The sequence below is a fragment of the Centroberyx affinis genome, unplaced genomic scaffold, assembly GCF_046629955.1.
Source record: "Centroberyx affinis isolate AG114_WGS23_722 - 3 ecotype Tasmania unplaced genomic scaffold, CSIRO-AGI_Caff_v1 ptg003223l_1, whole genome shotgun sequence".
NCBI lineage: Eukaryota > Metazoa > Chordata > Actinopteri > Beryciformes > Berycidae > Centroberyx > Centroberyx affinis.
Genome location: NW_027281258.1, coordinates 185,918 through 309,225, shown reverse-complemented (window position 1 = coordinate 309,225; position 123,308 = coordinate 185,918). Strand labels below are relative to the sequence as shown.

General features: G+C 42.8%; 8 protein-coding genes across 13 annotated transcripts; 4 read left to right on the top strand and 4 right to left on the bottom strand.

Annotated features, from left to right (window-relative positions):
* Positions 1–2,431: 2,431 nt before the first annotated feature.
* Positions 2,432–8,518, bottom strand: LOC139660136 (sodium- and chloride-dependent betaine transporter-like; the record flags this gene model as incomplete). Its single annotated transcript, XM_071538193.1, has 8 exons — positions 8,388–8,518; positions 7,672–7,878; positions 6,525–6,659; positions 5,628–5,768; positions 5,216–5,333; positions 4,387–4,440; positions 3,301–3,430; positions 2,432–2,566 (listed from the first exon to the last, which is right to left on the bottom strand). Coding segments are annotated over exons 2-8 (903 nt in total), but the record flags the coding sequence as incomplete, so codon positions are not given.
* Positions 8,519–9,114: 596 nt separating this feature from the next.
* Positions 9,115–15,854, top strand: LOC139660141 (protein mono-ADP-ribosyltransferase PARP11-like). The gene is made up of 8 exons (XM_071538202.1): positions 9,115–9,250; positions 9,508–9,632; positions 10,151–10,271; positions 10,490–10,565; positions 10,951–11,023; positions 13,043–13,170; positions 13,695–13,846; positions 13,943–15,854. The coding sequence occupies exons 2-8, from the start codon at positions 9,516–9,518 to the stop codon at positions 14,257–14,259; spliced, it is 984 nt and encodes a 327-aa protein (XP_071394303.1). The 5' UTR covers positions 9,115–9,250; positions 9,508–9,515; the 3' UTR covers positions 14,260–15,854.
* A 384-nt stretch (positions 15,855–16,238) lies between these two features.
* LOC139660144 (protein mono-ADP-ribosyltransferase PARP11-like) lies at positions 16,239–19,821 on the top strand. 3 transcript variants are annotated; one of them, XM_071538209.1, is made up of 8 exons: positions 16,239–16,314; positions 16,699–16,815; positions 16,936–17,027; positions 17,119–17,188; positions 17,365–17,428; positions 17,704–17,837; positions 17,937–18,088; positions 18,199–19,821. In XM_071538209.1, exons 2-8 carry the CDS (start codon positions 16,733–16,735, stop codon positions 18,495–18,497), a joined length of 894 nt encoding a protein of 297 aa, XP_071394310.1. In that variant the 5' UTR covers positions 16,239–16,314; positions 16,699–16,732; the 3' UTR covers positions 18,498–19,821. The 3 variants fall into 3 exon arrangements, with proteins under 3 accessions (XP_071394310.1, XP_071394308.1, XP_071394309.1); XM_071538207.1 differs by having other exon boundaries at positions 16,913–17,027; XM_071538208.1 differs by lacking the exon at positions 16,239–16,314 and having other exon boundaries at positions 16,541–16,815.
* Positions 19,822–23,065: 3,244 nt separating this feature from the next.
* On the bottom strand, positions 23,066–77,303 carry tmtc2a (transmembrane O-mannosyltransferase targeting cadherins 2a). Of its 2 annotated transcripts, XM_071538201.1 has the most exons (13): positions 76,948–77,303; positions 51,836–52,427; positions 42,679–42,699; positions 41,417–42,257; positions 40,676–40,790; positions 39,716–39,801; positions 38,864–39,048; positions 38,420–38,498; positions 36,621–36,742; positions 33,587–33,668; positions 30,268–30,382; positions 27,802–27,865; positions 23,066–24,668 (listed from the first exon to the last, which is right to left on the bottom strand). In XM_071538201.1, the coding sequence occupies exons 1-13, from the start codon at positions 77,028–77,030 to the stop codon at positions 24,465–24,467; spliced, it is 2,589 nt and encodes an 862-aa protein (XP_071394302.1). In that variant the 5' UTR covers positions 77,031–77,303; the 3' UTR covers positions 23,066–24,464. The 2 variants fall into 2 exon arrangements, with proteins under 2 accessions (XP_071394302.1, XP_071394301.1); XM_071538200.1 differs by lacking the exon at positions 42,679–42,699 and having other exon boundaries at positions 51,812–52,427.
* Positions 77,304–84,666: 7,363 nt separating this feature from the next.
* On the bottom strand, positions 84,667–96,085 carry mettl25 (methyltransferase like 25). The gene is made up of 12 exons (XM_071538206.1): positions 95,823–96,085; positions 95,078–95,254; positions 94,754–94,860; positions 93,559–94,149; positions 93,123–93,270; positions 90,551–90,645; positions 90,213–90,242; positions 89,541–89,619; positions 88,304–88,398; positions 87,613–87,687; positions 86,944–87,015; positions 84,667–84,966 (listed from the first exon to the last, which is right to left on the bottom strand). The coding sequence occupies exons 1-12, from the start codon at positions 96,037–96,039 to the stop codon at positions 84,853–84,855; spliced, it is 1,800 nt and encodes a 599-aa protein (XP_071394307.1). The 5' UTR covers positions 96,040–96,085; the 3' UTR covers positions 84,667–84,852.
* Positions 96,086–96,663: 578 nt separating this feature from the next.
* Positions 96,664–98,996, top strand: ccdc59 (coiled-coil domain containing 59). Its single transcript, XM_071538210.1, has 4 exons — positions 96,664–96,919; positions 97,570–97,927; positions 98,119–98,227; positions 98,382–98,996. The coding sequence occupies exons 1-4, from the start codon at positions 96,769–96,771 to the stop codon at positions 98,544–98,546; spliced, it is 783 nt and encodes a 260-aa protein (XP_071394311.1). The 5' UTR covers positions 96,664–96,768; the 3' UTR covers positions 98,547–98,996.
* Positions 98,997–99,413: 417 nt separating this feature from the next.
* Positions 99,414–111,529, top strand: cracr2ab (calcium release activated channel regulator 2Ab). The gene is made up of 18 exons (XM_071538205.1): positions 99,414–99,503; positions 100,540–100,923; positions 102,107–102,218; positions 102,844–103,033; positions 103,194–103,340; positions 104,503–104,593; positions 104,761–104,856; positions 105,423–105,610; positions 106,131–106,202; positions 106,443–106,491; positions 106,593–106,675; positions 107,082–107,757; positions 108,285–108,423; positions 108,965–109,046; positions 109,414–109,528; positions 109,966–110,067; positions 110,379–110,455; positions 110,674–111,529. The coding sequence occupies exons 2-18, from the start codon at positions 100,771–100,773 to the stop codon at positions 110,759–110,761; spliced, it is 2,460 nt and encodes an 819-aa protein (XP_071394306.1). The 5' UTR covers positions 99,414–99,503; positions 100,540–100,770; the 3' UTR covers positions 110,762–111,529.
* Positions 111,530–112,477: 948 nt separating this feature from the next.
* On the bottom strand, positions 112,478–122,408 carry prmt8b (protein arginine methyltransferase 8b). Of its 3 annotated transcripts, none has more exons than XM_071538196.1 (10): positions 122,331–122,408; positions 121,392–121,610; positions 120,008–120,163; positions 118,731–118,794; positions 117,436–117,578; positions 117,037–117,124; positions 115,753–115,868; positions 113,796–113,946; positions 112,674–112,795; positions 112,478–112,572 (listed from the first exon to the last, which is right to left on the bottom strand). In XM_071538196.1, exons 1-10 carry the CDS (start codon positions 122,397–122,399, stop codon positions 112,489–112,491), a joined length of 1,212 nt encoding a protein of 403 aa, XP_071394297.1. In that variant the 5' UTR covers positions 122,400–122,408; the 3' UTR covers positions 112,478–112,488. The 3 variants fall into 3 exon arrangements, with proteins under 3 accessions (XP_071394297.1, XP_071394295.1, XP_071394296.1); XM_071538194.1 differs by having other exon boundaries at positions 121,392–121,616; positions 122,331–122,399; XM_071538195.1 differs by having other exon boundaries at positions 122,346–122,399.
* Positions 122,409–123,308: the final 900 nt, after the last annotated feature.

The following is a 123,308-nucleotide window of genomic DNA, read 5'->3' as shown; positions in this document are numbered from 1 at the left end:
TTTATTTTTTGTATCTGTGTGTCATTGTGTTCACAACTGCATGCATGTTTATGAATGTGTGTGTGTGTGTGTGTGTGTGTGTGTGTGTGTGTGTGTGTGTGTGTGCGTGCATGTAGGTGGGTGGGTTTGTTTGTGTGAATGTGCCTGTGAATGTGTCTGCAGGCCCTGACAGCATCTGGTTAACATTAGAAGCACCACAGAGTTGTGAGTATCACTCACTATAAGATAAAGTCTGCTAGGCTCCAAGCCAATATACTGGCCCCTAATCCAGCCACATGTTGGGCCCCAGTTATTTCCAGCCTCGGGGCCTCAGTCTATGGCAAAGGAACCCTCACATCTAACACAGGACAAAGAGGAAACTGTTATATCCTTACAAGCATGCATTGGCATTTTATTTTGATGAAAGTGGTCCCAAGCCATCTCTGCTGTACTGCATACAAGCTCACACACGCACACATGGACAAAAGCGCACACACTCCCACATAAAACAGACTCCAGATCCAGACCAGAACCCCATTAAGATTTCCTTTGCAGCTGAAGCACGCATTTCAACCAGATCTCTTTTCAACAGCGTCTGGCCTTGCATAACCCTGCACTCTGACCCGTAACTGCTTTCACCTGCTTCCAAAGTTGCTCTGCAAATGAGATTCCCATAGCTTCCCTGTGTTTCTGGCTAAAAATTTCAGCTGTGATATTTTCACACCCATGAGTATGTAACTGGATTCTCAAGATGGTTTAGAGCTGTATGACTAGTTCTTTGTCCGAAGATACAATACATCTCTATACAGTTCAGTTTGGGGCAGCCAGAAATCCGCCTTCCAACTGTAACAGCCAGATGTGAGACAATGAAATACCGCAATTGAGATGATTGAAAAAGCACAAGCATGTCCCCTGCTCTTCAAAAGATTGGCTTTGGGTAAGTATTCTATTTAGGCTAGTAAGGAGGTGAAAACCCCAGCGCATCCTCTGTGAAGGAGCTGGTTGAAATGAGATAGTCACAAGGGAATCCAGTCAAATAGATGAAGACTGAGAGACAGAGAGACAGAGAGAGAGACAGAGAGAGAGAGAGAGAGAGAGAGAGAGCGGGAAAAAAATAACTCTTAACATGAATGTCAAGGGGGCTTCTCTGAGTGTGCAACTTCGACACAGATAAGTCTCAATTTTTCTTGGGTAGAAACACTACGCCATTGTGCTTTGTCGGTGTGGAGAATGAAAATGTGTGGATCTACACATACACGGAGATGCATATATACCATATTACGGCACCCATGCAAATGCATATGGGCACAACCATGCACACACACACACACACACACACTCACACACACACACTCGGATTCTAAGTCTTGTAAAGAGGAAGAGGAAGTGACCCCACAATAGGAATTATGAGGCTTAACCTTTCAGTGATGACATTTGACCCTTGAAGCTGTGAAGTCACACTACTGAACTGTCAAGAGGGTGTGAGAGAGAGAGAGAGGGAGAGAGAGAGAGAGAGAGAGAGGGGAAGAGCCTATCCATTTAGCTGCTGGAGAAAGTCTCTTTTGTTAAGCAGTTGTTGCTAGCTGCAACAGATGCTGTCATTGTGCCATTGCCTGGCAACACATCCAGAATTCGCCCTCTGCTTTTTCAGCAGCCTATTCAGTCTGGAAATTACATCATTATGCTAAGTGAATAAGTCGACAATAACAGGTCTGCTGTATGAATTTTAATATACTGTGCTTATGGTGTTTCGACTGCTTCAGTTAATTTTAAATATCGCCTTATGGAGGCCGCTGTTGCTGCTTTGCTTTTTATCTGCTTAAAATTCGATAACTTCTCATTGGATTATCATCTAATTTGCAATGGTAGTAGAGTGCTGAATTCAGTTTCAGCTGCAAAGCAAAAGTTACAGACCTGGAATTTTTGTAAGGGCAATATACCCTTCACAATGTGTTAAAAATCCCCCACGGAGAGAACTGTTTTTTATTACTGTGTGTTGATGTTAGCGTATACTCAAGGGGGGAAGCTTTCTTTGATAAACGTCTTTCTGAAAAGGTTCTTGGTTTGTTTTTCTTGTTAAGACCTCACTTCCGTCTTGGGACTGGAGATGTGGAGTGAAGGCAGAGAAAAGGAGGGGGAGGTGGAGGAGAAGAACAGGACTGTATTCATCCTGTCAGAACAGAGAGAAATCTACTAAAGACACCAAGTTCCGTGAGAGAAGGCGAGATATGGCGTTCTAGTTGAGGCCAAAATTGTGAACTGCATTTCAAATGACAGAACATAAACTCTTTCTGCATGTGTTTACTTTGGAAATGCATATTGAGTTGCACAACTTCATCCAGGAGTTTGAAACAGCAAAACGGGTGTGCTGTGCATTGTGATTGTAATGTCCTATTTCTGACTAAACTAAACTTTGTTGTGAAATCAGCAGTTTGCGACAGCGAGGTCTTACACCGGGATCAGCGATCTTGTCGAGGTCGGGCATGAGGTAATACTTCAGGCCCTCCGCCGCCCCCGGGAGGGTCACCCCACGGATAAACAGGATGAACAGCATCAGGTAGGGGAATGTAGCTGTGAAGTACACCACCTACAAACACAGATATAGACACACACACACACACACACACACATACTTAGAACATGGTTGCTTACATGTCTAGGAAAATAGCGTACAATATGTGCTCCTGCCCTCCATGTGCCTGTAGTGATACACACTGAATGTGCAACATATTAGGGACACTTACTCATGAAGTGCACTGATGAGGTGAATCCATGTAAAAACAATTATCTTGTTGATTTGCTTTATTAAAGACCCCATGGAATGGCATCTTTACTTCCTGGTTTTGATGCATTTACTTACATAACGCAGTAAGGTATCATTCAAAAGTCTATTTTCTATATCTCTGTATATCTGTCTATATTCCATTGGTTTAAACTCTAAACCAATGGAATATGAGTCAGGGAGAGAAAGGCAGTTTTATTTGATGGGAGGGGTGCAGATGGGTGGGATTGTTCAAAAAATCAGATGGTTTTATTGGTTAGAAAATTATATTTATGCCTAGTGCAGCATGAGGTCACCATGAAAGATACTGTGTTTTCCAGGACAGTAAAAGTAATGGGAGTTCATTTCATGGGGACTTTAAATCTATACCAATCACAAAGGAGGAGATGCAGATAAAGAGAAGCAGACGAGTTTGAGAAGCTTTGACACAATAAAGGTGTAGATTGTGCAAAAAGGGGCTGCAACTCAGTATCAGGAAGATGTCCGTACTAATTTGTACATTCAGTGTAATACTGTCTGTAAGCTAGGTCGGTACTCACCTTGCCTGTAGACTTGATTCCCTTCCAGATGCAGAAGTAGCAGATCACCCAGGCTGCCAGCAGACACAGAGCCAGGTCCCAGTGTACCTTACCCAGCGACATGTCATCTGACATCCTCAACACACGGTTACTGAGGGGAAGAGATCACACACATTAAAATAAACATACTGAATGATGGATGTACACACATGCAATGCACACAACCGCACTCTGTATTCTACTGTCAAAGGCTTTCTCCCACTGCAAATAAATCCAACTTGGTACAAATGTGAGCTGACAAAACAACACAAGAAGAACACATTCAAAGCCATCTTTCCCTTTATTGTGTCCATATGGAGACAGAGTTAAATACTCCGAGAGGCAGCAGACATCTGCGCCATAAATACAGATGTTCAAATCCCCCTTAGTTTACTTTGGGCGGCTTCGACTTTAAAACTGCAGAAAAAACAACACATATTTTTCTCATCGAGGAGAGGCAGTGCAGAGTAGATGTCAGATGATTTCCCAATATCAGTTCCTCATACCAAATCCGGAATTTATCACGTGGAGAACAGCAACCGTGTTTTGAAATGTCTGACATGAGAGATAAATGAGAATGAGAGAAAGGGGAATTTGAATCGGCTGCAGTAATTGGTCAGTCTATGGCTCCCCGAGGAGTGTAATTGGCTCATTTTCCTGTTGTGTGCTGTGTTTGGGTGGCCCTGCTTCACCTTTCTTTGTGTCCATTAGCATCAGCCTCACTCAGCAGCCTGAGAATAAAGATGGCCTCTTGGTATCTGGGAAGCATTAAGTGCTATCACTGAGGAATGCTGCCCCAAAGACACACACACTGGGGTGGATGATAATACTGTCAAAGCTGCCTCATGTTGTAGCAAGATGTGTGTGTGTGTGTGCGTGCGTGAGAGAAAGAGAGAGAGAGAGAGAGAGAGAGAGAGAGAGAGAGAGAGAGAGAGAGAGAGAGAGAGAGAGAAAGACAATGAGAGAGATTGTTTGTTGTTTGTGTTGTCTGTTGCGCGTGTGGTTAGGTTTAGGGTTAGGGTTGTGTGGGTGTGTGTGTGTGTGTCTGTGTGTGTGTGCATTTCTCACATCCAGAATTCCATTTCAGGTGACTTGATTCCCATAAAGCTGGAAGTTTCATTGCTGGAGATATACAATATATAAAGACAGAAGGACATAAATCACAGTCAGCTGAAGGAAGCAAAGCAATATTGAGGATCAGACCTCAGTCAAATAGTAATTGTAAACATTGGAGTACCAGTGTGGTTTACCACATCAAGACATTTCAGATAGTGTCACTAACCCTAACCCTAACCATGCAAAAAATGTGCATCTTAAATCATTTAGTTTCATATTCTGTCTTTTTTTACAACAAGTGAACAAGTAACAAGTGAAGAAAATGCTGTGAGATTTCAATTTATTTCTAATGCAGTTTCAACTGATTCAGGGATTTCTAAAAACATCATCTTCAATATCTAAAGCAGATCGTTCCAGTCGTATCAAAAAAATGACAAGTTGATCTGAATTGGAAACCAGTGAAATTGCCCCACCCATTGGCGGATTTGTATCCAATATAAAAAGTACCTTCAACCACTGTAAGAGCTAGACCTGATGTGTGTCATTTAGATTTAGTGTGTGTACTTTTCACCCTGCAGCTGTCCCCAGGCAGTAATCAAAAAGAGATGTTAGCCTCTCCCTCCTTGATCAACACATTATGTATGGGTGTGTTCCAAACCTGCTGCATTTATTACTTATAATTCTTTCAATGTATCACATATAAATACACACAATCACACAACTGTAGCAGTCAATTAATTAGACCTGAGCGGATCAATGTGTGTAACAAAATCATAAATCCTATCTTTAATAACATTTCAGCAGCTACAGCAGGATAAAAAGAAATCGTAGTGCAACTTACATGTCAGTGTAGTCGTCAGAGTAGTCGGATATAGTGCTGTTGTTTAGGAATGACCAGTTGGTCCCAAGGTGAAACATATGGGGGTTGGCGAAATAGCTAAGGCGGTTGTGGCACATGTCTGAGAGATTGAGGAAAGAGAGATACAGGGGCAAGGGGTGATTTGTCCACATTTAACAAAGGGAACAACAGGCAACAAATTCCTTAAGTCTATACAATCTCTATCTTTTTAGATTCAGTAGTAAAGGAAGTGGCAGCCGCTTTTATGTGTATCCAAATGCAGAGGAAGCAAAACAAGCAGAGCAAGATTTGGTGTTAAGCGCTGGTGATTAATAATACACAGGCGTGTGTATACATGTCTAACATAACGCAGTCTGATCTGTGTTAGTTCTTCCCACACCGTCCCCCTCCTCACCAGTGTTCCACGAGTTGTCACATGTGGACCAGGGCAGCGGGTATTTGAAGGAGTTGATCAGGTAGTAGATGGCCCAGGCCAACACCACTATGTAGTAGATGTTCAGGTAGATCACGATCACTTGGGACGCAATCCCCACACCTGTGGGACACAGTTTTCACAAAGTGGTTTTATATTAGTGGACATTTCCAGTCCTGGTTTGGTTCCCTGTCTCCAACACTGAGATCTGCATGTTTTCTTTACAGTTAAATGTTTATTTTTTGCACTCTGGTAAAACATCTGTAGTGTTTGACGTTTATATGAACAGTCAGCCACCAACATTGGCCACTTTGGAGGCCCTACCACTCCCTTTTGTTTTAAACTAATCTAAAATTCATGTTTGTAACACATTTACAAACACAGGATGGTTGGCACAGAGGCTATTATTTAATTATGTGTCCTGAGGCAATTTTGCCTGTTTTCAATAAAATTGAGACTCTGGGAAAAAAGCCTGGGGATTCCCAAGGCAGATAATGTTGCAGGTTGACTGCTCCTGAACTTCTACAGAGTTGGTAAAACTGTTTTGCCAATAGTAAAATGTTTTGCCAAAGTGAAATTGCAGCAAATTTAAAAAAAACTAGCTCTTATAACCCCTTCAGAAAGGTTACATATCTGCACTAATTTAAAACAACTGACAAGGCCACTGTGATCATTTAATGTTTGAGGATCTGAATGGAAACCATGACAATATAAGACTTAACAGCTAACTATGTTGGATGCCTTTAGAGCATACCAGAGTGCAAACAAATACCATATGATGTTTTTTGGATCATGTGCCTGTTTTTTTGTTTTTTTCTTATGTATACATTTCAAATTCTTGTGTCATGCTACAAGAATCTGCCCAAGCCTTGTTTTTACCCTCAAACATGGGACATATCTTCCTCCAGGCGGTGACCCCTCCCTCACTGGTGTACTGGCCCAGTGCCGTCTCCAGGAAGAACACAGGGATACCACAGAAGAAAAGGAACACGAAATAAGGGATGAAGAAGACACCTGCAAATACAGACACCCACAAAGAAGTCTCACGCCAGGGCTTCTCAAACGTTTTTACTGTCACGAACCCCCCAAATAAACACACATTATAAACACAATCCCCATTTGATAACATTTAGTCCCACAGACTCACATATGGGAAGAGTTTTGAGAAGACTAAACTGTCTACACTGTTCATGGGGAGACGATAGTAGAAGTGAAACCTATGATTAGAACAGTCATAACATTCTTTAATTGCAATAATTTCTACTGAATTAAATTATAGTGAAATTAAACTATTCCCTTTTCCCTTAAGGACCCCACTTGAAGATCCACTGATGCAAACGGTTAAATAAAAGCTGAGTAATGGTTTTAAAGAATGGATTATTTTTGGGACAAGAACTTATACGGAGATAAGATTTATTGCATTAAGCTTATGCAATATCAATAGGGAATTTATGGGATATTATGAAATGTTTCCTAACTACAGCTACAAGAATGGACGACTTTGAATGGAACTCTTTCATCGACTGGATACAGAGAGCCATTGAGATGATTATAAAGTAATCTGCAGCCAATAGCAAGCCTGGTAGCCTTTGTTTTTGATGGATGCATGTATGATTTTTGTTGTTCCCTAATCTCTGACATAAACCCTGAAATAAGTCCACCCACAGTGTTGTAAGAGTGAGTGAAGTCCCTGAGGCAATACACTCCCCTCTCTTTCACTCCTCCCTCTCTCTCTCCCTCTCTCTCTCCCTCTCTCTCTCTCTCTCTCTCTCTCTCACACCCCTTTCTTCATTCTCATGATCAACCTCCCATGATCTCTCTCGGTCTGTTTTCTGTCTCTCTCGCTTTGTTAAATGTAAACACACACAGGGAACATGCATGTAGACACACACACACACACACACACACGTGATGGATCAGTGATAATGTCTTCCAGACTAGACTGGAAAAGCAAACACCCTCCACCTGCTCATGACTAGTCATCGCACCACATACGTCTCTAACCTCTCTCTAAACACTCTCTCACCTCCTCCATTCTTGTAGCACAGATAGGGGAAGCGCCAAACATTTCCAAGGCCGATGATTTCTCCAGCCATGGACAGCAGGAACTCCATCTTGTTGGCCCACTTGCCCCTCGCCTGAACCCCATCCTCAGGAACCCCTTTCTGGGGCCCCGAGTCTCCAAGAGGGGCTCCTTGGGCTGTTTCCTCGGTCATTGCCTCTCTCTCTCTCTCTGTTGTATGCACACATGAACACGTGTCAAATGCAGTAACTGGTGTGATTTCTGTCTTGTTCTCTCCACCTCTCTTCCATACCCTTATCTTGATATGGATAAATAGGAACCCTGTTATTACACTTTAATTGACCAGGGGCCCTAATAATGTAAAGTTTTCATGTCTTGTCCCGCCCCTTCTCCACACCTAACCAAAATTTTCCTCAACACATCCACTTCACTGAACTGCTCTAATAAACATCCTAGTTATTGCACTACATTAAAGTCTCCTGGGCTGGTTAACAATGACGCCAAAAGAAAAAAGTTCTGACAAAACAATCTTCTAAATGCAATTGACTACAAAGCTATAACTCTAAATATAACTATAACGAAAAAGGCTTATGCTATTTAAGAGGGTTGCAAAAACTATGAAAAGAACTGCAAAACATAACGAGACAATTAAGAGTTTCTTATGCCTACTCAGTATTATTAATAGCCTCATAATAACAAATGAGAATGCATATACTCACTCACGAGTTTTCAGAGCTGACTTTGCAGCGGCGACCGGCGATGTAAAATTCCTTGACTGACTTGCAGAGAGCAAAGTTAGAACAAAAGCCTTATTCTAAGGAGGAGCTCCACCAGCAGAGGGACAGCTCCCCTTTTGTCTCCATGTCTATAGAAATAAAGTACTATTCAGTGATGGAGCGGTAAACTAAAAGGTGGGGATACGCTGACATCTAGTCGGTGATCATCATAAGGCAACGACCATTATGAATAAGAATTAGCCTAATTATCTTTTCAGAAAAGCGTTTTTATGCACTTCAAAAAAAATAAAAAAAAATACAAATCTACTGTATATCGGCATGATGTAGCCTATTTATGATGACTTTTTGTAGCCTAAAAAAGACAAGGGGTGCTCTATCCGCAAATAAAAAAAGTGGATAAACTGAGTTTAAGTGGGTTTACCCTCCATACATTCCTGTCGCTATTCTTTGAAGCCGTAACGCGTACAGTATCGACAACACATTATTTCAGTACGTATATTTATTCATGCCTAACCTGATTGTTTTGCTTGTGTTGTAACCTGAAACACAATGTCAGTCATCATGTTTGAGATTGTTGTATGAGATGTATGAGATTGTTACCCTTTATCTCTGCGGGGGCGCGCGGAGAGGAATGTGGCGAGTCATATGACACAAATGCCGTGACGTACTGTACGTGACGAACCAGGAAATAAAAGTAAACAATCCATACCAAGACGAACTGTTATGTAGTCACTCATTCTCACGCTGAGCCTGCGATTTCTGGTGCTTTATTCATAATGCATGACTGAGTTTTTTCCCCCACAACGACCACAAGTGACCCAGTCAGAGCTAGACTGGAAAAACTGGTAAGACATCCGTACAGTTCAAAAGCACCGGGTGCGGTAGCTGGTAACGATAGCTGGCAATTTGACTCGAGCCATTTCCTGTATGAATTTGAATTTACTTTACAGGGCGAAATGTCCTCACGACCATGTCATGCAAGCATCTCCTTAACGTTAGGTTGTCTTAACGGTAAAATAAAACAGCAGCTTGGCCCATACCTTGACTTTTTTGTAGTTACAGTTTGCCTAAGTGTGTGCTTGTCTTCACTTATTAATTTCAGATTTAGCTATGTTAGCCATCAGATCACCAGAGGAGGAGTCCGCGGAGATTGAGGAGATGGACACCTCAGAGCCAAACTGGTGCTGGTTCTACTTGGCTGAGTGTGGAGTGTGGCATATGTTTGAGGTAACATGTCAGCATAACTTTAGCTAGTTGGATACTTCCATCAAGTCAGGTTTATTTATATAGATCTTCATCACCAAGCATGTCTCAAAGGACTTCACAGAGAATAAGCCTACCTAGATCTAACTGATAAACAATGAATCATCCCAACCTTTGTCCCTCCCTCTGCGATACTCTAAATCAGTGTTCTCCAAGTTCATCATGTGCCATGGAGGGTTGAGAGTATGCAGGTTTACAGTCCAACCAAACACTACACCAGGTGGTTTTCACTGATTATCACACCTTCAACCAGAGAGGACGACCTTATCATCGAAATTACCTGGCATAGTGTTTGGTTGGAATGAAAACCTGCATGCTCTCTGCCCTCCACGGCACGACTGGAGACCAAATTATCCATCTATCCATCCCTCCACCCACCTCTCACTCCTGTGCCCATTGCTTCATTCATTTCCATTCACCCCATCACATTTGTTCCTAAGTTTAGCAGTTGACTAGCTCATCTCCCCCAACCTCTCTGTCAGATTGATCCCAGTGCGGCGTGTTCTGTGACCAGCGCTCAGATCGAACAGTGTTACAACAGGAACCAACACGGTGTCATGGAATTCTACACTGCCAAATATACGTACAGGCTGGACTTCTCAGGTACCATGACAGAGCCTTTCTGCTTGGCAGTGCATAATCAAAGTATTATTGGAGCCACTTCACCAGACAAAATATTCAGCCTACAGAATCTTGAATGGAAAGTAGTGTAAAACTTCTGGTAAAGATAATTTATTTTAAATCAGAGCTAATCCTGTTTCAGAAATGGTGCATGAATATTTAAGTTCCTGAAGCCCTAATCTTGATTAATTCTTTGCCAGTCATGCGACAGATAAATGTAACGACGGGGAAGCAGCGACCAATCAAACGCTCCCTCCACTCTGCAACTGGCTTCAGGTAAGCTTGAGCGACTGTGTATAATATCTGCCAGTAACAAAAGTGGATGGAGTAAACATGCAGAGAACTTTTGTCTTCACTTCATCCATTCCTATAAAGGAGAAAAGATATTAGCTGCCAGATCCAAGGGTGTTGCCCTGCAGCTGACCCTGCTGTTTGATCTCCCTGGGGAGAGGGGCAAGGGAGGAGTATTTCTCCTCCAGGCACAAATACTTAGGATATCTTATGACAAGGTTATTTATTTTATGCACACATTTGCCAAATAGCACATGCTGTATTTACATAATGCACCTAAACGCAGTGGGATTCATTATAGCCTTACATTGCTGAAGCAATTTAATCAGTGACCTCTCTTCTTCTCACTCTCTTTCACTCATTCTCTCAGGTTTATATGTGATAATTTGGCCTTGCCTGTTCCCTGTCACTGGGAGAGAATAAATACAGATGAGCCTTATCAAGTGAGTACAATAATTACATGTATGTGTGTATACAGGCATCACTGTGACATACACTCAGTATCCAATTACTTAGGCACACCTAGCTGGTACAGGGTTAGGACCCCCCTTTTGCCTCCAGAGCAACCTGAAATTTGAGGCATGTATTCAACAAGGTGCTGGAAATGTTCCACAGCGATCTCGGTCCATGCTGACTCGATGGTGATTTTTCAGCAGCACTCTCTTGTTGTGAACATCCCACTGCACCTCATCCCACTGCACTTCATCCCAAAGGTGCTCATGGGTTGAGATCTGGGGACTGTGCAGGCTATTGGAGTAAAGTAAAGTCACTGTGGCAAGGGTGGTATACAGTATACTAAATATAATAATATACTAAATAATGAGACCAGACAGATTCTTTGCAGTTACAATGATTTGTATTGAAAGTGCAAAATTCTAACAAAAACCCTAATATATAACCACCCCAGTAAAGACCCAGGAAATACTTACAACAACGTGCACTTTAAATATCATCGATACAAAACTCACCAGTGAATCAATGAATAACCTTTCAAATACCTAAGTGATTTGAGAGTTGAACTGATGTCATATTCTGACGTCAATAGATTCAATATCACCTTTGAAAGCACAAAACATATAGACTTCAATGCTTACATTGTTTCATGTTACCAACTAATATTAAGAGTTCATGCTGCACCATTAAGGGTGTAATGTTTTTGTCTTACCACACAGAAGTGTACTGTAGCAACTAGCAACCCGACTCTAAAGTCCAGTTCAAGGAAATCAGAAGATGAAATCCAGTTCTGAAAAGATCCAGTAAATCAGGTAGCTCGCCATCCTAAATCCATCAAAATGGAAAACCTAACCAAAAGTAAATCAACATGTGAAGGCATCTAAATCAGTCATTCAGTGTTACCACTGTAATACACAATCCTGTTTTGCAATTTATCATATGATTAATGTTTACAATGAAATTAAACATACATAATTGAAGAAAAGAAAGAATCATAATGAAAAACTTTGTACCGGCAAGATGGCAGGACAACTACAACCAAAAGCCAAGAATGTGGCATGAAACAGTGTATGAGCCATTCCCACAAATAAAGCTCTACAGCATTTAACAACGTATAAACACAAGTGTGTTTTAGTACAAAATATACTGAAATGAACAGTTTGGTTTTGGCAACTACTTTTAAGGTAAAATTTTACAAACACTTGAAGCTACAATTGGTGTCTGAGCTTACCTTACAAATGTAATGTTAGCATATTAGCATTTTAGCCAATGACCTAGCATAATTGTACTGACTTTAAATTTTGAGTTCAGGAGTTTTAAAGTCACCAAATTCAAAGAAATCTCTGAAGCTGCACGGCAGCAACAGGTGAGAGAAAAGCCTTTGTTGCTTTATCCAAAGAATATAGTTTCAGCTAATAGATAAGGTTGTTTGATATTCGACAAGTAACAACTTGACCTCCTGCGTTCTTCTCGGCTCAGTACAGTCAGCTTGAAAGTTAGGGGAGAATCTGCTCTTGGACTATTTGATACATGATTGACTGAGACAACAGGTGTCAATCTCTCCGTTCCCAGGCAGGGATAGGCTGAAATATTCAATGGGCTTTGTATATCGTATGTGAATTGTGATATTATAGTAATTCAGAGATTGCATGTAAACTCATTATGCTGAAACCATCTGGAGACGATGGTGCATTATCCTGCTGGATGTTTCCATTTGTAAAACTCACTCTTCAATTGTCCAGTTTTGGTGATCAGTGTCCACTGTAGCTTCATCTTTATGTTCCTCTATCTACAACAGGGATGTGTACCTAATGAAGTGGATACTGAGTGTATACTGTATAGTAGGTTTTTTTAAGGTTTTACTGGTCACAGTCTGCTGTGTTTGTGCTTGAGCCAAAGCATGTTTCTCTGCTGGTAACAAGGCTTTTGCTTTTTATTTACTTTTTTATTACTTGCTTGCCATTACTTCGTTACTTCTACCATTCCCATGTGTGATTACGTTCTTTCAGCTCATCCAGCTTGGCAGAGACACCTACGAGTTTAAAGAAGTAGCCAGACTGTACGAAAGGACGATGGGACATCCAATCAAATCCATCCAGAGGATTCAGAACCTGGACTTATGGGAGTTCTTCTGCAGGTAGAGTGTTGTTAACATTGTCTATATGTTTGTGAGTGGATTGTACAAAGTCCGTAGAGAAGTAAAAAATAAACTGTCATGTTTTGTGTGGGCAGAGGATTCTGCTGAGTTGAACTTGGTGATTATGATTTTATGATTTCTATTTTATCTAGTGCAAAAATGTGTTCACAGTGGAAAGCTGGAAAACTGCAAGCAATGGCACTATTTTTACTAGCTTCCGCTGCAGACAAAGCTTTTCCTCTGTTAAAGTAAATAAATAGACTGAAATCAAGGTGAGAAAATTCACTCACTCACCTTTCCCAAAACCATTAATTGATTTTGCTCTAACATCTGAAATCACAGATCAAAACTGACTTTCAGAGACAAAGACATGGTGTGCCTTTGTCTCTGAAAGTCAGTTTTGAGTACATCTCCTTTGTACATAGCCCTTTGTGGTGGCTTGAGCATGAACTCATACAGTAGGAAGGGACTGATCAATACTCATTCCTGTGTTGTCATTCCTTGGTCCCCCCCCCCCCCCAAAGGAAAAAAACACAGTTGCGAAAAGTCAAGCGCACACTGGAGATTGAGGAGCGCATGTTGTTTCACGGCACAGGCCACAGCAACGTACAAGCTATATGCACATATAACTTTGACTGGCGGCTGACCGGAAGCCACGGCGATGTCTACGGCAAAGGTAGATCCCTGCGTCTTGTGATGTAACATCATGTAGCGATTAACCCACGTTTTTTTGTTTAGATTTCAACATTTCCCTCGCACTTCTCTCCTCCAGGGAGCTATTTTGCCAGGGATGCCAAATACTCCAGTAAATTCTGTCTTACCACGGGGAAGCACAACACCGCCTTGCAGAGACACGGGCTCGCCCCGCCAATATTTGCCAGCGAGCCTCCCTATAAGACCATGTTCCTGGCCAGAGTGCTGGTTGGGGAATACACCGTCGGTCATCCTATGTACTGCAGACCGCCCTCCAAGGACGCCAGCTTCACCAACTTTTATGACAGTTGCGTGGACGATATGGCCAATCCAAAGATTTATGTCATCTTTGACAGCAACCAGATTTACCCGGAGTATCTGATTGAGTTCTACTGATGCCTAAGAAGAGTTTATGAACTTTTTTTTTTCTTCAAAACATATGAACTACAGAGGCTGGATCTCAAACACGGATATAGGAGACGGAAATCAGATGACTGGATAACATGGCAAGAGAAGCAGTTAAAAGGACCTTGGTTATTTCTTTCAGTTAGATCCACTGCCTGACTGGGGCATGGGTCATCTAAAGTGCCTTTAGGGAATACTGGAAAAGCAAGAAGACAATATAGTGTTTGTGTATAGTTTTATATACTGTATATTCTACGATGTTGGTCGTGCACAGAAGGGGCCTATTACTCACACACTGCTTGGGATGTTTCTGTGATATAAAAAAGATGCAAATACTGAACCACTCTGATAATCTGAGGATACATTTTCTCTTTTATCAGTCTTTGTGGCAATTTTGTATTTCATGCAGTACCCATTCTTGCTTGTTGAGTATATGTGCACAGTTGTTTAAAATAGGAGTGGCACATTTGCAGCCTGTAGCTTACAGGCGATGTCCTGGCATCGGCACAACCTTAACACCACGGCACTTCCTTCACATCCACAGTATCAGGCACAAGCTCGGTTGTAGGTTTCCTTAAGTATACTCCTTAAGAACATCTACAGTAATGTATGCAGTAGGTCTAGCTGTAGCAGTCTGCTTAAATGGGCTGGGTAGCAAACCTTAATCCCATGAGTGTCCAAGTCATGTAGACATTGTCCCAAATGACAAAAACCTGCTTTTTCCTGCTTACCCATGTGGCACCGTGATCTGTCACTGTTAGCGACTCAAACATCTGTGTGTACGTAGTAAAACATATTATGTATGCATGGGAAGCACGTTTTTAATTCAAGCAAAACAGCCTCTACCTCTGCTCTTTTTTTTAACCATGCATCAATGCACAATTTTTCTTTCCTTTCCATGAAAGGGTCTGTAATTGTGTCACAATGACATGAAGTCGTAATGTCATGTTCACTTTGTTGTATGTCCATGTCCTTGGGCAATACTGCTCTGTATGTGCAAAGAACATTGATTGAAATCAGAAAAATAATTGACATGGACTGTGGTTGAATTTTATGTGCGTTTACACCAGGAACAAAGTTTATATCAGATTTCCAGTTGGGCATAAAACCAAAGTAAGATCAAATTTAACATCACATTAGAATTTAATGATCTGAGTCTAATGTTGCCACCTGTTCACATCTGTGTTTACTCTTAACTTTGATCTGCTGATGAAGAAAAAGCCGGTTTAACTTTGCCCCTGGTGTAAATTTATCCAAAAATTAGTGTGGCCAGCACATGTATAGTACTGTAAATTAACCATGCTGTAATGATGCTTTGTTAGTTGTTGTTGAACTCATTCTTTGCTTTCTACACCCTTGCTCTTGCATAATGTCTTACCTTTTCATGTTTTACATTTGTGGAAAAAAAAAAATACTACAATGCAGAGTATTACATTTGCCACAAGAGGGTGCTACAGTACAAGAGTGGAGCTCCAGCAAATCATGTACATCATATGAGTGAAACAGCAGCAACCATGTGTCTTGGATCATACACCACAGACGTGTGTGTGGGGGTGAGTGAGTATGTGTGCAGGTGTGTGCGGGTATGTGTGTGTCTGTATTTTGCACATTGTATTACTAATAAAGCTTTTCATTAAAGCACATTCAAGTATTTGTTTTATTGTAAAACGACTGTCAAGGGAGAAGACTGATGACATTGCACAAGGATTTAGATGACAACATTATCTTGTGCTGTAACAGTGTCACATACTGTCCCAGTCTTGCCTCTGAGTGAGGAAATCCTTCCTGTCTGAGGGAGGGGGGTGTGGCTATGAATAAAGTTTAATTCATGATAGTCAGGCGCACCACACTCAGCCCTAATAGCTCCAAGCTACCTGCTAAGTAAGTCCGGGTATGCGGTAGGTCAGCTAAAGGTCCCATATCGTGTAAAACCGGATTTCCCTTGCCTCTGATTAACATCGTGGAAGTATCAAAACGCACGGTAGCCAACTAAATCCACACAATCCATATTAGAAAACCGAGCCTCTACTTTGTGGCGTCACATTGGTAAGCTCATCATCATTTTTTTTTACAAAGCATTTTTTTTCAAAGCGGTTGTCATGGCGTATTTACCGACCAGTTTTCCTTATCTGTCCGCCGGGCTGTGGTGTAGCCTAAGTTTCACTCTTGAAACGGTTAGCCAATCAGAACAGAGGGGTCGTTAATATTAATGAGCCGTAAAGACACAGCAACAGGTAACACTTTGTAAGGCTCGGAGAGATGCTGGAAAGTGAACATGTAAAAACGGATTGAGAGCGTTTTAACATGACACCGCACAAAAAGCGTTTAATGGACCTGAAGACATAAAATAAAACATTGGAAAGTGGAGAATTATTAGCTTAAAAGACTTTCTGTTGTAATATGATCAATTTTATATGTGTATCTGTCTAGACGATGTGGAATAATCGGGCAGAGGGCAGTCAGCATGTGGAATACATGGACACATCACAGGCACCATGCTGGTGCTGGTACTATCTGGCAGACTGTGGAAGGTGGCACAGGTTTGAGGTACCCCAACCCTATATCACTATACAGATCAGTCATAATCTGTCTGTTAGTTTGTGAACTAAGAATTGTTTCCTGATCAGTGTTGTTTGAATGGCAGGATGATCCAGATATCTCCCTCAGCACAGATGATATAGAAAGGTGTTACCTAAAAGACTCCATGGGGGTTTTACAGACATGTTCATCCACTGGTGGCAGCAAGATCGATTTCTCAGGTATTTGAGTATTTTTTCTTGTTCACATAAAGTCTTCATTTGATTTATAATGAGCTTGTGTGGGTGACATGATTAATTTCTCTCTATTCAGCAATGTTACAGACTGACTGTACCACAGGACGGCAAAGGAGAATCCAACGATCCTGCCACGTTCAGATAAGGTGAAACAAGGGATTAAATAAATAATTACAATTAAATTAAATTAATTAAACTTAAAGCAATAAAGAGTGGACGAATCAATATTATGCAACGTCCATGTACAGTCTCGGTTTCTGACAAAATGAAAGTGAAAGTTACTGTCAGCCCAACAGACACTAACCACTCCTCTCCATTCTAGGTGTTCCTGTTTTAGCTCTGTCCCTGTTTTCTGGGAAATGGTTGATCCCAAACTGCCATATCAGGTGATATGCTAAATCGAACTATTTAGTAAAGCAAATATCCATTCTGTATCATTTTCAGATGTTGTTTCTATGCATTTTTTTTTTTTTTAGCATTTTTTACATTGTAGAAAAAAAAAACCTCAGGCAAATAGTGTCTCTACAGATTAAAACAGCAACTGGGCAAGTTAAAGTATTATGGCCAAATATATCCCACTGGAATTCAAAAACTGAATTATTAGGTCAAATATGGTTCAGTTGGGTGCAAAGTGATTACATTATTATTTATTATTTTACAGTTAATCCGTCTGAATGAATTCACCCCTGAGTATCAGACTGTGGCAGATTTCGTGAAGAACGACGGGTTGTTGGACAGAACCATCGTATCAATCAGCAGGATACAGAACTTAGACCTGTGGGAACTCTATTGCAGGTAGGTGGCTTTCCATAAGCTGTGCTGTTTATTCTACTGCACCTGCTCCCTCTGCTGGCACTCAAAATGGCCTTTCTATTCACTCTCTGTGTTATAAAGGAAGAAGAAACAGCTGATGAGGATTCAAGGTGTCAAAGAAATCAACGAGAGAAGAATATTTCATGGAACCCAAATCAGCAATGTGCACAATATTTGCACATATAACTTTGACTTCAGATTACCTAGCGCGAATGGCCATGTGTTTGGAAAAGGTGAGTGAGAATGATACAGTAACAAGTCCAAGTCCAATATATTTAATAGTGTAATATGTCCATTTCTGCACCAGAATTCCTCTAGTTAATCTATTTTTTTTCTCACTTAGGGACATACTTTGCAAGACATGCGTCATACGCAGATAATTACAGTAAATGGAGCACTGATCCATTGCCACTGTATGGCGGGGCATCACAAGCTGCACAAGGCCAACAAAGTAAAATAATATTTTTAGCCCGGGTGATGATTGGAAAGTCAAAGATGGGACACAAGGAATTCCAAAAACCTGATCATGAAACTTCAACAAACAACCACGACAGCTGTGTGGATAACATCAAGGATCCCAAAATCTTTGTCATTTTTGATCCAAATCAAATATATCCAGAGTATTTGATTCAGTACTGCTGAACTCAAGAGAACATTTGGAAGTGCAACATGCTTACATCAGACTGTCTGGATGCAAATGTTTGCATAATTTCAGCATATTTCTCAATGGATTTTGTATTGACAGCTATGAAGAAACCATGGAGAGCTGAAGGTTGCCAACAGAGAAGCACTTTGGAATTTCATGTCTTGAAAGGTTATTTTTCCTCTACCGCTGTTTTTCCAGAACATAAATTTTTTTTTTTTAATTTTAATACAAAGTTGAAAACAAAAATTAACATTAACGTTATTTTGTTCTTTTTTCTATGACAAAAGCTCCAGTCCATAATTGCAGTATGGTTAATTATTGAAATTATTTAGCTGATTACTTATAGTAATCAGTAAGAAAACATTCTTTTCATTTGAAATTTATTGTCAGAGCTTTAGTTACAGAGACTGAAGCATGACATTCAAACATATTTTTAGGTTGCAAAAGGTTTGTTTACATTTACATTGCATCTTATTGTATTTTTAATTCAAGTCACTTGACAAAAACTTTAAGTGACAGTTTAAAACAAACGTTGACTATGGTGAGTTAAACAAATGTCTAAACTTCTCTATGTTGAGAAGTATGTTTTTGCACACTGGATACACTTGGATACATCATGAAGTCATTGACCACCACAATGACTGGAAAAGGGGCTTAGAACACATCTTTCCAAGAAAATCATTGAAAAGATGGATCAATAATTTGCGGATAAGCTACATTTATTTACTTTTAGATTATTTAAAATGGTTCTAGAGTGTTTACAACTCTGCTTTGGTCATTGGCTAGTAGCCTACCGGTTATCCAGGTCATTCTTTACCTTAAATATAGTTAAATTCATTATAACAGTTTGATTTTGTTTATGACAAGGTTTGTATGACCTCATGATCTTCTTTGATCTCCAAACAGAAGAGCTCTATAAATAAATTGCCCGGCAGAACCAAACCAAAAGGTCACCGGTGTTTATTCATGTGGTATTTATTAACGTGATCTTATAATATCCAGCTTTTCATGTTTTGGGATTGGGGTTATGAGCCTTCTAAACTAGACTTGGGGCCTGAGGCGTTGCTAGCAATTCTAGGCCCCCTGACAATATGAGTCAGGGCCCCCAACCTGATGCATCTAACTGAATACAGAAGGGGCTTCCTTAACCAGAAATGACAAAAAATGTTTCTATAATATTCCTGGTGGGACTAATAATGGGTTATTATAGCCTCATCATACATATTTTTTTATCTGCTGTGGTATTTTTTATAATATCCTACTAAGATGTATTGTAGGATTACAATTTTGTTCTTTTTCATAAAGATTTATTCACACTCATCATGGTAACTTTGTTTCAAACGTAAAAGAGAAATCTTTTCCTAGAACTTTCTTTCCTCCTATCAATTTTGCCAGCTGTACTTGAGGGAAAATGTCAGCAGAGGTCGCTACTGACACAGTAGATGTTTCAGCACAGGAGTGGGCAGGTCAGCATTATTTGAGCACTTAAAAATGGCACATTTCTTTACCATTATTTTTGTAGGAAACACACTCAATCCTTTAGTTTCAATCAGCAACTGCTCAAAATATTTTCAAACAGCCAGCAGTCAGCTGTGGTCTTGTATCCTCTTAGCACCATCCATCAGTTAACCAACAACTGGTTGTTGGCCAGATATAAACGGAGTGGAGTTACAACATGGAATTGAGGGGAAGGGAATTGGTTCTCACCTTTGCCAGTAATGTTAAGAAGCCCACTATCCTTCACCTCCAATTCATCACTTATTTAACACAATAACAGTCCAGGCATTAGACCACATAGTTGTGAAAAAGCAAAACAAAGGCTAACATTAGCACCCAGTAACATTCACTTAGTATTTTAGTGGTTTAAGACAAGTGGATTTAATCGGTCAGTAGCAAAAAATGACAGGGGACAAGACACTATTGTTGCAATACTGGAAACGTTTTTTTCCAGCCTTTCCTATCAGTCAAGCCACTGGTTTTTACTACATGTGATGGTAAGGTTGTTATAGCCTTTGCATAATGGTGGGGTGGTTTATCAATATTCATTTCTGCAGCTTGGCAGCACTACAGGCTACAAGTTATTTGGACTATTTAACTGGTTTGACTTTTCATCTCAGTCTAACAGCTGCACTTCAGTGGCATGTCGGTCACCATATTAACTGTCCATTATGTTACTGATAGTCTTTTTTCTATTTTCTGTTTTTATACTTGATGGGTTGATTAATGGGGTGATTGATCGACTGAATTGTTGGACAGGACACGTGTGCATGTGTTCTACTCTAGCAGCACCTTATATGGGATAGGTGTCTGACTTGGAAGTCAAAGTAGAGTGAGAGTAGTCAGGAGTATCCATACCTGAGAGTTTGCAGGCCTAAGATCGTCCTTGAACTTCAGTTGGCTGAAATACCAAGGCTTAAGGTAGCTTTGTGTTCTTTGAGTAGCCATTCTATGCTTCCCCCACTCCCACATGCTTACATAGCAGGCGTGGTAGGGAGGAAATCTTTCATCTGTCACGGGCCTGTCTCACTTCCTTCCCTAGTTTACCTTCCCCTTTAAGCCCAGGCATCGCAGGTGTTGCTCCTGCCGTCAGAAGTCATGTCTACCGGATATGGAACACCCAAACACAGATGGAGCCATCATGTGCGAGTAACTTTCATCTTTTGAGTGACAAAGGCAGCTTATGGGTAATTGGCAGCGGGGTAACAAGGACTGTCTCTACTCAAGTACAGGAGGAAAATATTACTCAGCTGTAATGAGGCAAGGCGGCTTATTTGCAAGCTCCTAAAACAGATTACTTGTATTTTTCATTTTAGCGTGAGTGGATGTGAAAAGGCTAAACTGAAATCCAAACATGGTCACATTAATAATTTTTCCAAAGTTTTCCCTGCGCTGGATTGGATTGGATTGGATTGCACTGGTTGCTGGAACAGCGGATTCTGCATATCTGCTCCTTGGCCCCACTCCCGGTGGTGTGGTCAACCACACAGGCAGGAAGAAGAGGGGGCATCAAAGTGCTTCCTCATTGGGTGTCAAGCTAGCGTGACCTGGGAAACACAGAGACACATTCAGATGGGGCTAGACTTGCAAAAAAGAGGACCTCTCTGTTTCCCCTCTCCGCAGGGGTCATGGGACACCACCTTCATATGCAATTCTAATGAGCTTTATCACTATGGATAGAGGAATGTCTGAGGAAGATCCAGGATTGGAGGGCTTGACTTGTTTGGCCAAAAACTGTAGTTGAGTTCATTTCTGAAATGTTATATATCCATTTTTGGTGAAAAAAAGGATCATTACCTGAAGTTCATCATTAAACATTTCTAAAATATAGATGATCCAGTCTGTAAAGGCATTGTCATTTCATCAACCAAAACCAACCAATCAAAAGTACAGCACCACAATTTGTTTTATTTTGTGCTATCAATCAATATCAATATATAAATATTTCAAGAATTTTTCAAATGTTGGCAGTCTACAGTGGAACAACTCTCTTCATTTCTTCTAACTGGGACATGATTTGGAGTGTTTGCATCTGTGTGTGTGATTTTTCAAGGGTGTTTGAGTGTACATTTAGAAATTTCTAAAAGAGGACGCAATTTATCATCATAGGTTATACAACAGACAAAATCTTTGATTTTATTCAAGCTGAGAAAATCCTAAGCATTACAACCCCCTTATTCCACTTGACACACACATTTTGTGAACATATTTAAGGACTGAAATAAGCTGTACAGAATAATCTGTCCACATGTAGAGCAAGTCATATCCCAATTATTTTTTCTTGCTCAATATCGTACAGTCTAGTGTACATTGTTTATATGACTGCATAGTATTTATTGGTTCCTTAGTCTTGAGTTGAGTTACTGTATATGTAATTGTTTACTAAGACCATAAATAAGACATGCTATCCTCTCAGTAAATTATTTTATGGATAAGATGGGCAGATTCACTGATAAGTAGCAGATAGTGTTACAAAAAGCTGTTTTCTACACATAACAAATGCATGTTTGATTCTTATTATTGCTATTACATAACCAAACTGCATGTGTTGTGTTATTTCCTCATAGATGAACATTAAGCTTCATTGCATGCTTTAAAATGCTTAAAACTCTGGCTGGACTCTAGTTGTAAGTAAATTAGTGCGTTAAGTTTTGTACCTTGTTAAATATTTACAGCTTGGTGAGCTCAAAGCCAGGCATGTGATTATAGCCTCTTTTTGATGTCAGCTACATCGGCTGATATCAACATGTTGATGAGTTGAGTGAAAAGACCAAGTCTAATTAGTAGTTTCTCTCAGAAAACTGTCTTTCGGGCATGTGTGTGTCTGTGTGTGCGTGTGTGTTCGTGTGTGTGTGTGAGTTAAAGAGAGGGAAAGAAAGAGAGAGAGGGAGGGAGAGAGAGAGTGGCACGATTCTTTTCTGTTCCATCTCCCTCTGTCAAAAAGGTCTCCATGGAAACCAAGAATAGGTAAGGGGATTGGAGAGAAATGAGTTCTTAAATTATTCAACATCTCGACATTTCAAAGACTCAGAATAATCTATTTGGAAATTTCAAATAATTTACGTTGTTGAGCGGCAAAGGCGTCCTGGGGGACATCACTCAGCTGAGAGCAAAAATCATGTTTTTATTATGGAAAAAGGTTCACTTCTCTTTTACAAAACACAACACATTTTAGGCTACACGTTTTCTATAATTTAACCAAACACCACAATCATCAAAAACATCTCCTACTATCATTTTAACAAGCTCTCTCTGTGTCACAAACCCATTCTGTGACAGTAATCACAACCTGATGTCCCTGAGCAGAGAGAAAAAAAAAAACAGAAACAGACATTTTCATGTAATCGTCTTGTAGCCTACTGTAGCCGATCTATTTGGAGAAATGAGAGAGGGAGAGCTAAGGTGACAACGAAAGGGCACAGTGTTGGCATGTTCACATAAAATTACACATATTAATAAATTAAACTGATCGGTTGATCATATGAAATAAAATAAAACATCTTCATTTGACACAAGGAACACAATACATAAGTAATAACCTTTCTTGCTTGGCACGAGAGGCGTAAGACTCGGTACAAGCTTTGGCACAGTTGAAGAGTTTTCTCATGATCTGTTTTCATTTACAGTTGCAACCATTTAAAATGCACCAGGTGCAAACAAACTTCAGTGTCTCGGACAACAGTATGCTGATTGACTATGCATCATGCCTTAACCTGTCCTTTTAATTGGTTGCAACAATATGTACATATAAGCTTATACAGTATATGCATTATCAGGGGGCAGTACCTGAAGATGTGTTAGCACTGGCATGCTTTCATGTTGTTCAATTACTGTTTTGTCTCATGTTTGAAATAGGAGCATGAACAGCAAAACTTCAAGGTTAGATCACCCTGAGGATTGTTGATGATTTTTACTCATTTAAGAGAAAGATTATAGACAAATCCATATTCACCAAACAGCGTTGAAAACATGAAAACACATTTTGCAGGAATTATTTTATTTCAATACCATTGCTTTTTTTTTTTTCAAATTAAGTGCTCTAACCTACCCAAAACTGGCAGTTGAGTTTTTAATGTCAGTTAAATAAAAATTGGCCCAGAGACATAAATCCTCATCAAGCCCTCTAACATTGGTCTCAAGAAGTTTTCTTTTGGACTTCCCAGTTACTTGCCTTTGACTTGAAGGTGACATTAGGCTTATTCATTCACCATACCGCGCATTCACGGCACCATAGGGCAGAACCTGCCTTTTTGACCCTCAAATCCCAAACATGCCAACCTCAAACAGTCTTTCACAGGGATAACAGGCTACCATTCACTAGAGACTTCGTCCTTCATGCCTTGAACAGATAGCTTTTAGCCTCCAGCTCTTTCATATCCTTAAACCGGATAACTGGTCTCCTCTTGCCCCATTCCCTGGAGGACACTCCATCTTCACTGAGGGAACGCCTTAGCACTTCTCTCGGTTCAAAGATCTCCCTTTTGGGTCCCGAGCCCGTTCTTAGTCCTGAGTCCCTGCCGCTCCATGATGTTCCACAGCTTGCGCAGGTTGGACTGGGTAATGATATCGTCGGGTTTGAGCTGGAGCGCTCGCAGGTAGTTGGCCTCAGCTTCTGGAAGTTTCCCATTCAGGTGAAGGATGGCACCGAGGTTCATCAGAGCGGCCGGGTACTGGGAGAGGGCAAAGAAATAGTGTGAGGGGAAAAACAGCAGAAGGGGATACAGAGTGATCTTGATATTACCACAAAGTAAAAACATTAATGGGCCATAATGCTCTTATGGTGAGATACGTGAGATATTAGTGTGTTGAGTTACAGGATTACTGCACTTGTGGCAACTGTAGCCACTGTTTGTCCTTGAATTCCTCTATTTTGGCAAACTATTTTGAGCTTGCCCTTCTGAGCCCTATGTTTCACACTGACTCTGATATGCGAGACATATTTCAGGACGCTTGCCAGGTTTCTTGTGGTAGATTAAGGCAGGAGCTCTGGTGAAATTTGCTTAAGGCTAAGAAAATCAAATATGCATTAAATTAGCCCTAATGTGACCTCACAGTAGCTGGCATGGTCAAATTTCAGAGTTTGTCCTTTGACAGTGCCGTGGTGAAATGAGCTTTGGAATTGAATTACAGAGTTTGGAGGGAAGATTACAATTGATAATCTATATTTGGCTGTGTGACTGGGCACTAGAATATGGTAAAATTGCCCCCACACTCCCTTACACTTGATTCTTTTCAGGTCAGCAAAGCTAGAGCTGAAGCTGACTGGATCAGAGGGGTTCACTTGTTTTGCCCAGCGCAACAGTTCTAACCAGGAACTGGCTTGGTGTGACTGTGTGTGTGGGTGTGTATGCATGTGGCGTGCATGTGTGTGTGTGTGTGCATGTGCGTGCAAGTATGAGTATCAACCAAAACCCCCATGCAGCAGTGTGTTTAAGGTCCTTGATCCTATTTAATCAGATTGCCCCATTTGAAGTGGCAAAGTGAAACCACTTGGCCGTGACCTGAGTGTCCTGCATCACAGACTGGACTCTCAGCAAGCCACAACTAACAAACACACCCAAATCTCATCCCCACCTCCTCCGCATCTCGTCCCCCAGACCTGGACTTACTCCCAGGCCTGGGTCCTGACTGCCTGACATACGGTTAGCCTCTTGGCAACTACTTCACAGTTTTATTTTCCTCAAACACAACTTCGCCTTGCCTTGTCTTGATATTTCACTTGTTTACATTCCATTTCTCAAGTAGAGTCAGACCCGCTTTTAAGTGGGAGCTTGTTTGTCTCACCTAATGGAACAAAATGCTTGAGTTCGAATATTTCAAGCAGTAGACTTGAAGACACTCCAAAATTAATAATGCAGTTTCACACCAAGGGTAGTTGCACTGCAGTACAGACTAATTTTTTTAAGTGGGCGGTTGTTTGTCTCACCTAGTGCAATAAATGAATGCTGGAGGCGTTTGACTATCTCAAGCAGTAGATTTTAAGACGCTCCGAAACATGTTCTGCCTTCTGTACCATGCAGGAACCAGGTGTAAGCAGCTGAGACATGTTAAGCTAGATAAATGAAGGCCCTCTGTCACTGTAAACAACTGGGTGATATACAATACACACTCTGGACAAAATCACGGTAAAGGGACCAGGGAGCATTAGAAACGGAGCCCTGTTTACATCTGTCCTGTGTATACAGGAAGGCAGCCAGAGAGTAAATCGGCAACTCCTCTCTCTTTGGGCTGAGGCAGTGATTTGTGCGGTGGGGCTGGTCTGTCTGTAATGCATATACAGTGAGAAGGGCGAAGAAAGGGATGTAAGCTCTTGACCTTTAGCAAGTTGGATATATTTGCATGAGTGAGGAGGCAAAGGGTAGAAACAGAATCTGCCTCCGATCCTTTTTAGTCAATTCAAAATTAGTGTTCAGCATCTGAAATGGGCCCCATAAACTCAATGATTGCATTATTCACAGTGTTACGAGCTTCGCTTTAATGCCATTTGCACAGTTAGTCAGTAAACATAGCCTTTTCAGCTAAGAGTAGAAATAAATTTGCATTACATTATGCAATGAAGCTCCGTTCGAGAGGTGCAAATAATGAAGCATTTTAGTCTATCAGTGTATAAAAAGAAAAACTCTTTCCAATCTTTCTCTGAAGGCACACAATTATTGCCTTTCTCAGCACGTATAACCAGCACTGTCTGAATCTTTCATGACCTGAAAGCTATTGGAATAAGTTGATATTTGAGAGCCTGTCACTCACTAAGCAGACATGTACAGGGAAAATGTCAAAGACAAGAGGTGCTTTGCTCTTGACAAATGACAAGAGAAGCCCTCAGCATGTCTGAATGGGCACATGAGGGCTCTCTGACTCCCTCTGAATTAAAATATATAGCTATTCATTTGAGTAGCTTATTTTTACAGGATAGAAAATAAACACGGCTTTTCCAAACTTAAATGGACAACCAGCACACAAAGCTTTCCACTCTTCTATTGAGTTCAGAAGACTGTTAACTTTAATTTCATTAACGTTGCAAACTGAGCAGTTTTCAGTCTGATTTGTAGGCAGTTACTCTACATTTAAGTTCAATTTTACATAGCTTCTCGGACTTTCACGTATCAACTGACAGCCAAACCTTATCTAAAAAGCCACAGACACTACACAGGTTCCTGTGCCTGTTGAAATATAACACTGGTTACTCCGCTGTAGGATTGTATGAAGATGAAAGTCAAACCCTCTCTCCTGACTGCAATGGCAACATAAGTCACAGAGCACACAGTCACCCAACAGACTAACATGACAAATGGCCACAGGAAGCCCCATCTAGGTCTTGTCTAAAAACACAGGGGTTCCTATGACTCTAAATTACCTCTCCCAGACGAGTCCACGCGCCCTTCTCCTTTGAAGTGACTGATTGATACTAGGCAGCAAGAGGAGAGCCCCAACTTCCTCAACCGCATATGCTGACAGAGAGAGACCTGATATACCGCAAGGCTCAGCCTGTCGCACCGTACTGACACGATCAAGTGTTTACTTTGAACGTGAATACTTTGAACTGAATGTGTGAATTTGATATTGGAAAATAGTACCCAGTGAACTCTTCTATCTTTGGGATTTCTGTATTTGAATAAGCACAGTGAGCCATGCACAGTAGTTTCCATTTTGTATTCAGTCATATCAGTTTTTGCCAATAACAACACTGCTTTAACAATAATGTCTATAACTGTAATACGTAGCACGCTGTGTGTGTGTGTGTGTGTGTGTGTGTGTGTGAGTGTGTTTGCCTTAACTAACAGAGCCGCCAGTCCAGGTACTTACATCTGGTCTTAGGCTGGCTGCACGCCCATATTGCCTCTCTGCTGCCTCATTTAGACTGGCCTGTCTGGAGAGGAAGAGGAACACAGAGAAAAAGGAGGGAGAATGAAAGATGGGCACGTAACACAATCATTTATATTCATTATTAAGTTTTCACTAATACTAATTACGATTAATCATTGTAAAGATTCATTACTGTACTACTAATCATACAAATTACTGTCTTCGTTGAATATTCAGTTCTGATTGGCCAGTGAGCGCATTCACATAACAGACCGCTGTTTCATATGGAATCATATCACTCCGCAGTCGAGAAGTCTGGTCATTTTTGTTGATTTCTAATCAAATTAACTGGCGACACCATGTGCCAGAAAGATGTTACTCGTTACTGCAGACAAACACTCTTCTCACCAAGTCAGGAAAATGGAACTTTTAATTTATTCGGAGAGCATGAAACATTTGGTGGTTAGAGGCTGAACAGCAATCTTACCAGATTTGTTTACGTTGCTATGGTTACAGACTTGCTACAGTGTAGTCACAGATGTTTCAACACCGTCCTGCTGAACTATTCGTTTTTAATGAAAGCTTATAAGGAATGCTTGTAATAAAATAATTTAAAATTAATGTTTTGTGCCAAATGATTAATGTCTTTAAGTAGCCGTGTAATAAATGGGATAATGTAGCGTACGCTTCGTGTTTGGGTCTTGATTCGCCCTGTCGGTCATACTTGGTGATTATAACTGACTCGCTGTACATTATCCCACACTTATTATTCATCAGTGTGGAATGGAACAAAGAGATGAAGATAATATTTTGAGGATGATGTTGATGCAAGAAATGCTGTACCAGCCAGTCAACCCCAAATGGTATAGTTAATCTGCTCTGTACATCTGTATGCAAAGAGTACATGAACCAGACTTGCTGTGCCAAAGTTAATTAAATCAAGAAGGCCATCATTTCCAGACTTGGTAATTAATATTTATAAGGCTGTGACTCAAGCAGATATGTCTCTGTTGAGCTGGCATAAAAGTAGAATATGCCTTGAGAATACGGGCAGCATTTTTTCAGGGTTAGCTGAAGTTCACCACTGACTTTTCATAGTCATCGCTTTAAGAGAGTCATCTTCCTTGATCTTTGTTTTGTGTGGTCAGATGCTGCAGAGTCCCCCAGAGGACAGAGAGAGACTCAGGGAATCAGATCTGAAATGCCCTTCAAAGACAGGGAACTGCTACACAGAGGTTAGAGGCATTATTTCTCTTTCAAAGCATCAAAAGAACCACACTGCCCCTTCTGATAATCATGTAAAGAGCAACTGTGGAGAATGCATTATGAGTGAAATCGCTTATGCATTGGCTGCCTGTAACATTAAGGGAAGCACTTCCAAGACTACAGTGAGTCAACTGATAAAAAGTGGCTTCATAAAAACACAAAGGATGCAGAGTATAGGCCTACAACTTTGTGTCTTTTGCAACATTTACAGGAAAATCTTACATCAAACAAAATTGTCAGGTCATTATTCTAATCCTGGTTAGTTCAGCCAATATTTGTAAACATGAAACAATCTCAAAAGTTCACCTCACATTCATTATCAACAGAGCAGCTTTAGCTTTAAATCCAGCTAATGACAGGTTTGTGTCACAATAATTTAAGTGAGGTCCGTGACAGGCTTAATCGGTTTGAATATATGTCACAGTGGGTCTCAGCTGAAAATAACCTGTCAGGCCAGACTAAGGCGGAATGATCTGTCACTTAGATTTACTCCTGCTTTCCAAGAGCAAACCTCCACTAGACTCTGAGACTTTTAACTTTTAACAAATCCTCTGCAGCGTTGCATTTAGATGGAGGATGCTAGAGAGCCGTAATGACTTTTCCAGATATGTAGAGCAAAACGGAATTAAGGCACATCACTTCCAATATTTCCTTGAGTTGCAAGGAGCAGAGGGGATTTGCAGTTCTTTTTCAAATGTTTTAAGACTCATATGCTGTCTGTGCACGTGCCTGCCAAACTTTAGAGGAAAATTCTCCAATGGCTTGGTTTCTTTACAAGCCTTGGCCTGAAACATCATGATGATGGACTGAAACTATACTGGTGTTTATATGTGTTATACATAATAGCTTTTATAGCATATTTCCATATAAAAGGACATTTACTATTAATATAACATTACTGTAATTTATATTTAAAAGATGGTAGTATCCAATAGCATACAGTAGTAGGCTACACAATAAGCCTTTGAATGGTGAAGTAGCACATCGGCGAACTGTGTAAATAGAGCCAGCTTCAAAAACCTCAACACTGCTTCATGAAATATGTTTTCATTCTATTTGCTGAGTCTTGTGAGGAACAACGGATGTGGAAAAATGCTTTGGTAAAGTAGGGAAACTCCACTTGCAAACATTCCAGGTTGGTCCAATTGGTGTTGTGTATGTTGTGTATGTAAATAGTTTTATTCAGCTGTCTGGCCAAACCTGAGCATGTGAGCAGCACTGAAGACCACATCAAACTCTGAGCTGTCCAGCTCCGCAGCTCTCTCTGCCATCTCCGCCGCCTCGCCCAGACGAGCCTGCTCCAGCAGAAACTGACCTGGAGGAGGGAACACACAGAAGAGCTGCACTTTTACACAAACCCACCAAGCTCAGTTTAACCACTTCTTTATTTGTGAATACAGTTTTCCCACCTTTTTGGCCTGACAGTATTTATGGCATAAACATCAGGACTCGGACAAACATCTATCATTTTACAGATTCCCTACTGAAAAACATAAGCTTTAAGCTAATACAGTATTTAGCCCACTAGCTAGCGAGTAGCCTACTAGCTAGTAAGGAGCTATAGTAAACTAGCTAACTTCCCTATTAAATTCAAGCAGTTGCAGCTGTGGTTAACAAGACTGCCTGCTATTAACTGTTAGGTCTATGTACTCATTTATGTGTAAAGTAATATTAGTTTTATTAGATAGTTTTATTTATATGCTAGTTTTATATGTATATCTTCCAGGTAGTTTCCCACCCGAAGTGTGACATAAATTCACAATGGCCGCCATGGCAATGAGCTATAAATTCATGCTTTTATGAAAATATAATTGTTTTTTGTTCATATAGGTGGTTGTTTGCCTTGTGGTAATCTTCAACTGGACGTCATAGTTTCCCCACCGTCTTATTTACCACTACATCACTGCTTATTTCTACTTTTTGTTAGTCGCTCTGGATAGGGGTGGGGGGGTAAAGGGAGAGAGAGAAAAGGGTGAAAGGGTGAAGGATGGAGTGAAAAGTGATGGGATTGACGGCAGGATTGAGGTTAAAAGAAAGACGGCGAGCGCTTGTAAGGAAGCATTGACAGACAAAGATGGAGAACACTGTAAAAACAAAGGAAGACGAATGTAGTTAGTGAAAGAGAGAGGCAGTGAAAGAGAGAGCCACGGGAAATGCAACGGGGAAGGGGAGAGAGAGAGATGAGAAGGCAGACAGTGAAATAGTGAGGGGTTGTTGTTATGCTCGGCGGAGTTTGAAAGCACAGACGAGTCGGAGGTACTTCATGTGCTTTCCTATGGGAGCCTGGCCACCTGGTGCGGCACCCACGGGTGTCTGCTCAGTGGCTATAAATTAACTGCCGAGCCTGGCCACAGATGTTCCTGCGTGCAGGAAGGGGGGAAATGTGGGGAGGTTCTCTTGAGGTGTGTGTGTGCGTGCGTGCGTGCGTGCGTGCGTGCGTGCGTGCGTGCGTGCGTGCGTGTGTGTGTGTGTGTGTGTGTGCGTGTGTTGGCTTTTGAGTAAAAATCTTGTGGTCAAAGCTCACCATATTCGCCTGTGCGCCAACACCAAGCTGTCTTGCATACCAAACAGTTTGTTTTTTGTTGGGTTTTTTTACCTTTATTTTACAGTATAACAGTGAAGAGAGACAGGAAGAATGGGGGAGGGAGAGGGGGATGAAATGCGACGAAGGTCCTGAGCCGGATTCAAAGCCAGGACTTAGCGGCTACATGGTACACGTCTTAGCCAACTGAGCCCCCAGGACGTCCCACCACACGGCTGTTTGACACAAATGAGTAGATAGAACCAGGCCATATGTAGGACGGCACATGCGTGTTCAGCTTGCATCGAAACATGTGTTACTGAGAACAATGGCAGGAAAGGGGGCCTTGTCTTAGTTATCTGACTTCTCCTGTGAGCTTTCACCCTCCCTGTCCTCACTTCCTTGCACTCTCTCATACGCAGTGTACCCACTTTGAATTGTGTGTTTGTGTTTGAGCATGCGCGTGCATCTGTGATGTGTCACAGTGTGGACAAAAATCCATCACTCCTTACACACACACACACCTGGAGCTCACCCAGTGAATGGGGGATAGCTAAAGCAGCCAGATTGTGATAAAGGAGGGGACCAGTCTACATAAACATCACCTATAACAAAGGGATACAAGATAAGATTGAAAGAAAGAAAACAGAGAGAGAGAGAGAGAGAGAGAAAGAGTGTAAGGATCTCAGAAGGGGAAACAGCGCAGTCCAAAGACAGCAAGGCAACCCTCGCCAGGGCCCAAACACAACTCAAACCCCAAGATATCCAGCACAGGGAAAGCAATGGGAGGAACGGGGGAGAGATATGGAAGAGGAGAAAGGGACAGCGCTTTCAGCGAGACAGGACAGATTTCATTTCCTATGAATATCCTGGAGATAGCGACACGGAGCAGAATGGAGCCTGTTCCTTCAAACTGATATGAAATGCTGCATTAGCAGAGGCACAGACGGAGCATGGTATCATGTTTTACTCTCGGTTAGCACAAGAATGGTAAGCAGTGTACTCCTGTCTCTTTAGTCAGATAAACGAAGCATGCCCGTTTACGTCTGGCCACGCAGCCTGCAAAACCTCAAACAGCTTTAACACTCCCAGCAGCACTGATACCAACAGTTTATTAAATGGCAGTACATTTCCACAAATTAGTTAGTTATGAAGCGATTCTTTTCTGAAATACAGTATCACCACTAGGGTATTTGACACCTCCAAATGATTACCACACTGCTACTAATTCTTTCCAAAATTCTTTATTTCAGTGTTACGTAAGCCATGACTAGGGTCTAGTCCTCTTACGATAAGAGAACTGCTATGTTGTAATGACTCTGGGTCCTAGGGTGAGACTACAAAGTTCGAGTCCTGGGATAAAAGAGTTTAAGGTCCCTTGTGTAATTGTTATTCTCACTTACAGTGTACTGCAGCAAAGCCTGTGCATTATAGTAAATGTTACAAGGTCTGCATGGCACATGTTTGGATAATGAGCATTTGCACATGTTATAGCTGGAAGAAAAGGACTTACAATGAGCTCTGTCTCACTGAAATGCATGGATGGAGCAACACTGGCTCATGTAAATAGAGGGCACGATCTAATGTCTCTGAAATGAGTTGCTAATGTGTTTTAAGTTATTAGATATTTGAATACCTTTGAGTAGTCAAGATGCCCATGTACAGCCACTTATAATCAGGTGCTGGTTGGTCGCAGGAATACAAAATAGTCCATATAAAGAAATTATCCAACCGCAAACTGTGGGGCTTTGCTGACTATATAATCACATCTTTATTTTTCTTATAGCATTTGCAAAATAGGCTTATATAAGGAGCACATTTCACTTGTTGCTTTCTCAGGTTCGCTTACTGTTTTCAATACCTTTGTCTACCAAATACTGACATTTTTGAAGATAGAGACATCTGTATTTTTAACAGTTGAGTGCTGACTTTCAAACAAGCTTTGCCAAAAATGGGTATGTAATGTTTAAGAATGAAACCTTTAAAGTGTATTCTTACCATAATGCATGTAGCAGTTTCCTTTTGTCGGGTCCAGTTGAATAGCTCTCAGATAATACTTCTCTGCTTCTGTCTTCTGCCCCTATAAGAGAGGGATAAAATGATTCATTGCCTTTGACATCCCAGTTAGTTTATATATTGTTAGAACATTGTGATCCTTTAATGTTTTGCAATGGCACAAGGCAGATGTTGAACTGTGTATTTTTCTGTAGATCCCCTGTGCTGTATCTTACTCTGGATATAATGTAATGTACATACATCGAGCTGGACATCCTGTGTGGACATGCATGCACACACACACACACACACACACACAGCTACAACAATCACTTGTAGTTCACTGTATCTGCTATGAATTATTTTAGTGCGCCGACATGCATCAGTTGAGGCATGGTAGCCATGCTGTAAAGTTACAGCAGGAAACTGACGCTCATAAAGAATACGCCACCCCCCACCCCTCACCTTTAAAGAAAAACCTCAAGGGGTGTGTGTGTATGTGTGTGTGTGTGTGCTGCACCAAATCCCTGCAACCAAACTGAGAAAGATATTGCTTATGCTCGTGCACAAGGTTCTCTTTCTCCACCTCTTTTGTTTTATGCTCCAGCACTGATTGCTTCCATATTGCCAATGGATTTGCCATTCAACATGAAATGAGAGGAATGGGGACATTAGGTTTGCTTCATTAGCTTTTTCCCATGCCCACAATCGCTCTAAATGAGTGCAGGAATATTGGGCCTGATGACTTATTTCACATTTTCTTTGGCTCTTTCTCTTTACATTCAATTAAGCCTTTCCCCTAGCCATCCATCAGTCCAGTTAAGCTGAATCAAGTAATGATTTAACAGAGGTTTCACATCAATGTCAACAAAAAATATTGGTTTCCATCCATTTCTAAGATTTTAAAGATACAGGTTTGTTCTGTGTTAACTGATTTATTGCTGGCTAAGGGTCACTGTATGTATTTCCACATACAGGCATCGCAGTTAGGCGGTCTGACTGTCTTGCGCCCCCATGCTGTATTTAGACCTCTGTTTTTGCATTGTTGAGGGGTCTCCCACAGTGGGAGTTAGTGGTTAGCATTAGTGCTGAGTGTATCCAGCAGCACAGCTGAGCTTGAGCTCATAAATCAGATGAGTGCTGACTGACCACAACTCTCCCTCACTGTACACCACTCCCCTCTGATTCTAACCAGAGGTCTGACAGAGAGCAGTGCTTCAGAGTTATACTGGATTTCTCTCTAAGCTGCTTGACCTTGGTAAAAATAGTGTAATTAGTGGCATCAGGACTTGTGCTTGGTAGTTGTTGAGGGACGTGTCTTTTCCTTGCCAGTGAGCATCTGTGGATAGGTAATAGGTGTAAGACTATATCAAGTTCCTACTTTATTATTGTGTGGCTTCTGTATTGACAGAAGAAGAGGGTCACTTTTGAAAGTTGATGAAAACTACTGTATATAGCGATCCCAAACAATGTACCCTAACTCTCCCAAAGTACTGTAAGCATATGACTCCCAGTCTCAGTGAAACATGAACATGCAGTGATGAATTAACTCTCACACACAGCGCATGTTGGGGTGAACCACTGTACAAGACTTCAGTTTGACCTTTCCTCCCCGTGTCTGTATTGTCGATTGGCCAAAATCTAGCTGATGGAGTGATTCAATAAGGAAGTGGAGTAATTGCATTATAAGCCTGTCCGCTGGCCCATTGTCCTGGGCCCATCCAATCTCCTGTTCCCTAAGCCCTGTAGTGCAGGGGGCCTCTCTGTGGCTCAGGGCCCTGGATCTGCAGTCCAGGGCCTGAGGGAGCACAGCAGATGTCCAGCCATGCTGGGTGTCTCTAATCTGAACCTTTGCTCTGTGTGTGTGTGTGTGTGTGTGCACGCTAAGTACTATGCATATGCTCAAATCTGATTATTAAAAGGGGAAATGAGCAAAAGAAAGATTCAAACCCCTTAAGGGTTGCAGCTGCAAGTGTGTATGAGTGTGTGTCTGTTTGTGCAGGTTCACATAGTTTGGTGAAAAAAGATTCTAAGGAAGTGCCGATCAACCTCTGGTTGTGTCTCGGTTCGGCACCTGAGGCTGTGGAAGGAAAGAGGTCAAACATCCTCACAGAGGTCATGGAGGGTGCTCGGGTTGTTCCAAAAGTTTAACTCTCATGTCTGAACTTTAATCAGCTGTGAACACATCTGTTGTCACAGTTGTTTTTTCTTTTTATGTAATGGGAGAAGACAGAGGGTGTGAAGTTCTCTGTAGAAAAAGACATCAGAACTGCATGGTAACATTCGGGAGCAGTGGGGCAAACTTGTATGCCCTTGATGTCTTCAAACACACACAGACAGACAGACAGACAGACACACAGACACACACACACACACACACACACACACACACAATCTGGAGCTCATCCAGTGGATGAGGGATAGCCATTCCTCCACACTAGACAAACTCCCTGTGTCTGTGACCTTCAGACATCAGACACATATATTTATGCAGCTAAATAGCTGTTTTTTCTGAGGCTATTTGGCAAGCAAAATCACTCCTGGATCAGGGTCACTCCAAGGTCACTGGAACGGCCATGTATCATGGTACGCACTTGGCTTCATTTCTCCTATCACACTGTGTGATCTTCTTTTGTGTTTCATCCAGCTCCAGCAGAGGTCAAACACTATATTCATCGAAACATCACAATTACTCTGGATGACTTCTGATCAGGGGAGCAGGGTTTGATTAGCATGCAGCCTTCGGAGTCAAAAGCTCGCACCTCTTAACAATTATCACAATTCTTCAGGTTCTGCCAGAGAATCAATAGGATGAGTCCGCCTTGCTCCGACACTCCATACAAAGTCACTCCATATGAATTATTCATCACTCCACTCCACTTCACTTCAGGTCCCATCCAATTACACTTTGCCAGGTAGTTAACCACTGTAATCACTACTAAGATAATGCTTGGGCTTGGCATCATGGTGCTTCCCCTGTGTGTGTGTGTGTGTGTGCGTATGCGTGTGCGTGTGTGGTAAGAGAATTGGGACTTACAATGATGGACAGGAGTTTCCCATAGGTGAGGTGGGCGGGGATATGGTCGGGTTTGGCCCTGAGGGACTCCCTGTACCAGTGACCCGCCTCCTCCAGCCTGTTCAGCCTCATGTAGGCCTCTCCTGGAACAGGGCAAAGGGTCAGGGTTCAGTGGGATTAGCATGTTTTTTTCCTAGGATAATAAAAAAAGATTAAAGGAAAAGCTTTTTCTAGGCAGCTGTCCACAAGTGTTCTGGTTTGACAGATAAAGCAGCATTTTACTTTAGTACAACAGGAGTTTAGGAGCAGTCCACCTAAAACATCAGCTGCCACATAGGGATCAGCTGTCACCACTTTGTCATTAAAGCTTTTTTTCCCCTGATTTCAATATCAATAAATACAAAAGGGCAAAATTTCCAGCTTAAACATATGACCTGGACACAAAATGAAATCATCACCTACTAGGATCTCGTTTCTGTGTTAGAGGGATTTTTTTTAGATGAGGTTTGCAAATAAATATGTTCATAGAAAGCAGAAATGTTTGACTAGAAGTGAAATATTGCTGCCTGTTATGAGCTACATTAGGTTGTTATTGGCCCACTAATTACTCACAGAAAAGAACCCATGCACTTTGAAAATATCAGAAAGGTAATGAGGTAAACTTTTCTATTTGTTGGCATTTGCTGTTAGTGGACGCTGGCCATTTTTAATTAATTCATGTTATCATACTGCTATCATATTATGTGATTTCTCATACTCCGGAGAGTCTGGTGAATAGATAGGAAACTTGTATTATACTATTGGACAGAAATCTGTTCCATTCCCACTGCTTTTTCCGAACAGGTGCAAGGCAGATAAAATAGCATGAACTCTGCTGCCTCTTATCCATGGGTCAGCATTCCTTAAACAGTGAATAAATACTTCTTCTCTCCCAACGTAGTTTAATCTGGAAAGCACAATTTTCTCTGAAACCACAATATTTTTGTTCGCAACATTATGAGATTTTGTTTGATGTGAGAAAACAGCGTGCCGTTGGCCCCTGGGGTAACACTACAGTCTGTGGGGTAACAAAATGGTGGGCTGATGACATCACTTGTAACAAAGCGTCCCCCAGACATCACACAAACCCAAACACAACCCCCCCACTCCCTCCACCTGACCAAACATGCTTCCCATTCTCAATCTGCTCAGGCTGCCCAAGGAATTTCTACAGACATCGCCCTGCAATCTCAACTATGCAATCAAGACAGGTTTCCAATAATGTAATTTGTGTTAGAATAACAAAGAGAGGGACGTGATTTATTACACGGATTAGCTTCAATCCTCTACAAGATGATACACATCTACACAAAGTCTGCGCACATATTTAGGAGCTTTGGTGTTGGAGTCCAACAGGTGGTTCAAGTAAGTCTGATGTGTTTTCATCCAGTATTTAAATATCATAAATAACACCACATTCTGAAAGATTTGTTTGCTGATGAGTTATCCTCAAATGAAAAGGTCACCTAAAAATGGAAACAAATATGTAAGAAGATTCACCACTTGTGCTGAGGCATGTCTGGCTAGTCAATCAGCAACACTAGGTCCAGGACTATGCTGTTTTCACTCGGGTCATAAAAAAAGCATGAAATAGTTCTTTGTCAAGGCAAATTCAATTCTATGAAATGGTTGTATCACCCCCTTAAAATGCCATTTTGGTTGGGCATTGCATTTCAAAGCATGAGTCACCATAGTAGTGGACTCTAAAAATCGGCAACATAATTTTTCTGGATCAAATACAAAGTATCAGGGTGAGACTGCAGGCTCCAACAGTAACTTACCCATCATGTTGAAAAGACTCTGTGGTGCAAACTGTCTGGGCATTTTCTGCACGGCCTCCTTATAGATAGAGAGGGCCTCCTGTGGTTTAAAAAAGATAAATCACTGGTTAGCTTGGCAAGTGCAGTTTGTGTCTTATATTACATTTTGTCTTATTTTTCTAATACATACACTGGCCTATTGAAAAAACAGGCATCATTCTCCACAAAGGCCCTTTTCAATCCTAAATGTTTGTAGTCCTACATTAAAGATAAGTAAAGTAGTCATGAAAGTAAAATAAGTTGTCATGAAAAGTAGTAAAATAATCCTGTGATTGATTTGCTCAAATTTAACAAGTCTCAAATTTTCCCTAAATTAGGGCGGTAACATCATCATTTCAACAAGGACGCAATCCCGTTTCATCATTTCAACTCCTCAAATCTTTCCTTGGTCCCATTCCCACTAACCTCCTGCTGGCCCTGTTCATGGAGCAGCTTCCCCAGGTTGTACAGGCAGCTGGTGACGGAGCTCTTGTGGGCGTGGGGGTCCTTTAGGTTCTCATCGGGAATGTCGGCACAAGTCAGGAAGGTTTGCTTGGCCTCTTCCAGGCTGCCCTGGTTCATCAGGATGATGCCTGTGTTCAAGTAGGCCGCTGTGGGAAGCGGGGGAGAGAGAGAGAGGGGTGTTAGAGCAGGAGGGATGCAGTCTATAGGATGGGATGAGAAAGAGGATGTAGTAAAAGGTGGAGACAATGTGGAGGATGTACAAAGATAGGTGGGGCAGATCGACATATGGAAAAGGCTATAGCCAGAGGAGAAAGGACAGAGATCAAAGGGACATCAAATGTGAAAAGCAGTTAAGAAGTAGAAATAAATTAGGATAAAAGGAGATTAAGATAGGGAAGAAGAATTGAAGACGAGTTAAAAAAAAAAGGGGTTCTGGAAATAATGCTACCGTCTGTCCTCCTTCATAAAAGCTGTCCTTCACCAGAGCCTGATACAGTGAAAGACTGAGCCTCATCCCACATACAAGCACTCAAGTGTGAGATTGAATCTCATCATTTCCCCGTCAGGCAGAAATAGCCTTATAGTGCCTTCCAAATGACCAAGTGGCAAGGAACATCTAATTCAGCATTAAAATTGGACCATGATGGCGATCCAATAATGGACCCTGAACACACGTCGAATAAATTCAAGCAGACTCAGCCAAATTGACCAATGTGTGAGAATTTCTAATCGCTTGTAACTGCTCCCCGACTCATAACCACTCCAGTCGTGTAATGTATCAGTTAGGAAATTAGACTCTCTAGGTTTACTTACATGCCAGAGTTGGCCGACTCCCAATGGCCAGTTTATAGTAATGCAGCGCCTCAGAAAATCGCTCATTCTCCTGGAGCAGCAAACCCCTGGTTGACAAAGAAATGCAAAAGTTTAAGAAGTTTCAAGTGTGTGTAACCACACTCCCCACTTAACTGTGTTAGACACAGAGCGAATCCTTGAGCTACTTAAATGGGTTCACTTTCCATATTTCTTTGATTTGTCTCTCTCTTTTTAATCTGTGAAGGTAAATGTACACTTTGACCAAGAGGAAATTATAATACCTCAAAGTGATGAGGGCACTTTGGGTGAGAGCTAAGAAATAAAAACACGAGAAAAACTGTGGGCAGCTTCTATATCCCTTAGTCAATATATCAACCATCCATCATGTTGAAATGGCACCTCTATTTTTAAGAATGCAAAAGCACCATAATTTGGTTTTCCCCTCTCTCTATGTTGCTTTGCCAGCTTCCTGATATTCGTAACGTGAGAGGGAGCGGAGAAGGGGGAAGAAAAACAGCGTCAGCATGAGAGCGAGAGACGTGGGTCTGCTATGAGGTTTTGGCACCTTTGACACCTTGGGTTAATGTGAGTATTGGAAGTGGCTTTTTGTTCTCCCTCAGGCCCGCAAATCACAATTAATCAAATCAGTAGCAGGAGGAACAGAAGGCCACCAGGGACACACTAAGTTATTTCCTCTCGCTTTGTCACACTCTTGCATCATGCCTCGCACTGCGTCTCAGCGACTGCTTCTCTTCTCTTATATCAGATCTATTTTTGTTCCACTGTCTTCAAATACCTCCTGTCTGTCACTCTCTCTGACTTTATGCCTCATTCCCTCCCTCTCTCTCTCATCCCCTCTCTTTCTCCCAGTGTAATCTCTGGTGATGGATGGGAGGAATCCAACTCGTTTGTGTCAAGATATTGCAGGCAGGAGGAGGAATGGGCATCTTTACCACTCACAGGTTATACAGCATGTCAGCCATGTTCCCTCGGTAGTACAGAGCGTTTCTGTACGCCTTCTCCGCCTCTCCCATCTTGCCCTGGTTCTTCAACACGTTCCCCAAGTTACCCCAGGCTACAGGAGACATGTGTGAGTCAAAAGTAACATTTTCAGAACAGAAAAACACAATGCTAGTATTATTTAGTATTGATATTATCATTGTTACTGGTATTGTGATATATCAAATTGTCATTGGTAATGGCTGTTAATTGCCAGGATCGACAGTTTTGTTGTTGTGACCAGTTATTTAAAGAGCACATCAGCCTCTAAATTGGGTTTTTGAGCTGTAAACATAGTTACATGGCTTCTATATAGTGAACAACATTAATCCTGTACTTGAATTCAACATTTTAAGTCCTGCATCTGCTTCTAGGGGAAGAAAATCATTGTTGCACTGCTCTCTATGGGTGGAAAGGTTAAACCGTGTTACACTTCTGGCCACACCTTAACCAGTGATGTCAAGGCAGGTACTTCGCCTTTGGCAGCGTCAAATGCTAATGCTCATATTCAAATTAAAAATATTACCGTCCCCAAGTAGACATTCATTATGACAGACATACACCCCTATTCACTCTCGCACACTACCCTACTTTTTTTTTTTTTCTTTCAAAATTGTATACTAGCTGAAAACAGTGTGTTTATGTACTCTTTAACAAGACAGACCCAGCTTGATGCCATGATAACTAAGGCCCATTGCTTACCTTTAGCAGGGTTCACGCTAATCCCAGACTTGTAGAGATTCTCCTCATTGCTCCAATCCCTGTTTCTTATAACAGTCCTACTTCCATTGAGCAGCACGAGCCCCGTGCAGAGACACAGCAGCACAGCCTTGCCGCCTCTAGTCCTCAGTCTGACATACAAGGTCCTTGCGCCGACAGCAACCAGTAAACAAAAGCCCATACTGGGGATGTATAGCACCCTCTCCGCAATCACAAACCCTACATAAAAGAATAGGTTGGTGGCTGGGATGAATGGTAATGTTAGAAGGCCTAAGGAAAATACCACTAAGTTTTCTGTAGGGGGCAGAGACATCCGTGGAGGGCAGTGGTGGAGTTTAGCCGATCCGTTCAGTGTGGTCTTTGGCGACCCCGGCTCCGAGTTTGTGTTGTGGTTCGTGTAAGGCGCGTGGTAGCCGTTCCCAATGGTGATTGACTTCCCGTTAGCGATTTGGGCTTTCCCATTGGCCTCCTTGGCTTTGGAAGTGGTGGCGCGAAGGCCAAACAAAGCCAGGAGGATAAATCCACCATAAAAGGCAACTGTGTGAAGGTTCCTCCAGTCAGCCAAGGTCCTGACCAAGGGCAGGGCATCCATGGACCAATCAAAACTGAGCTTGTCGGGGCAGAGAAGGAGCCAGGCGTTGGCAGCGGGCAGGTGGAGGAAAGTCAGTGTTCGAGTGAGAAAATGTGGTGAGTCAGCCGCAGGGTTGTCAGAGTTGGAGAAGTTGGGGGGCTTGTTGCCCATCCAGTAGAGGCGAGCTGACAGAAGAATCACTCCCCAGGAAGCCAGCACACTGAGACTCAGCAAAACACTGATGTTCTTTTTCTGAAAGAGAAGAGAGAAAAAAATTCATACTAAAACACCTAAATCAACATTTCAGTCCTGAGGACCTTGTTCAAAGCCACAACATTTTGTCTAAGTTCCAGAACACCTGAAATTGTTTTCCTCTTAGAAGTCGAATTCAATTCCCGTCAAGACATTCAAGACTTGGATCAGAGTTGAATCAGCACCACTGGTCCTAACATAAAATTGTTTTTGGTCTCTTTGGACAACAAGTTGTTCAGTCTTTGTTAGAATGCATGTCACTGTGTAAGTTTGGGATTTGATTTAAGACCTCCCAGATTTAGCCTTCCACTGCGATACAATAAGAGACACTGTGCACAGATGAGGAAAGCAATCTGTGGAATGTTTTTGATAGCTGCCTGGGGCATAAACCACATTCATGTACAATCATATAGCCAAGCACTCTATGTAACTTTGGCAAAATCTTTAACATTAAAATGCACCATAGCCAGAAATAACATGACTCTGTTTATATACAGACACAGAAATAATTTTTAGAGAAATATGATATATTGAAACTGGTGAAAGACACATTGGGATTTTGGACAGCTTTTTAGTGGATGTCAACACGTTTTGATTTGCCAGTAAACATAACAATCAAGAACATTTTACACAGAATATCACAACCTGTCTCTTTGCTGATGTTTGATTAGCTGGAATAATTCCCAAAGGCACAAGGCTATTTCTGTCTCCGACTATTGTTTTCTCATTTTGTAAAAGTGGGCTTGATGAAAACTAAGAAATTAATATTTATGTTGGCTGTCATAAACACCTGGCTTATATTGCACTCCATATGGTGTGGTGGTCTACGTATCAATTATCATATGCCCTTTAATATCCAACAGTACTTTAACCAATGTCATTACATCAGTGAGTTCACAAGCCAGGAAAACTGTCTTCCACATCCAACCTTTTAAATTGATTGCCCTCTAAAATGTTTATTTGGGTGAGCGCATGCCAATAGTTTGTTCAAGGACTTCCTTTGCCCCATGAAGTCATATAAATATTGCAAAACAAGTCTAATACTTTTGCACCAGACCATGATATATGACTGAAGTAGAATTTACAATTGCATTATGAGTGCAACTTTAAGGCCTGCTGTATTGCCTGTAAATCAAATCTATTTAGGGCTTAAAGAGGAAATTTCCTGCATGAAGAATAGGTGTCTGAAATCAAAGCATAGAGAAAAAATACCCCTCCAAAAATTATAATGAATCTTCAGTGAGGAAATATTTTAGAACATACATAAAAAGTAATCCACAGTTAGTTCAGTTCCTTGTAACCTATAAACGCGAGAGGTCAACTTTGAAGTGTATTTTGAAGCAAGAGGGGCTTTCCTCCTAAGTCGATCCTCGCTGCCTGTCAGGGTTGCAGGGAGTGTGACTGGTAATCAGCTTAGGACTCATTGTGTTGGCATGCAGATGCTGTTTACATCTCATAAGAGCATTAATTCTGTAGCATGATCAGCATGAGGTCTCTCATTATACTGTCCTCTGTCACGCAACACCTCATGTATGGCAGTGGCAATGTGGAAATCCCAGCCTGGCATTCACTACAGCATCGACAAACTATTTATTATAAACCTCTAACAAGAAATCTTAAAGTATGTGAATTCACAAAATAATGTTTACAGAACAAGGGAAGTGTGATATTCTACTGGGCTAAAAGTGTAATTTATTTCAGTTGCTTCACAATGGCCTTCATAGATGTCAGCCTGTCTGTAGTTTGAGTTACAGTTGCCTAGAGATGACAAGGTCATATGATTATATCCTTGACCTCTTGACCTTTGATCACTGTTAAATTACACTTGTCAAAACACAGGCAACACAATTCCATAGTACTAGTAGGGCAAGAACACACAGCTGTTACACCAATGAGACATTTTGTGTTTGGTTCAAATGGTCTGGTGCTGGTTAAAGCAGATTCAGTGGTGTGTTGATGCCAAGATTAAGCAAATTTTTATTTTATTTCTTTTATTTATTAAACATTTATTTAAAAAGGAATGTCATATAAACAAAGTCTTATTTACAAAGACGGCCTGGCAGCCTTGACCAAAAAGAGGCTGTTATTTGTCTTCCTGTCAGTTTAGTGGTCTAAATATGACATAACATCAGTGACACAGTCCATGCTTTTCACCAGATGTGAACCTGAGAGATGATCAAGGAGTTGTCTCTCTCTTCCTACTGGCTGAGCCCTTGTATTTGTTCTAAGCAGCAGTGTAACATGAACTCTATCTGAACTTGTGCGGGAGGTATTAGAGCTGTGTATGTGTGTGTGTGTGTGTGTGTGTACAGCATTATTATGTGGGAGATAAGAGAAGGTTGTGCAGACGTGTTGTAGTAGTTCTGCCATCAAAAGCTCGGCATGGCTTTGATATACCTGAAAATAGCCAAACTCACAGCCTCCATAATTCAAAGTGCTGATTCAGCATGGCGCTAACTTTTGTTTTTAATCCCCTGAGTGGGGGGCAATAGTTTAGACTTTCTGTATAATTATCTCTAAATGTATTGAGCTCAAGCACCATAAACAGATAAAATCCTATTTAAAAGCCACAGTGCACAAGGCACAAACTTCCATCCCTCTCATTAGTAAACATGGGCCCCACTTAACTCTCAAGGGAGAGCTTTTGAAAACATTTCCTACCAGCTAGTCTTAAAATGAGCCTGCTTCAGTAAGCTAATGTGTGTACTCTCAGAACAGGTACGGAGAGGCAAAACACTGGTATCCACCATCCAATCGTCTTAGGTTTAGAATAAGAGGTTTAGGATTGACTCGCCTGACCTAGTGGCTCCAGTTCAGTTTTTGATTTCTGCAGATGAGATGAGAGACGGAAAAGCATGTTCCCCGGGAAGCTGAGGAGTTGTCTTCTTTGAGATGAGGTGTAAGATAGGCTAATTACAGAAAGTCACTTGTCAATAGCAAGATGGCCAAGGGCCAGTTCAAGGAGTTCAGAATTTTGGAGAGGGAGTGAGGAACTGAGAGAGGAAAAATTGGATATTGATTTGGACACTGAAAGGCAATACACAAAGGATAGGAAAGAATGTCTTTGACACAAAAGGGGGATGTGCGTATTGATGGATGAGCCCATATTGCCTGTCAAGGGAGGAAACTGTGTGAGAAATCCAATATTGCTTGGTATCAGAAGATAAGCCAATTCCAGCAAGAAAGTCATTTGTGGTGTTTAGGTGAATGAGCTTCATTTTACCCCTCGCTGCCTTGTCTATTCCTAAATTGTTCCTTAATTGACTTCCCAATCAATCACACACGCAACTCAAACAGCAAACCTTGTGATTCATCAATCTGAGCTATTTTGTGCCAAAGTGGAGGCTGGTCCTGCTTCTTAATGATGTATGACCATAAATTCACAAACTCAGCAACTATAGTTATCAACCCAACATTAGTCTACTTTTAGTCTACTTTTATGTGCAACAGGATAGCAGGTCGGTTAACCCCTCGCACCCTGAGTTCCCCCTCAAATTTCCTCTTAATTAAGTAGCTACAAAGTTAGATATACATATTCCGTATCTGCTCATTCAAACACTTCACTGAAGCTATAGCACACTTAAATTGAGTGAAATACTGAAACCCACTGAATCTTTCCCCTCTCAACTACTCACTCTAATTGCTCTGAAATATCCCTCCAATCTCTCTCCTTAGCTCCTGATTTATTGATTTTCCTAGCACTTGCCTCTTACATGATCATTATATGGTCACAGGAATATTGGCAGCACACTATGCCCCCGTCCCTTCTCCTCCACCACTCCTTACTGTTGGCTGCTTTCTGCTTTTTGGTGATTTAGAAATTGAAGATTATTCTACTGTTACACTCATTGTAAGTCACTCTGGAGATAAGCACCAGCTAAATGCCTCAAATCTAAAAAAAAAAAAAAAAAAAAAAGGTCCCTTAACAAGGGCACCTATAACTCTCATATATATCTATCAATCTGCTCCAATAATTAGTTTTGAAAACCAGCTAACATTAGATAAATACTGTAATACTTAAATAAAATAATAATAGTGAATAAAATAGTAAATAATAATAAAACATATATATCAGGAACGCCAATCCTGCAGATTTTTTTCCACAGATGGTGAATCTAGATGGTGTATCTTGAAAGAAACCCCTTACTCTTTGATTCTGAGGGACTGACACCAAAAACTGATGTTTACTGCTGATGTTTTAGATTGTGTAGGATTCTACTCAACTGTAGCTGCGCTGGAAATATCTTGACGTGACGTCACATCATCTATGTTTGTCTAGTTATCTGCAAGAATAAGAAGAAAACACCAAACAACAAAATGGAGGTACATCACCAATAGCTGTTTTTTAACAGTGTTAAACTGTTTCAGGGTGGAATTTTTGCTTAAACTTCACTGTGTTTTCAGTTTTAGTGCTGTCTAATTGGAATTCCTGAAGTCTGTGTCTAGCTGATGGATTGGACTTCATGAGATCTCTGTCTAGCTATGGTGGATTGAACTTCATGAGATCTGTGCGTAGCTATGGTGGAAATCAGGCATAATCCCCAGCCAACTGTCAAACCTAACATCCTGCTCGCTCCGAGGCTTTGAACCTAAAGCTCCTCCACACATCTCCTCCACTTTGGATCCTCATTTGGAAATTCAGCGTTAATTCCTATGGCTTTCTCTCTACTACTTTTTACTTTCTTTGTTTATCCAATACTTTGTTGGATTAACCCTTTTCTCTCTCTCTCTGTCTCTCTTTCCAGCCTCTCTCCAGCCTTTCATTGCCATTCATTATTAGCTCTCATTTTATTAATCCCAGCAATGTTTGGTCTGCCTGTTGACACTATACCATACTAAGTGTTTAAAGCATGTTGGAAGAAACAGCGGGATAAGGCAGACTTTATACACACCGTTTAAAGTTGCTGAGGACTGACACAAAACAGCAGGGGAGCGATCTTCCGGACTTCCCTTGTTAAAGTCATGTCCAGTTTAAACTGGTCGTAATTCTTCCCAGCATATTAGACTGGTCATGCATGGCCGGGGCCTGTCTGGAGCGCACCTTAGACTTCTGAGAGATCACACATGTAGTCTTCCTACTCCTGTGCAAGTAATTTCAACTGCAGTGTTCTCTTCCAAAACACTGTGTATTTTGGAATACATAGTATTTTTTATTTTTTTTAAATCTAATATCAATAATGATAATCACTATACGTTTATCATAAAGTATCTCCAAAATATAGACATTTTGCCAACCAAGAACTTGAATTGCCTATTATCCTTTAAAAGAGTATTGTTATGTTTCATATCAATCAGCAGGTACATTTTTCAAATCATTTTGGACAAGACTCTTGGGTTCAAGTTGAGGTGGGAGCTGAATCACACTAAAGCGGAGCAATTCTCATTCAATGAACTGTGAATGAAAAGGCCTTCAAAGTTTTGGACACAGTGTGTTTGCACCGCAGACATCCAGCAGCGTTCATATTTGATGCATTACCACTGACATGCTAAATTTTGATGAAAGGTACAATGAGGCATGCAACCGGTTCCCTTTTCCATGCTAATGTGTTCTGGATTCTGCTGACTCGGTGCGTTTCACCCAAGCCATCAGACAGCACCATGCCTGGCATTGAGAGCGCTGACTTTGATGGAGTGACCTAATTACCCAGCAGTTCTCTCCCTGAAAGCCCGGCTACTACGGGCAGGGGGACCTGTAATGAGACGGGTCACAGGTTGAAGTCCCACACCCCGTCTGAAAGGACAGCTGATCAAAGCAGGGGACCCGGTGTTAACTTGACATTTAAAGTGCTTCCTGTCTGAGTAATGAAGGGACATCAGTGTCTCCGATGGGGATTAATGCGACGCAGGGTTCCTTGATGCTCTTAAATAGATGTGATGCACTTAATTTAGCTTGGCTGGCATGTTTTCAAAGGCCTTAAAACTCTAGCGATGTGCTTTTTCAACACAGGAGATACTTAAAAGGCTTCATATCAAACAGACAGCATAGCTCATTTGTGCTATCTCTGCAGTTTATCAAAACTAATTATCAACAGCTCAAACGCGTCCTCCAAGTGCAAAAAGTGCAATATCTAGATGTGTCAGAAAGAATGAAGATGCACTACTTTGGGCATGCAAATACCAACACCAACACAAGCAAAATAAAGAGCATGCAGCGGAGTTTGCAATAGAGGGCATCATTTCACAGCTGAATGCCTCTGCTAAGGGATAATTGGCACAACATTCATCAAGCCGTCAGCTAGTTGCACTGAACTTAATCTGTGTGCCTCCAGGCCTCATTGAGACAAATGAGGAGGAGTAGCCCGTAACACTTTAATTACACACCGGTAAGGACACATCAAATCCTGCCAATCTCCATGTGGCCCCGGCAAAATGTTATCTGCTATCTGCCATTTGGCCTGAGGTGCACACACTGAAGCTTTAGTACGGAAATCCAAAAGATGTGGAATATGGAGGATTAGGATAGAGGTAGAAAAAGTCCCTCTGTCAAATCCAACGTCATTTTTCTTTGAAGTATTTAGTCTCACACCTTTGTGGATTTAGAGCTTTTTGTGTGTCACCTTTGTCCAAAAGGTATAATCAGTGATTTCTTTCTTCTTTTATCAACTAAATGCAGAAAATCTCAGCTCAGCGGTTAAACAAACACCTTTATCCTCCTGAAATGCAATCTTGTCTGTCAAAGTTTCACAGTTTACCTCAGGCTTAGAGGAACGATCAGTTACTTGACTTTTCCTAGTGCCAAACAAAAGCAAGCCATTTTCCCTGTGCCCTATCTAAAGCCAAGAGGCTCATTCATCAAGCTGTGTGTTTTTGCCAGTGACAAACTGGTTGTAGAAAGAACAAAGACATTAGGTTCTTATGACGGTGGCATATAAGACTCATTTTCCCTTGAAATTTCCCTCCTCGATAGACTGCAGTGCTAATACCATTGCCCCTCTCCGTCTCCATCTATCATTCTCTTACACTCTCTCCGTCCTACCTTATCTCATTCGGAATCTCATTTCAGTCTGATTAGGGAGTTAATAGGATGAGAAATGGAGTGCGAGCCGAACCGCATCTGTCCCCCACTCCCACACGGGGGCTGATTTGCATTTCCTTATTGTTTGTGGCTGCAGTCAGCCGGTGATCAGGTAATGTGATGTGGAGGATTTTCCGTTCTCCTGCCTCATTGTAGAACAAATAGAAAAGAACTGAGTTAAATTGAAAATACTTTATGCTGTTTAATTGTGCTGCATTGTTCTCTACCCCAAGTGTTTTCTTCCCCTCTACCTACCGTCTGATGCAACGGCAGCTTAGCTGACTATGTCTCAGCAGCGGAATGTGATACAGGAGAAGCCGGGCAGACTGCTCCTGAGGTGCTCTCTGGGCCCAGCGGGTGAGAAAGACCAAGGACAGATAAAGGAAAGGAAGTGAGAGCATAGTTTCCCTCTCCCCTCGCTCATTCCCTCGCTCGCTATCCTCCTCTCTTTTGTGTTCCCATGTGTCGCAAGACGTCTGGCTCATAATCGAGGAAGCGATTGCCCCGGTGGCCGGCCCCGGCGTATAACGAGCTCCCTGCCAAGATAACCACGACTGGGGCAATGGAGGAGGGCATTGCCAGAGTGATAAACGAGCCAGATGTGCCGGCGGTGGCAGGAGGGGCTGGGAGAGGGGGGTGGGGGGGTGGGGGTTGGCACCGAGACCTGGCGGCTGGCACAGGGACACTCGCCAGCACGATTGTGTCTGGGCAAAGAGGTGGAGGGCGTTGATGACATACCTGCTCCCCCTGGGTGATAGACACACAGAGAATGTGATTTTTCATAATGGCTTCTGACAGCCACGGCGGGTGATGAAATCTTTCAGACTGTAATGCAACAGACTGGAACATTGGAAAAAGGAGCGCTCAATATCTTGTCCCAGGCAAGACCTTGCTATTTCATTTCCTAAAGCTCCCTCTCTTAACTTTCTTTGTTTATACCGACTACTTTTTTGTGGTGTCACACCTCTCCCTCTCTCTGGTGTGTGTATGTTTGTGTGTCTGCCTGCCTCTCCATGAGCGAGTGAATTACACTCACTCTCCTGCCGCTTAGCTACTACATCATGGTTTAGGAGTGTTAATGGATGACTGGGTGCTAATTGAAAGACAGGTGCTGTTTTGCATCTGCTAAGGTCTAGTGGTTGTGAAAGCACACACACGCACACACACACACATACACAACTCATTTCTGCCGAGCAGCGGAGAGAAAAAACATCACAACTCCCTCTCTCTCCACTCTCTGATCCCTCTGGGCTGCTCACTGCAAGCCCTCTAATAACAGTTCTGGTTTATCATGCTGCCAGAAATGACTACTGGAGAAGCTGCCCCAGGGGTATGGTAAAGCCTTGCACACTAGTAGGTAGCACACACACACACACACACACACACACACACAAACAGGAATACATACACATTTTCACAGGACATTTGTAATGTAAAGGGTCGGGGTTAGGGCTAGTAAACCATATTCACACAAACAAACACACAGAGGTATTTATAGACATTTCCATAGGAAGTTTGAGATGTACAGGACAGGATTACATCACAAACTTCACAATGTTGACACAAACACACAGAGGTATTCACAGGCGTTTTCACAAGATGTAGACAATGTAAACGAGATTTCCATGCACACACACGCCATTTGGGGCCAGACTGTCCTTGCTCAGTAAACCCAAGGGGATTTTTTATTATGCTAGTTATGTTTTTTACGAGGGCCATCATGTTGGCCGAGGAGCAGGTTTTCTAATCAAATGTAGAGTGCCTGTGCGACGAGGCTTTCCAATCACACACTGAGTGCCACAGTCAGATGAGTCAGTGTGTCCTGCTTGTCCTCCTCAAATGACTTGTTGTTGAGTTTGGATGGGGAGAATGGAGTGTTCCTGCGGAGGAAGCATGGTGTGGGTGTGTTTGTTTGTGTTTAGGGGCGGGGAGGTATGTTTGGATCGCTTACTTCACAAGTGGAACAAATCATTTAACAGAGCGGGGTGTGTTATTGTTTTCCTGCGCATACCTTTTGTCACCTTGAAATGAAAAATTAACTCACCCCTAAAACAGTTTTTCCTGTTCAACCCTTCTCTCTTTCACACACACACACGCACACATAATGAGGCTAGATCCCAATCTAGATTTACTTGCATTTATGTGTATCCAATTACTGCAGCAAATTACAGTTGGTGGCAACTCTGCACACAACTGGATTACCTCCCTTCTGTATATAGTCTCTTCCTGTTTAGCAGATGAAAAATGAGAACAGCTTACTTTTCATCCAGCAACTGTGCAATCTGCATAGGCAAACAGTTTTCCCAATTATACTCTTAATGAAAAGCAAACAGTATGCGACACACACAACTTCCACATAAACAAACCCATGTAAGTACACACACACTTACACAATTTAATCCACATACAGCAACCATTAACAGCTGGCTGAGGTTTCCCTCAGAGGGAAGGAAGAGGAAATTGGATACGCGCAGACACCAAAGCACAGAGAGAGGAGAGCCAGCGCACACATCGGCCCCGGCGGCACGCATTCATTTACCTTTCCTAGCAGGAAGAGGAGCGCCTGGCGAAACCGCAGCCTCTGGAACACGAAGAGGTCGTACGCGGCCGACACGGCCAGCACCGTCACCCCCTGCTCCTTCCACAGCATGCTGGCCGCCGCGCACCACAGGCTCCCCAGCATCCACACCCAGCACTGGGCCACCGAACTGCCGCCGCAGCGCCTGGTCTGGAAGGCCCCGCGGGGGTCCCTGCGGAGTCTGCAGTGCCTCGCATAGCAGAAGAGAGACAGCAAGAAAAACAAGGCGGCCCCGACGTCCGCCCTCCCGACCACTCCGGCGACCGCCTCAGTGTGCACCGGGTGCGAGGCGAACAGAAGTCCTGCCAACAGGCTCCAAAGCCCTCCGCCCAGCAGCGGGCGACAGAAGGCGGTGAAGAGGGCCGCGACCGCCCCGTGCAGCCCCACGTTGACCAGGTGGTAGCCCCAAGGACGCAGGCCGTCTAGGGCGTGGTTGAGGCGGAAGGAGAGGGTGCAGAGCGGGCGGAAGGACTTGTGGCTGCCGCTGTGGGTGAGCAGGGTGCCCCAGAAGTCGTCATACAGGATGTTGGTCCAGGGCGTCTCTGGGAGAAGGTCCTGGTTGGTCTTGATGGCTCGGCTGGAAGAGAGGGATAAATAAATTGCCATGAAACAAAATAGTTTTCTTATTTTTTAACTTACAAATCATTCATTTTCTGAAAGATACAGAGGCAAGTACACAAGAATGTTTTGGATGGTTCGGACAATTCCAGAAAAACAAAACCAAACAGACATCTGTTTAAATTGAATTCAAAGCCCTACATCTTGAGACACATGCTGCATGTACAGCATAGTAAAGGATAATAGGTTTTTCAGAGTGCTGATGTTCCAGCCGCTGAATGTGAAATGTGATAGACAGATGCCTTCCAGGGAAACTATCCAGGTGCAGACAAGACTTGACAATGAGGATGGCAACTCTGATACACAGGTTTCCATTTTTCAAACATTTTGACCTGACGAAGATCCAAGTTGGATCGAAACATTGTCACTATCAAACTTTTGTGGCATGGAGCAAGTGTGCAGGCATTACTCCTTCTTTCATTGACACAGTTTTCTGATTGCATCTATGTGATGTGCATATAATTACTCTCCTTCAACTCTGATACACAGGCCACAGAGTGTGGGATTTAACCCAGACACACACACATGCATGTGTTGTCGCTCACACACACACACATACGCAGCATGTACGTATGTCACCTACACATACACACGTTCAGACGGCCAGGTGGCTACACACCCCTGAGGCTGCTTTGGAATCTCATAATTAGCGGATCATTAGGAGGGACAGGAGCTGCATTCGTGTACACTAACAGACTGCAACAAATGAGGTTCACCACAGGGATTAACACAGAGTGATGAATCGCAGCTACAACAACCCATAGCCGACTGGGAGAATGGTCAACAAAACATTAAGCATTACAGACAAATTCATAAATTTCATCAGAACTAAAACTTGTATAGAAAATATACATTTATTGTCAGCAAAATTAATTTAAATTGAGTGAGGCAGTCTGCTAGAAGCAGTGACAAGGGGGGAAAGTAACACAAACACTGATGAAACAAAGGAAAACAAATAACTGGCTCACAAGACAGGAGGAGAAGGGGTTTTCTGAATGGTAGTCCAAGGTGCGGTGCCCACAAGAGCCAGGCAACACGGACACTAAGGACATTTTCACGCCAAGTTTGTTTGAAGGGTTTTTTATGGACCCAAGACCATTTACACCGAAAGTCCATTAGTGTGAAAGCTGTTTTGGAACTCGGCTGCAGTTCAGAAAAGCAGAAAACGGGGTGTGGGGGTCCAGCTGTCTGCTCCACAGTTATGTAGTGTTTTTCATGTGGCCTAGCCCACTGATATGATGGGGTGTGAGTGCAACTGTTATCATAACTGTTCACACTATAGCCTAGTATACATGTGCATAATTTAATGAAAGCAAAACATTTGGACAGGAGATAACATATCTGGAGTGGGCTCACTGTAATGATCTCACCATCATGGTGCGAGGGCATTGAGAGCATGGCACAAAACACACGTCTCACATTAGCCCGTGTTATAACAACACTTAATTTGAGAAATACGCCTTCTTTGAAGGTGCTGCAGCAGGATTGTATATGCAGCCAGGCGTAATTGGTGCTCATCGTGAAAAGAATTGTGGCACCAAATAAACAACTAGTTGGCACTCAGTAGAGCGCATACCTCCACCTAAGCTATGCAATTATCAATATATGGCCAATCTGCCCTTCTACCACTGGATCACGTTCAGAGAGCGGTTATGTCTAAACCGCAAATGAGCTCTCCAGTGCCTCCATGTTTGATTGGGTCAATAATGGAGGGTTTGCCTCTTCTTCTGTCTGCTGATAGGCCACAAAGTTTGATGGTGTTACGAGAATCGTAAGTTATATTCATTTTTATGAGAAGCCACGCCCACTGCCACACCCCCTTTGGCCAATCGGTCTGAAAAGTTAATCAGTTCTTCCTTGCCCCATGACCAAACTTTCCACAAAGTTTCATGCAAATCCGTTCATAGCTTTTGGAGTTATCCTGCGAACAGACAAACAGACTAACAGACAGATGGAACGGGGTGAAAACATAACCCCCGTCCAACTCTGTTGGCAGAGGTAAAAATAGAACTAGGAACACCAAGCATCTGCTTTCTTCCATGTTTGCAAGCGCAAGTGATAAAAAGTGACGCTGACGTAGAGTGACATGCAAACACACCGTGGTTCAGTAGAACTTTCATGTGTGTGAAAGCAAACCTGCGAGGGTGAAAAACATCCCGAAACAAACTCGGGGTTGGACTCAAGTAATCGGCCCCAGTGTGAAAAGGCCCGCACCATATTAACAAATAATCATATTGCAATTATTTTGATGAATATTGCAATTGCAATATAAATTGCAATACTGTGTACAAACAGATTTTTCAATATTTTTGATTTTTCAGCAAACAAAAAACATTTTTGCTAAAAAAACTGAGATGTTGCTTAATATTTAAAATTCTTTATTAAAACCAGAATACTATGTTTCAAAGTCAATTTTGAGCAGCCACGACTCTCAGTAATTCTCAGTAAACTCAATAATTGCAGCCTGGGGATTTGGAAATTGTAGTAGTTCATATTGCAATTTTCGTTTTCTTTCAATTAATTGTGCTCCCCTAGCACCCAACGTGGGTCCCTATACTGAAAGTGCCTTAAATCTTTGGCCAAATAAACTTTAGAACCAGAAATCAAAAATGGAGCAAGCACAAAGAGACAGACAACTTGCCCAAAACACAAAACACACGCCAGAGGGTGAGACTGATCTCCCCCTCAAACACACACCAACTGACCACGTGCTGAAGCAAACTGAGGCTTTTTGAAAGCTAAGCTCTGCTGTAGGCAGTGCCACCTGGAATGAAATACTGGGTCAGACTAAGAAAGAAACTTATTTCAAATGAACTTGAAGTAGCATGTAAACAAAGGCTAATTATAAAACAAGCCCAAACATAATTCAGAAAACTGTGTCCATGTCCTGTGCATTGCAGCACGTTCCTTGTAAAGGTGCTGGTGCTGCAGAAAAGAGACGGCATCAAGAAATGCTGCGTTCAATTCATACTGTATTGTAAATGCCACAGAACATCAAAAGATAGGACAGCCGAATCCACTGTTCTGTGTCCTGGCGAGCCAATTAGAGACAGTGAGGTGAGGACAGCCGGGAGACGGGGCACAGCAAATTGGACTCGGTGTCTCAGGCAACCTGTCCTTTCCTCCCAGAACACCACCACCCATGCAGATTAATCACCAGACCAAGTTTGTGTCTGTATAGTGTGCGCGCACACGTCGGCACATGCAGACTTGGGTGGTTATGTGTGAATGAATGTCATTAACTTTGTGTTTCCATATTTCTTCGACCACATTGGCCCAGTGACAAGCTTCTGCTCTCAGGGTTTGTTTAACATGTTTCTATGTGTCTGGAGCAGCAGAGCGGGGAGAGGACGTCGACAGGGGGCCGGCTGAGGACTTCCTTTGTCTAGAGATTGTAACTTAGTGCAGAGAGAGAGAGAGAGTGACAGAGAGAGAGGGAGAGGGAGAGAGAGAGAGAGAGAGAGAGAGAGAGAGAGAGAGAGAGAGAGAGAGAGAGAGAGAGAGAGAGAGAGAGAGAGACTGCTGCCAGCCTGCAAACAGCATGGTAAAGAGAAAAGACTGACAGTGACAGAGAGAATGAGCAGAAAGGGGGAAAAAAGGATACCAAAGAGCACACGAGCAAATGAGCCTGCAGAGCATGTGAAAAGCCTACGACAGTCCAATGCATTATTCCCAATTTAAATCTTTTATCCCTCAAGCCTGCAACCCTAAGTCCATGACCCCGTCATCGCGTGAGCTATAGTGAATTGCTGCATTTCCCAGGATTGTTCTCTGTCGGGGAAAAGCAAGCGTGTGTTTCTCAGGCTCCGAGTCGCAGCGAGACGCAGCCAAACTGGAATTCTCCCTAGTCCCATATTTCTAAGGCTCTAGATTACATTACATCACTCAGTTTACAAACCTCTTCCTCTTTCACTCTACTGTACTTCCTCAGTGCGCTGTTATTTATATAATGTTTTACAGTCCCACTACAGTACATGATATGGTGATGGGAGGACTATACTAGAGGATACATATTTTTTTTAAAAAGTCTATTGATGCCATAATTACATTAAACTGATAAGTGCAATGTCTTGGGCTTGGTATGAGAGTATAGATCAACTAAAACATACAAGCATTAGTACACTGAGTCCACGATTATCCCCATAATTCAAATAAAATAAAATTAGGATTCACTATAGAGGATGAATGTATTCTTTAGTATTCTCTCAGGCAATTAATAGTACACTAGCAAATTCAAACACAGCTAGATTCACCCCCCACCCAGTTCCCTGGTGTCTCTTGGCATGTCTTGGGTCTCAATACTCTTTGGTGATAAATAATTTAAATATTCAAATCGGCCCGAACCTCTCGTCTCCCTCCCTGCTCCTGCCCGGCGCTGCAGGATGAAAAGAATGCATTAAGCCATAAGGGGTTTGAGAATAGGTTGTAAGTACTGGTGTGTGTGTGTGTGTGTGTGTGTGTGTGTGTGTGTGTGTGTGTGTGCGGGCATGTGTGTGTTGCTGTGCATGCATATATCCGAATGGGCTATGAGTATGTATAATAGGTATATACATGCAAGTGTGTGAGTGCAGGCATATGAGGCTGCGTGTGTGTATGCATGCGTGTGTGTGTGTGTGTGTGTGTGTGTGTGTGTGTGTGTGACAGCAGAGCCTGTGCTGACGGCTTCATTGGGGCCTGCCGCTGCATTGGGGCAGATAGAGTGGTCTCCCGTAGTGATTGCTCTTACAGAGGGGGTCTTTTGTATTCAGCCACCGTATGTGGGGCAGGCAGGCTGGCTGCGGGGCACTCTATTCACAATCCTCAAAGTACAGGACGGGTTTGGTCTTTTCAATTTTGCTTTTTTTTTTCTTTCTTTTTTTGGGAGGGTGGGGGAGGATTTTCCATCAGTCGCTGAAAAGAGACATTAGTGGAGAGGGGGGATTTTTGGAGAGAGAGAGAGAGAGAGGGGCAGTTGCGATGGGGTAAGGTCTTCTTTCACCTGTCCACTGCTTTTAGTGGAGACGGAATTGGGCTTCTTTCAGTGTTTGGGGTGTGTGTCGTTTCAATATGCAAATGCAGCACTGCTCCCCAGCAGTGATCTCACCACCAGTTATTTTCTTTTTCATGAGCTGTAGTTGCATACTAGGCCTCTTTCAGTGACAGTAGGCCATAAAATATACACTGAATGTACAAAATATAAGAGACACTAACTCTTTTCATGTACACTGATGAGGTGAATCCAGGTAAAAGCCGTTATCCCTTATTGGCTTCCCTTATTAAATCTAAACCAATCACTAAATGATTTTGTTTGTTTTTCAGTACCCATCTTTAGTCCATGTATGGATGCAACGGATACACAAGTGTACTGTATGTGTGTGCATGTCGTGTATGTAAATTTGGATGTGTTTGCATGTTTGGAGCACTGGTAAACAACATGGCACTCTTTTAATGAAATCTCCCCAGCCTCTTGGCCAACTGCAGAGAGTTATTTACCCAAGGCTCAAGCTTCAGTCTTAACTCAATCATTCCTGCCCCAGTGATTTTTACCCTAATCAACCCTCATGAGGCTGCGGAGCTGTAGAGATCTTAACTCTCTCTGAACTATAGGCTTGAATCACCAGAGTCAGAGGCTGTGTCCTATAAAAAAAGAGCAGTTCCCTTAATTGCATCCTTGTAAAGTTAGTTTTACAGATTTGAGATGACAAGTATGTGCACAAATACACATAACTACACTACAACACACTTTCACTCTCTGTGGTCTGACTGAGTAAACTTACCTCCAGTTTAAATTTTCCCTTTTTATGTGCTCCATAAAAGAACACAGTAACATTAATCAATATCGCATTGCAAAACATTGCACTTCAGCCTACTTTAAATATTTGGGCCCTCGGCCAGCCTGTCTGTCTGCAGCATGTGCACCGTCCTGCCTACTCCGCTCTGATAAACGTCTGCAGCACAAACTGCCGTCACTTAATGTAATCAGGCCTGGCTGCATTACAACCTTTTGTCGTAGAGTGCATCCTCCTGCTCCATGACAGCAGTAATGAGATAGATTAGCCAATCATCATAAAAACACGGTGCTGTTAATGGATACTGGCCTGGATATTATTTCATGGACATCATCACCTCTTTGTTCCTTTTATTTTTTTTCTTTCAATTTTATTTTTGTCTTTCTTTCTTTTGGTTCTCCATTTTTGCCATTATTTTATCTCCACTTCTGTCCTTTATATAGTTACTTCATTGAATCCTTCTTCTCTGTATCACCCATCCATCTCCCTCCCTTCACTCTCACCATTTCTCTCTCTCCTTTTGTCTATATTTTTGTCTCACTTAATGATTCATGTCTGCTCTGGTACCAAGCCCTTTTTTTAATACCCCTTGTCTGGCCAAGATCTATTAAATCTCCATCTCCTTATTGAGCAACCTGAGTGCTAATTAACCACACAGACAGAGAGCTGTGGCAGACAGGCCTATTCACACAATGCTAATGTAGGGCTAGCACACCGCAGAAGTAAACATGCCACTCATGCTGCCGCTGGCTTTGTGCGGGAGTAACGGGAGATCAGGTGATTAAGGGTCTAAGAGAAGAAAAAGCCTCCATACCGAGCAGACAAAACAAATCCATATCACAGCAGCACCACTACAGAGCAATATGATTACAGTGTATTCTCAGGTGCTGCCATCCTATTTAGAAAACTGTCTGAACTATCTATTTGCATGCCCACTATGTCCTTCAATCCAGGAGATCTTAAGACAAGTAGCAGGAATTTACAGCTGGGGTATGGATCTACCAATATAATAATAAAACAAACAATACAATTACAGAAACTGATAACATGTCACACAATTATTTAAGTGTCATTGTTTCATGACACATCAGATAATAATCTTCATAACTAATAAGCTTTATTTATGTAGCACTTTTCGAAATAATGCTTCACAAACTGTAAGGCCAATAAAGGCAATAAATAGATAAACAATAATACATTAATCAGAAACGGGCTTGCAAGAGAATAATACAGGCAAATACAGAGGGATTTAAATAATGACACTGAGCAATATTTTCCTAAGAAATATGTTCCCTCTGTGCTTCGTAGTTTATCCCAGCTCATCTGGAAGAAAGGACAAAATGTGTTTCTGATTGACTCGTCATGCGACAGTCTAGAATAAACGCGTGCTAATGTATTGATAATAAATGTCTGGGACTGATTTAGGCCTCGAGCTTTTCTGAGAGCTGAAAAACGTTTCGCATTGGGGAGGTGGTCTCCCATCTCACCCACAACCAATTATTGATTTCACCTTCATTTAGATTCAGTGTCTCACAAACCCGAGCGGTGGCTCTAGGGCCCGTTTATTAGAGAGAGCGAGAGAGAGAGAGAGAGAGAGAGAGAGAGAGAGAGAGAGAGAGAGAGAGTGAGTGTGTGTGTGTGTGTGTGTGTGTGTCAGGGTCCAGATCACCTCTGTGTTAATCCAATGCTAACAGGATTAGAAAGTGATCATAGACCCCATAGAGTTTCTGAGACATGCACAGAGGTCAGGGGTCAATGGATAATCTGATTAAAGGTGTGTGTGTGTGTGTGTGCGCGCGCTCAAGCCTTCACACACCTACATGTCCATACGGTACATATAGAATGACACAATATGCAGTCTATCCTACACAGACTGTCCTCATTCCATGTGGTGTTGCAGTTGGCAGGGAAACTGTTGAGCCGTGGCTTCATGCCCGGCGAGCGCCACAGCTGGTCGAGGAGAAACCCCATAATTTCACCCCACTGGACACTGTAGTCTGTGCCGACAGGGAATGTATTGTACAGCACCTCAACACGTGGAGATGGTGATCTGGTCTACTTTTTTTTTTTTTTTTTTTAATCCTAGAGGTATCCATCCATCACAGCGCTAGGTCGAACAATCATGCGGAAAGCCATTACGCTAGCTGGCTGGGCCTGAGTGATTCATTCACTGGCTGATTATTAGCTGCTATAATCCTGCCAGTATGTGGCCCCAGCAGGAAGGCATGAGGGAGGGAGAGAGATGATGATGATGATGATGAGAGAGAGAGAGAGCGGGGGAGGAGGAGACCACCACTCTCTCTGCGATTAGTCTGGCTTGAAGATTTTATTTTCCTCTTTTCTTCCTACCTGCCACCATTCCTGCCGTTCCCTCGCTAAACGGTTATCCTTTACTGTATGACAGCAGCTTATATGCAGCGTGATAAGACGCATGAAGACTTTAATCAAACATTTCCTCGTTTTACATCACAGTTTGTGCCTGCTGTTTGGTTTGTATATCTGAGGGCCTCCAGGTCAGGAACTAGGCATTGCGGGTGTGCCCAAACATCGCACACGTCAACGAGAGCGCTGGCAGAACAATGCCTGAGCAGAAGTGGCACGACTACTTTCCCACACTCAGTCCCACGCCATACGGGCACAAAATATGGGAGGAGAGGAAAAAATCCATAAATGTCCTGATAGCATTTATAAAACTCTGTCACACTGCCTGTGGCCTAGTTGTGAAGGATTTATGTTTAGTTTAGCAGAGGCTCTTCCCTTTCCTGAAGTGTAAGAAATATGACATTCATTTGGCGGTTTTTATGCCAGCTCAGATGCAATTATTTGTTTTTTTTCCATCATTTGAAATGTGTGAACAGTGATAAACTGCTGTTGGATGGTGTTCAACTTATCTGGGCGATGATGACATGAGGGAAAAAACAAGGAAAGAACACTGGCAAGATTTTTGTCTTTTTTTTTATATTACTGAAAATAAAACTGAGACACACAGCGGATGAAACTTATTTTGTATTCAAGGCGCTAACCTACATTTTTTTTCTCTTCTACTCAGTACACTGGATCTATCTTCTCATTGATTAAAAATAGCCCATCCAGCAGCTCCCAGCCTTTTCCCATGGGGGCAGAATGCCCAGCGAGAAGTTTGGTGGAACGGATAGGCCAGTTAACAGACTTACTTTAATTCCATATGCAGAGACTTGCATGAAAATGCAGCAAATTAAACAAAGCTGTCTATTTTGGACATACATAAAGATTTAGGCCCTTTTTTTCGAACTGGTTGCAGCTTATAGATGTGGGTCCACAGCTCCTGTTTTATTTGTTGCTCACAGTTCAATGCAAAATGGATGGAGTTTGTATGTGTGTGGCTATGAGTTTCCCAGGACCGCTGACATGGTGCACTGTACTGTTGTCTCATTACGATGTTTACTGAGCGAATGCTTGTCGAGTTTGCTAAGTAAGTGCATGGATGTTTATCAAGGTAGCTGACTTTCCCACTGTGGTGAATATACACGGCTTGCACAAATATTGCAAAGAACAGGACAAATCTGACTCAGTCTGAAGGTCTCTGGACTGCATTCTAATGAAAATACTAATGCAGTGACTTCAGGTGACCCCAGCAGTTCACATCCCTAGTAACACACAAATGACACTGCATGGACAAAAGTGCAAATGCATGCAATTGCACACACACACACCAAAATCTACTGTATGATCCAAATGGGTAAACACAATGGATTACACAAATTGGGGGAGAGTGGCATACTTCCTACTAGCCAAGAAGCTGTCATTATATATATTCGCACCAATGCTCCAAATAGGCCAAGCAGCGATTTTTAAAACCTCTGATGAAAGAGAATATGGATAATTACTAACATTGCTATATTCCACTTACTACAATATGTGGCATAAGTCCAACTAAATGATATTATCATAATGTATATCATGAATTGAATTCCCATGATCATAAGAACACAGTTCTGAATAGTTACTCCTCATCACTGAAGCCCAGCTGTTTTGGCTTCATCACCAGGCAGCAGACCCAACACTGAACTCATACCTGATTAAGATAAAGTCCCCCACCCCTCCTCCTCCTCTTCCTCCTCCTCCACCACCCCTCCATCCACAGAGCGGAGTAGCCGCGCTCTCGCAGTCTCCCAGTCTCTCCCAGTCTCTCCCAGTCTGTCCAAACAACCAATCGGGAGGAACAGATTTCTTCCGGGGGCTCTCGGCTTCAAAGAGGGTGAAACAGTCTGAGCTAAGCGTCAGGAAGTTGGCTGTCTCGCCTTTGTCAGGCCACCGACTTGCTTTCATGTCCCCAGTAAAGCCAGTTTCCTGATTAGGAGTGCTGCTAAATTCAAAGAGGCCAGGGACTATGCATTGTGCTTTTGCTGGATATGTGCTTTGCACTAAAATAGACCATGGCTTTGACCATGACTTGTAGTATCATTAAATAATGATACCTATTTATACCAATTTATGTTTCTCAGGACAATTAGCAATTCAATATCTTGTCTGATCTCCAATGAAATGAATACATGTTAATTGCATACTCCAGAATACCTTATGATTACCTTATGATTTGGATGATGCTCCAAATTAGAAATTCTAAAATAACCTTGGGTAGAAATTACATATTTGGATTTTGGAAATAGGTGCAATTAGATAGCGACTACATCCTGCATAGTAATTTTGTTAATACACTACTTTCCTGATTGTTGACTGCCTGAGCCACACCAAAAATAGAACTAGACTACGAAAATAGATACAGATGAAAAAATGATGAACCCAATCAGTGAGAGTGCAACTCCGTCATCTATTTTTCAGCAGATTGATTGCCCAGTCCTTATCTCCATCTAAGAGATTGATTGATCACTTCCCATTAGCTGGTCGCACAAAATAGAGGTGATCTGACAACAATGCCACCGCTGCCACCTCAGCTAAAAAGCAGGCCGAACCGACCGCAGCGCTCCCTGAGTGATGATGTCAATAAAAGGTTGTGATGAGCCTTCAGCCTCACCAAGGGACGGCTATGGGAAATCAATGGCTAATAAAACTAATGCTCTGCTCTCCCACGGGGGCAGAAATATGCTAGACGCAGTCAAGTGAAGTACTGGGCTGGGATTTTGGGAGGCAAAACCTCACACCTCATAAAGTTGTGGAATTAATTGAATTTTTATGAGATAAACATGTCAACATACAACAATAGTGTACAACAATAAGTTTGAGGAATTGTTTTTGTCCTTGAAGAATAGCAGTTTGTCAAAACATGTTTAGGAAGCTATCGAGCAGACCGTGGGGTAAACTGCAATATTCAGTATTCTGCGGTATAAAGAAACAGCAGAGTGTGGATGCAATCGGATTGAGAAACACTAGGGACTGAAGTTTGGGGAGTGTAAGCATTCACTCCCCCCTCAACAGCAAATTACCATTTCACACCCCCAGTAACACCCTGAAGACCACCAGGAACCTGATGGAAAAATGGCTGTTATACAGTTGTGTGTTTCCCCTTTATACATCAAGAGAGGAGCCCTTAATATGAAATTTATGGGCATTTGAGAATGGCTCACCCAATAAATAGGGTATATGCCTACAGTATGGTATTATGCCACACAGCATTCACTGTGAGAAACACATTTAAATGAGCCGATGTCAAGGAGCAGTGGATGCTGAGGGTTTTATAGGGTTTCTAAAATACTTGGCTCTCCAAGTATCCAGCTCTTATCAGTGTGGTGGTACTGGTCCGTAGCCAACTTCAACACCCTCCATCCATCCATCCATCCCACCAGTGGAATTTACCCAGGATACCACCTCCGGCATGTTACGAGAAATAAATAACCCGCCAATCAATCTGTCCACAGTCGTCATCTACTGTGGTCTAAGCAGTTAATTACAGTATGTGACTGCGGACGGGTAATTAGGGCAGTTTCCCCGAGTCGTCTGCATCCACAGTGATAAACGTGATGCTTGATTAAAAACTGACTGAGTGCAGTTCTCTGCCTCTCCCCAAACAATACATAAATCACTGTTTTCTGCACTGGCTGGGGATATGATATGATTCAGACTGTCAGAAAGATGTCGCTGTATCTCATCCTGCTGGCCGCAAATACCACACTGTCATTTCTACAGTGTTGTGCTCTTTTTTTCTGATCTTTAATTTAATTCTCTGTTTCCAATTAATTACTATTACCCTCATTTAAAACATGCTACTGTACCAAACTCATTATTTTTTACAGTTGTTATATATAGCTAATTCTGCTGCTGCTGCTATTACTACTACTATTAGGACTACTGCTCCATCATCACCAGTATCAATACATGCGATCACGTGGTTCTTTTAGCACCAGGTGCAATCCATTCCCTCCTGCCTTGCCTCTTTAATTCCTTTCACCTGCTTCCACAATCGATTGCACTGGCCCAGTTGTAGAGAGCTGGTGGTGTTGACACAGTGACCTATAAAAATGTACACCTCCAGCAGCCTAAACTAATCTCTACGGAGGCTCCCCTCCACACTTTAATTAAAATGGAGACTTGAATATTGGGGACAAATACAGTGCCTGGCATTGATTTTATCCATTGGGGATAGATGAATGTTGACGGGCCGTGGAGAGTCACGGCTCACAGATGACTGCCAATGTCCTTTGTTCACTTTTCGCCTCAGTCCAGCTCTGACGAAAGGTTGTAAGCCTCAGAATTTGCATGCACACACGCTCTAATTTCCACACACATGCACAAACACACACGGAGAGCACCAGGTGTGGACACACTGCATCAACAAAAAGGAGAGCCAAGACAGACAGACTGAATGAGAGAAAACACCCTGATCCGATTTATCATTTTCTGAAGTGCTTCCATGACAACTCCATCCCCCCTCTTTTCTCCCTCTCCTGGGCATTGAAGGACCACTACATTCACTGGAATCACCGGTTTGGCAGACTTTGGCCATGTCCAGCTGTGTCTACTCTCCCTTGCCAAGGAAAAAGAAGTTCCTTTTCTCTAGTCTGCACGGGCAGTCTGTTGTGCATCAGACCCTGAACACAGTTCTAATTTGCAGTACCGAACTGCTGTGCTCCCCTGACACTTGTTCCACTATAAAGCAGCACACTGACAAAGAGTAAAGAGTACTTTTGTTTCAGGCCCAGCAGAGGGGGAGACGATGAGTCCATTTTGTCATGCAGGTCTGTCCCATAGAGGCAGAAGTTCTGCTCAAACTTTGGAGTTCCTTTGAGAAACTGGATCACTTTTGATCTGCTGGAGGGTTTATAATGAGGACTGCTCTAATTGCTGATGACAAATCAGGCAGCCAGTGGAGGATCTGAGTACTGTGGCATTGCCAAGGGAACAGCTGGAGAACAAAGCAGCGTTCTGTTTCTGTTCAAAAGCCTTCTGTCCCTGTTCAAAAAAACCCGCTTTTCTGCTCCACCGCAATTGATTTGTAATCCGAGCAGAAATTAAAAAATGCAGCTATTTTGAGAATGAAGTGGATTTAGGCCTATATATGCACAAAAATGGCTGAGCACTGCACTGAAAACAAAACATTCTGCAGCAACTGATTCTTGAGGGGAGAGGCTTCTTTCTGCTTTGAATGGTCAGACACACTTGCAACAGTTGTAAACGCCAAGTATCCCGCATAATAGAGCATACAGCACTGTATCCAATGCAGCACAGGCCCTCTTTTCTTCTGCCGTGACCAGTTGTCACATTCCAGCATTAGTAAGAGTGAAACAGCAGCTATAGAGGGCTATCTCTGGAGCCAGCCCAAACCAAATCTACCCCCTTTTCAAGGACTTGGGCAAATTATCTAAGATCTTTTCAAATCCTGATCTGTGATCTGTTGAACATGGCTGGTACAACGGAACCATTATACACACAGTATTTGACTGAACTCGACTTTCACATTGGAACCAATGAAGTCATCCCAGAAGTGCAAATCCTGCCCATTTGACCCATCACTTAGGTCAAAGCAAAGGGTCAAAGTTAGTAAAGTAGTGCCAATTTACTTTTCATTCAGCTCTAAAACACAAATAGATGAAACAGAATCCTATCAAAGGGCCACATCACAGCGCTAATGATTATAACCTATGAATTATAATGGCGACAGAATCCAGTGTAGTCGATGTCAAATGCACTTCCCCATAGGGGGTTTAATATTATCCGAGTTTGTCAAACTATCAACAGGGGTTCCAAAATATATGGGCCTGTTTTAAATGCTGCAGGAAACTCCATTATAAAACCATAAAACGCATCATATAACATCATAAAAGTACAATATTCCCTTCTGAGATGGACTGGAGGGACAACCAGACATGATGTCATGCTAACATGTCATGACATATGCATAAGGAACTGGGTTACAAGTAGCTGTAGCCAAGTTTTTTTTTTGTTGTTATATATACGTATACATAATATTCAGACTCAACTATACAAAGCACTGATGTAAAGAAACTGGACATATCCTTGCCTCTCCATGTTACAAAGGCTTGTACATATTGACATGATGGTAAGCTCAACTTCTCTGCATCAGAGCAGCTGTGAAACAAAACACAATCAACGTTATTGACCAAACACACTATGAGGCCATCTCACTCGCAAAGAAGACAGTGTGCATCTGTGCGTGTGTGTGTGACAGAGAGGAAGGGTACAGCAGGATTGGTAATTTCACCACCCGGACAACCATCTTTCCTGTGTGCGATAGGGATGTCACATGGTTGCTTGTTTTTTCTGCTGATAACGTTATCAGTGAGTAGGTGCTGGTCATAGCAGGAAAAAACAGTGAGGCCTCTGAGTGTAGATTCAATTGTGTCTGTCAGTTCCCCGCCCGGTAATGGATTGACTGGATGTAGTATCACGGTGATGAGTAAGCCTCGGGGAAAATATCTGTGTGGATTCTGGTGAAATGCGCCCAGTGTGGCGGATGAGCTGGCGCCGTCCCATTTGGTGGTGAACTGTAATCCGCTGACTGTTTACCATGTCTACACAGCAGAGATATGTATCTCCTACAGGATAGTGTATCTGGATGTTTTCCTTTTTCTGTGTGTGAAAGACAAGTCATTGAGGCACGTACTGGTTGGGGCAGATTCACATGAGGAAGAACATTTGATTGCGCTGTATCTGGAACTTCTTTTTAGGCAGGAGGCAACCAAGCAAGACATTGATATAGCCCAAGCTCCCTGCTGTGCATTTCTTATCAAAATGGAAGCAGAAATGCACCACAGAGCCCCTCACACAAACTGGCCATGTTCTTATCAAAAGGTATACATACATAATTCAGTGACCTTCAGTGCAGTGCACCAGATTAAAAGATGAAAATAATAAATTGAAAGGCGAAACTCTATGGAGGAGATAAAACGGTGTGGCAGGATGCCCCCCGAAAATACATAAAAAATAAATCACTGTTGTCATAACCCATCATGAAAACACTATAACCATAGCCTTTCCCATAGCCATTGATCCATGAATATCAAAATGACGGGGTGAAACAAATTACTTTCTGCAGAAAGATAAATAAGGTGGCTGGTTTATCTCAGACTGACTGAGGCGGGAAAACAGCCATTATCAAATGCAGATTCCCCCCATTTATCAAAGCTATGTTCCACAGTGGGTCGCTCGCAGTCACTACTGCCATGTTTATTTAAACAGCGAATCGCCTTATCTCCAGCAGGCTCTGGGTACCTGTGAAACCAGCCACTGATCCCATCACCAGACTGGCTGTGTAGAAATAAGGAGGTCAATTCTGCTCTGTGAGATGGATGAGTGGAGTATTGAACAATGCTTAAAAGGGCAGTGAATCAAAATAGGGAAAATTGGCTTAATTGTTTCCTGACCCTGCCTAGATAATTAAGGAGGACAATTTGTGTGAAGGATGATGGGCTTTAGGGTTGTAAACACAAAATAATGACCTTCCAACCAAGCCAAACCCGAGTGAATTGGCTTTTCGACTGGGCAGAAAATAATCTACCGCAAAACCAAGAACTATAGATGTCACGGTGCAGCAGGAAAAAAACAATCTGCATGCCAACTCAGTGGAGAAGAACAGCAAGATATCCAGATCCCTTCACTTCAAACAAAGCATAATCAATCACAATGGCCAATCCTTTTTATGTTGAGCTATCATAATCACCATCATAATCACCATCCCCGCCCTCCATAAAACAAGTTCCGTCATCACTCCTCCAAATAGCCATCCATTGTGTCACAATGAGACAGTCTCTAAACAACGCAGCTGTACTTCCACACTTCCTCTATCTGTGCTATCTGGTGCACTGTGACAGTTGTGTGGTTCTCCGCTTTTAGAAGCTTATCAAGAGGAAGCAGGAAGGGGAGAAAGGCTATCCCCTTCCACAGAGTAAATCATCTGGATGGGAATGAAATATGAACATATTGCTTCAAGCCATTTATAAATCCAATAAGAGTGAATAGAAATAGGATAGATGACGAAGAAATCAGGCTGTATGTGTATTTGGAAACATTTCAAAACATTTATAAATGAAGACAGCGGCCATTATCACAGTCATGTTCGTGGTATTAAAGTGTGAATTGAGAGATGAAGTAAACCCAACCAGAATCACTCACTACACATTAATGATGGCCTCCTATAGGTCCTGTTTCAGGAAATTCCTTTTGAAAGTCTGTGATATCATGCTACAAAGACATAGAGGGCCCATAAATACCCACTGTAGCACACTTCAGTGACTCCTTCCCTCCTGCTGCATCTACCTAACACTATAACTGCACCCTTGAGTAAAGGTAGCGGGGCGTCATCTGATCTCCCTCGAACCTTAAATCCCTCAAGCCCTCACACCAACTCGCTCAATCTACCCCTCTCAGATTTTTATGAGGTGAGAAGCGCAAACCGATTTTCCCCACACACCGGGCACTCTACAGTTGGCCCTCTCCTGACCCAGAGAGCCTTATGTATATTAGCATATTTTACAAGGGCAAGTTCGACTAGCCATGCGTGGAGATGGAAAGAGTGCGCGACGTGCACAGCTAGGGTTCAGTGCCAAGGTTGCAGAACTAATGAAGCTCTATTGGTTTTGTGAAGCACTTGGCACTCAGCGTTAGAATTATAATTAAAGCGCAGAACATTTTCAGTATCCCATCCTGAGAGGAATGGGAGTTTCATTGCTGCTTGCATGGTACAGTGATTTTTATTTCAGCATATTATCGGCATTTGTCAAAGAAATACAAACAATTTATTTCTCACTTTATCTTCGGGAGGAAATTCTTGCGACTCAGCTAAATGCATGAGGCTAGGAGGAAAAGTTATTGCTTCAGGTGACGATAACAGTGGGAGGCTTAAACTGTTGGTGCAGCACATCTCAAACAGCCATCATGAATATACTTTAGGTCCCTGTCCAAAGTTACATAACGCCACCTACTCTTTCACTTAAGGCATTTGCATTGAAGGTCTTCATTTGTAAAACTTTGAATATGCGTTGGCACAACATTAAGTTCTACCTCCGCACACAGAGCAGCATGACTTACGCCAGCCGTTCCCCATCCGAGATCAAACCCTCTCAGCCACCACCCACAACCTCCCACCGCCTCTAAAACCCCAATGCACAGCTCACAGATCATAAGAACCACAGGGGCGAGAGCAGAGCCGCTTCCATCCGCCCTGTCAACTAATGACAGCTTCAGCATCACCAGCCAAAGGCCGAATGCTGTCAACGCACACGCAAACATGCACACCTACGCAAGCAGGCCGCTTAGGATTCGGGGGAACAAGGTGTCACTGTCTGTTCAGTCAGCACATGCTTTACAATGCTCTTCTCCATCAGACCTGACACTGGCTGTGGAGTAATATGAGTGTTTGTCAAGTGTGGCAAAAAAAAGACGTGTTTGATTTTCTGTTCGGACAGCTGTTCTGGGAAAGGGGCGAAAAAATCCACAGTCACTGAAAGATGATACGCAATGACTATTGATTACAAAAGGTAGAAAGGGGAACTGCAAGGGATTCATGTGAGCCCCGGATTGGTTTTGGTTTTATATTACGCCCCGACTGCTGTGAGGTTGTTGTTTTTTTTTTTAAGAAGTCCACCTTGTAGTTTAAAGAGGGAAAGTAGATACCAGCTTCTAAGTGAAATGTAATACCAGAATAGGGAGCTTTGCTTACAGAGAGAGTTTTAGTACTCCACATAGAAATTCAACCCCCACAGTTATGAATGGTCTCTATTAGGGAAGAGCATGAAGAACACACATGCGGTTAGCCAGATAAAAAGCTTGTAAGACTAGGTTTTCACCACTTTTTCTGCAGTTCTGAGGATTTCACCCATCCATGTGTGTTACATGATAAATGTACGGTTTGGGGATGTGAATCTTGCAGGGCGCTGGCAAATTTGGAAGCCCAGTTGTCCATGGTTACCAGTGTTTTGGGATCCGCATATGGTGTGTATACAGGGAGGGTCGTGGGACTGAGGTTTGGCGGTCGTGTCTTGGCAGACGGGCGGGTCGGCCGTGGCTCACGAAGCAGAGGGCCAGCCAAGGGTTAGCAGTGGCCTAAACCATCCTCATGCATCACTGGCACTCAGTGGGACACGGAGGGACAACCTAAAAATAAACAAGCCCTTCTCATGCCCATGTGCATCTAGGGAAAACATCCCTGGAATCAAGGGTGCTGTGAATATTTACCAGGCATTATATTTATTAAACTGCATCTAGCAGGCTAGCTCTTTGTGGTCTGCATGTAGGGAGCAGAGTATGAGGACACTAAACAGAGAATTGAAGAATTTGCCAAAGCTTTTAGAGGAAACAAATGGTTGCTGTGGCCAGAGTGAAGGGAAGTGGATTTATTTCTGTGTTCTGTTTCAATAAATTGTTAACTGTCCTCCTGGAACATGAAAAGTTACAAAGATTTAGTTCATAAAGGTAGCTATACAAAGAGCTATGAATGAAGATGGCCCAAAATCAAGTCATGACATATTCGCCCACTGAATTATTGAACATGTCAAACAGCAGGGAGACTTATATTGAGTGGGAGGAAACCTTGAGTCTTCAGCACTTTTGAAAAGTTTCAGAACTCAAGTTGGCAAACCTTTGAACCCTACATTATGAGGATTATATTCATTATGTAGATATGTTCATAAAATATTGCTGATAAAAAAGGACTGTCTTGCGTTCGCTCAATCCACACAAGCATGAAGAAGAAGCCATACAAGCTTGAACTGTTTTTCCTGCCACTGAAGGATTCTAAAAGCTGGAGTACAAAAGAGGATTTCAGGCTATAACATTTCCTCTGTCTTCAACACAACTACTGCCCTTTCTTTCCTGATACATTGAATCAGACACTATTATAAATCTGATGAGAAATTCAATTTATTTTAATTTACCCCATTCAATAAACTCAAGCCCTCATTTGTGGCTTTAAAACAGTTTCAAACCCAGAACATCTGTAGAGTTTGCTGACAGTTCCTCAAAGTTGACCACAAAGTGCTTATGAGGGTTAAATCTGCTAGTAATCAAGATGAGATGACTCTCTTTTCTCGCCCTCCTATTGTTTGAATGATGGGCCTAGCTTTCCCCCACTCCCAAATCTAGGGATGCGAGGGACTGCAAACACAAAGACATCAATAGTAATACTCTTTTCATGGGCAATGAATGAAAAACACATGTTAATGCTTAATTCTTAGGCATAGGGCTTTCATGGTAAATCTTAAAACTGGTATATTAAGATGACTATATCCATGGCGACACATCACCAGAAAAGCGCTTTTTCACCAGCAAACCACATATTTCATCGAGCTCTTCTGTTTCTCCTCTAAAACACATAATCCCTGATGTGCCCCAATCTGAAATACCTCTTGCCTCAAAACTATCTCAAATTACTCTTCAAAAACACTTTTTCGTAAACCTTACCAAATTGTTCGTTTTAATTCTGTACTTGTCTTTAGGCAATGTAACTCATTTCCTAAACGCTAACTGTGACAATCCCATCCCTCTTGATAGACACTAGCTTCCTTGGCTCGTCCTTGTTGCTTACTGCTTACTCACTCCATTAGCCTACTTCTTCCCTCAATATTTACCCGCCCCAAGCACATAACTTAAACAGCATCAACACAACTAGGGCACATGTTTTAGATAATTGCTACCAACTATTCTACTGGAGGCACAGAGACTCCTGGCAACGTTTTCCACAGTGGGCCGAAACCCATCACAATGAGCTTTGGGAGTGCCAAGCCATAACAGAAACCATCACTCATCGATATCAAGTACAGCTCTTCAAAGATGATTTTGGGTGTTGCAAAAAGTGGACCTTTTGTAGGAACATAAGTTATTACGTAGCACAAGTATCAAATGTACCAGCTAATTGTTGTTAAGCCATCAACTGTAACATTAGCGACCCTCTTGTGGTTTCCTTAATGTGTGATTCTCTCCCATAACCCCCAAACCTGCATACCTATAGGTGTAAAATGAGGAGTTTGGGGAACATAAAGTGTATCTGTACATTTTAAGCCAAAAGTCCATATGTCATTCTACAATAAAACTAAGTATAGCCAGCAGCAAGGCAGGACTATGGAACAGTGTGAGGAAAACTCATGCTCCCCCCCCCCGCCCTCTTGAGATGGACTGAGTTTACTGCTTTTCTTATCTCAATGGCCGTTGATACAATTACACATTCAACACAACAATGCTCCTTATTAGCAGAGCTTCCTTCCACACTTGCCAGAGACAGATTTATATGTGGGACAGTTGGCAGTCATACGAACAGAAAGAAGGAAATGAGAAATCAGGGGTTTTCTTGGAGTTCGGTTTATTCCATGTCATTGTTTTATGTTGTTGGAGCGCTGCATAGGAAACTGTACAGGGTCATTATTGTTTTTATTTACTATTTTTTCTTATATTTATTGGGGTGCTAGGAGGTTAAACCATGTGTGGTCCATTATCATACATTAAGAAAATTAATTAATACTTCAATCAAAGAACTATGCATGATTTGACCTATGAAGGGCACCTCTGGAAGACGATCCCATATTGATGCATTTATTGGTCAACCTCAAGATAGAGAAGTAACAGATGTTGGAACCAATCTGATTCTGTGATCCTCGCCTTGATTGTGGCACTTCTGTGAGTCACTATGCTGAGCCAGTACTGTGTCACCTCAGTGTTATTTGTGGGGGGGATGTTTAATCATATAAGCCTTTGTTTGGGACGAAGGATGAGGCCACACATTTTCAAACCTCAGTGAGGAGATTTAGCATAGAGTATGGGTCAGAATATCACGGTGCTTATGAAGGAAATGAGTCAGCCAGTAACATCCAAACCGCACCAAACTCCACCCAACCCAACCGAGCCCCCCGCCCAAAGATTAAATTGTTTTCCTCTTCTGAAACAAAGAGGGAAGATGTTTTCATTGCAATCCCCCGAGGAACCGTAATGCATTTGTGAGTTGTGCGGGGAGACGTGACGTGATTGGGGTCACAGATGTTTCAGGATACGCGACTCTGAATACTGAAAGCCACTTAGGATGCATTCCATTACAGGGTGCTCCCTCAACGTGTTTCTTTTTATCTGTTGTGAAGAGTCCTTGCTGCACCTTTAGCGTCCGCTGTAGACCTCTTGTTTAAGACATCCATCACTGGGGTCAATTTGTCAAAAGGTGCTGTTTAAAAACCAATATCATTGAAATGTCGGCGGCATGCAGAGCGTCATTTGTTATCCTGTCAAAAGCCTCGATGATGAGTATTCAAGGGAGAGTTCAGAGTTCACAGCGAATAAATTTTCCAATCTATGACCACGGCCCTGAAGCTATCACTCAGCTGGCAAGATACCTCACTCACAAACACCCATGAAGATACACAGCACTGTGAATAGCCTGTTTAAAATATGACAAAGCTCTCTACCACTCATAACCTAAGAAAATCCCTGACAGATTATGTATGGCTTTAGATTTGGTAAAACTTGAAAAACTTGGGGGGAAAAAAAAAAAGCCTGACTGTAAACCACCAGATCACATCCTAATAAAGCTTGATTTTTCCCCCCTCATCGAAAAATGTCTGGCTCGCGTCCTTTCTCAGCACCAGTAAAACGCAGTCATTTCACACGCAGAGGCTTTTCATTGGGATTACCGCTGGCCGACGGAGCTGTTGGCCAGGCTCTGAGCCGTGCCCAGGAAAAACACTTGACATGATTGAAAAAGCAGAGACTCGCCAGAACATCCCACAAGTCGGAGCCACTGGACACAGAGGCATCATCTGCTGTGCAATCACACAGTCAAGGGTGGTAAGAGCTGCATGTGACAAGCAGAGGTGGAAAGTACATTTACTCAAGTGCTGTGCAAGTACAATTCTGAGGTACTGGCACTTTAGTTTGAGTATTTACATTTTGTGAGACTTTATACCTTAACTCAAGAGGGAAATATTGTACTTTTTACTTCACTACATTTATCTGACGGCTGTAGTTGCTAGTTACTTTGCAGAATAAGGTTTTACATGCAAAACATATGATAACCTCATAAAATATAATGCATTATTCAAGTTTTGCATCTGCATTAATATTTCTAATAATTCTGTTCTTCAGAATGAGTACTTTTACTTTTGATACTTAAGTAATATTTCTATACTTTTACTTAAGTACTCACTTAAGTAAAGGATTTGAGTACTTTTTCCACCACTGGTGACAAGAAACAATCATCTTACTATGAGGTGAGAGGTCAGATAAGATCATCTCAGCTCGGAACAAGGCAGTTCAAAAAGAACAAATCAGGATCCAGCTACAGAAAAACACAACTTTGTCTACAAGCAAGACAGTCTTTTTAGAGTACGTCAAATTAGTGCCAATCTCCTCCACTTCAATCTCTCCCTTGTCCCATAACTCTCCAGTAATTCCCCAGGGGAGCGACAGGGAGCGCAGGACTCTTGACCCCTGAGAAAGGACGCAGTTTGATGAACGAGCAGGGAAGGTCAAACTTCTGATTGGTATTCAACCTCCTACATCTCAGAGCGCTGAACCAAAACGCCAGTGTCTGTCCCCACCGAGTGTAAATTACCACTGTGACGTTGATAGATACACACGGGGGCCGGTTTGGATGCTGAACTTTCACTGCGGGGACGCGGTGGGAGCGTGGGCTGGAAGCGGGGCAGGGCAGCTCCTCTGGTGATCCGTCACCGGAGGGCCGTGTGACAACTTCACTGTGTCACGGTCAGACATACAGACAAGGCTGATGGATGAAGAACTGCTGTACACATTACAGGAGTAGTACAGGCGAGGTGTGATGTAATTGGAGACCGGGGTACGGAGCTCATTTCTAGTACCGTCAGTCTATGTTTCTCTTCTTTCTTTGCCCCTCACCCCCTTCACATACACACATACACCTTGTCTCATTCACACACAATATACAGGGGTCACTGAGTGGTGCTGAAAACTAGGCAGGAGTATTTGACCTTAAAGGGGTGTTTGGAGATACTAGCCAGACAGCAACCAGTCACTGAACTGTGGATGGAATGGAGGCGACCTGTTCACTGTCTGTCGAACAACAGCTCATCCTATTAAACCATAGACAAATGCACTATATACAGAAATGTTATGAGCAGAATACTGATACTTGATAGGACTAATTAATATCAGTTTTGTTAGTTCTGACAGTACTCCATATTCTTCAGCAGCGATGAATTACCTGACTCTGGTTTCTCTTTTTAAAGCCCAGTTACAGTTCAACCAAGGACTGAACATTTGTATGGTAGGCAGTAATCCTACAAGCAGGTATATAGTGGAGGCTAAGCCCACCTAATCTCTGTTTACCCTGCTTTTTATTTGCAAAATAGTTTAGCAATTTTTATAGGCTGAAATGCATCTTAATGATGTAAATTCATAGCAATAAGTAAAGTAATGTAAGGTGCTTTAAGGTGGGCAGAATGCATAAATGAATGATTTTCTGTAAGTTTAATTGATTTTGGTGTGTAATTGCGGTTGTTTGCCTTGTCATGGTTTGCACACCTTTTTATTTACCACTGCCTATAAGTGCAGACACAAGTGGCACAGAGGTTTCCCCCACAATCTCTTCCCAACCACCCACGAAAGCATGATAGTGTTGACATATTTATTCAGCCGCTCGCAAATGCAACTCCCAGTTTAAAAGAGGCTTTATTCCCCCGGGTGTAGCGCAGTGTTATTACAGGCAGGCGCTGATCAGGCATGAGTGCTTCATCAACACAAAAAAGCATTTGAATCACTCGCAGCAGACAGTGGGATCAAGGCTGCTGTTACAACGGAGGAGCGATCAACGTGTTGAACTTTACCTCCTTTGTTGTTATTGTGTACCATGTGGCGGTGTGAACTATTAATGTACACAACAACTGTAGTAATGATATAATGCATTTCTGAAGGATGCTTTACAATTATCGCGGTCCCTATAGGAATGTTATAGGAGATTAACAAATACCATTAATTGCCACTATAAAGTCGCTCTTGAGAAGCAAGGGGGGAATACAAGTTCCTACAGGAATATTATAGGCATATTATAGGAATATTATTGTGATTTTAGCGTTAGTATTTCATTACACCCCCATCCTCCTCTCCCGCTCTCCCTCTCTCTCTGTCTGCCATGGACTGCAGCCTGCAAATAAGCAGTGATTTATTACAGGCTACGGACAAAAGCACATGCAAACAACCGGGGGAGCGCAACGACCCGTCCCCCTCCGTTTCCGTGCGGAGGTAAAAAGGGGAGAAGACAAGTGGAGGAGCGGATGGTGATGTTGGCGCTCTGTTGGGTGAACGTACCTGTCATCGTAGCAGAAATCTGCGTCCAGCGTGTTGAGATAGAGACCCACAGCCGCGGCGGTGCACACCAGCTCCGTGATCATTTCTCACAACGAGACTGGGAAAAGGAACTGGGATAGAAATGACACTAGACTGGATTCGGGTCCAACACAAGTCTCTGTATTGTGCTCTCAATTCGGCCGCTCGGCAACACAGCTTGCCAGACAACGCAGGGCATTTCCCATGACATGCAAAGTGTCTCAAAGTTTGCCATATTCCCTTTAACCCATGTTGGTCACAGACGGATCGGGGGCGTCTGGAGGTAAAGCTATCGCCGTCTCTGCTTTGGAGCCGTGCGCATTTCTCTGTTGCGTTGTCCTCTGTGTGCGCATCTCTCTGCCTTGGCACTGGAGAGAGCAGAGCAGAGCAGAGAGACGCATGTGGTTTTCAGAGAGTCTGGGCATGCGCACTGGGCTCTGCACTGGTGAATTAAGGTGGGGAGTGCTGGAAATAACTGTGATAGTGTTTTTATGCATCGCTGGTCGACTTGAATAAGAATCCGTCATGTCCAGGCATTTTAACTCTAGTCCAATCTAACTAGTCCAATGTGTACAATGGTGTTTATTTGAATTTAACAGCATCAGCAATTTATAGACTGATTCAAGTAAACCAAAATCACTATTCCCATAGGGATTTAAAGTCTGTGGTACTCAACAATGAATAATGTATATTTATGGTATTTCATCTCTTATGGTATTGATATAATATTTATATAGGGACTTACAGCTACACTGTGTCTGTGGTACTGTTTACCTATGGTATCACTATAATATAATTCCTATAATATTCCTATTGGGAACTATAGTGTGTCTGTATTACACAATAGTAAGTTTATATTGACCTTGTGCTTAATGGCATTTTTTTTTTATCTCCTATGTTATCACTATGATATTCCTGTGAAATTCCTGTAGGGACTTTTGCTGTGATATTTGTATAGTAGCTTTCTACAATTAATTATAGGCCTATTTTAATACTTTTTTTTTTAAGGATGCAGTAGGCTGCTCCTTTGAGGTATATATCCCCTGAGGCACTCTTATAAAACACATACTTTATAATTGAGCCCCATAAAAATCCACAAGTTAGTCAGATAATGAATTGCTCGTGTAACATGGGACTCAGACAACTGGTGAATGATCTATGCTTAATATCCAGTATATAATTTGAATGCTGAGATGGCCTGATAAATAGCTGAAATGGGATGGGGCTCCTGTTGTAGGTATTACACAATCCCCCCCCCCCACCAGTTTTGCAAATGAAAAATATTGATTAATTTGCTTTACAACAACCCCCCACTGTCTCTATGGAGAGACACAGAGCGCGAGAGAGATGAAGAAGATAAAGTGAGTGAGCAGGTGATTGATGAACTGGCGCACCTCACCCTATGGCGAGGACGCATATGAGTAGGCGTCTGCTGTTCACACACGCAGGCGTCAGTTTGGAAACGTGCAGCCTGGTCCCGCTGACTACCAGCTGGACCGAAGCCTGTCCCTCAGTTGGGGTTCCGGGAGGATCAATCCACCGAAGAGCAGTGGAGAAAGAAAAACAGATGGTGGGAGAAGGATGTATAGAGAGTGAGGGCATCGCTGGCGAAGGGTGAGAGAGAGAGAGAGGGGCAGGGTTATGGAGCGAGGTGAGGAAGCCATTTGTAACACTGGCATCCACTGACCCTGATTCTGAACAAGACTCGCCCTTGACCCCATGGAACCTGTTGGACTAGTTAAGAAGGCAGGCCGGCCGTGTTGTTTTTGTACCTCAGACTAATGGGGAAGTACTTCCTCTTTCCCAGCATTCCCCAGTGTCTAGAGGTAACAAATGAGAGCCCCTGTTTGGGTGGAAGGTAGAGACCTGGTCCCTTAGACAACTTATCTGCATGGAAACCTCAAAACCCCTTTGTTGCTTTGTCCTTCGTGGTATTCTGTATCTAGGGAAGGTGTTGCACCATGTAACCCACGGCAACGACACCACAAACACAAATGTAATGCACCTTAGAATTTATGCTTTCCTGGGTCATATTGACAATTATACATCACATCTAAGAAAACACACACACACACACACACACACAAAGCCTACAAGACGAACACTGTACCCTCACCTCTGCCCCCGGGGGACAAGGGGTGCTCTGTCTCCCAACCGGCACAAGTGATTAAGGGATTAGCTAAGGCAAAGAAGGGAAAAAAAAATATCCCTGTTGAGAATATAAACAGGCCCGGGGCAAAACAAACACATTACGGGAGGAGCGGTGTTTACTCCTTCTGACTGATTGCCTACGTCCGCATGCGTGGTGGAGCGTAATGAATGTTTTGCCTGCTCTTTAGGTCTAAACAGGCAGCGGTCCTCCAACACAAAGGAAAACATCCTTCTTTTCATTGGAGATGCAGCTCTGAAGGGGCAGCGGTGTGTGGGTGGCAGGGAGGAGGGGTTATGTCAAGTGGACAACTGGGAATAACACATCTGACGGGAATCCAAAGCCACACTGGAGAGACACTCGCGAGGCTGCGTGCGGTGTTTGCCTCTTTCATCTCCACCTTTCAAAACTACATTCTAAATATTTGTCATTTGTCATATTTGATAAATGTATTTCTCTCGCCTCCTCCTTTATTTGGTTTCTTCTGTTTGAGGAAGTGACAATCATTTCAATCTCCTGATTCAAAGCACATGGCTTTTCTCATTTGAAACACATTTTGTTTTGCTCAAAGACAAAGCGAATGTTACTTGCATATTTTACAGTCATTTTGTCCTTAACCAAACTCTCTTTTGAGGCCCTCAGCACGGGCCCGCAAGCCTTAAATCAACATTAGTTGCACACATTCCCCAATAGAGGGCATACACACTAAGCATAGCATCATTATGCATTATCCAATTGTTATTATGCAGAATTTGTTGAGGGCAGTTGTGAGTAAATATCATAATCAATTAATATATCATGTTTTTACACAGATCATGCAACTTAACTGAACAAATCCAAGCCAAGAAAGAAAAGGCGGCACTGTAAAGAACTGGCCAACAGGGTAAGCTTTTATAAATAAATTTCCATTCAGAGTAAAATGCTATTATTTAGAGATTTCCTCTCCCTTTTAAGCCACCCCAAGTGACTAATGGCAATTTCCCTGAGCTATTTACTCCGGAACCACTGCTTCTTCACCCCAGCAGATAAAAATCACACAGGAAACGGATAATCACAGTTAGAGCGACCCGGCTCGGGCCCCACCCTCACACAAATAGCACGCTCGAGGTATTAATATCAACATGAAAGCTCAACAACCTGAAATCGGAAAAAAAAATAAAGGGAACACATCGCACGCCAAATCAAATCCACCCTGGTCTGTGGAACATCCATAAGGGTTTCACCTCCTGATTGTGGTCAGGAAGATCTGAGAAATAACTTTGTGTGGAACAAACAGAGTTGGATGATTGTTTGGGTTTGGCAGTGAATTAAGGATAATGACTGTTTGTTATTTTACATGTATTGTACTAAGTTCTGATGATGAATTGTGGTACCAGGATCAGATCCAAATTCAAATTTTCAGCTATTTTGTTTGTAAAATACAACCCATTATAATACAGCCTACACCATGTGTTTTTGGTATAGAGGCTGAAGCTGCCCCATAGAGAATAAATGGGGAATAGATGCTAAAGGTGACTGGTTATTGCACCCAAGAGGGTTGTTGTGGGGATTCGTTTCCTAACAGCACTACTGTGGAATAAAATCTTTTATTTTTTATTTTTTTGAATTTTATTTAAATTCAAACATTTTGTGCATTTAGAACATCAGTGTCTCATTCAGTCTACGGTGCAGCTCCAGTTTCAACCTGACAACACAGGTTACAGTTGATCTCAAATATTGATTGGATTATCCTAGATGACAGGAATAACACATAAATTCTCAATCTGAGTGGCAGTCTGCTTCAGTTTCCCTCCGTCACATTCATTAAACTGCAGTTTGGGCCAACATACATATTATGACAGGAGGTGTTGTGTCCTGTGTTGGGATGGCAAGAGGCTCAATGCACCTCAAATCACAGCTCACTGAAAATATTTACACATTCAAGATTTATATTCTTCAGACAGGTCATTAAAGTTAAGTACCATGTAAAACATGTCAGTTTAATGAACAAACAAAGCAACTCAGTGGTTCAACTGTGTAACACCACAGTGAGACAGGTGACTAGAGAAATATCCAGGCACTACTTCTTGTTTTCCCATTGCATTGGAGTGAGAAGCTGAGGACACAATAAACATTCTCCATTTTTGGACAGGGAACATCGGAGGGTTCTTCCAGTTAATCAATGAGCGAGTTTAAACTGCAAGCCACACATATGAATGGATGTTCCTTGTTTTCTGTGACTGTTTCTTTCTCTTGTCAGATGGTTTAGATTGCTCTAATTCGATATTAATCTGGACAAACTCCCGACAGAACGGGCAACATTAACGGAAAATGTGAATCGGAGGGACAGACATTGTTGCTGGGAATGTCTGATGACTTTATTTCACAGTGAAGCCAACAGTTGTCCGCATCCAGCGAAGTGTTTCTTGTAGGTGACATTGTTTGAGGCTCAAAGTCAAACATGCACTTGGCTTGACTCGCCTGTTTATCCACACGGACACACACACACACACAACCACAGATACAAGGCTGACAGGTGTGAAACGCATCTCTGTTCGGGTATCGCTTCGAAGAATAAATCTGAAATGACTTGTGATGACAGCGAGTCTAATCTAAAACAAGCAGTGTGTGCCCGGCGCAACGTCCAGCCAATTCCCCTCTTTCTCACAAGCATGGCATCTGGCACGGCGCTGTAGTCTGTTCGTGACTGGAGGGGCATGATGGCAGCCAGGATTACTTCTGTCTATCTTGGCACTCTTCTCTGCGATGGCTTTCAGCCGAGGCCCGTCCTCGAAAAAAAAGTAAAAGAAAAAAACAAATCCTGTTTGCACTCCGGACAGTGAAAACACGACGAAACGATGATTGTGTTCAGATGGAAGTCATCACAAGACCATTAGGTGTGTGTGTGTGTGTGTTTGTGTGTGGGGGAGAGAGAGAGGGAGAGAGAGACAGAGAGAGAGAGAGAGAGAAAGACTATAGTAACTGGAGAGTGTTAAGAGTGGGAGTGTGTGCTTGTGTGTATGAAAGAGAGTGGGAGCAGAAAGTGAGTGGGGGGGAACAGTAGGTGTGTGGGTGTGTGTGTGTGTGTGTGTGTGTGTGCCACGGCTGCTGATCTGTAAATGGCTTTTTCACTGCCACGCTTCCTGTTTGGCTACAGAACTGACATTCAACAAATGATTGCCCAAGCGGACCCTCCTCTCTCTCTCTCGCTCTCCTTTTCCTCACTGGAGTGGATTTCAAATCACGTTGATGCTTGATAAGGCATGCCACTTCCCTTCCAATTCTTACCCATTGAGTATCTAGAGTCCATTAATTAAGACTCTACTTCATTCAGTGCTTTTCCCATTCACAAAAAATAGTGCTCTTTCGGTCCAAAAAAATCCCATTTAGTGACTGAGAATTGATTGTAGACATCAATATTACTGGATAAAGTTTAAGATCCACAAGCTGCAAATTTACTGTTTGAGTTTCTACCCAGAATCCAAACTCTTCATAGCAAGGGTGCTGGAGGAAGGAACCGTGAGATGATTTTCCAAACTAAGGATGACAGCGGTCACAGAACCCGTGTGCCACCCAGCTAAAATGGAAACTGCAGCACATCCAAGCATGAGCGTGAGAAACGGCGTTCAGAGGCGAGGACTGAAGTGTTTGACGCATCCCGCTCTCTTCCTCCCGTTCCTCCTGAAAAGCCAGGAGAGGTGAGGGATGGCCTCGCACGATTCCCCATGCGGACTATTTCCCCACGCAGACTATTTCTGTCCTCCAACTGTATCCCGCCTTCATACACATCCTGAACCGTTTTCCTGTCTACTGTTACATGCAAATTCAGGAAATTGCACTTTACCAGTTGCCTGGATGGCCTTTGCTGATCTTCATTACTCCTCGCGTGTATGTTTGTCTTTGTGTGTTGTAAGTTGGCCCTCTATCATGTCCTTTTTCTTGTCTTCTATGTGGGTATGGGGAAGAGGTTGTGCCAGGCTGTGTGTGTGTGTGTGTGTGTGTGTGTGTGTGTGTGTGTGTGTGCTTGTATATATATATATGCAAACATGCGTGCGAGCATCAAGGACGGGACAGGTCATCAGGACATGACTCACTCAGCCACAACAAAATCCAGCAACATTTATATCCCAAAACAGGCCTCATGCACATCTTGAACTGCTTGGAGTCGCGTCAGTCCGGTTTGGACCACTAGAGCGGGCTGTCAGTGCGATACACGGTGCCGGATCCAAACACGGTCCAGACGCACCAGAGAGCTTCGCCATCTGTCTTGACGGAGGTAAAAATAAAGCTCTGGGACACAGTTTTACCGCGGCGACGTTGACAAACCTATGGATAGCCTACAGATGTGTGGGCCGCCGCAGCTGCAGTGACAAATAATAGCAGCGACGGGCGGCAGATGAGATGGGAGGAAGCGTGGTCTGGCTTTTCTCCGTCCTGCACAGTGCGAAAAGTGTCGTATCGCATTCCCTTTGTTTCAGTCACTAGCATTTGTTCAACATAATGTCTGACAGTTCTGGAATTTCGTTCCTAGATCAAGCTTTAAATATTACTGTTTGCAGTAGCTGGGTGGCATTTGTTTGTGGACAGGAAAATACATTTGTGATCATCCATGTTTATTTACGAGTTGTGATATACATTTGTGAAGCTTGCTTTGTGTATTTATTTTTGAGACAAATCTGACTCCATAGAGACGTAGCCTACTGCAAAATATGACAGAATTAATAGTTATGATTATCAAGGAGATAACCTGAGCCATCTACTTATAGTCTAAAAGATAAGTACCGAATAGTATCTGCATGAATTTTCAATATCCAAATGTCATAAAAATAGGAGCATTTACTTTAGATTATCTTTCAAGCGATGTGTTCATGCCCTGAAAGTGCAGAATTAAATCAAGTAAAAGTCACATTGTTTAAATAGTATATATGGTATATGGCCGTATGGCTTTCTGTGTTAAATGTGGTCATTAATAACTATCTGCCTATAGGCTATAATCTGATGTTTTCAGCTGCTCCCTCGCACCTGACCCCATGTTTTCTGCTTTCTGTCACGTTTATGTGTAATGCCCACTGCCATGATTCATGTCTGCGCTAAAGTCTATAACCTTCGCTTTGAAAGATAGAAGGAGAGAGTGATTTATGAAATGACCAAGGACAGAGCAAAACAGGAGGAAAGATTAAAAAGGGGTCAAGGGCGCCCCTTGCCCCTTCTACCCTTTCCTCTGCTTCCTCTGGTTTGGAAGCCTAGAAATGGGGTTTCCAGACCCGCGCAACCCAGCAGAAGGGATCCGGGTCTCCCCAAATCCCACAATGCCCCTGGCCCCCTGACCAGTCCTTAAAAGCAACTGTTCTCTCAGGAGACACTCGAGAGAATAGAGACAAAGGGCTGAGATGGATATAATTCAATCAAACAATGTGGGATTGACAGATAGTTTGTCCAGGTGTTTTGAACACATGTTTTCATGAGTGATCCTCTGAGACCAGAACAAGGTTGAGACTGAGCACTAAGCACTGTTCATTTTTCAGTATTTATTTAATATCAAATGCAATAAAGAATACAAAACAAAACCTTTTAAAAATGTGATGTGATACAAGCGTTGCATTAATAAATACATTTCAGAACTCTTCTAAAATCATGCTTATAATAAAAACAAACAACGCTGTATTTTACAGCACAGAACAAAAGATATTCACTCCCAATGTAGGAACTGCATGATGATATGAAAGTCAGTTTAGTGTACTTGTATGCATAAAAGTTAATCAGTCTCTAATTCTGTCTTCATGACTCAGACTTTTCACTCCAACGACAGCGTAACATCTCGGCGACAGCAGAGGATCAAAGAGTTGCACCAGTGCAGAGAATGAAACGTCCTCCTGTAGCGCGCACACACACACACACACACACACACACACACACACACGGATATCAAAAATCTTGCTTTCTCCTCCTAGTTCATCTGTGACTGCAGTGGGATTCACCGGCATACGTTGTTCTCGCTATTAAAGATTTCTCTAACAAATCCCCAGAGACAGAACATCTGTGCAAATATTGTGTCAGGTGGACTCGCGTTCGTGCGTAAAACCAGTTTGTCTCCACCAAACAGTCTGCCTTGATGGTTTGCTGCTCAGTTACGGGTCTTTATGAATGATAACAGATATAAATAGCACGCACACCACTGTGTTCTCTTTCGCGTTGCAAGGAATAAATTCCCCTGATGGTGTTAGTCCTTACTAAAAAAGGAGATTCCTGCACACACAGATCACCGCTGCGTATTTTATTGTCGACGTTTCAGATCTTCGACCTTCCTCCAGACATTACACCCACATAGTGACACAATGTATATACTGTATACAGTGGTTTATAAGTGCATAATTGTTTGAGCATCAACACCGCTGCAATAGCCTCAGGCTCTATGGACTCATACAGTATACAAATCTATCTCTTTGAATGATAACCGCAGCTCTTGCCCTTGTTCAGAACTGAAAAAAAAACAGAGCTGAATGTGCATATATATACATTTTAAAGGTTGAACATTTATACTTCGCTACGCTTATCATCTCACACACACACACACACCACACACACACACACACACTCCACCACCTCCTCTTTTTCCTCCTTTGCTCCTCCTCGAGGGAGATATCTCAAAACACTCTTGACGTTATGTAGTTTGATTACAGATCCCTGCTAAGGAAGTCCATCTGACACACAATCACACATGTAATCAGAACTTCAAAGCTTTTGGCTCATACGCATCTCATCACAGCGACTCAGACCGCAGATTAGCATGTTATGTTTGGCAGGGGAAACCTAAGACCTTAAATGACGGGCCAGCTTTAATTTAGCCGACACCTATACGCTCAACGGTCTGAATAAAAAAAAAAAAAAACATCCAGATTTCCACTGAGATTCCTGTGCGCTCACACATTCGTCATCGGGGGAAACGGATTCCAAATCCCGCTCACAGCGCTGTACAAGCAAATCATCAAGATCATAAGTCAATGTACAGTGGAGTTGTAAAAGGAGAATGTGTGGCCCCCGTGTGACGAGGCAGCTGGGGATTTTTCATTTGTTTTTATTTTTATATCGTTTTCAGTTTTTACTTCAATTTCAGTTAAGTTTTAGTTTGTTTTCAGTGTGGGTTTGGTAGTTTTAGTTTAGTTTTTATTTAGTTTCAATTTGAGTATTATTGGTACAGGTGTTTTTTTCAAAGGTATAATGATAAAAGTTTTTGTATATGTTTGCAACAGGTATTGTGTAATACAAACAATAATTCATAAATAATTTTTAAAAAATCAATTTGCTTTAAGTAAAAACAGCCAAAAACTAAATTTACCCTGCACATAAACAGAGAGGAAAGACTAAAAACAATTCACCTAGATTTTTATTTTAGTTAGGTTTACATGTAGACAAGATCATTTTAGTTCAGTTTTTATGTTCATTTCAGTTTAGGACAATCATTTTTAACACCTAGTTTTTGTCTTTGTTAGTTTTACTTTACAATAATGACCTTGGCTAGTTCTTTAAAAATGGTCACAGGGTTCATTTGTTGTCTATATGCTGATGCAGACGCATGTTAAAAGTGTGTTCTCAGTACCAGTAAACTCTTCACCCTTAGCCAGAGGTGAGATATTATGTCTGGAAAAACAATGTAAATAAAGAGAAATTTATTGTTGCCCTGTACAGCTGGACATGGATATATTCACATCAGAGAACTCTCATATATTTTGCCGTAGCCATTGGCATGTACAAACCCCCCCCCCCCCCCCCCATTCACAAACTTCCTTTTTCTCTCTATGAGACACACACAAACACACAACCTGTAGCTATGAACATCCTTGTGATTTTACCTGTTCTTTCAGGTAGCAGAGGCGATCCAGGAGAATCAGACCCTCAATACAGGGAGCCAGCGTCACCTTCAACTAAACAAGGAAACGCAGGACAGAAGAAAAGCATTAAGAGTGCTGTAAGAGAGATTCAATTTCATTTTGCTGTTTTCCAACAGGACCTCTGAATGTAGCAACTACAATATGGCATTGTTCTTGTCTGCACTGTTAATCCAAGATGACAGAAAGTAACAGTCTTTTCGGGCTACTCCCCACATTGTCCACGCTGGAAACCCAGCATGACGACGGCCTTCCCGGTAGGTAGTGGGCGATCCCCGAAAACCATTTGACTGTTTTATTTCATGAGGGAAAATTGGTATGTTGGTTGACACCACAATTAGTGGTCTTAGTTCAAACCTCGAGGCTGGTTTTCTAACCATTTTGTATAATCGTTCCTGTATTATTTCCCTGAAGACTATAATGATCTTGTTTAACAGACTGCAATTTGACGGCATCGTACGTGTCGGTTTACAGGGAAAAAATGATTTACACAAAGCAGAGCTCGCACAAGGTATTGCAGTTGTTGTGTAAATCTAAACCCAGGTAAGTACGGGTTAAGAACTTCTCCCAAAGACAAAGACGACCCAAAGCAAGGGATCTCCGATGGGCATTCTTTATTTGGCGAGGACTCACCATGTTAAAGGCGCGCATCTCGCCCATCCGTGCTCTGTATGTGTCATGGTAGTCCTGGATGACACTGTCAGGGAGCTGGAGAGAGAGAAAGAGAGAGAGACAGACGAAGAGAAAGTGAAAGAGAGAGGTTTATGGCTCGTGGAGTTGTGAGCGACATAAGACAGACAGCATGAACCAACAGTAGAAATACATCATCCTCATTCATACTTCTCCCCAGGGCAGCCAGATGACATATTCTCAAACCCTCAGCATCAGTTATATTGTATGACAATGCCTGGCATCGCCCTAAAGCAAGAAGGCAGGCATTTCAAGCAGATGACACATGTATATTGGTACAGTATATTAATCTGACATGACTAAATTTGAATATTTAAAGAAAAAAACGCTTGATCCAAATATACATATGGTTTGAGTTTCACAATTTACAGCAAGATATGTCTAGAGTTTGTGAGGAGAGTTCAGGAACCGCTTATGAATAATTATAGTGTAGTTATACTGTTAAAATCATTCTGAAGATGTGGAAGGAGATAATATACATTTCGACTCTCAACCCAATATGGTTTGAATGTCAAATTAATGAGCATTTTTCCCCCAGGAGGCTGTATTTTTTTTTTTTTCAATGCACTGTATAACTTTCCATACTGTATTTCTGGAAGGTGCTGTAAGATGACGGTAATATTCCAGTCCTGACCTTTGATTCATCCAGTTCCAGTCTGCGTAGAGCGCGGCGAACGTAGTCCACAAATGATTTAACCTTGGAGTAGACATTCCCCACTCGCTTTTTCACTGTGGAAGAGACACACACACACACACACACACACACACTTTCACCCTGTGTGCTCAGTCTCACCTCGAGTCCCTGAGCAGCTCATTTCTGGCCAATCGCCATCAAATAAACAACACTCACTCCTTTACTCTCACTTTGTTTCTCTCCTCTGTTTTATTATCACACCTTAGCAACCGACCAAGCTGTTAAACACTTCTCAGCGACTCGACAGGAATGAATAGGTGCTGCTGGAAGAAAACTAATGCATGTGATCCTGACCTAATGCTAGTCACTGTACTGAAGGTCACAGGAAGAGAAACCTTCACTGAGAGCACTGGGGGTCGTCAGCATGTGAGTGCAGATAAGGCCACGCCTCGTCTCTTTTAGGAATCTTAGGTTGTGTTCACACCAAGCACGTTTGGAGCGGTTTAATTCAACTTTGGAGCATTTACTCCTGTAGTTTAGTTTATTTAGGCAGGTGAGGGTGAGAACAATGCCAATGGCCTGAAAATGCAAGTCTCAAACCAGTAGAAGGAGACGGATGTTGACATCTGATAGCCAGCAGTTCCTCATGCTTGGAAACCCTAGCATAACATAATGAGCCGAGGGTAAACAGTCTGGACTGATGCTCATATCAGCTAGTTCTTCTTGAGTTCTTAATTGGTATGAAGACCAGAGAAGGTCATTTACTGCAGACTGCAGACAAGTCCATCATGCTTAACTCAAGTTACAGGGACTGGAATCAGGTTTGTTTTGACAAAATTTGTCCCCTGGTGAGATGACAGTTTACCAAACTCTGTCCTATAAACAAGCTACTTGTGACTTTTGTTTACAAGCCCTGGTTTGCTTGTAATTGGTCAGTGTGAACCTAAACAAGACAAATACTAAATGCAACAAAGTGAACTTTTCCACTCTAGTTCGGACCAAAGATCTGTAGGTGTGATCGCCCCCTTAGACTGCAATTAAAATGTGGAGATTGCACCAAAGCTGTCTATCTGGAAGAGCGTTGTCCCACCTCATTACCACAAAGAATCTTTCTTATATATGAACTATGAGACAGGATTCACCTTTTCAATGCACACTGAAAGAGGCATGTGTTAGGGCACAGTGTGGGAAAGGACTGTACATTTCTTTTACTGGAGCCATGGCAGATCTAAGCTACAGTACCTTTTAAAGGAGCTGTAATGGTCCCTCAGAATAACATGAAGGACGGCCCGGTAGAACAGGGACTCCATCTGAATCTGCAGAAAAGGACAAAGGTAGTTATTTACTTGAACATAATGCATTTAAACCCTTTTGTAATTGTCATTCCCTTGTTATTCATCCAGCATATGAAACATGAAAGGTGGAGGAATTTCCCTGACACTTTCTACGCTGATTTCCAAACCTGATGCAAGACTAGCGAGCAATCAAGACTGTTTTTGGATTCAGACCCCAGCCTCCAACATGTAATCAATCTTGCCGTGATTGCATTAATATTTATAAACATTCCATATTAATGGCTAGTGGTATCGCGTATCGGCTTTGGCCCGGAGCTCCAGGCTCTGCATTTCAAACAAATATACTGTAGTCAATCACAGCTTTAAAACAATAGGAGAATTAATGGGCAGATTGTTTGAATGTATATGCTAGATCTAGGATGCAGATAATACAGTCTTGAGAGAACGCCCACATTCGCTGTTTAACAATTTGATGAATCAGTTTTGATGGGTGTGAATGAGTGATGATTCATACAAAGATGTTAAACTACTATTCCATTAATTGTTCAGTGCACAGATCAGTATAAAGAAATTATTCCGTATTCTTGTAATAACTGTGTGCATGTATTACTTACCCCTTGACCAAGTGACACTCTCTCCAGTGCCTGTTTTTTTTAGGAAAAAGGCAAAAAGTTAAATGCCTGGAAGATTATTTAGAATATTTCGTACAAAATATTAAGTAGCTGCAAAGGTGAAAACTACTCCTGACAATCCATTTAAACTCATTAAAAAGGATTATTTCACCCAGACGCCCTGCTTATAAACCCTTACTGTACATAAAGAAATCCACTGTTGTTCTGTGAATTCATTAAAAAGGCATTTGTTACAGGCACCATCATTACAGTTAGAAGAACACATGTTTGTGTAGAAAATATGCTGCTGTGCACATTTTCTGCGGTGTCATCCGACTCACCAAGCACGCCGACATCCTGGCGTTCCTGCCACAGAACCAGGACTGCTCCCTGAGGTACTGACTCATAGGGAAACCACACACACCGCGCAAACACTCTGTAGGGGAACAGACACACACACACACACACACACATACACAGATAATAGAGCTAGACTGATTTGGCTGATTAATCAGAGCTTTTTTTTCAAAAACAATTGCAATCAGTGGATATGAGCGCTGATTATTTGCCTAGATAGCAAACTTTAAGCAGCACAAGGAGGAAACATTTTAATTTGGTTTTATGAAGGGGGAACGTTCCATCCTCTCCTTTTCCCTGTTGTTTGTGGGTGAAAGAAGAGCTTAACAAAAGCCCATGATTGAAAAAACTAGAAAATGTAATTGTTTTTTTTTCTTTTTTGATACATTTTGTATCTTCAAAAATCCAGAACTCCTGACCTCTAACTGCTGTTGTGAGAAACATAACATGAGGTACACTACATCTCCAACCATCGCAGACACCGGCACACACACACACACACACACACACACCCACACACACACACTAATCTCCCGGTGGGAGGTGCTGAGTGTGACTGCTTGACAGCCTGCCATCCTTTTCATGTCATTCCTAAAAGGGTCAGTCACTGAGGCCAAGGCCCAGCGAGTCCAGAGGGAAACGGTCCAGAGAAGCATTAATAACGTGTGCGGGGTCAGTCTGGGCCTTTCAAACTACCTGGGACACACCGACACGTTAGCGATGGCTACAGTACATTACAGCACACACAGAGAGCTGTTTATACTAGCTAGCATGCTCGCCACTCAGAAAGACAAATATTTCTAATATGTGTGCGACCAGATCCTTGTATACTCCCAAACATTTTGAGAAGAGACACGGTGGCTCCAGACCTTAGACGCCTTCATGCACTGATCCCCAAGTAGTTGCTGTTTCTGTGAGTAAATAGTGTGAGATTAGACGGCCGATATCACATCAGCAGTACGGTATAAGAAATGAACGATGCCTTTAATGCAATACAAATAGGCTTAATTTATGTGCAAATTACATAAATTTATAACTGCCTTCCTATAGTTATGTCTTCACCTCTCCATAATTAAGCTTTTCAGCTCTTTAGTGGTTTAGTTCCTTTTTAGGGTGAGGTAGCCCACCACAGGAGTTGGCCTGCATCCCAGACTGCACGGCAAGGCCAGCAGGGGAGAGGAAATGTGTGTGTGTGTGTGTGTGTGTGTGTGAGAGAGAGAGAGAGCGAGAGAATGAGAACACCTCGGTTGCCTTTTTCGCAAGATTGGATTGGAGCGACGGGCGAGCATGTGACGGGCTGCTCGTACGCCTGGAGTGTTTTCAATCAGCTGTCATGATATCATATTGGGCTCTTGGCCGAAGTGACGGCGGGGCCCCCCGATGACGCGAGGGTCAAAGGTCACGCCGTTAACAGACATGGCGTGATATTGAGCAGATATCAACTGTAGCGAGGAATCTTGCGAAGACTTCAGTCACAGCATGAGGACACATGTAGACAGTTTCATACCTCGTAAACTGAACAGTGAAGGAGTGAAATCACAGATGTAGGAGACAGGGATTATAGCAGTCTGTGCTGTGTGTCGGTACCTGAACCGACTGCTGTGAGATGAGTCCAGGTGAGGCAGAGACGGAGGCCGATGTACGACCTTCTCAGACTGGAAGTCCAAGCTAACTAAATAAAAGCGAAGGCCCCGTCGAGCAGAGATGAAATATTACACACAGGTTGCGGAATCAATCATTTCCAATTGAATCCCGTCTAAATTAAAAGGTCAAAAAAATCTCATTTTCAAAGCCCTTAAACAGTCATCCTAAATCCATAAATCCACTCTAATGACTCTAACAGCGTGTCTCCGTGCTCAACTCAGTCTCCAGAAGGGCGAGTTGGCCGAGCGCTGCAGGCTCTCAATGGAACATTTGACTTGTTTACTATATAATATGAATATAAGTGTTTATGTGGTTTTATGTGGGAAAATAATATTTCATTTCGGATCGGATCAGAGTGACGAAGTGAAGACTGCAGGTGAGTGAATCAAGATGAGGGGTGTGTGTGTGTGTGTGTGTGTGTGTGAGAGAGACAGAGAGAGCGAGAGAGACAATCATACACACAGAGAGAAAGAGACAGAGAGAGAGAGAGACACACAGAGAGAGAAAAAAGACAGAGAGAGAGACGGAGAGAGAGACACACACACAGAGAAAGAGATACAGAGAGAGAGAGAGATACAGAGAGAAAGAGAGAGAGAGGGAGAATAGGGGGAGTAGATGGTTCTGGATGAAGCTCCCTGTACAATAGGAACCATATGTTCTCAAAAAGGGGTGGAGGTCTCTGTGTGTGTGTGTGTGTGTGTGTGTAGGAAGAGGGGGTTGCTGCTGACGCATTACTGCTTCCCTCCGTCTGCAGACTGTAGTGTCACGGCTATACAATGTACAGACGCACCACACAGCGAGACACAGACACACACACACACACTACTCTGCACGGTGCACATATTCATCTAGATCTGTATCTGTGTGTGTGTGTGTGTGTGTGTGTGTGTGTGTGTGTGTGTGTGTGGGCACCTTGTGCGGCGGGGTCGTGCTCTTCAGAGAGCAGGTGATAGCAGCAGCCCACGCTGCAGACGGAGGCCAGCTCTCGTTTGGCCACGAACATCCTCAGCGTGCTGGGAGCCAAGTCGCCACACGTGTGCAGGCCAACCATGACCGCATCCTGCAGTGAGGAGGGAGGGGGGTGAGGGGGGAGGGGGGGTGGAGAGAGATCGATGGCAAAAGTTATTGATGATGACGCTGCTGCAGCTTTGGCGCGGCGACAGCATCCCGCGCCCGTTCCAATAATCCAAACACCAGCCGCTGCGACAGACTTGTAATTTCAGGAGCTGGTGGGGAATCTTGGAAGCCTCGCGGACACACAGCAAATCTCTTTTCAACATTTATTTTCATTCGTTTTTTTCCCGGATATGACAGCTATTTTTTTTCTCCCCCCCCGCCTTTTACTCACCTCCAGCTCGCCGATGAGCTCTCGCAGCTCCGTCTCCGCGGTAACGTAGGACGTGAGAGGCGAGAACAGCGCCGCCGGGTCGGTGCCGGGTCTGCTCCGGGCCTTCCTCTCCAGGTTCTCCCTCTTCCTCCTCTCGCGCTCCTCGACGCTCAGCTGGCTGGGGGGGATCCTGGGGGAGGCGGCCTCTATCGCGTCCACTGACAGGGCGCTGAGGAAAACCTCCTCGTTGTCTGGGTCTGAACTCCCATCCGCTGTAGGACCGACTTCTGATGAATTGATTAACCCTTCCTCCTCCTCTTCCTCCCTCTGCGGCACAGTTTCCTCCTCGGCAGCATATAAAATGTCATCGTCCCCGTTCCTTCCAGGCTTTATGTTTTGGTCTAACTCGTCCTGGGCGGAGAGTGCGGCCTCTCTGCGGGCCCTCGCCGCCTTCTGTCTCTGGTACGCCCTGGAGAACTTCTTCAGCTTCCGGTTCCTCTCCTGCGCTCCGTGAGTGTTGGTGCTGGACGAGTCGATGCCGTAGACCCGGAGGCCGTACTGCAGGGACAGGAAGGAGCACAGGTAGCCCTTCCCCGAGCCCACGTCTATCACCTGGGAGGGAGGGAGGGAGGGAGGGAGGGAGGGAGGGGGAGAGTTGAGGGTCAAACGTTGAGTATGTGTTATAATCATCAAAGTGCTGCCTGAGTCGAGTCGATGTACCAAATCCTGTCCGGGCAAAAACTAATACTAGAAAAAAAAACAGAATTTGGATATTTCACGTGCTTGGAAATCACTGAAAAAACAAAAAAGAAAAACCCAAGGCACTCTGTCTTAAGTGGAAAAAAAATAAAGATGAAAAGCCTTTATTACAAAATGATTAAGAATGACTAACACGTATCGACCTGAGGGCCTTCGTCTTTGAAAGTCATTTTCATAGAATTCACTTTTTCTTCAACTTTACAAGCAAGTGAAGAATCCAAAGAAAATGTTTCTAGTAGCAGTTTGAGTCTGAGCACCAGCCTGTTCATATCAGACCCAAGCAGCACTCCTTCCCTCCGTCCTTGTATCCCACCAGGTAAAGTCTCATCCAAATGCCTCTCAGACTACTGAGCCAAGCCCACCTTCTAGCGGTGAGCCGGTTATTGTTTTTACAATGATCCCCCAGACAGACAGAGCCTAAAAGACATTGACTGCAACCAGCCAGATGTTGCCCCACCTGCTTGACTCTGCAGTGCTGGGCCAGACAGGCCACCACCTCCGACATGGACTGGACCTCATGGGATTTCTTAGAGTTCATGAACTCATCTGGCTCCAGAACGGCAGCTGGGTCAGACAGAACACAAGTGCAAAAGAAAGACAAATTTAACTGCGCTGTACCTTTAAGAAGGCCCCAAATCGTCCCTATGATAGCAGCCAGAGTAAATTTCATCCTCGGCTCCCAGTCAGAATTATGGCCGCAAATTTGGGCTGGACATGCCGAATCCTTGACTGGTTTCCTCCTCTCAGCGTGAGAGAGCGTGCGCTGTCCGTTCTTTCCTACCTTCCTCTGCGGGCGGAGAGCCGGGGTCGTTCTCTCGGAGGGCCTGCAGTAGCTCATCCCGGCTCACACAGACGCCAAGGTCAGGGAGAGACCGGGCCTTGGCCGCCTGCAGCAGCTCACGGGTATCGACCAGCCGCTTCGTATCATCGCAGAACCCGAATGTGGTCCTGGGTCGCTCTGGAAATGGAGAGGTTGCACGTTTTCATCTTGCAAAAGTCATCTTGGGCTTTTCAGGATTTTTTTTTTTCATGTAGTAGCGTGTGTGCATCAGATATTAAAGACATAAAAAGTTTACACACCCTTACAAATGTTGCAGTTTTTATGGTCTTGAAAACAAACCTTTAAAAAAACCAAACCTCAACTCCTAATCCTGTCTATAAAGTTTATATAATTTTCAGGTAATATAGAATTACTTCATCCATAAACTCGTGCTTTACCGCTAGGATCTCCAAGAGTGCATAAGTAGAAGATAGTCGGACTTTGGGACTTAAATTAGGCCTGAACCTATCCCTTCTCCTCATAAAACACACAATCAGAAAATACTCTGGCAGTGTATTAAAATGTGTGCAAACTAAGACACCTTGATATAATACTAATGCTAATACTAACATAAATGATATATAAATTACAAGGGGGGAAGAGAAACCTGCTGCCTTTACTGTACCACAACTCTGATAGTTCAAGGCAAGCTTTCATATTTCCATTAAGTCAAGTATTTCTCATTCCTATATTATGATGCAGTTACCATTTGCACCGGGCTGTGGCTCCCCCTCGTGGCCATTATATGAACTGACGGCTGACAGGACCTCGTCTGGCGGCACAGCCATGAACTGCTTCCACACATCGTGAGTGTAAAACTCCACAGTGTGTGCATTGGCGATATTTAGAGATATAGAAAGAAACCGCTTTACTTCATCTATTCGTTGGTGAACGTCTGTGAGGGTAAACGAGGAAGACGCCATGTCAGTAAGCTCCACGAAGAGGACGGACGTGTGTGGAGCACGTACCGAGTCTTTCTCCGCTCAGGCATTAGCAGTCGAAAATGCTCAACGATGGTTTTCCTGGCATTACGGAAGCTCTTATGGGCGTACCAAATGCTACAGTCTGTTTACATTGTGTGCTCCGTTTTCTAAAGAGCCTACTACTGTTGATGTATGATTTGCCATATATTGTTGTACAATTTATACGCAAAAAAAAATGCTACAGTCACATACAGTACAGGATATTATCACACATTGTATGACCAACAAAAAAGAAGGAAGAAATAAAAAAAAAAAAGTCAGGTGTTTAATGCGCACAAATTATACGTTTATAGCTTTCTTCCTTAATGTATTAAGTGCAACCTAGGTTTGGATACAGACCATTTGTTATGTTATAGAAATGTACCCATTATTGCAAGCAATAGTGAATATATTTATCAGTTACATGGTCAACAAAATAAATCATAATTTCAAAGGCATTCTGTGAAACATGTCCAGTTTTCAAGTAGGGAGCTCGTATCTACCGGCTTTCTTGTACGACGCGAATGCAACATTAGTCGAATGGTTTATTTTATGATCGAATGCTCTGCAATCTATTTATAATGTCTGCCCTGAACACGTCATCACCACGCGTCCTAAGGGAAACCCATGCAGCCTGAAACGGCATGCTATTTGTAAACATTTCACTTTTCCAGAACATAACTGAGTGAAATGGCACCGACAGATCAGAGGATGAAGAACAAAGAAAAGTTTACAGGGAAAGGAGGTAACTGGAAGAAATCCCAAAACAGGCCAGCGGGTGTCAACAAGAAGAGGAAATGGGTCTCAGAGCACAAAGTATTCGACGGCAGTATTAAGGAAGGTAAGGTTTGCTAGAAAACAACCAACTAACGTTTCTCTGTAGTAACATTAGTCAGTCAGTTGACTAGGGACGTTGTCACATTCAGCCCTCTAGACCCAACTGTACGTAGAGAGAAAGACACTGGACTCGTTGACAGCTAATTATGGGACATAGCTCGTACGTGGGGACGTGACGCCATTGTCAGTTAAAAAATCTCGCAATTTAAACTGGTCTTCCTTCTAGGCAAAGATGCATACCGGACAGAACACGTTTTAAGTTATTTTACACAATATTAGGGTCTTCTGGTAAATTCGGCATACAATTGAGCCACCAAGCAGCAATATCTATATATATTTATATATATATTTAATACAATATCAACTTTTTTCAACAGAATTAGTTCACTCTGCTTTCTACTGTGTATTTTGGTGGAAGAAGATTCAATAACATTCTGAAATTTAAAATGTTATTAAAATAAGTGCTGCTAGATGGATCTGATGCCCGCTCAGTGGTTCCTAACGAGTTGTAAAAGGTCTCAAGTCCTAGTTTACATGACGTTTGCCAACAAGTAAGGTCGGGTTTTTAAATGCCGTTTAGAGGAACATTCTCTCCATACTGGAGACTACGGGATGTATTTTCTGATATTTGATTGTGTGCCTCCCACCTGTCAGGTCAGGGGTTTGCTTTCAAGAGGAAGCAGAAAGTCCAGCATGAGTACAACAAGCTGCTGCGGAAGGAGAAGAGGAAGAACCCCGAGTCCAAAATGCTGTACAAGGAGGAGTATCCAGAACACCTCAGGCACCTGTACGTGGCCGAGGCCGCGAAACTGAAAAACGAGGCTTGGATGAACAGAGTGAACAGGAGTAAGCAAAGAATGAGAGGACATGAGGAGGAGAAGGTGGAAGACAGAGCTGGAGGTGATGCTGCCGCAGACCAGGCTGCAGATCCAGCAGCGGAGACTGGTGGAGCAGAGCAGGAAGGTTCTGCCTCTGGAAACCCTGAACCAACAGGGGACAAGAAGGCAGAAAGGTAACAGTACATACTGGACATGTAGACCCAAAACATACCACAGCTGTGCAGTACATTTTCAGCCACCATTTTGTCACCCATGAGCAGTTTTCCCTAGATTTGGAGGATTTGGAGTGATAGACCCCATGTAAAAATATGCATGACAAATTGTGAAGCACAAACTAATACTGGCTTAATAATGTCCCTCTCAGTCTCCCCATGAGCAACCGCATGAGGAAGAAAATGATGAAGAAGACATCATACCAGAAGACTAGCGAGGAGTTTGAGAGGATCAAAGAAAAACGGAAAAATAAGAAAGAGGTGAAGTGTTTTGCCTACATCAGATATTATCACTGATGAAAAATAAAGCTAATATTATTACTCTGTCTTTATCACAAATCGTGCTTTGCATGACTCCAAGCCAAATTGTAGTTTGACCTGCTGTCATTATGTTTTGTTTTGTTTTTTATCCCAGGAGTACCTGAAGAGCAAGCAGCAAAGAGAGGAGGCCATCCAGAAGTACAAAGAGAAAAAGATGGAGACGTTTCAGATGCTGAGCAAAAAGACCAAGAAAGGACAACCCAACCTGAACCTGCAAATGGAATACCTGCTTCAGAAGATCCAGGGACCCGGGAAATGACTCCAGGCCAGAGCTGCTGTGGGACAATGAATACAGAAAGAGTGGAACCTGCCTATATTTGGCCATTTTATTAAATACAAACTGTTTCAAATATGGTAGTGACAACTGTGCTGAAGTGCAGCAGGACTGCGTTGTCACTTGATCATTTCAGGAGTGCTTACAATGCATGGGCTGTATATAAATGAAGAGTCTTAGAGTTGGAGTGGTGATCTGACACTACTTTGCCTCTGAGCTCAAAGTGAAATGTTTGTGGTCATTTGACTTGATTCTTCAGTATATTGTTCCAGATAACTGTATTGCACATTTTGATCTCAGACCACAAGATGGCATCATAGCGCCTCAAGAGATGGGAAAATTTGCTCTTGTAAGACATTAGTCTTTCTCCATATTAGGTCCATTTTTATCATGGAATGTATGATACTAAGTTGGCAATAAAATGCAATTATTTTCAAGTGCGAATCAAATACCAGTTTTTAGCCAATTATCATCAAGCGGAGAACAATTACTCAATTTGACCAGAGAACAAATTTTACTTCATGTTAATACTGAAACTCTTAAAGATTGGATGAAATTGCTCATTTCCTTTCCTAATCCAACTCTCATTATCCCCAGATGCAAGCAGCCACTTGTTATGGATATTAAGGTCATAGCAGAATTAGTTATACCATTATTATTCAAAATTATAGTGACCTTGGCTCCATTGTCGTCATAGTTACAGGCGATGCAAACATGTTGCAAACCTGCAGCTTGCATAGAGAGAACTCACTCTGCAGCCTTCTCTCTCACTGTGCAGATTGAAAAGCCCCAGGCCGCTGCCTCATGACATCACATGGTTGCAGAATGACTTCTCTAACGTTCATCTGAGGCAAGACTTCCTAAATAGAAAGCGTGATAGCTGCTCTGTTGATATTGAGAGAGGAAAAGGGTTCAGTTTCTTGTGGTTATCGTTTGTAAAAGGTAAGAACATCTTTCTGTTTGTTGTTTTTTTTTCAAAGAATTGATGTCTAGCACACTGCAAAGTATGGTAAGGCTGAACATTTGATGATGTGCTAACTAATGTTGTTAGTTACACTGAAATAGCCGCAATGGACTTGCTCAAGTTTCATAACTGTTGTACAGGTAGGCCCAAGTTTTCAGTGAATGCCAGAAAGCTTTTATTTATCATATTTATTAATAATTATAGAGGAGTAAAGTTGTTTACTTCTTGAGTAGTTAGGTTATACTGTGGAGGGTAAGATACATTCATATGGTCTATTGATAAGGGAATGTATTTTGTGTTCAAAGAGGAAGACGCCCTTTGGAGGCATTATAAGACATTGTAAGTGTCAAGTTTTAAACATTGAGTCTACTTTATATTCTTGTTAAAAATCAAATTGTTTTCATCTCACTACAAAGCCTGAGGCCTCCCCTCCCATTACAGCAAAATGTTTACTATGACAAGTGGTGAGTTGGTACATCTGACCACAAAACCACTTATCTGCATCTCATCTTGCGCTTGGTGTTTGAAGCACAATGAGCGTATCTTTGACAAGACAAACTGAAGTGCCGTCACTCAATAGACATATGACAAGTAGATACTTCAAAGCCTGGTTTGAGTCATCGGGCCAATATGAAGTTGTGATGAAAACAAGAAACCACTGAGAAAGAGCAGAAAAATACAACATGGAATTCATGTGTGGCTGTGCCTCTTGAAATGGCCCTCGCAGTCTTGCAGGCATTACGCTGTCATGTGTTCTGTATGGCGGGGTATTAAGATAATCCTTTACACTATGTTTACATGCCATTCTCAGTTGCTTGTTCCTGGCTTATTAAGAAAAGGGAAGTAGTGTACCGCTGTAACAAGCACAGGAGTATTGCATTATCTTTCTGATAACTTGTGTAAGCAGACATTTTCCTATTAGCTTTCTCAAAGACACTGTCTTCTCATGTCAGTTTATGTGTAGATCCAACTTAAATGCTACATATATTTAGAGTGTTTCTCTCCGTCTAATAGGAGCCTGCAACGCCAAACCAGCTTTGTTTACATTAACAAGCCACCGACTCATCTGTGGTCTCCTCATCTGATGCTGCTTCCTGTCTCTGTCGTCATGGTGACTGCGAGGGCCCTAACGCACTGGATACTGGGCCAGTTAGGGGGCCATGTCTGATTCCCCTCTGCACTGCCACTGAGTTACACACTACTTGTGCACCACAACTCTTTGAGTGTCCTTAAAGAGTCCCAGAGATGGAGGAGGAGAGCAGGGTGAACGGCTGCGGACTGAGCTCGGACAGAAGGGGCTCGGACTGGGGCCGCATCGCCTTGCTGGACAAGACCAAGGAGTTCTTCCAGACCTGCGACATGGAGGGCAAAGGCTTCATCACCCGCACCGATATGAGGGTCAGAGAGGGATGGCTGGGTGTGTGTGGCATGCGTGTGTGTGTGTGTATATGTATGTGTGTTTACAAGGAGAGGGGATAGAGTGAGATGGGATAGGTGCAGGCCTAAAGTCCCAGAGTCCAACGATCTTCTACTTACACACTATTGGAGATCCTACCAATAAAGCAGGAGTCTATGGATGGATATATATATATATATATATATTAGGGGACAGGAGTAGATAGTTTTTTCATTTTTTTTCATTTTCATTTTCATTTTTGCTCAGTTGATGTCTCTCTCATTCTTTCTCTCTCTTAACATGCGTGAATACTCAAAGCAAATGCTCCAAACCTCTTTTATCTGCCGCATAATTTAGTGTCCTTTGGTGCTTTAATGACAGTGAGTGGCAGGCTCATGCTGTCATAGTTGTCTTTTTACTCTCCACTCTTGAGGTGTTTTTTCACGGTGTATCACCTTTGTTAGAGACCCACTCCACCCACTGAAGCAGACGCTGAAGTGGTGGAGTAGCACCATTGATGGCAATGTTTATGAATATAGGTTCAGCGGTGAGGGTTAGTCTCTTACTCACTCACTCGCACACACACATCCATTTCATTGGCTAAGAACACATGCATGAATAATGCACACACACACATACACAAGCTCTTCAAAGCACTAACAATGTCCAAGCTGGGTGTTCAATTAGTTAAGAGCAGGCCCTTTTGTTGCTGTTGTTTGTGTGGAGGGTTTCCAAGAAAAGGTCCATACAGCTGCACACAAAACAGCCTCTTCAAAAAAGAACAGATTTATGCCTGTTTACTCTATGCAAGGTGTGCTGAAAGTACTAGTAATACTGAAATCATACATAGAATCATACAATCATACATCATAGACTTCACCCACACCCACAGACTTGCCTTAAATATATTTGCTGTACAAAATGTATTTAGTTAAATGATAATGCCATATAAGAAACTAGCAAAATGTAGTTTGTATACTTTTGGCATGAAGTCAGTGGAAATCCACCGTGAGATGGCTTCGTCTTTCTATTCTAACCCCCCAATACACATCCATATTCCACTATGTGTTATGCTTTGTATGGCTGATAGATGGTGTGCAGACAAAGACCCAGCATTTGTGCAGTCGAGCTGAGTAGGGTGGAATTGAAACGTCCCGTCTGTGTGTGTTTATGTGTTCCTGGCAGAGGCTCCACAGAGAGCTGCCTCTGTCTGCAGAAGAGCTGGAGGATGTGTTTGACTCCCTGGATACAGACCGCACCGGTTACCTCACGCTGGAGGCATTCTCCTCTAGATTCAGTAGGTTCCCTGCCGTTCGATGTCTTTAGATTGCATCACACATGTTGCTTTGATTTGAAGTTGTTAAGAGCTCACTGTCTATCAGACCTGTGTCAAATGGCATTTACAGAAAATTCCTAGCATTTATATTAACCTACTTGGGGTACCAGATAGGTGGAGTTAACTGCATCAGGATAATTCAGAGTTGTCAGTCAGAAAAGTATACTAAATCAATATCAAATAATATAAACTTTCTGGTACTCACTGTTTTGCTGGTACTCCAGCAAAACAGAGGCTGGAACAAAAAGTGCTAAGAGTTATTTGGACTACTGTTTGAATACTGTGTCTATGGTTAAAGCACAACGAATACTCAGAATGCTCCCCAGTGATTAAATTGATGAAATTGTTTTCCTGGAAACCATCGGTGTACTATGACTGCATGGGTTGAATTTGGCTCATAGCAGACTGTCAGAGTTTGGCTGTTATTATTTTCATTTTTATTTTTACATAGCGCACATCACTTTCCTGCAGTATTTTTAGTATTATTTGTTTTTTCCAGTAGTTATCTCCAATTAAAATCTGTTGAAAAATGACATTCAAAATCTAAAAATGGCCCCGTGGCTCCCTCCTGTGGGTGTGTCCTCAGGTCAGTTCCTGCACGGCCGGAGGATCTCAGTGGCTGATGACCAAAGTCCGGCCCCTGGCTCCGGTCTGAGGGCCAAGGAAGCCCTGTACCAGAGCCAATGGGATGCCAAGCTGGCAGGAGGAGAAGACGATGAAGAGAAACACTTCTGCATGCTGCTGGATAGCCTGGGGGCCAGCAACGTGTTTGAGGAGTGAGTCTTACCACTGCAAAACTGTGCATGTGCAGTCACTGAAAATTACAATATCAGAAAACATGTTTGTAGTCCTATGCATATAACGTGCACACTGCACTCTCTCTCGCTCTCTCTCTCTCTCTCTTCTTCTTCTCCCCCATACACGCCCTCTCTCCAGTTCAGGCGAGGTGCGCAGCCTGTGGGCCCAGCTGAGGAAGGACGAGCCTCACCTGCTGTCCAACTTTGAGGAGTTCCTGGCCAGGGTCACGTACCAGATCAAAGAGGCCCACCAGGAGAAGAAGGAGATGGAGAGCGCCCTCCAGAGGTGGGACGACACACATGCATTCTCGACAAACAAACTAGATGAGCACCTACTAGTAGTGTTTCAGTCCTGTGACCACTAACTTGAAGTGCCCATTTGGATTTGGAGTGGAATGGGAAAGAAGGGATGGGAAAAGAAAGAAGGAAGGGTGAAAGGAAGGAGAGGAGAGAGGGAATAAGGAAGGAAGAAATTAACAAATGATCAGAAGACACAGAAGAATGGATGTAGAAAGTACATTCAGGGACAAAAGAAAGAAATGTGAATACAGTCTAAGCCATAAGTCCCTAATGCAGCGACGATGGGTCGGGACCCGCATAACAATATTAACAGTGAGTGTGGATCCTGGGGTGAAAGGCTAAATTTCTCAATTGGGTCCCACACTTAAAGCGTTTAAGTACCTTTGCACCACAGAAACTAAATGTTGTTCTCTCTCATTAGCTATAGAAGCAGTGACATAATTGTGGGGTTGTGTGTGTTTATATTGCAGCCATATGCTGGGCCTGCAGCCTGAGAGTGTTTGCATGGACTTATCTGTAATTCTCTATAGAACAACTCCTTTATCCCTGTCAAATGACCACTAATCTTGAGGCGCACTCTGAAGTCTGACTGCCTTCCACTGGTGTGGCAATCCATTCATGTTATGCCTGACGAGACATGAAAAGTAGCCAAAATGATAATATATCTTGGTCAGTATATTTATTAGCTTTACTCCCACGATATGCACAGCAGCATGTTTGAAGATAATGTCAACTTGCAGATGTCTGTGTGTGTATATGTGTGTGTGTATTGCTTGTTTATCCTACACACAGTGCTTTTCCCATGGCACTTCATGGTACTGCGTAACAGCTTGTTATTCCTCTACACCTTACTAATTGGATGTTTAGATCTTAAGGTTGTCAGAGAGAACGTAAATACCACTCGGTATGCTTTTGAATCTGAAGCTCAGTTGCTTTACTCTGTGTGTGTGTGTGTGTGTGTGTTTGTGTGTTCAAGGCAGCAATATTTACATCTGATTATGGATACAGACGGAAAAACACTCCTGTAAGCTCAACCTAGACAATAATGCCTTTCTGTTTCCAGACATTATGTCATATGTCTTTTTTTAGACACTTCCCCATCGACCAAATTAATTAACTTAATTGATTATCACTGTGCCTCATTACAGGAAGGCAGCAACACATGACAGCGAGATCCGTCGCTTATATGAGGAGATGGAGGCGCAGATCAAAAATGAGAAGGACAGGCTGCGAGTTAAGGTACAAGTGCTCAAATCGGAACTAACCTCACCAAAGCACCACCTCCTCTAGCTGCACAGTGTCATTTTTTTAACAGCACAGACAGAAGGTCACAGGTTTGAACAGCCGACATGTCCTTAAATCCTTAAACCTGTGACCTTTAACCTTTTCCTCTTCTGGCCATCCAGGACTCTGAGCGACTCCATGTGCGCAGCCAGGACCTGGAGCACCAACTGTTCTCAAAGGAGAGAGAGCTGGAGCAGCTCTTCCAGAAGCAGAAAAGGGTGAGTGGAGATGGACAGTATCTCCCACAAATCTAATTGAATTACCATCATATTGTAGTACACTGCGTAGAGACATTTACATTTAGACGTCAATCATTCCTTTGAAAACGATTGCTCTGTAGAACTCGTTTGTACATTCATGTATATTGATGTAAGAAATGATGAGAGAAGACATGAGAAGATAACACAAGACATCACAAGACACAGTGGATGGTATGGTTGTTGTGTTGTTATTACTGGAGCATGAGATACAAAATAAATGTCTGTGCAAACAGCTAAAATATTAGACAGTAAATATCAACACAATAAAATGTTAAAACATGAAAACACAGGTCCATAACCCTGTATAAAGGTACAAGTCCACATGATGTCCATATACTGAAGTCAGAGTGTGTGTGTGCTTTTGGGAAAGTGGGTGTTTGGCTATTGTTCCTCACCATAATCCCTAGTTAAGAAGTGCTGTGGAGTGGGGATTTAAAGAGCACTCATGCTTGTTCCTCTCACTGGAATATGGAAACTCACTCATTACTCATGCATATTCGCTGTTGTGATTATCCCTCCTTCAGTTAGAGCTCCAGTGCAACGAGCTGAGCAGCGAGAAGCAGGAGAGCCGCGTGGAGAACGTCAAGCTGAAGATGACCAACGATGAGCTGTCCCGCGAGCTGGAGAGCACCATGCAGGAGCTGGCGCTGGCCCAGGAGCAGCTGGCCATGCTGCAGGAGCAGGCCACTCGGCTCCACCAGGAGAAGGAGATGTGGGTATACACACTCACTCACACACACACACACACACACATGTTTGTATTGCTATACTTCTGAGGGCCTACACCCTGTCACCCTTACTGATTCTAACCTTAGCCTTAAACCCAAGCCGTAACCATAAAATAACCCCTTAAAGAAGTGAGGACTAGTAATTTTTTTTCCTATTTTTTTTATCCTTGTGAGGACATTTGGTTTACAAGCACACACACACACACACTAACACACACACACACTAACACACATACACACACACACACACATAAACACACATACATGTATACTCTGTTCCACTTTCACTCACTTCTCATCACGTTCTCTCTTTCGCACTCACACAACACATTCATGATGTACCCACTCTCTTTCATACACCTTGCTATTTCAACACACACACACACACACGCACACATAAACACACACCCTGATGTTTCTCACTGAACAGTCTGTTGATGAAGGCTGAGACTTGAGTGTTTGTCTGCCATCTCAGTCTTGAGTACGTGTCCTATTTTGTTCCAGGGAAATGTACAGAGTAACTGAAGGACTGCAGAGAGAGAAACAGAGTCTCATGAAACAGCTTGACCTCCTCAGGTAAGACCAACATCCCATGAGCACATGTCAGACCTGGTTCATGGGTAGCAGTTGTGAATAATTCTTAGGATTTGTTTTAATCTGTTTGGCACGTCGGTGTGCCAGTTGGCAAACTTCCCCAATCTGGCACCAAAGTTAAAAGGGTTTGCAAAGCCTCAGGTCGGGCACATATGCAAACACACACATAAAGATGTGCTATATTTACAAATCTGTTTTTCTTTGCTTTTTCAATCTACCCAGAGAGATGAACAAACATTTAAAAGATGAGCGAGACATATGCTGTGGTGTGGTGAGTATACAATTTGATCTAAAATTGCATTGCACCAGTATCTATCATGGCATTACCTGACTGATAAAATATCAATGTATCATCCCCTTTCTTCAAATCAGCCTCGAACCTCGCTCAGAAAGAAGCAGAAGCAGAGGGCGGGCCTAGCCGATTTATTCGATGATGCCAGCCAGCCAGCAAAAAGGTAATTCACTTATCTTCCAAATACTCTTAACATAAATCACCCCTGTCAGATTCTTTCAAGTTTGAAAAGATAAGACTTTCCTCCCTCATGATGTGACTAAAAAAATCATTACCATGTATTGGAGGAGGAAAAACAGAGGATATCAAAAGAGCCTGAGGCACGATAGTGGTTTACTTTATTTTTATTGCAATATTCTGATTTTTCAAAATTACATTTTTTACATCATGTACAATCTACACAAACAACAATCAACTAAATTAACATTTTAGTTGAGAAGACTGGAAAGACTGAAATCAGATGGATTTTGGCATACTGTCAATCAGTGCCTACTATGCCTAGACTCCAGATTTTCATCTCAGTCAAGTGAACTGATGATATATCCTCTGTTTCTCCTCTGTTTCCAAAGAGCCCCACTGCTGGTGGATGGGTCCTACCAGTCTCTGGAGGCCTTGCCTATAGAGCACCTTCAAATCGTGTTTGTTGCTTCCTCCTCCTGCAGCGAGGATGACTCCACCACCACCTCCACCACCAGGGTCCCCGTGTGTCAACAACGACCCGCAGCAAAGAAAAACCTCGGCTTAGCCAACGGCTACGCCAGCCCCGCTCCACCCAAGGTGCATGATGCGAAGACGAAAGCTAAAAAGCCGCCTGGCAAGATGGCCTCCGCTAAGAGGGTGATGGAGACAGACAGGGAGAGAGCGAAGGAGGCGGAGCTGGAAAGGAAGCCTGGGGTAGAGGAGGAGGTGTTGGACGCCCCGCCGGACGGATGGCCCCTCCGCCGGGTCATCTCCATCGAGGAGGACCATCTCCCCCACCTTCTCCACGGGGGGCCCCAACCCCTGCTGCACCAGCTCAGTGAGGAGGAAGAGGAGGTAGATGATGAGGACGAGGAGGAGGAAGACGAAGCGCAGAGTGATCTCGAAGCAAGCGCTGTCATGGCAACAGAGCCCCCCACCACCCTGCCCTCCAGTCACGTCCCGGTGTCAGCAGCACCCCCGTCGGCGAGGAAATCCCGCTTTACCAGAACGAAAAAGACCCCCATGTCTCCCAGAGGACAGCCTGTCGGCAAGGAGACCCAGCATGTACGTTCACAGCTCAGCCGCTTTACAGAGGCAAAAACTCCAGCTCTGACTCCACTAGGGCAGCAACATTTGATTTCAGAAGCTACATTCTGAATGTAGAAGTATCAATAATTAAATAAACCCATGGTTACTAGCAGCTGAAGGGGAATTCATTCATACTATCTGATCTGAACATCTGAACCAAAACACGGCATTATCTGTGGGAGAAGAAGCGCATACAACTCAACATAGAATACAGAGTCTCTCAGGTTGGGTGCAGGATCCAATAAACATCAAAATTAGTGAAGTCATACCAGCAAATCCATATTGATAAACCCAGCAGCACAAGACGAGCGCCTTTCAGCTCTCTCAAAGATGGAGCTTAGATGGATTTTCTGGGATCGCTGATGGACTTCTCAAATGATTAAAGGCAATCTGATTCACATTCTTTTCTTCATCTTTCTCTCTCTCTCTCTCTCTCTCTCTCTCTCTCTCTCTCTCTCCCTCTCTCGCTGTCTTGGCCTTTGCCTGTACTGTATCTCCATCAGAGGGCAATAGAAGGGGCAATGGCTGTTCCTGACCGTCTGTTCAAGGTGGTGCTGGTTGGCAACTCCAGTGTGGGCAAAACGTCACTGCTGCGCTCCTTCTGTGAGGGCCGTTTCCACCCCTCCACCTCCGCCACTGTGGGTGAGAATAAAGACGTTGTAATAATGTTGTGTGTGTGTGTGTGTGCATGTGACGTATATCTTGAGGATAAGGTGCATGGGCTGTGTAACACTTTTGAACGGTGCGTGTGTATGTATGTGTGTGTCTGTGTGTGGATGCTAGCACAGAAGATCGGAGAGCGACTTAGCATCACATGAAAGGGCTTGTGAAGTCACACTGCCTGTCTCAGAGCCGCGGCACACATTGTACCGCAGATTATGTCACTTCTGATAAATTTTTCTCCTCGCTTTCATCTTTCCCAATCCTCACTTGAGCCATGCGTGTTATCTCCGTTTTATTCCCCCCCTCCTCTGACACGAGGCAAACACAATCGGCATCAGCTTTGCCCTCTAGTGGTCATTCATGGGTTTTACCTCAAAGCATCTGAGGAAAGAAGAAGAAAGTATGTGAATATAACTGTAGTTTTTATCCTTCAAGCACAATTTATGCCACAAAACAAACAAAAAACCTTCCAAAATATACAAATCATTGGTGGTAACTTGTTTATGTGGAACTTAACCAGGTATTGACTACAGTGTGAAGACTCTAACCCTGGACAACGCACAGGTAGCCATGCAGCTTTGGGACACAGCAGGACAAGAGAGGTGAGAGACCAGTTATTTGTAGACTACAAACAATTAATCCCCATGTGAGCACAGGTCACTTCCACATGGCATTTCAATCCTGTCTCAAATCTAAAATTAAAATGTGTAATTGCCAGTTGACTTAAGCTAAGGTTGACTAAGAACATTTCTTTTACACAAAATCAATAAAATAATCAATAGATGTAATTAACAGATTCATAATAAGACGTGCATACCCAGAGTCAGTCTATGAATGATTGTGTGCAGACAGGTTTTTGGACATAATTTTGCTGCAGTTTGCCAGTACCTCAGTCCCACAGCTGTGGACAGGACATCAGTCTTTTTGGTGTGATATCAATCAAGTTTCTGACTCACTGATTTGACACAGGTACCGCAGCATCACCAAGCAATTCTTTCGCAAGGCGGACGGCGTGGTGGTGATGTATGATGTCACGGTGGAGGAGAGCTTCAAGGCCGTGCGACCCTGGCTGGCCAATGTCCAGGTCTGACCTTTGAACCTAACACTAAGGAAACAAACAAACTACGAAACTATGAAACAAACACAGACTCTAAGGCTTCTTCTTGAGTTGAATAATGAGATTGTAGTGTAGTATTTATCAAGTGTTGACTCCTTGCTTTTATTTACTGTCTTACTTTCCTTGTTTTCAGAGGTCTAACTCTGTCTTACTTCATGCATATAAAAATCTTTCATCTTTAGTCATCAAAGAGTTTCTGTGTATTACCATTTGTATTGTTGCATCAGTCTACTAAATTATAAATGCAATTTGAGAATACATAGTCTCCACTATGCATCACGTGACTGATCACTGCCTCATTGGTACTCATGACATTTTAAATATTCACAGATTCATATAGATAACAATGGACTTACAATATTTCAGCAGCATATGAATCTGCCCTTTGCCCTTTATTTTCCCAGGAGGATGCAGGAGAAGGCATCCCCATCCTCCTGCTGGGCAACAAAATGGATATGGATGGAGACAGGGAGGTGTCCTTCAAAGAAGCTGAGCTACTGGCTTATGTGGGTTTGAATTCAAAGCTCACAGATAACTGATGCTGAATGTTTTTTTCTCTTGAAGTACTTGTGTATTTTATTCCACGTTTCCACTCAAAAAGATGATTACAACTGCCATGAAGCAATTCCATTTCTATTAATAATGTTTTCCTTTAACAAAAGATGATCATAATGCAATTGAAGCCATTGAAGCCTGTTCTCGATCCAGAGCAAGCCTTTCTAATTGTGATATGAACTCAAACCAAAGATGCGATTATCTGCAGTTCTGCTCATGACCACCAGTGTGTCTGACTACTTTGTGTGTGTATCCTGTGTAGGAACACAAGGTGATGTTCTATGAGGTCAGTGCCTACACCGGCAACAACGTGACAGAGTCCCTGACGCACCTGGCCAGGTAAGAACAAGACCTTGCCAATAAACTAAATTTATAAATGTGGCCTATGACAAAAATGTAGGCAAGGAAACTGAAGATCCAAGACCTTTTCCCTAGTGAGGAATGGATCTCTTGTTTTAGCATCTTTGGCTCTTATAGTGTTCTCTCTTTCTCTCTCTTTCTCTCTCTCTCTCTCTCTCTCTCTCTGTCTCTCTCTCTCTCTCTCTGTCTCTACTCAGAGTGTTAAAGGAGCAGGAGGACAGGGTGAGAGATACAACTATCATACTCAGCGCCCAGCCCATAAGGAGGAAAGCCTGCTGCAAGTAAAGACACGCTGACAGACAAAGCGGGGTAGAACTCTGGGAGAACCTACACTCACTGTACTGGGTTTGGAACTAGAAAACTGAGGACACAAGTGAAATCATACCGTCACTTCTGGACATCGGATTAGCAACGTCTGAAGACAACAATGAAAGCATTGTTGGACTTTGGGTTTCTCTGACACTAGAGAGACCTTATCATGGATTGAAATTGTGTCTTTCAACAGGTGGTCTTACTTTTGGCGTGGAAATACATATTGAAGGCAACATGAAGTTGGCCTAAATTTGTAACTCATGCCAGGATTGCATTGCCCATGTGGAAATTAAAACCACTGTCGGGTTTAAATAACAAGGCTCAAATCAGGTAGCTAAGTAAGGTGCTGCACCAGGGGACTTCCCATTGTTCCGACGGCCCATTATTCCGAAACCCCAATAGTCCCGAAAAATGTCCACCCATTGGACCGAAAGCCCATTTGTCCGACAGCCCGTTATCCCGGAGGTGGTTGGGTTGAGGCATGGGGTCACTGAGGTTAAGGTCAAGGTTGTCAGAAGCCACGGTTGTGGATGGAGCCAGGCACAGAGTTTTCTGACTTTTGGGGTTTCGGACTAATGGGCCGTCAGAACAATGGCACGGCACCCCGCACCATTCCCTCTCTGTAAATAATGCTGTGTTAACATTTAGGAAATCACAGTAGTGCTGTCAATAAGCTTTAAAATAAAAATATATTCTGTATTATAATTAGGATTTCATTTTGATGGAATCTTTCACCCAGAAAAGAATTTGAAAAATATGAAAAATAATCTTTTAAGTGTATGATTATAGCTTTTCATAAATGAACATTATCTTTCAAGTCTCTCTTTCTCTCTATTTAACTCGTGTAGAACACTTGAATGTAATCATCTTTTTAGGTGAAACTAATACTGAAATAAATTAATCAACTTGGAATTCATTAAAATGGCAGTTTTAAATGAAAATCACAAGTGAGAAAAATGTGACTAAGTTCTTTACTTTGTAATTCTTTGTTATTTTATTCATCATCTTGTTGATCTTTCGCCGTCATCCTGTGTGTTCATTCGATTTCCAAAACAAAATGGTATATGACATATTGCATTTGTATTTGTTACCGTTCTGAGGCATTGTTCTATTTAACTCTGGCACCAAAGTACAGTAGATCTGAATAATCTTCAATTAAAGTAATAAATAAAATCACATTTCACACCTTTCTGAAAACAACGGGAAACAAAAACGTTCACATGCAAATAATAAATAATAGAAAAAAAACACTCAATGAATTACGGTAGACTGTATCCAAATATACAGGGTAAATCTTCAAATGACTGAAGGAAAAACACTGAATGACTGTGCTGTAACCCTCTTAGCAATGCTCTTCAATTTGCTTTGTCTACAATATAAACGCTCATCTTTTCTCTGTTCCACTCGAAATAATTAAAACCAGAAACTAGTGAGGAAAAAAACTCAAGTTCATTTAGGATATTACATTCAACGACGTGCCCAAGGCAATCAAGTTGGTACAGATGATGGCACTATTGCTCATAGTTAACTTGTTTATTCTGATGACATCGCTTAGGTGCTGGCATGATGGAATCCAATCAGATGCGTCTGGTCGCCCTTGCCAGCCAATCGGAGCACTTCTCGCGGAGCCTGTTGCCCTCCCCCTCTCAAGCTGTGTCCAGAGGGGCTGAGGATGGGTCCACATCGTAGCCTCGTCGTTCCTAGCGCATTTTATAGTCGTGGGAAATGGCTGTCTCGCATAGCTGTCCTTTGAAGTCTAGCTCCAGGGTGAACTCCAGGTCGCGCTGCAAAAGATGAAATAACAACTGAGGGATTTAACGGCGAAATGTGCTTTCAAGTTGTTTCATTCTATGCTGTGCAGCCTCTTCTGCCTGTCTTATCTTACCACGTTCTTCTCATTGGGCCGGACTGCAATGCTGCCAAAGATCTCCTCTCCCTTCTTGACGGTTAAGTAGTCCTCCAGGTAAAACACGGTCTGCTTCCAGTGTGTGCTGGGGGCATCTGGAGCTGGAGTGGAGGAGAGGAGGAGAGGAGGAGAGGAGGAGGGAAGAGAAAGGGAGGAATACAGGACCAAGAGGACAACAGGAAAAGGAATGAGACAAGGAGACAGAAGAGGGGATGTTAAGCGAAGGAAAGAATAAGGGGGAAAGAGCATGGAATGGGGAAAGAGGTGACAGAGGAGATGAGGGGAGCATGGGAAGAAAATGAAGGGGAAAAGGTTGAGGATGAGCAGAGAGGCTGAGTGAAAAAGAAGTAAATCTAGAAATTGAGTGCCAGGATTCAATTCCAGTCCTGGTCTGACACTTGGGTACGCTGAATTTACATGATTTACAAAATGGAACCGTTTTGATTGGCTCTCAGCTGCCTTTGGGTGCGTTAACATGAAAGAAATGTACGGAAAAAGCGGTGAAATCGGCTCGCCCGGTGGGAGAAAGATAGCGGCTGATGGGAGAGAACTCCTTCAGTGATGCTCAGCCTCAGGCCCAATAGACACAGCCAAACATAGAACCTCCTCTACACAATATTATGTAAGCAGTAAGCGCCGGGTGCATGAATGTATTAACATAAGCTTACATAACAGCTTAATCACTGTCTCCGTGATAGGAGTTCTCGACGCCATGTTGCCAGAACTGACTGGTGATTCCGTCGGTGCAAACGCTGGGGTGGCCCGTGCAACACCGCCAGAGTGTAGCTGAGAGCTAAGCTGTTGACGCTCTGTTTTAATAGACAATGATCAGCCACAATGCTAACATATGCTCAAAGACTTCAGAAGGAATTTGGGATTCGCTCGCTGCTGTAGGGTGGGCCGGGCCAGGAGGGGAAAACCGGATTACAGCAAAGAAGAGGTTGCCCTCTTGATGCACTTCGTTTATTCTCTACTCTTTTCAGTGCACTTTTCGGATGTCGTTTGTAGACAAAGCATAGGGTTAGGGGAGGCACGAGCACTCATAACATCTACAAAAGTCATAGCTGAAAACTATCTATGACTCCCTATGTATTCCCTCACCGGTGGAGAAGCCGGTCTTCTTGTGACACTTGGTGAATTCGATGTTGAAGTAGGTGATCAGGGCGTGGACGTAATCGTTCCTCTGGATCTGCAGACAGAAGGCTGAGGTGAAGGACAGGTCCTCTGGTTTCACGGTGTAGATGTCCACCTCCTAGGGCAAAGGGTACAGCGTCCCAGGAGATGGCATGTTAGAGAAATCCACTTGTTTGTGGAGACAGCATTGTGTCCGCAACTGTTTTTCAATCCCTGTATTTACAATGTTGTGTTGGAATATTGAAAGCATAGAAACAGACACACAAGTTGCCCCCCCCCCCCCCCCCTTCCATCATGCACACACACACACACACACGCATACTGTGTATATATATATATATATATATATAGATGAGGAATCTTATGTCAATCTATCTTTGATTATTCATGATGATTATTGAGTGTGTGCGTGTGTGTGTGCGTGTGTGTGAAAGTCCACAGGTTGAATCATGCCAGGCAAACGAAGCCTGCTCACAGTACACATGCTGTGTGGGTGTCCTTCATCAAGTCTACAAGGGAGGGTGTGTGTGTGTGAGTGAACGGAGTGTCTGTGTGTCTATGTGTGCTTGCTCGTGTCTATATCGAGCATTGATAAATATGACCACAAATGTAAGTATCACATACTGAGGTGTTACCTGTTAGGCATCATAACGGGCTCAGAATATGTGTGGAGCAGCTGTGTCTCTGCTCTGCATGCAAATCAGGGAGTATTCAGAGGACAGGGAGGATTTTACTGTGCAACCTGTTAATCTCGCCCCGGCCCATTGGGCTACAGATAGCTCGGCCATGTGGCATCAGTGTGACAGATTGTGATTTAACACCTCTGTCCTTTCCAATGATTCCAGGCCAATGTCATATACAGCGAATTGTGGGAGGAAAAAAAAAAAAAACGAAAGTCGCTGGGAGTGCCTTTGTAATTTCAATGTGTGAGTTATGAGTGTCAGCTTGAATTATGGGTGGGGTTGAGTAGCTGGCGGAGGGAAGGGGTGGATTGGCCTTGCATGCATGTGAAAGAGAGACTGTGAGCGAGTGGATGGATGGATGGTGAATTAGCAGAGCACCAGATAAGTCACTAGAAACCACTATCCAACCTAACGAGTACCCAACCCCGAACACAAAAGCAGGGCAGTTCTTATTGAAGTGGTGGAGAGTCCATTTCATTTCCACTGATGACTCCCGTGTGACATTTCCCCCTCACACACACACACACACGCACACACACACACACACACACACAGAGGAGAGAAGTCCCTATTCACTCAGACTGGTGAGGCCTGACGGCGTATAATTCAGTGAAGGTGACAGAGGAGGAAGGGCAAGATAAGAGTGAGCGATTAAGAAGAAAAGAGTGAGAAATGAGGGAATGATTACAAAATGGATATGAGAGAGGAGCTGGTGAGAAGAATGAAGATACAGGATAATCGAAAATGGAGAGTGAAACGGAGAAGGAAGAATGTCACGGAGCGCAGACAAAGGGCACTGAAAGAAAAAAGGCAATGGAAAGAGAGAGAGAGAAAGAGAAAGAGCGAAAAGCTGTGGTCTGCCTGAATGCCGTTCTCCTCTGTTCATTTGTGTGATGAAAAGACAAGCCGCTGTTGTATCTTCAAGCATGGAAACAGACTCACAGAGTATCACAGCTCTCCAGAAACCTCTATTATGTGCTAGAAAATAGGCTCAGGAGAAAGGCTATATTCAGAGGCTTGGTGATTGATTACTATCTCGGACTGTTTTTAGGATCCACATGTGACTGTGCACAAAGGATTAAAGATTCCTTTGCTTGGGCATGTACCTCAAACACAGATCTCTTTCTTTCGAGGCATGAAACAGCATGATATGAAAGACAAAATAGACATGGTTGGTGGGTACACATGCACATTCGTACACATTCATGCATGTACTTGCACACACACACATACACACTAACCTTTAGGAGGCAGGAGTTTGTCACCAACTGCTTGGGATCGACCACATCCACCAAAGGCTCTCTGATGGCCACATTACGAATGCAGCTCATGTCAAAGCCGTACACGTTTTCCCACCCTGTGAACACACACACACACACACACACACACACACACACACACACACGTACAGTGCAACACCCACTTGAATACGCATGCACATGGCATGCCTTTCATGTGGAGCTATCTTTATTTCTGTGTTTTCATAAGCAGCGAAAGTCTCTGTTCTCTCTGCTGCTGCCAAGCTGTCAGTACAAAAAGGTAGCGGAGAAAATAAACCAGAGAGCTCTTAACCCTGCCAGAAAGAACACCCCCTCCCGCCCCCCCCTCTGCTCACTCTCTCTGTGTCTATCCAGCCCCTATCTGGAGAGAGACAAGACCTCCTGAAATAGATTCCGGCCTCCTCCACCCCCTCCGCCGTGTCTGGCAGCCTTTTATTATAACACATCTCCTCCTTCACTTTGGGCTGAAAGCGGACCAAGCAGGCTTTCCCTCCATCCCTCCCTCCCCCGTTCCCTCTGTGTCCGTCCATGCCGCCTTCGCGTTGCTCTGTCACTGGGCCAAACCACTAGGGCCGTGTGATGAGGAGGTGGGATATGCCACCGACGCACAGAGAAGCTAAAAACGACAGCGCGAGGGTTTGGCTGCACTCTATTCCTTTGAGTTTGTTTGTGTGAAAGTGTGTGTGTGTGTGTGTGTGTGTAGATGTAATGGAATTCGGGAGGTGAATTGAACTCGTCCTTCTAGTAGAAACGTATAGAGTAGGGCTCATAGAGTAGGTTTGACAATGGGAGTTATTTACATTGGTGCCTTGAGCCTTAACTCCAACTCTCCAGCTCATTGCATGTGGAGTGAGTTTAGAGGAGTCATGTATTGCATATATATGTATAAATACACCTCACTTTTTTTTCAATGTGCGAATGCATATACTGTATGTATATGTGTATTTGTATTGCTTGTACTTTTTCCATTGTTAAAGTTTTGCTTTTATGTGAAGCACAGTGGGTTTCTCTGTGTAGGAAATATGCTACGTAAATAAACTTTTACTTACTTAATTACTTACTGGTAGAAATACGATTCTACATGTAACTTGAGTGTGTGTTTGATTTCACTTGATCTGTGCTGTGGTTATTAATTATGCACATTTGAAAGAGAGAGAGAGAGACACAGAGAGAGGAGAATACATAAAACAGAAAGCAATGACTGAAAAAAAAAAAAAAAGCAACAGCTCCCCCATAGTTACTCACAGTGTATCTTGAAGTCCTTGTACTGCCTGTCCTCTATAGCCACCACATAGAGAGCTGCTCTGTCAGGGAACATCAAGCCTCCAGGTTTCTGAGCACAAGAAAGGCTTCAGATATCAATGCATACACACATACACACACACACACACACACACACACATACACACACACACACAAAGGCCATCTCCATTGTTCGCACACCTGGCGTGTAACGTAAGATCACAAGTGCCAAGTTTAAAACCTGCAGGCAGTAGCTGAGGTAGGAAACCAGATCATGTGTGTATGACCTCAGTATCTGGGCGGCAGACACACACAGCACATCCTCTACTGGTGTGTTTAGGCGGTCCTTCCAGCCACACATACACACACACACACACCTCCGACCGACCCCACCCATCATACCAGCCACTTGTCCCTGGCGAAGATGACGGTGTTGAGCATGGACTCGTAGAAGAGGCAGTAGCCCATCCACTCAGAGATGATAATGTCCACCTTCTCCACAGGCAGCTCCACCTCCTCCACCTTGCCCTTGAAGATGGTGATGACTGCAGGAGGGGGACAAAACAACAGGCGACAAATTACTCCATGACACCTTAACCACACTCGTGCGAATCGGACAGTGCCTCTTCTCTCAGATGACATTGTTTTTATGCCTTGGGATTGTTGTAAATTTGCACAGTGTAATTGCTGCCTTTATGTACGTTTTATATGTTCTCTTTCACAGAGCAAGGGCAAATTTGAATTAATGTCTCAATGCTTTATGCTTGCATTATGATTTTCTGATGTCCTGCACCTTAAGCTTTTCATTATGTATGTAAGTGAAGCTGAATTTTCTCTTATTTGAGATGATGAATATTTTCTACTAAACGCGACATCTGACTCATCTGATATCATAGTGTATTTATTCTTGTTGTGTAAGATAACACTTTCTCTGGTTTTAGAGACTGACTTTCACTTTGGCCCCTTTGACCTGTTTATAGTGTTACACAGAGATAGAATAAAAATAAAAAAATAAATAAAAAATTCCTTTTTTTTTTCTTTAGCCTGCTATTCTCTATCATACATAAACATTCTAAGGGGACAGGAATATTTGTTACATATATTAGCATTGGAGTTTTAATTCTTGCACTCCTTATTGTTCATTGCTTATAATTGACGATCTAGGAATTGACACTGTTGCACTCATTGTAAGTCACTATGAATAACACCATCAGCTAAATGCCTGAAATGTAAATGTAACAGATGAAACAAAAAGAATCTAATGCCAAATGTTCGGGTTATGATACCCATCATCTGTTGCCAGTTCTCCATCTGTGAATCTGAAGGTGGCATTTTACAATGGTAATCAGCGCCACCGAGGGAATTTTGATTGATGGCAGAGATTATAGTTATTTAGCATCAGAGGCGAGCTGCCAGTTAACCATCAGAACTGTGACTGATATTGTGAGGTGTGACGGTAATGATGGAAATATGCTGATTTTCTGTGCTACTTCTCACCCAGATGTCTCTGTCCCACTGTTTTACAATCATCTAGAGAGATAGATAGATATTCTCTGCCACTCATCTTCCTCACCAGCAACCAGTTGGATCTGTATCCCATTCTAGTTTTCACCCTGCTTTCTGAACAGGCAGCATCCTGTTAAATATGCTCTGTGGAATTACTCACATGAAGGTGAAGGAGAATTAGTAGTACTTACCATTGTGTAGGTGATTAGACTTGATAATCTTCTCTGAATATTCTGATATACTTGAACATTCAATCTGTAGGTACAAGGACAACCATAGATTTGATTACAGTGTGTTCTGAACCTAAAGAGAGGGGAAGTGGTCATGTCGCCCCTTGGTGGCTCAAAACTCGGTGAATCCTCCGTAGGAAATTCAATATAAAATTATATTACAACACGTACTGGATGAAATGTGACCCATATTTAGTTTCCATTTCAACGTAATTTATTTATTACGGCTGCATGCTGACAGCTGAAAGCTTAAATTTAAACTGGAAGGTTTATTGCGATGAATATCATTGTCCACATCGTTTATAACCTTATCTTTTCACAAAAGGCTGTTTTAATGATGTTAATATTTCATGAAAAATTATATGTACTCCTCAGTGGGGAAAAGAGTGATGGTGTTCTCAGGAAAGAACATGACCAGCAGGGGCGCTAGCTGGCACTTTCCCTCCCCATATACAGTAGGTTAACCTTTAGGGTAATATTGGAAGGTCAAATTTAATCAAACCTCTGCTAATCCATCTAAACACTAATGTCCCTGGCCTCTCATCTCAGATGCTCTAATGTCTGTGCCGCATGATAACTAATTCATCATTTCGTTCTCCCATCCATAAGTGTAATACAGTATATGAATCATGCGTAACTGCGGGGGCTGCTGCCAGTAATCTATTAGTTGTGAATGGGACTTGCAACCATGCACTAAAGGGAGCCAGCTGTTTCTTTTGCCTCTGCATGTGTGTGTGTGTGTGTGTGTGACTTTCTGCATGAAACATTAGCAATTTCTGGACAGAAACCACAAGACTGGTCGTCAAGAAGAATTCTACAAAGGGATGATTTCAAGACAGTTCTGATACATGTTAGCTTATAATTGGCGCAGAAATGATGCTGCTTGTTTCAAATGTTGGGGAGAGAGGAGCTGGAACAGTAAACATGAGTGTGTATGTGTGTGCGTGCGTGTGCGTGCCCGTGTGTTCTTGATTATCTGCCTCGTGTGTTTCTGCGAAACACTGTCTGAGCAGGAGAAGGAAAGGCTATGGATGAGAGATAATGAGACAGCCGAGCCAGATACACTATTTCATTTGGCCACTGAATGGGTGCAAGGTTTTTTTTTCTTTCAAAAAGATTTTTAAAAAAAATAAAGCAGAGACTGTTGGATGATTGTATATAAGAATGGAAACTCTGCTGTGTTTGTATGTGTTCAGTGTGGATCTGTCTGTCTGTGTGTCTGGGAGACCAACCCTCACCCCGTACACGTGTTTGGCACCAGCGTTGGCAGCGAACATAGACAGGATACCCGTGCCGCTGCCCACGTCCAAGACGATCTTATCCTTGAACACGTGCTTGTTGTGGTACATGGCATTCCGGTAGGTCAGAGTGCGCACCTCGTCTTTCAGCATCTCCTGTTCCAATTGGGAAAAAAATGGGAGAAATAGTTTGGATGTGGAACTGAAATCTGCAGTAATGCACCACATATAAACCAGTATTAATGCTATGTTGAACTGCAAGTATGATTCATACCAAATGCTCACATGAATAAATAATACACATACAACGTTACATAATAAACATACAACTATGTATGACAGAGGTGGGCGGTGGACTCATATCTTCCTCAGCGTGTGAATACATAATATTTTATTCAGAGCAAATAAGAATGCATGGTATAAAAAACTAGGAAAGGCAGTATTTAGGCCAAAAGCCTCTGTGACAGCCGCAAAGCCTCTTGAAATAGACAGGACTACAACACAAAGCCTTTGGGGACCAACTGATACCCATCTCCCTGAGCCCATTCACACATCCCACTTTCTTCCCTTCTTTCTTTGCGCTCGTCTAATCAGGACACTCTCTTTGTCTGGAAGCAGACAAAAACCTGACCCACATACTAAATATGGACATTAGTTAAAAGGTCTATATGTCCCCAAACTTTTCCAGTTTTACCCCAAGACATGCACACACACACACACACACACACACACACAGATCAAGGTCATTAACTGGGGTATAGCTCTGCAATTTTATATAGCAGTTCCCTGTAGAGCGTTGTAAAGGTAGGACACAGACCGTATTCCTTTTTGGAGTAGTATGGGCTGGTATTGGAAAAGAACTGTCTATACCCAGCAGATGCTTGGTTATGGTGCTATAGTTGGTGAAGGAAAAGCATCCTCTTTGCTGAACTAGAAGGCACTTGGAGAGTACAAGCCTCCGCCAACGCAGAACAATTCTCCAACTTGCTATTACACCCAAAGACATATTTTGCTATTACTTAAATTTCATGTTAAATTGATTTCTTGACCCAGCAAACCTCCTACTACCTCCATTAGTTTAATAGTTATGGCAAAAAAAAAGATCATCGCTTAATGCCAGAAATCCCAGAAATCCCAGATCTGGATCACCACCAAAATCTAATCAGTTGTTCTTTAGCCCAAGGCCGATCTGTCCACCAAATTTAATGGAAATCTGTGCATAGGTTTTTGAGATATTCTGCTGACAGACAGACAGACAAGCTAACTGGGGCGAACACAACCTCCTTGGCAGAGGTAATGAGCATCAGTATCTAAGATGGGAAAAGATCTGGTGTCCTCCTCTTACTTCGGCCTTACCCCGGCTACACCTTGTCTGCCCGCCTACCTCATGGATGCCAAAGTGGGCGTAGGAGTCGAAGTAGTAGTCCCGTGATGTCATTTCCTCCGGGCTGATGAACTTGGCTATTTTGCCTCGACCGGGGCAGGTGGGCAGCGCTGCTACATGAGGCGTGTGGGGGACGCAGGGCACGTGGTGGGTAGTAGGCACTGGTTTAGGCATCGGGGAGGGCTGGGCAGACTGAGAGTGGGGGGAAGTGACAGGCTGCTGCCGCTTTAAGGGAGAAGGAAAGAAAGAAAGAAAGGGAGAGAGTAATTCAGAAAAATTACAGACAAGAAAGAAAGCAAAAAGCAAACGTTTAGTGAGGATTGTGTTGCAAGGGAGGCAATTTTTACAGTGACACTGCAACTATTCTGAGCGAGTGGATTCATTCAGAAGCTCGCCTATAGGTTGCTGTGCAGCTGGCTGAGACCAGATTAATGTGGGCAAGAGCCATCAGACAGTGGCCGGTCAATAATGCATTAAAATATATAGCTTTTGTCTTAGCACAGGCACAAGACTCGCTACAGTAGTGCTACAGACAGAGAAGAGCCGGTAAAGGATGCAGGTTCCATTTCAGCACCAAGGACAGCGGACATAGCGGTCCAACCGTGAAGCCGACCAGAGCCGAACACTTAACCTCAGTGCAAATCTTCTCCATGCAATATCAGTATTGTCAGAATATGATGCAATCACGGAAGTCTAATTATATCATCCACAAAATATGCATCGGATTAAGAAATGCACTTTTTTTTGCTTGCACGCCATCAGTGCAACACCGACTCTAAATGTGATTATGATGATGATGCTGACCGCAAACGAAACAAAGATTGCAAATTAAACATCATATTCAAATCAAATGACTTGTCATCATACACAAAAAAATAAGCAGACTGACACTGTCCCGGTCCCATCATTACCGGGTGCAGGACATCACGAGGACCTTACCTCCGAGCTGTCCGCCTCCGCCATCTTCCTCCGTAGCAGCAAACAACGCGACGAATGCCTCAGTCCCATGAGAGCCGGCGAGATTTACAACTCCTGAGAGGGGGGAAATCTTAAGTCTTAATGATAAGGTGCAAATATCATCTATATAAACCACTGAATATATTGCATGGGATTATAGTCATAATAAGAAATTGTTGTAACGTTGGGTATTACAATTTCGACCTTATTAAACCCATTCCCCCAAAAAAGTTGTTGCATGGATTTGTGCGAGGTGAAACGTCCAGTAATCCATACTGTAAAATGGGACACAGGTTGTTTTGGTGGGAGTACTGAGGGTGACAGAGTAGCCTGTTAGATAGAGACCGTCCTGTGACTGAAATGCAGTAGGTTCGATCCCTGCATCAGTCCCTGCATGTGTCCATCAATAACCGGGTGCCCCGTCCAAGTGTCCTTGAGCAAGACACTGAACCTCTCCCGACTTACTCATGTCAGCTAAATGCAAACGAATAATCTACTGTAAGGGTCATCCACAACCAAAAAATGCCACTCAGGTCCCCGTTGCGCACTGGAAACAAATACGCACTCACTCCACACACAAAAAATGCTTCTTCTCTGCTACTTCACCCTCCTGGCAACAGTTGACATCGCTCAGCATTAGGATTCACAAGTGGTAGACCATGGTAAACTTACATATCCTCACACCTTATTTTAGGATATGCGCGCAGAAAAGAAAATCTCCTCTGGAAAGGCTGCGCTGTCCTTTGCGTAATTCCGACACGTTTCCCAATGAGAAAGTTAAAAAAAAAAAAAAAAAGGACTCAAACTGTAGATGTCCACTGTCGTTTGACACGAGCCCCTCTAATGACATGAACGGAATCGTGATAAAAAACATAAAAAAAAAAAAAAAGCCCGTCCTAAATCTCTGCTTCCCACACGCCAGATGCCTCCTCACACCTACCCACCAGACTTTCCCACAAG

Excerpts from the sequence above, each read along its gene's own strand:
- LOC139660141 (XM_071538202.1), top strand. The coding sequence starts at position 9,516 with ATGTTAGCCATCAGATCACCAGAGGAGGAGTCCGCGGAGATTGAGGAG. Across the intron at positions 10,272-10,489 it reads GTACAGGCTGGACTTCTCAG|TCATGCGACAGATAAATGTA; the intron begins GTACCATGACAG and ends ATTCTTTGCCAG. Across the intron at positions 11,024-13,042 it reads ATACAGATGAGCCTTATCAA|CTCATCCAGCTTGGCAGAGA; the intron begins GTGAGTACAATA and ends ACGTTCTTTCAG.
- LOC139660144 (XM_071538207.1), top strand. The coding sequence starts at position 16,702 with ATGTGGAATAATCGGGCAGAGGGCAGTCAGCATGTGGAATACATGGAC. Across the intron at positions 16,816-16,912 it reads GAAGGTGGCACAGGTTTGAG|GATGATCCAGATATCTCCCT; the intron begins GTACCCCAACCC and ends TTTGAATGGCAG. Across the intron at positions 18,089-18,198 it reads TGGCCATGTGTTTGGAAAAG|GGACATACTTTGCAAGACAT; the intron begins GTGAGTGAGAAT and ends TTTCTCACTTAG.
- tmtc2a (XM_071538200.1), bottom strand. The coding sequence starts at position 77,030 with ATGATCACGGAGCTGGTGTGCACCGCCGCGGCTGTGGGTCTCTATCTC. Across the intron at positions 30,383-33,586 it reads AAACTGCTACATGCATTATG|GTCAGTTTCTGCTGGAGCAG; the intron begins GTAAGAATACAC and ends TCCCTCCTCCAG. Across the intron at positions 24,669-27,801 it reads CAGCCAGCCTAAGACCAGAT|TACCCGGCCGCTCTGATGAA; the intron begins GTAAGTACCTGG and ends GCCCTCTCCCAG.
- mettl25 (XM_071538206.1), bottom strand. The coding sequence starts at position 96,039 with ATGGCGTCTTCCTCGTTTACCCTCACAGACGTTCACCAACGAATAGAT. Across the intron at positions 90,646-93,122 it reads GCACGACCCCGCCGCACAAG|AGTGTTTGCGCGGTGTGTGT; the intron begins GTGCCCACACAC and ends GTTCCCCTACAG. Across the intron at positions 87,688-88,303 it reads TGGAACTGGATGAATCAAAG|CTCCCTGACAGTGTCATCCA; the intron begins GTCAGGACTGGA and ends CTCTCTCTCCAG.
- ccdc59 (XM_071538210.1), top strand. The coding sequence starts at position 96,769 with ATGGCACCGACAGATCAGAGGATGAAGAACAAAGAAAAGTTTACAGGG. Across the intron at positions 96,920-97,569 it reads CGACGGCAGTATTAAGGAAG|GTCAGGGGTTTGCTTTCAAG; the intron begins GTAAGGTTTGCT and ends CCCACCTGTCAG. Across the intron at positions 97,928-98,118 it reads GGGGACAAGAAGGCAGAAAG|TCTCCCCATGAGCAACCGCA; the intron begins GTAACAGTACAT and ends TGTCCCTCTCAG.
- cracr2ab (XM_071538205.1), top strand. The coding sequence starts at position 100,771 with ATGGAGGAGGAGAGCAGGGTGAACGGCTGCGGACTGAGCTCGGACAGA. Across the intron at positions 109,047-109,413 it reads GACACAGCAGGACAAGAGAG|GTACCGCAGCATCACCAAGC; the intron begins GTGAGAGACCAG and ends GATTTGACACAG. Across the intron at positions 109,529-109,965 it reads CCTGGCTGGCCAATGTCCAG|GAGGATGCAGGAGAAGGCAT; the intron begins GTCTGACCTTTG and ends TTATTTTCCCAG.
- prmt8b (XM_071538194.1), bottom strand. The coding sequence starts at position 122,399 with ATGGGACTGAGGCATTCGTCGCGTTGTTTGCTGCTACGGAGGAAGATG. Across the intron at positions 113,947-115,752 it reads CAAACTCCTGCCTCCTAAAG|GAGGTGGACATCTACACCGT; the intron begins GTTAGTGTGTAT and ends CCTTTGCCCTAG. Across the intron at positions 112,796-113,795 it reads GAAGACCGGCTTCTCCACCG|CTCCAGATGCCCCCAGCACA; the intron begins GTGAGGGAATAC and ends CCTCCACTCCAG.